This window comes from Acipenser ruthenus, chromosome 1 (assembly GCF_902713425.1).
Source record: "Acipenser ruthenus chromosome 1, fAciRut3.2 maternal haplotype, whole genome shotgun sequence".
Lineage (NCBI taxonomy): Eukaryota > Metazoa > Chordata > Actinopteri > Acipenseriformes > Acipenseridae > Acipenser > Acipenser ruthenus.
This window is the reverse complement of record NC_081189.1, coordinates 8,133,904-8,260,505: the sequence shown is the minus strand read 5'-3', so window position 1 is coordinate 8,260,505 and position 126,602 is coordinate 8,133,904. Positions and strand designations below refer to the sequence as shown.

Sequence of the window (126,602 nt, the reverse complement as noted above, 5' to 3'; positions counted from 1 at the left end):
TATTTGAGACAGTATGTAACGAATGGACGTGCATGACAGATAAGAGCGTCTTAACCTCAATGCAAAAGCTGGGCTCGTCTGCATTCATAGCTTTAAGCTCAGCAGCTGGGGACAGAATCTGTAATGGCAGTGTATCACACAACACTGCCCGTTACACAATGTTGTGGTATTTATTTATCAAATACTCATTGTGAGTTGGATGGCTGTAGGGTGACGTCAGACCAGGGAAATGAAACCACAACACAGTAGTACTGGCAGAGCAAACTGAGACGCTACGGTGCTCAGTGCTTTATTAAATAATAAAACAAGATTTAAACAAAACACTTCTTCAAAACAAAAGGGCATGTTGGTCAAACGCATCATACACATGGGAGGGGTCATACCCATCATACACATGGGAGGGGTCATACCCATCATACACATGGGAGGGGTCATACCCATCATACACATGGGAGGGGTCATACCCATCATACACATGGGAGGGGTCATACCCATCATACACATGGGAGGGGTCATACCCATCATACACATGGGAGGGGTCATACCCATCATACACATGGGAGGGGTCATACCCATCATACACATGGGAGGGGTCACACCCATCATACACATGGGAGGGGTCACACCCATCATACACATGGGAGGGGTCATATGCAAAAAGCACTCATTATAGATGTATCCCCCCCAAACTCAACACCACATGACAGTAATAATAATAATAATAATAATAATAATAATAATAATAATAATAATAATAATAATAATAATAATAAACAACTTTATTTGTTGAGCGCCTTTCCTACCAAGAGGTTCAAGGCGCTTCACACAGACTTACAAAAAACAGTAATTACAAAAAAATATTGTAAAAAGAATAAGAAAATAAAAGACAATGTCATATAAAAAGATACGTAAAATAATATATATTTATAAAATGGGTTACCCTCAACAGCACTGATAATCACAAAGGATTTCTGATCATTTATGTTAATCACTTATTAACATACAGCCACTCACACACTGCCAACATCCCACACTTAGCCAATAACAGCAAACACTTGGATTACTCTATTTTTATTACCCTATACTAGGTTTTAAACCAGTTCTGAGCAACTTTTAACTTACAGAGACTAGGGTGTGTGAACGATGCAGGAGCTGCAGAGTCACTTACAACAACGTCTCACCCGAGAGGGGGAGCACAAGGAGGTTAAGTGACTTGCTCAGGGTCACACAATGAGTCAGTGGCTGAGGGGGATTTGAACCGGGGGCCTCCTGGTTACAAGCCCTTTTCATTAACCACTGGACCACACAGCTTCTTGTGTAAGTGATTCCAGTTTTGAACAGAGCTTTGTAATCTTTATGATGTCAGGCACACACACCCCACCCTCATGTTCAGGCAGTAATTTCAACTATGAGTGAAAACTTAAAACTATACATACCAATTACAGCTACAACTGGGGCTCTTGTGTACAGACCCTGCTTGAAGAACAGCAAGTGTTTTCTGTGATTACTGTAAATCAGGCTCTATTACATTGTTTGTTTAGTCAAATGTTTTATTAGGGTAAGATCATAAAGAGAACAGTAAGCCATACTTTCAAAGCATTTCATTGACTCCTATACTTTTGTCAAAGGGTAATATATTCATATTAGAAAGAAAGAATAAATGAGTAAGTTGGTGTGTTCCATGTTTATAACGCGAGCATGTGTTTTAAAACTGTAGTTAACCCTTTGAAAGCAAGCCTCTTGCATGGCTGGGTATGTCAGCAGTGCAGGTGAAAATCTCAAATCAGGGAGTCCACACAGCTCACCAACTTTCATTGAAAACATCATACAGGATGTAGTGTGCGGGACACGCAGCCTCACATGTTTTGGGTATAAACCCCTTCCCTCCCTCCTAGTTAATGTTATAGTAGGCGGGCCAAAACCTTAAAACATATTTTTGATGGAATGAATCACTCATGCTGATTCATTGCACACCAAGGCAGTGGTTCTCAAACTCTTTGGGCCGCACCCCCTTCCTCTCCTCTGTGGTACTTGCGGTAGGTGTCGGCATAAAGATTTGTTTTAAGTTAATATATACCGTATAATGGAACATTTGGGCTGGTATTAAATTCGGGGATTTTTTCACAGCACTTTTACAAAAAAGTCACAGTTTTGTATTTATACTTTTAATTCCAAAAACATTTAAATAAATGTTTACTTAATTAAATATGTCTCATTTACAGTAACTCGTTATACACTGTAACTGCAGCAACTTGGAGAACAACAAAGAAGGCCTTCTAATCAGTTACAGTATTTATCGTTCTTATATGGCCCTGTGGTGGGTTATGGAAGGAAGTGACGGAGACAGGCAGCCAGTGAGGTACAACCTGCGCACCAGCAAGGCAGGGCTGGGCAGGGTTTTATTAATATTCCGTATTGCACAAACAAAAATAAGAAACCCCCTTGAATACTAGCAATAGTAATCAAGGGTTGAAATAAAAACAGTAAATAGAACAGTCCCGCACTACACAGAGACGCAAAAGTTAAAACAAAACATTCACGTGGTTCATCCACGCGGTGGCAACCGGTGTCCTCCAGCTGCTGCCCCAGCTCCCTCCTGAGGCTTCACAAACCCAAAGGCGCAGAAGGAACTGTGCTGCAAATCCGCCCAGGTATCCAAAGGGGTAGGGAAAGCAAGGGAAAACAAACGCACAGCTCTTCAAGGATCTGCAAACACAGGACTTCAGTGGTGAAAAGAAATAAATGAAAAACAAACAAACCAGCACGTCTCTTGCAGGTGTTAATCCAGCACAGCCAACCTAAATGGCAGAACCCCACAGCCTAAATAGTGCCGAGCCCCACCCCAACAATCATCAAACGCAGCACAGCTGATTGCAATAATGGGGCTCAACCATGAGGTCCTGCCCCAAGTTAAGATGGCCGCCACCACTGCGGCTTCTGCCCCAACCATTACTCAGCCTTTCTCCTCTGTCTCGGCCCTCTGTGCACAGCGCTGCCAGTAGTCGGGAGGGTGAATTACAAGAGGGACTCCTTTCACTCCTGTCACACATCCCCCCCCTAAGAGTGGAGCCGTAGGCACACTCGGCCAACCCTAAGTTCCCTAATTGACCCCCCTCCCTAGAGAAAAAATCAGCGTTTAGATGTTCCTTACCCGCACGATGCTTCACAACAAAGTTGAAGGGTTGCAGCGCCAGACTCCACCGAGTGATCCGCGCGTTTGTGTCCCTCATCGTGTGCAACCACTTCAGAGGAGCATGGTCCGTGACAAGAGTGAAAGGCCGACCCAGGAGGTAATAACGAAGAGAGTCAACAGCCCATTTAATGGCTAAGCACTCCTTCTCTATGACAGCGTAGTTCCGCTCCCTAGGGAGCAATTTCCTACTAAGGTACAGCACTGGGTGTTCCACGCCATCTACCTCCTGAGACAAGACCGCCCCCAGACCAACATCCGAAGCATCAGTCTGGAGGAGGAATTCCCTGTTGAAATCCGGTGATATCAGCGCCGGGGCCTGGGAAAGAAGCTGTTTAATCAAGTCAAACGCCCCCTGACACTGACCTGTCCACTTTACCAAATTTGGGGCGCTCTTCTTGGTGAGGTCAGTCAAGGGGCTGACAATGGTGGCAAACTCGGGGATAAAGCAGCGATAATAGCCTGCCAGCCCCAAGAGTGACCTCACCTGAGCCTTGGTTCGTGGAACCGGAGCATCCACCAAGGCCTGGACCTTGGTGGTCACCGGTTTCACACGTCCATTACCCATAATAAAGCCGAGATACTGGGTCTCTTGGTGGCCAAACGCGCACTTACCCAGGTTGGCCGTTAGCCCCGCCTCTCTCAGAGATTGAAGGACGGACGCTAGTCTAACAAGATGCTCCTCCCAGGTGGAGCTGAAAATAACCACGTCATCAATATATGCAGATGCATACTGATGATGGGGAGATAATACCCTGTCCATCAATCTCTGGAAAGTGGCCGGGGCTCCATGCAAACCGAAAGGCATGGTCTGGAAATGAAACAGACCATCCGGGGTAGCGAATGCGGTTTTCTCACGAGAGCTGGACTCCAACGGGATCTGCCAATACCCCTTCGTCAGGTCCAGAGTTGACAAGTACCTCGCCTTACCCAGCCTGTCGAGGAGCTCGTCGACCCGGGGCATTGGATACGCATCAAACTTGGAGATGGCGTTCACCCGGCGGAAATCCACACAGAAGCGGGTGGTACCGTCCTTCTTAGGAACCATTACCACCGGACTGCACCACTCGCTCTGGGATGGTTGAACGACTCCAAGCTCAAGCATGTCCTCTACCTCCCGGCGCATCACGCTCCGCCGACTTTCTGGGATCCGGTAAGGCCTCTGTCTCACTCGAACACCTGGCGGAGTAATAATAGCATGTTCAATGATATTCGTTCTACCGGGCACCTTCGAAAAACATCCCTGAACTCCTCAATTAGCTGTCTCAGCTCATTTTTCTGACGGGGAAGTAGTTGTTCCCCCATCGAAATCTCTGTTGTTTGCTCACGTGACCCTGCCTCAGGACCAAAATCCTCCTCAAGGCTCTCCATAGTGACACACAGGGCCTCTCTTTCTCTCCAGGGCTTCAACAAATTTACATGATAAATTTGGAGTGGTTTTCGGTGGTCAGGCTGCCTGATTTCATAATTGACCCTCCCTACCGCCCGGACCACCTCGTAGGGGCCTTGCCACTTGGCAAACAACTTAGAATCCGAGGAGGGAAGGAGCAGCAGTACCTTGTCACCAGGTCGAAAGGTCCGAATTCGTGCATTTTTATTGTACTGCTGCCGTTGCCGCTGCTGGGTGTTGCGCAAGTTCTCTTGTGCCAATCGACCAACTAATTCCAAGCGGTCTCTCAAGAGTAGTACATATTTGACTACATTTTTGGAATTTTTTTGTCCCTCCCAACCCTCTCGCACCAGATCGAGAATGCCCCGGGGTTGTCTGCCATACAGAAGCTCAAACGGAGAGAACCCCGTCGAGCTCTGCGGCACCTCTCTCACTGCGAACATGAGGAAAGGGAGGAGTTTAGCCCAATGCTTCTGCTCTTGATCAACAAAGCGTCTCAGCATCTGCTTCAGTGTCTGATTAAAGCGCTCCACCAAACCGTCTGTCTGCGGATGGTACACAGAGGTTCGAATAGAGCGAATTTTCAAGATTTTATACACCTCCTTCAGAGTGTCGGACATGAAACTAGTTCCCTGATCCGTCAGAATCTCCTTGGGAATCCCTACTCTCGCAATAACCTGCACTAATTCTTTGGCTATGGCGCTGGCACAAGTGGATCGCAGAGGCACCGCCTCCGGATATCGCGTCGCATAGTCCACCATCACTAGGATGTGCGTATATCCAGAGTCGGAAGGCAGCACTGGACCCACTATATCCATCGCCATACGTTCGAAGGGGGTACAAACCAGGGGCAGTGGGACCAGTGGGGCCGGGCGAACTCGTGCCGGCGCTACTCGTTGGCAGTCAGGGCACTCCGCTACATATTTCTTCACATCATCATGCAGTCCCATCCAATAAAACCGGGCCAAAATCCGTTCCAAAGTCTTTTCCCGCCCCAGGTGGCCAGAAAAGGGGATGTCATGCGCCAGCCGCAGGACCTCCTGGCGGAAAGACTTTGGAACCAATAATTGTGTTACCGGCTGTCCGGTGCCCGGGGCTTGGGATACCCTATACAGTAAGTGCCCAGACACGATGAAGTGAGGAAATGTGAGCGGCCCGCAGCCATCAACTTCCTTCCCCTCAACAGACCGAACCCGCCCCCGGATGTGCACCAGAGTAGGGTCATTATCTTGCTCCCACTCTAGATCCACATCCCGGTCCCAGAATTGCGGTATGCTGAGCGGAGGTTCCGTAGCCTCAGCTCAAGGCGCCTCAGTAACCCGCTCCGGCTGGTCACACTGAACCCCCACCCCCTTCTGCGTGCGCTTGACAGATACCACAGACTCTCCCACCAGGTCCCAACCGTGTCTCATTAATGTTCCCTCTAGTTTCTCAGCCCTACGCTCTCGCTTCGTTTTCCGGGGCCGAAATCTGGAGGGAAACAAAGTAGTGTGCCACGGGAAGACTTGCCCAATTGTGTCTCCCGTTGCAACCACTCCCTTTACGGTCAGAGGTTTGGTCGGGATGACCTTCAGCTCACCATAGTAAGGCCAGTCCTGACCGACTATAACAGGGTATGGCAACTTCCCAGCGACGGCCACGGCTACGCGGCACGTTCGACTGCCAACAGTCATCTGAATTTTAGTGGTCGGGTATGTCTTGGTTTCTCCATGGACACAGGAGATAGCCACAGTACTCTGTGGCCTCCAAGACACACCCTCCAAGAGAGCAGGCCGAATTATAGTTTGCTCACACCCGGAGTCCACTAAAGCATGGGTGCTCATCTTGCCTACCTTTACATTAATGATACACGGTCCCTCCCGTCCTTTCCCCTGATACTCACCTGCTTCCGCTGAGGTAAAACGGGAGGCCACGTCACACTCCATAGCAGCTGGACAGTACCTGGCAATATGCCCAGCCTCGTGGCACCGGAAGCAGATCAGGGGTGACAAGGCTGTGGGAGACAGCTGCTTATCCCTTGCTCCCCCACCAGGGGGAGACGAGGAGGTTGTTTTGGCCCAGCTGGGAGCTAACCTTCGTCTCCACGTTGGAGGGGAGGCGCTCGGTGGGACCGATGAGGAGACAGCCGCTGCTTTTGGGATCCCGGCCTTCTGGGTCGGGGCCGGTGTCGTCATCCGCGGTTTGGAGGGGGTCACCGTGGAGGATCCTGGGCTGGCCCGCAGAAGGGAGTCCTCGTAGGCCTCTGCAAGCTCAACGGCCTTCTCCATGGTCTCCGGGCTGTGTCTGGCGACCCAGGCCTGGGTGTCGGCTCCAACCACTGCCAAGAACTGGTCAATGGCCACAGACTGTGCCACAGCCTCTGCCCCTCTCTCGGCAGGCCGTAGCCATTTCGTCATGTGGTCCCAGAGCTGCTGGGAGACGATCCGGGGTCTCACTCCCTCTGGCCGCTGGTACTGCCGGAACCGGCGGCAGTGGGTCTCCGGGGTTATATTGAGACGCCGGAGAATGGCCTGTTTGACCTGTTCATAGTCCAGGGCAGCCTCATTGGAAAGCGCCCGGTAGGCAGCCTGGGCTTCACCATATAGACACGGGGCCAGTTGCGCTGCCCACCACGTCTTAGGCCAGCCCGAGACCGTGGCCACACGTTCAAAGGTGGTCAAGAACGCCTCCGGGTCATCCGCCGGCGTCATTTTCTGCAGCCTGATCTTCGGAGTGGGCTGTATTGCTGGCCCAGCTCCCACTGTCGCCGGCGCCGTGACCAGCCCCTGAACTGCGGTACACATGGCTGTCAGTTGTTGCATCATGGCAGCCATGTGGGCTGTTCGCTCAGCCTCCCGCTGAGCGTCCCGCTCCTCACGTCTCCGCTCCTCACCATCCCTGCGCCGATCCTGGGCCTCCAGCAGGGCGGCCACCACGTTTGGGTCCATCCTCTCAATCCCTCTTCTGACACCACGTGTGGTGGGTTATGGAAGGAAGTGACGGAGACAGGCAGCCAGTGAGGTACAACCTGCGCACCAGCAAGGCAGGGCTGGGCAGGGTTTTATTAATATTCCGTATTGCACAAACAAAAATAAGAAACCCCCTTGAATACTAGCAATAGTAATCAAGGGTTGAAATAAAAACAGTAAATAGAACAGTCCCGCACTACACAGAGACGCAAAAGTTAAAACAAAACATTCACGTGGTTCATCCACGCGGTGGCAACCGGTGTCCTCCAGCTGCTGCCCCAGCTCCCTCCTGAGGCTTCACAAACCCAAAGGCGCAGAAGGAACTGTGCTGCAAATCCGCCCAGGTATCCAAAGGGGTAGGGAAAGCAAGGGAAAACAAACGCACAGCTCTTCAAGGATCTGCAAACACAGGACTTCAGTGGTGAAAAGAAATAAATGAAAAACAAACAAACCAGCACGTCTCTTGCAGGTGTTAATCCAGCACAGCCAACCTAAATGGCAGAACCCCACAGCCTAAATAGTGCCGAGCCCCACCCCAACAATCATCAAACGCAGCACAGCTGATTGCAATAATGGGGCTCAACCATGAGGTCCTGCCCCAAGTTAAGATGGCCGCCACCACTGCGGCTTCTGCCCCAACCATTACTCAGCCTTTCTCCTCTGTCTCGGCCCTCTGTGCACAGCGCTGCCAGTAGTCGGGAGGGTGAATTACAAGAGGGACTCCTTTCACTCCTGTCACAGGCCCTTATTTTTAAGAGCCAGTAAACTTACGACAAGCATTTGCTATCTTTCAGTTTTAAAACTATGATTCACAACATAGCACAATGGTACGATGGGATTGACAGTACTACCATGCAGTAATTGCAGGGCAGTATTGCCACGTGTGAAATCTTTAACAATAAAGCCGAAACAAAAATGCTTTAATTTGCTTCGAAATCATTTCAAACTGGTTAATAGACTAGCAAGCACTGGCAAAATCAGCTCAGTTTTATACGGTGCAAAACGTTTTAACGTTTTGTTTCTGGACTTTACGATGCCTGCATTAATAGTCGTATCTACACCGTATCGACAATAACAATCAACCATTTTGTTATAGACTTTCAACAAGTCTGACACAAACAATTTTGGCTGTTACTTAATTAAACCCTTCTAAAAAAAAACACAAAAATGTTTAACATAAAAAAGAACAGTCCTACTAGCAGGCGGTTTACGGTTTCTGATCGCATAATCAATTGCACATTTTTTAAATCCATTGATGGAAATGTCCGGGCTACTTTTAATGTTTTCAAGCAAATTGGCGTAATCACTGCCGATCTCATACCCACTTTGCCATCTGACACATCATTGCTCTTGTCCAGCGCTTCTTTAACCTGTTCTGACAGAGGGATTGCGATGAGTACTGCATACAACCCTCTGATTGGTGGAAGTATTATTGGCAATACAATCAAAACAGCCAATGAAGCCCAAATAAAGTATCCGCCCGTTATACGGTATAGCCTAGGTTCAGATGTGCGCTGTGATACAATAAAACCACTGCACTAAGGTACTCTTCAAGTCAGAGGTGGAAAGCACTTTTGAATTTGCATTTTTTGGCACAGACGTTTCAGTCAAAATGGTCACATACCTATCTATCTTGTCAGCATGGAAATGTATTTAGCCTTTGTGCCAATTTAACACAGACCAGCATCTGTATCTAGGGTCTGATCAGAAGGCACCACCAGCCTGGATATAGTATAGACCAGAATGCCAACAGCCCCTGATGCATGCATAGAGCCTGTGGCATGTGGTAGTAAGACAAAGTAGAAAAGGGGCTACTGTAAATGTATATGAAAAGGTGAGTACCCCCTCCTGTGGTTCCAGTGCCTATAGTTTCAAGTGAATCTTTGCTCCTACCATGTGCTGCATGTGCAAGAGAAATTACAACAAGAATCCCATCAGGTTTAGTTATGAAATAGCTGCATATAAACATGCTTTGCTTATTTTGAGAACACCCTTTTCTGTTATAAGGAGTGCTGTACATTTCAGTGTAATTGTCTTCTTTAATTGTGTCATTGTGACCTTAAAAGACTTATAACTATAGCTGTTCATTCGCTAACTACAGCATGACTATAGCTGTTCATTTTCCAAGATCCCTAGGTGAAAAATGTAATTTGGCCCAAATTTGGTTAAAATAGCAAATTCAATAGCATGCCATCCACCCCTTTCTGTATTATTTACTATTGAAAAACAAACTTAAAAACAAAGCTTTTTATTATGGCTTGAATGAATGCTATACCATACTGCTTGATTTTTCAAATACAAGATCCACTGAAGAAGGCACTAGCCAATGGTTTCTTATATAGGCTTTACATAAAAATACTCTCAGCTCTCTGTATCTTGGCCTACTTGAGATAGAAAAAGCCCAGTTACACTTTTATGAAAAGAAAAAGAAACCAGTTTTAGTTTTGAGCCCATGCTGCTGCTTCTCATGCTCTGCATGTTAGTGAAGCTCCACATCCTCTCTGCCCACATATAAAAATAAGTACAATAGGAAACAACTGGCTGTTCCTCTACACCTCAACAGCTTCACAATGCATAGGGACTGTACAATGCATAGGGACTGTACAATACATAGCTGCTGTACAATACATAGGGACTGTACAATACATAGCTGCTGTACAATGCATAGCTGCTGTACAATGCATAGCTGCTGTACAATACATAGGGACTGTACAATACATAGCTGCTGTCTAATGCATAGGGACTGTACAATGCATAGCTGCTGTACAATGCATAGGGACTGTACAATACATAGCTGCTGTACAATGCATAGCTGCTGTACAATGCATAGGGACTTGTGATGGGGTACAGCCTATTTTGTGGTGGTTCTGTGTTTTTTGTATTGTTTAGAGTGGATGTGAGTGAGTTTGGGGTGTGGTTCAGTGAATTTATGTGTGAGGAATGTGTGGAATGTGCCTGGGCTAATGAGGTGCGAATTGCCCAATTAGCCCAGGCACCTGTATAAAGGGAGTGGTTGGGTATGTTAGGAGGAGAGTGTTTGTTAGGAGGTGAGTGTTTGGAACAGTGAAAAGACGAGAGAGAGAGAGAGAGAGAGAGAGAGAGAGAGAGAGAGAGAGAGAGAGAGAGAGAGAGAGAGAGAGAGAGAGAGAGAGAGAGAGAGAGAGAGAGAGAGAGAGAGAGAGAGAGAGAGAGAGAGAGAGAGAGAGAGAGAGAGAGAGAGAGAGAGAGAGAGAGAGAGAGAGAGAGATGAGAGAGAGAGAGAGAGAGAGAGAGAGAGAGAGAGAGAGAGATTCTTTCTGTATAGTTTATGTTTAAAGCCTGTTTTTGTGTTCGTCTTTTTGGTTGGCCACCGTGCCTTTTTATTTGTGTTTTGTTAATTAAAATATTTTGGTTTCACTGCACTTTCTGTCTCTGAGTCTTCCCTCTGCTGCTATCCTGCCACAGGACTGTACAATGCATAGCTGCTGTACAATGCATAGCTGCTGTACAATGCATAGCTGCTGTACAATGCATAGCTGCTGTACAATACATAGGGACTGTACAATGCATAGCTGCTGTACAATGCATAGCTGATGTAGAATGCATAGGGACTGTGCAATGCACTGCACTGCAGGTTGTTTAATATGATCTGGAAACTCTGATGACTTTTAGTCAGAAGTTTGGTCTCATTTTATTACTGAATAATGTTAGGTGCAAGGGGTCCCCTAATTGGACCCGTAGACATGGATGAGAGTTTACTGCAGTTTGTAATTCACGCCTATCTTGTGAATAGAAAAAAATATATTTTAACAAATCGAGAGCTAAACAGCTAAGGTCTTTCCAATGGGTTGCAATCTCTGTACCTCAAGCTGCTCCTCTACTGTTGATAAAAAGAAATACTTACTACAGTACATGCCTACAGGGAAAATCTCAGCACTAACCACGCTACTGCATGTGTACTGTGTAACCAGGGGAAGATGAATGCTTCCTTTACTTTCCAGAGCTTATCAGCACAACAGTGTTCCTAGAGCCATTGACCTATATTTCAAAGAAACCAACTAACAAATCCGCTCAACACTTCATTCTCAAGGCCATCTCTCCTATTGGCAGCTTAAAATGTATTGTAATAACACCCAGACACACTAAAATAAACATAATTAGCCACTATTAAGAATATGCATTACTTTAATCCTCTGTCTTGTTTTTAAAGAGATCATTTAAAGCTTTATATATATATGTGACTCCCTCAAGTATGGTTTGCACAAAGGGAATGTCCAATTTGCTGAGGGGAATAGAACACATTAACAAACAAGCAAGAGATAACTTATTTGCAGGAGTTAGCAGAAACACATTTACTGCTAGTTTACTGTTATTTTTATTATTGTATGTGTAACAGGGCAGAGGCTGGGAGTGAACTGCAAGCACGCTTCTAAACCACTGTGCAAAAGAGCCGGGCTGATCTGCATTCGTGGCTTTAGAGCAGGGGTGGCCAATGAGTCCTGGAGGGCATTCCACTACAGGTTTAACAGGTGAAATGAGATCATGAACTACCTCAACGTCTGGATGGTGCTTTCATTGGTTCTAAGTTGGAACAAAGACCCTGCAGGAGTGGAAGAGCCAGGTTTGGCCCACCCCTGCTTTAGAGCTTTTAACCTCATCTCATCTCATCACCAGGGGGCAGAATCCGTAACAGCAGTGTATCACTCAACACTGCTTATTCTTTTACTCATGAACCGAATATATGTCATTATTATTATTATTATTATTATTATTATTATTATTATTATTATTATTATTATTATTATTATTATTATTATTGTTGTTATTATTATAAATACACACCTGTGCTGAAATGGTTATTAAGTTCAGGAATTGAGTACCTGTTGCTCAATATGGGTTTATGTCATAGCAGTATTAATGTTGACACTTTGTGGGTTAGCCAACGCCTAGTGAGATAAGGCTGATTAGGCTACGGATGTTTATCAAGTATTATGAAAAGTAGGTTTGTAGGATGGCAAATACTGTGTATAATAGAAACACCTTAAGAGTAAGTAAACTGACCGAGGCTACAAAGAGCTCTGTTTATATGCTATGTGAGTCAACCCTTAGAAAAGTTTACCATGGTATTTGTGCTCTGTATTGTTGCAGTTGTAACATGCTTTCCCCATGGCTATACTGTACTATACTATGCATTTACCATAGTTTACCCTGGTTTGCCTTGTTTATTAATATGCCTTACCTTCCTCGCTGTTCTTTACAATGCTTGCCTATGCTTTACCGTGCTTTCAGTATGCTTTATTACACTTTGTTATGCTTTTACTACGGTAAACTTGTAGAAGGGAATATAATACACAGGCACTCGCCATCCTACAGCACGGTTAAATATTGCTGTACAAACATTACCTGCAGTTACAACTTTAGATTATTCATAACTTCAAAACACATTCATAATGAATATAATAATAGTGCTACCAGCACAGAGAGTGGATCAGTACCACATTCTGCCGGTGCTTCCTGTAAATGCAGGTGAGACGTGTCCTGTTCTTGATGAACAGTCATCAAACTAACCACAGTCTATCTTGTGTCGGGTTGTGTTGTTAATCTCTCAAGTTTCACTTTCTCTTTCCTCCCCATCGGTTTTGTGTTATTGTGGGCCAGTCTGTCTACTACAGAAAAAAAAATAAGAAAAAGAAATACAACTGTCCAAAAATAATGAAATGCAACTATGGATTATAGAATGGGTTAGGGTTAGGATTAGGGTTAGGGTTATCAAGCTGCAATCTGCAATCTGCATCTTTGCATATGGAAAGCAGACTCGACCAAAAGGCACTAAATGTGCAGAGGTAAGATTGGAGCAACACTGATAATGAGACCCTTTCTGAATAAAATAGTGCACACTCTCAACTAAACTAGTGACACAAAACAGCCCCCTTCTGATAACTTTATTTAGGAAAGATAAGGTTCCCAATAGGCTATTGAGTAATTGTGGAAAGTTTTCCAGTCCTGATGCTGAACACCCAGTGGAGCTGTTAGAGGAGCTCTCATCTGCAGTTGGTTTCTCTCACGCCCACAGATCTTTTGCCATGTGTTCTGGGTGACTCACAAGCTTGGGAAAACTGAGGGAATCTTTTTAGCTGGAATGTCATTTCCTTGGGAGAATTGTTTTCTGGTTTAAAAGACCTGGGTATAAAGTTTAGCTCAGAAACTAAAAACTAGTTTCTTCTACAAGGTATGGCTCTGACAAATACTTAATCTAATTGTAGCTAACAAAGTAATCCCATACATCATGTGCACTTCCAATTGCTAAAGAGGTCTCAAGAACCCCAGTGTTATCTGGAAGAACATGATATCTGGGGATGCAGTAACATCCTGTGACCCAGAACTGCTGCAATGAAATGATCAGGGAAGTGTAAGTGTAACAGACCTCCTAACTGTGAGCCATGGAAACCGAGACATTTCTTAAACCCAGCTGAACACGTACAATTTACTGAATCTTTTCTTTTTTGCTACAATACAATCACTTAAAGGTCCAGTTTCCAACTACATCATGAGATACTGCCTGCGGTTATTTCTCAGAAACAGAATTATGTGCAGTGCTCTATACTAACAACCAAAACATTTTAGGAGCTAGAACCTAAAATCTGGTCACCACATTTTTAGTAACATTACATTTGCCAGTGTACTCACCAAAACTATTTACACATAGAAAAGGAAGCATCCTTCTTAGAAATCCTCACCTGCTGAGTCACAGTAATCCACTGAAAGGATATCGCATTGAGCAGAAGAGATTGGAAGAACCAGCATTAACTCGACTAAGTGCAGGACATTTTTATAGTCGGAACAGGAGGGCTCCTTGGTTAGAATGACTTCCCAGAGACCAGTGTATGATTTGCCCATAAATTGACCTTTTACAAGAGATTTAAGCATTTTCCACTCAGCAGGAACTACATTCAAATTGCATCCATTTCTCACTAGTAGATATTTATAGCTATTTAGCAGAAAGCTTATTTGCTTCTCTCCAAAATCAGACATGTCGTCAAAAGATTCAGGCCAAGCATCATGACAAGAGACAGAAAAGCAGTTTATTACTTTTGAGGGACCATGTGCATGCTGTTCTGAGTCTCCAAATCATCTGTCCATTTCCTGCAGGGTTATAGCTACAGTTTGGTGTATTAGGGTTTGTAGATCATCTTTAAATGTGTCTGCTGCACCTTTTAATTTAAATCATGTTTACACTTGCTCCATCCGCACCAAATGCTGAAAGCTAGCCCACCAGTCATTACCTTCCGAGTCTGTATCTAAATTTGAAAGCAACTATTTTGCAGCACTTAAAACTCCCAGTGTGTGAGCATGCTCCAGCTCTTTTAAACCCACCAAATGATTTTCTGCCTTCCCATGTTTTAAATAAAGGCAGTTTAGATTTTCCAGATCACTGTGAGTTCTCTCTCTCAATTCTTCTGCCATAACATCAATAAACTCAGCACAATGTGCATCATTATCGTAGGTCTTGGATACATCCAGACCATTCTTTTTCATAAGTAATATCTGACTTTGAAATTTTGTAAAAGGAAGTTTCCTGTTTTGCAATATAATTAATATGCAGTATTAAATTTGATCTTCACGATCAAATTTAATACTGCATATTAATTATATGCAGTATCATGCACAATTTTCTCATCATGTTTCTCACTGTCAAGGGACATTGCCCAAACTATGGTGTTTTGAAGTTTCTTGCTTACTGAGTGCTTCCGGAATGTCTGTTTTTATAAATGTCCATTTCCTGTTATGAACTCACTTTTTCCTGCAATGTGAGAACCTGCAGTCTGACAGTACACACAAAACATCAGATATTTTTCCTTGTTGTATTTGAACCATGGAAATGATTTTAGCCATGAAGTTTGAAAACTCCTTTGGGTTTGTTTTTGCAAGGGGGGCACTACCTTCCCCGTCAAGATCAGAAGCTACTAACCCTACATATGCCCCAGTGCTGCTGCTTATGCGTCTTCACTTCGACTGTCACTTGCAGTGACCCTTGATTTATTGCCTCTTTTTTATTTGATTTATTGTCTCTTTTTGCCATTGTGGTTGCTGTTTGCGTGCTGTCTCAGTCACTGTGGAGTCTGGAGACAGTCACATTCTATCTATTTCTCTATTGTTGAAGCTATATCTGTTGTTACTGCTGCCTCACTCTACTACTTCTTTCTGCTGTGGTATTATTTTCTCTCTCTCTCTCACTGCTCAGCTGCCTTTTGCTTGCTCTTGTATTTCTCCCTATCTCTCTGCTGCCTCACTGTCAGGACTTCTGGCTTTGTTTCTTGGTATCACTTTTAAAATAAAGGGGAAAAGACACAGTAAGGGCATTTATCATTCAGTGCAATATAATCTACAACATGTCGATATAGAGTCGATTAAATTCTCTGAAAGCAATTTATTTCCCCCCCTCCCCCCCTTAAAAAAAAAAAAAACTTTGGTCAAAAGTTTTGCATCACGCTAGACATTTTTTAAACATCATGTAATATTTATTTTTTTTGCATGTGTTTTTATTATTATTTATTTCTTAGCAGGTGCCCTTATCTAGGGCGACTTACAATTGATATCACATTATTTTTACATACAATTACATTAATTTTAACATATTATTTTTACTCATTTATACAGTTGGGTTTTCACTGGAGCAATCTAGGTAAAGTACCTTGCTCAAGGGTACAGCAGCAGTGTCCCCCACCTGGGATTGAACCCACTATTATTATTATTTGTTTATTCAGCAGACGCCTTTATCCAAGGTGACTTACAGAGACTAGGGTGTATGAACTATGCATCAGCTGCAGAGTCACTTACAATTACGTCTCACCCGAAAGACGGAGCACAAGGAGGTTAAGTGACTTGCTCAGGGTCACACAATGAGTCAGTGGCTGAGGTGGGATTTGAACCGAGGACCTCCTGGTTACAAGCCCTTTTCTTTAACCACTGGACAGCCATATACATATGATAGCCATATACATGCTACAACACGAGCGCACAACGGCTGTTGCTGTTGACTTGCTGTGGCAAAGTGGTAAGTGGCAACAGGTGCAGTGCGGATACAGTGATTCCAAAAACGCACAGACAACAAAGTACGGGTGAAAATGATTGTTTTAATGGTTTATAATCCAATGGTCTGATGACCCGCCAGTAAATAATAAAGAACTGGCAATACACAACAATGTGTATTGCACAGTAATAAAACGAAGGGTTGCAGTCCCTTGGCGACAGCTCCGGATCTGCGTTTAGCCGTCTAGTGATAACAAACACAGACAATTACTAAACAGACAAACAAACAAAACACTCACAAACTCCTTTCGTTTATTTATTTTGGGCAATCTCCCGGTCCTCCCAGTTTCCTTGTAGCAAAACCCAAGCGAAGGAAAAGATTTACGATTCTCCAGCCCCTTTTATGCGATTATGCATGACCCCTTGGTAAACGATTACAGCTGACTCTATTGCCTGCAGCTGCTACCTTGTTTACCTTCCAAGTCAATACATTCTCGCACTGGAGTCTCGTCTTTTTCCAGGCTGATTGACTTCCCGACCCAGGGAATGAACTGTCAGGACAACCTGTCCAAAGCCTTTCCCTTTCGTTAATTCGTATCCTCATAGGTCTGGAGGGAGATTTACAACCAGAACTCATTATATTTCCATCACACTTGCTTATTATGATATCTTTGCAGGACTGTTACAACTAATAAAACCAGAGAACCAGCTGTGAAGTGTGGAGCGCCCGTTCTCATGAGGTGTAGTCATTGTAGTGTAACCGAGGTTGGCTACAAATCTGGTGCCGTGACCCGGATCCTGCAGATCAGCCGTAGCAAATCGCCGAGGGATTCAACTCACGCTTCATAAGAAGACCATAACTATATTGTTGAACACATTATTGGTAGAATATTTAAGTGCTTTGGAAGTTGTAATAGTGTTACTTCAGTACACATGAAGAGTCATGGCAATGCAACTCCCCAGAGAAATTCATACTCCCCTAACTTGAGGTGGCTTAACCACTTGCACCAGTAGGTAGCACACATTCTAATGTCATGGCCAGTGTAACTCCTTGTCACAATATAGGTCCAGAGGGGTCACAGAGAGGGTGGAGGCCATGTAGAAGGTGAGGTCCATTGACGGCCAGCTTTGTGGGTAGGAGGGGATGGAGAGAGAGAGAAGTTGAAGGAGTGAAGGAGAGGGAGGAATCCGGCAGAGTGGGTTAGGTTGGAGAGATGGATATTGAAATTCCCAAACAGGACAGTTGGGGTAGACAGAGAGGGGAGGAAGGAGAGGAGATAGTCAAGTTCATTGAGAAAGTGAGTGAGAGGTCCAGGGGAACGGTACAGTACAATTAGCAGGAGTTGACAGGGAGAGGTTAGCGGGACAGTGTGAAATTCAAATGTATTAACAGAGAGTGAGGAGAGGTTATATGTAAAATACAGAAGTTACAAGTATTTTTTTACAGATTTATTTGTTAGAAATGTTAGTTAAATGTTGAGTTGCCAAGTGTAAAAAAAATTGTATGCTAAAAAAAGGGAGGTGGCATATAAAGTTTGTGATCAATATACAGTCAATGAGGTTGTGTGTGGTCAGTGATAACTGTATATAGAGTAGATGAGGTTGTCTTTTTGTTGTGTGTGGTCAATGATAACTATAAGGTCACTTTACTGACCATGGTGTTTAAGAGCTGAGAGGGAGCAGGAGCAGCTATTCTAGAGCCTGGCATCTCCCTATGGAATGTCAGCCACACACATTACTTTTTACAGCAGCCCGGCAGCAACTTGGACTGTACTGGGATCAGATCAGGCCCCAGCCACAAAGCAGACAACAATACAGTAACCTCCAGACTACTGAACGGCAGAATTTAAGGGTCTTAAACATTTAATCTAGGGTTGGTAAATAGCTAAGACAGCCCTAACTCCTGAAGTGTTAAACAAATGCCTTTAAAAGAATAACTGAGTGCTGTTTGTAGATAGAAAATTGCTCAAGCACTGCCAAGTTGGATGGGGACCGCTGGTGAACAGCAATGCCACAGATTCTCAATCATTCCTCAAGGTCAAATATGTAATCATAAGTTATATAATTAAGCCTTGGGTACAATAACGTTACAATATCAGTAGATGCTTGTATTTATTTATTTTGGAAATTAGGTGTATATCTCAATTATTATTATTATTATTATTATTATTATTATTATTATTATTATTAATATTATTTAGTAATTTGTCTGACTTTACTCAAGATGACTTAGAAGTATTAATCGTAATTTGTGCAAAATAGTTAACTATAGATATGATTAATTTTGTATAAAAAATAACAAACACATCATTTTATTATTTATTTGTTTGGCAGACTTACACAAGGTTACGTACATAGTAAACTAAGAAGAACTGTAAGAAAAATAATTAATAAAATTATGATGCACAAACTTGTAATCTGAGTTTCTGACAGCGTGAAGCAGCACTTTAGAAAGTACACACCGTCTGGATCATAGATATATAGTTATGGTCTGGAGGATGTAACTGACGCCATTTTGGCTCACACAGAGTTCTTATCATGTACTAAGTAAGCAAGAATTTGGATCCAACATGGCACATACGGTCTTCAGTTTCATAACACTCAATGAGTTGAGGAACAACCCAGTTTCCTTGTTACAAAGAACAAATCAGCCAGACTCGAGAGGTAAGGAATCATTTCATGACTTTTGATAGGCTGGTAACTCGACTCCTGTGTGCCACACAGCTTGTTCATAGGGTGAATCAAAAGAACCGATTCAATAGGGACTCTGATCCGATTCCCATTGTTCACCTTAGTGAGTCGTTCAAAAAGAACGATTCGTTCGCGTTCCGGTACCTCAGAGCCCCCCAGAACACCCCCCCTCTCGCGCTCACTATGTGTTCAAATTCGATTTACAAATTAAGCACTGATGTTAACAGCAGCTTGAATCTAGATGAAAATAACTGGACCTTCCATTGAAAGCTTAAATGACTTCATAACAGATCAATGGAGTAAAATATAACACTATGTAACACAATTTTTGTTCCTGGGTAGTAAGTGTTATTTCCTAATTGCTTATGCCTCAAAAGTATAGAAAATGGCTATTATTTCCCACAAACTTTGCTTTTGTGACCCGGACAGTGATATTTTGAAATTTACCTATTTCCAATGAGAAAACGGGCGAATTTGTGTCTTTTCGTTCACATAAAGTCAGAAAAAAACAACATATGAATCCAAATTAACATGTATTTATACTAAAGTAATACAAAAGATTTAGAAGTGAGTAGTTTTTCGAGATTTACGATTATACTGTAAATCACTTTCACGAATCAGCCCCCAAATGTAGTCTCCCATCATGTTCTCGTTATACTGTCCTTGGTAGCGGCGTTCAAAGTCCAGTATATCCTGGTGGAAGCGCTCGCCTTGCTCCTCCGAGTACGCTCCCATGTTCTCCTTGAATTTATCAAGATGAGCATCAAGGATATGGACTTTGAGGGACATCCTACAGCCCATTGTGCCGTAGTTCTTCACCAGAGTCTCAACCAGCTCCACATAGTTTTCGGCCTTGTGAAGCCCCGAACCACTGCGACAAAGCTGTTCCAAGCCGCTTTCTCCTTACTAGTGAGCTTCTTGGGGAATTCATTGCACTCCAGGATCTTCTTTATCTGTGGTCCGACAAAGACACCGGCTTTGACCTTTGCCTCAGACAGCTTAGGGAAGAAGTCTTGAAGGTACTTGAAGGCTGCCGACTCCTTATCTAGAGCTCTGACAAATTGTTTCATAAGGCCCAATTTGATGTGCAGTGGTGGCATCAGCACCTTCCGGGGGTCCACCAGTGGCTCCCACTTGACGTTGTTCCTCCCCACAGAGAACTCGGTCCGCTGTGGCCAGTCCCGCCTGTGGTAGTGTGCCTTGGTGTCCCTGCTGTCCCAAAGGCAAAGATAGCAGGGAAACTTGGTAAAACCGCCTTGGAGACCCATCAGGAATGCCACCATTTTGAAGTCTCCTATGACCTTGATGCCATCTCAGAAAATGCAGATATGTATCCACTTAGGCAGCTGGAACTAAACTGAATTGGTGGGCTAAAAGGCCCCTGTATTTATACTACTATTTATATTACTGGAAAGTTCTAGAAAGTTCTAGAAGTTACTCCAAGTTTACTCAGCACTGAATCTATCAGGAATGTTCTGGAAAATAGGTAAATTTCAAAATATCACTGTCCCGGTCACAAAAGCAAAGTTTGTGGGGAATAATAACCATTTTCTATACTTTTGAGGCATAAGCAATTAGGAAATAACACTTACTACCCAGGAACAAAAAAAAAAAAAATTGTTACACGGTGTAATTATTGAAGTATCTGAATTGGAAATATATGTTATAAAGTCATTTAAAGTTCAACTGTTGAAATGACATATTAAAAGTTTATTATAACAGATGCCTGACACTGAATGTTGTAGACAAATTGTTAAGACATATTTGAGATGGTTTTAATTTAATTTGATCAATTTAAGAATTAGTTCAGTTTCTGTCTCCAACTAAACAAAAAGTATTTTAGACATTACAATATCAATTAACTAAACCATATAAATGTTTAGTTTATATAAAGGTTTTGCTGCAATAAAAAAACAGGAACTGTTAGGTTTGAATATAAGACAATAAAGTGTAAACATTAATAACTTTAATACACAATAGACTTACTGGAAGAAAAATAGCCTTGCCTCTACCTGCTTGCAGCAGAACGGTGCGCGACCTGGAAAATTATTTTTGGCAGTCAAAGCGAGATTTACTTGTCGTCAGCTGTCTACAGTATCAGTTCTTATCAGAAAGGTAGCGACTTTAATTGGGATCATGTTTGTGAGCCAAATAATGACTTCATGCGGTGAATTTGTTAAAGTGCTTACAGTGGAGTTTCATATTAATTAAAACACGAGCCTTGGCAAGTAAACAGGGTGTCTGAAACCTGCTTGTGCAGGTGAATTTGTAGAGAGAGAGGTCAGCTTAAATTTAAATGGAAATAACTGAACTGAACAGCCTAGTACTTTCATACAAGGGCTTATGATAATCCCCTACAGTATTTGTTCAATACTTTATTAACACACCTATATATGAAAGTAAACTAATCTGAAAGTTTGACGAGATATGCTGCTCAGAGGGAATATATTGTAGACCCAGGGTAATTATTATTTGTTTATTTATTTAGCAGACGCCTTTATCCAAGGCGACTTACAGAGTCTAGGGTGTGTGAACTATGCACCAGCTGCAGAGTCACTTACAATTACGTCTCACCCGAAAGACAGAGCACAAGGAGGTTAAGTGACTTGCTCGAGGTCACACAATGAGTCAGTGGCTGAGGTGGGATTTGAACCGGGGACCTCCTGATTACAAGCCCTTTTCTTTAACCACTGGACCACACAGCCTCCTATACAATACAATCACACAGAAAGTTGATGTTATATATATATAAAACAACATCTCTTTTGATACACATATAAACTTGTATTGTATAATAGCAAGGATCCTGTGAACTTTGGTTCACCTGACTTTTTTGAGAAAAGAGGGGTTTAAAAAGAGAACTATGAGATCATGTTCCAATATTTTTAGAAATAAGTTATATCCAATTCATTTTGAAGTTTGTTATGTAACTCCAATTAGTTTTAAAAAGAGCTGACCGGATCTTTCTAGACTATACAATTGACTCAAAGATAAGAACTGTCAAGGCAGATTGATGATCAGATTTAATTGGAACTCCTGGTGTATTCAACGGAGGGAAAATCGTATATATAAGCCCAGAGCAAGACCCAATTCGATACCATTGATCTTGATCTTGCAAGCTGACGTGGTCCATGCTCTGAGGGTCTCTGAAAAACTGATTGCTGTTTGGTTGAAGTTGAAAGTCTCTGCCTTTTGAAGACAGTTTTTATTTTTCATATATCCTACACTACACTTCCATATACTGGAAGGTAAGCATTTATTTGAATTTATATCTCGTTTATATTGGATGTGTTGCTATAAGGTATAGAAATTATGTTTCAGTCTTGAGAGAGTGATATATTGTATGTTGTAGGATTTAGCTATGGGCGCTTTAGCTTTTTTGGCCTGAAGGCTAAGCATATGATAACCATATCTGTATTACTGTATTGAAGCACTAATGCTGTTAAACCTGTAAAGGCACTGGATAGCCCAGATTGCTTATTACTTGGGATTTACGGTGGTCTGCGCAACCAACCAATCTAATGTTTAAAGCATTTAGTAAACTGAAAGGGCACTACTACTGCACTGATTTGTTAAAATTTCAAATGAAATGAGTCTGTGTGATTTTCTTAATTATTAAGAAGTTGTCTGGCCATACAGTATGTCCAGTGCACGAACAAAACCACTTACAGGAGTTTAAAACACATCTGTCCTCCTTAAATGTCACCCCTGAGTTTAAGAGTGTGCTCAGAGCATATATATATATATATATATATATATATATATATATATATATATATATATATATAAAGAGTGTGTGCAAATTCTGACGATACAAACAAAGAGAGAGCAGGTGGGGCTGGCAGTGTTGACAGTTATATTATACAAACAAAGAGAGAGTAGGTGGCAGAGTTGAAAGGTCACATTGTCACATGACTTAAATGGAATGAGGAAGGCTGTTAAGTCCTGGCACTTGGGATTCACCAAACAAACTGAAAGCAAATGCAAAGCTGGGTAAAGGCAGATTCAGAATTACTGCACACACACTATAAAACCGGGAAACGTATACAAAGCAATTGAAATGATTTACTCTTTCATGTGATACTCTTCCATCTCAGTTCAGCTGCTCTTCTATCATATTAGGAGCTGGTGACACGCTAACTTTTGGCATAGCATGGCTATACTGTACTGTAGACTAATGCTGATATATGCTCTGAAACAAGAAGGGCAATGCATTTCAAGAAACTCTATACACAGCAGTTTCTTCAAAAGCATGAAACATCAATTGTTTGAGTCGGGATCAATTATTATTTATTTCTTAGTAGACGCCCTTATCCAGGACAACTTATAATTGTTACAAGATATCACATTATTTTTACATACAATTACATTATTATTTTTTTACACATAATTTTTATATACAATTACCCAATTATACATTTGGGTTTTTACTGGAGCAATCTAGGTAAAGTACCTTGCTCAAGGGTACAGCAGCAGTGTCCCCCACCTGGGATTGAACCCACGACCCTCCGGTCAAGAGTCTAGAGCACTAACCACTACTCCACACTGCTGTCCGCTTGTCTTACCAATGACTTGGTAAAGTAATTAACAAATCTTGCATGCTAGTTTCATTCATTAATTATTGCAGTGAGCTAGTGTTTTGTTTAATAATTGATTGTGTTAGCTCATGTATCTTACTCTTGGATGCAAGCTGTTAAATGGAAGGGGAAAGAGAATACTTTTCAGATCACGTGGATATATTTCATGTGACTAAATATAGGCAAAACCCCTGTGTCAAAGAGGAGCGGTCTAAATGAAATATCATCAGAAAAAATGAAGACATTTCCAGGAGTATCATAAGCTGAAGAACTTAACTTTGACTAATTCAGCAGTGTCTGTATTATACAGCACAGGTGCTCCATCTAATGGATTCATTTAGTAATACAGGTTGAAGCTTTCTGACCAGCTAACCAACTAAAAAACTTATGCAATACAAAATTTTAAAAAGATTGATTTACCATTTTTTATATATAATGTGAATAGCAGTTTATTCACTGTACCACACAATAAAATGCATATTTTTTTACAGTATGCATTCACTAAACCAGCTGCAGGTAGGTGCAGATGGGTTAACTTGGATTAATTATGTGATATGTTTGTCTACTGTTAAAGGCATGAATCCCCCTCCACTGCTGGAAATTCAAAACTAGATCCGATAATAACAAGAAAGAATGTATCACTGTGACCAACTGACATAGAGATGGACAAGCTTCCAGATGATCAGACATTATATAACTTGACATAGAGATGGACACGCTTCCAGATGATCAGACATTATATAACTTGACATAGAGATGGACAAGCTTCCAGATGATCAGACATTATATAACTTGACATAGAGATGGACAAGCTTCCAGATGATCAGATAGTATATAACTTGACATAGAGATGGACACGCTTCCAGATGATCAGACATTATATAACTTGACATAGAGATGGACAAGCTTCCAGATGATCAGACATTATATAACTTGACATAGAGATGGACAAGCTTCCAGATGATCAGATATTATATAACTTGACATAGAGATGGACACGCTTCCAGATGATCAGATATTATATAACTTGACATAGAGATCGACACGCTTCCAGATGATCAAATATTATATAACTTGACATAGAGATGGAGACGCTTCCAGATGATCAGACATTATATAACTTGACATAGAGATCGACACGCTTCCAGATGATCAGACATTATATAACTTGACATAGAGATGGACATGCTTCCAGATGATCAGACATTATATAACTTGACATAGAGATGGACACGCTTCCAGATGATCAGACATTATATAACTTGACATAGAGATGGACAAGCTTCCAGATGATCAGACATTATATAACTGGACATAGAGATGGACATGCTTCCAGATGATCAGATATTATATAACTTGACATAGAGATGGACAAGCTTCCAGATGATCAGACATTATATAACTGGACATAGAGATGGAGACGCTTCCAGATAATCAGATATTATATAACTTGACATAGAGATGGACAAGCTTCCAGATGATCAGACATTATATAACTGGACATAGAGATGGAGACGCTTCCAGATAATCAGATATTATATAACTTGACATAGAGATCGACACGCTTCCAGATGATCAAATATTATATAACTTGACATAGAGATGGAGACGCTTCCAGATGATCAGACATTATATAACTTGACATAGAGATCGACACGCTTCCAGATGATCAGACATTATATAACTTGACATAGAGATGGACAAGCTTCCAGATGATCAGACATTATATAACTTGACATAGAGATGGACAAGCTTCCAGATGATCAGACATTATATAACTTGACATAGAGATGGACAAGCTTCCAGATGATCAGACATTATATAACTGGACATAGAGATGGACATGCTTCCAGATGATCAGATATTATATAACTTGACATAGAGATGGACAAGCTTCCAGATGATCAGACATTATATAACTGGACATAGAGATGGAGACGCTTCCAGATAATCAGATATTATATAACTTGACATAGAGATGGACAAGCTTCCAGATGATCAGACATTATATAACTGGACATAGAGATGGAGACGCTTCCAGATAATCAGATATTATATAACTTGTGCTAAGAAGGTATTTAGCAAGTGCTTTTTAGACGTATGCAAGATGTATGCAAAAGGTAGAGTACAGATGGAGGTACCAGCTAAATCCACCCTTCAAAGATACAAGATCTCTGATGGGGTACAAGGGTAGTATTTCCTGTTGAGTTTGTTCCACACTTTAACCCTGTTTGACAAGGATATCACTGGATACAAGTATTACACATACTTCAATGCAGGCACAATGAAGCAATAGTAAGTGACTTTTATATGAATTCTCTCTCTCTCTCTCTCTCTCTCTCTCTCTCTCTCTCTCTCTCTATTCAATTGCATACACGTATATCTACACGTTTTAATAATCTGCCTTTATTTACTGTATTAGGAATCATACCAAAAAAGGACAATGTCACCATCTAGTGGTCATGATTTGTCCTTGCCAGAAGTAACAGGTATGATTAAATGGTGAATTATAGCCATAATTCTTTTTTAGAATGTGTCAACTGTACTCCCCACAGCACATTGGGGATGAATTTGCTAGCTAATATGCAATTCAAAAATATTGTGATGTTTTCCACAGCTGAGCAAAAGACAGTGACCTAGAGCACTCTAGTGGAGGAGCCTTGTGAAGTGAAGCCTGTGCTGGCACTGAAATCGGGCATGATGTTACAGTAGCTTATGTTCACCACAGGGGACAGTGCAGCACACCTTAACTGTGTTCTGAAAATATTATAACTGACTTGCCTTATATTAAGAAATACTGTATAATAACATGTTTTGAAAATGCATAAATACCATGCAAGTAATGTTTTGGAACAATATTCTCAAAATGTGTTTTTCTTTTATAGTTTTTAATAGTTTGAAGACATGTTTTTGATGGCAGTTGTTGAAAGGGAGAAGTGAACAGATCGACTGTATGATATGTACCAATACAGAAAGAAATGATTAATTATTTAACAAACGTTTCTCTAGAAGTTTGTAACAAAGACTTCACATTAATGAAGGCTTCTAGTAAATATGTTTGAGAAAAATCCATCTTATTATAACACATTAAAAATAATACACAATAAATATTTTCACGGGAATCCTTTGTTAATACAGAAGACATAGATAAGACTTCAGCTGCATTTATTACAACGTTTATTTGAGCCTACTTTAAATATTAAGATGTAGGATTTTAAAGTTACCAACTACAGTATTGCAAGACCCACTCCACACAAGAAGGAAACATACATGAATACCTGGCATTCCCTTTTCAACGGTCTGTTTGTATTCCCAAGTTATTTTCCAGCATACAGTTTATCTTATGTATGTGGATCTGGGTTGTGTATTTTTCATTTTTAGAGCCCCTTGCCTCTTTCCTTGCTAGTTATAGCCCCTTTCTGTAGCTCTCCCACAATGGGGCCCACTCTGGGGCTTGTGAATGCTCTTTACTACTGTACTGGGATCTCATGTATGGGACAGACTGGGAACATGTATGGGACAGACTGGGAACATGAGTATCACATTTGTTATTGTCAATTAGACTTTTCATGCCTTAGCTATATATAGGTACAGCTATGGCCAAAAGTTTTACATCACCTAGAATTTTAGGATTGAGACATAATAAAAAAAAATATTTACACTGCTGTGAAAAAGTCTTAGACATGTTGCATTTTTCTACTCTGATGCATTATGAGCATCAACAATTCACTCAAAGCCTCCACTAGTATGTGTTACTATTATAACAACCTTGACTTGCATAAAAGGAAAAACATTGAGTGAAATAGCTCGCATCACTCGATTTTCAAGGTGTGGTATCCGAAGCATAATCAACAAGTACAGAGAAACGTCATCTGTAATTGACAAATCCAGGACTGGAAGACCCAAAAAGCTGTCTAACAAGGATGAGCAATACTTGAAGATAATATCCTTAAGGAATAGAAAGAAGACAAGCATTGAATTGACAACAGAACAGGCAGAAGGCACAGGTGTCGTTGTCCATCAAATCAACAGTACGAATATCACTCTTGAAATCAGGACTTAAAGGATGTGTTGCAGTAAGAATACCTCTGTTAATATGCACAAGAACAGAGAAATTGGACTATGGAAAAATGGTCAAAGGTGCTTTGGACTGTTGATGGATGGACAATGACATCTGTGCCTTCTGCCAGTTCTGTTGTCAATTCAACGCTAATTCTATAGAGTGATGCAAAACTTTTGGCCACAGCTGTACAATTCTATGACAAGCGGAACCTTCTGGTATTCCCTGTCATTGTGATTCTTCTTATCCTGAGATAACATGACATGGATGGTATAGTCATGGATAAACAGGTGCCACAAAGACTCCCATTGACAGCATAGCCTGCTTCCATTGAATGGCTGATTCTATTTAAAGCAGACTCAAGCAACACATAAAATAAAGTAATGTCTATGATATGTTCTCTACCTCTGCTCCCTCTCAGATAGTATGCATGTGGCAGACTGCTATCTTCACACTAAATGTAATCTTTAGGTATAATTTTAATAGCAGGTACTTCATGTTAAAGTCCTCAGACAATGATGGTGTTATTTCCCTATTTAATTCAATGGATTTTTTTAACAATAAGGTGTGTATTGTAGCAGTTTGCATGTGTCATGTTCTCTGGAAATTAATACATGTTTTTGTTTTTTTATTTCCACCACAGTCTGAATTAGTAGAATACTGTACAGCAATAAATGTCTGCAACCATACAAATATCGAAGCATTGCCTTTAACATTGCTAAGGATTGGGCAAACAGTAAGGCATTGAGATCATGCAGGAAGCAATTATTGCAGTCTGGGGACGGTACATACTTGAATTCATCGCATGGGATGATTGCGCAAACTGTATCCAAACCCTGGGGTAACTGCATTGGGCTCACCACTGTCACATACAGTGTGGAATTCATTAACATCAGATAGTCTGTGAGCCCAATGCAGTTATTAAAGTGCTGGTATAAGTGAGAGCGAGCCTGTTTGTTAATCCTATTCCACTGTTTCCCTGAAGACAAAAACAAAACAAAATATGAAGCTGGAGAGTAACAGGTAGAATAGACTGATAACCTTCCAACAAGTGCCTAAACCACTGTACGAAAAGATAAATCCCTCCCCCTGGATTATATATAGATCAAATCACATCAAATTATATATCATCGCACACTTCCCATGATATACTGGCCTCCATTCACACTTCTCAGGAAACATTGTAAGATAAAGGGCTCACCTCGTAAAAGCACTGTAATTGCAGCGCAGCCCAGTGCGGTTGGACTCTTATTTGTGCTGATCTTGTCGATAGTTGCTGATCTTGGCTGCAGACCCACAGGAAGCATGGCACCGGCCTGTGTGTTCCTTCAGACCCACAGGAAGCACCGCACCGGCCTGTGTGCTCCTTCAGACACACAGGAAGCACCGCACTGGCCTGTGTGTTCCTTCAGAGCCACAGGAAGCACCGCACTGGCCTGTGTGTTCCTTCAGACCCACAGGAAGCATGGCACTCGCCTGTGTGTTCCTTCAGAGCCACAGGAAACATGGCACCGGCCTGTGTGCTCCTTCAGAGCCACAGGAAACATCGCACCGGCCTGTGTGCTCCTTCAGAGCCACAGGAAGCACCGCACCAGCCTGTGTGTTCCTTCAGACCCAAAGGAAGCACCGCACCGGCCTGTGTGCTCCTTCAGACACACAGGAAGCACCGCACTGGCCTGTGTGCTCCTTCAGACTCACAGGAAGCACCGCACCAGCCTGTGTGCTCCTTCAGACACACAGGAAGCACCGCAGTGGCCTGTGTGCTCCTTCAGACTCACAGGAAGCACCGCACTGGCCTGTGTGCTCCTTCAGGGTTAGGGGGGCCGGGTCACCTCCTCACTCTTCATTGACCACGATTGCTCAGTCTGCACCAAGACGTTCCAGGCTGGGCCATTTCCTGCAGGATTCATGAGCTTTTTAACACCCGTTGTCTTTGGCTCGGTGGGTGAAAAGAGGCAGTTGGCTTGACAGTGGAAACAGAGGTTGTCCAGTGATCTTCAGTCCTCGTGATCAGTAAGTAGGTTGCAGTGGTGATGGGGCATTCAATTTGGGCATTTCAAATTGGGTAGAAAATAGTAAAAAAAAATATCAAAATAAATAAATAAGAACATTTTATGACAAAGGGATGGAATGACAAAATTTGAGCTTGTTTTGGAAGAATTATACCCCTAACTCATCAACAGCCTGCGATTTGGGCACCATATTATAGCTAACCTGAAATTACACATATTGTTAATATTACAATAGTGGGCATTGCAGCCAGAACAATAATATTCTATATATATATATATATATATATATATATATATATATATATATATATATATATATACAGAAAAACATGAGAAATGTTACGAAATAAAAACGGAACTAGTTGAACTTAAAAAGTACAGTAAGTAGCTTCATAAAGCCATTAAAAAAAATGTAATCACGAAGGGCTTGTTGTTGGTTGAGTCGACGCAGCTCTTCAGGTGGGGTGATACTGTATACTCCAAATGAACTAAAATAAGGGTAAACACAGTGGAGTTGTGTGTGTTGTCCAGCCTGAACCTCATTTTTTGGAATGTGTTTCTACAGTTTGAAACACCGCCCCCTTGTGGGGAGGATCCATATTGTTAACACGCTCTTCAAAATTGTAATGTGTCGCATCCAGTACTTATCATAACATGATGATATTGAAGTTTGTTTTTTACAGCTGCTGTCAGCATGCATTACATTGAGATTGCATGGTTCAGATTATATTTAAATTCCGATTAGTGAGCGTCTACAGGAATCTGCTTCTGTTATATAGTACATTGTGTTTGCTGTTTTGTGTAAATTTTGCTTGCAGCATGTGATCCTAAAATGTATACGATAATGTACAAAAAATGCTGTATTAACCAAAACATAATTTTGAGAAATAAAAAAGGGAGGCAACAGAAATTATGCAGTACATACAAGAGCTATCCACAAAAAACAATGATAACAAAAATCCAGAAATTAAATTGGGAACATCCAACACATTATTTTGTAAATCAACAAGAAATATGTTGTTGTTCACCTTTCTCACCTTCTGTTCATTTTGAACTGTTATTAAAAGGACTTAGGTTCCATGGTTTAATATAGCCTCAAAAGCTGGGTGCTTGTAAATTGGACTATTGTATGCAGGCATATACAAGATAAAAAAACAAAAACAAAAAATCCCAAAACAAAAAACCCAAAACATGGGCAGCAGTGTGGAGTAGTGGTTAGGGCTCTGGACTCGTGACTGGAGGGTTGTGGGTTCAATCCCAGGCGGGGGACGCTGCTGCTGTACCCTTGAGCAAGGTACGTTACCTAGATTGCTCCAATAAAAACCCAACTGTATAAATGGGTAATTATATGTAAAAATAATGGGATGACTTGTAACAAGTGTAAGTCGCCCTGGATAAGGGCGTCTACTAAGAAATAAATAGTAATATAGTTAGAAATTGTGGAACTGTTTATTTTGAGTTCCATTAAAAAGTATTTCATTGGTATTCAGTTATACATTTATTTCAGTTACGTGCTAATAAACAATCGAGGGATATGCAGTGGTGCTTATGATATATATATATATATATATATAAGGCAAAGGGTACCAATATTTCTGAATGAACTCCATTGACTTTCATAGAGTTGGAGTCATAATATTGGTACCCTCTGCCTTAATTCAGTTAATTCACCAGATTTTTAACTACCGCTTGGTAGACGAATGAGTGTTCAACACACTCACAAGAGGTATCATTGCCGTGCAAGTAAAGCGTATCAAACAATATTTATAACACTTAGTACATTGGGAAATAACATTGTTGCAAATAGAGGTTATGTAAACTTTTGACGCCAACAATTACAAAAAAGTATATAAAAATGTAATTTAAAAAATCTACTACATTTTATTCAAATATATTGATAACTATACAAAAAAACACTGTACTGTAAGTTATCCAACTTGACTTTGAATCTGAGAAAATTAAGTAACATTTTTTCATTTTTTCATTTCTAAGTTTTGCCCATGCAAATTATATATTTATATATATATATATATATATATATATATATACACAGACACACACACACACACACACACACACACACACACACACACACATATATATATATATATATATATATATATATATATATATATATATATATATATAAATCTGAACAGGATATGGCCTTCGTTATTTGATTTACCTTTTTTCCGTTTAAAAACAGGAGATAAACCCTCGCGATGCATTTGCCTATACTGCCTATATATATATATATTACGTGCTGTTGTAGCATGCTGCCTGAGTGGAACGCTATTGTATAACATGATTGTGCATATTCCGAGACAGCAGTGCTGCTTAAACACGGAGCGATGCACAGTGCGTATGCGTCACAACTGGATATTATTAACAGCGGAGTACAGCAAGGTAGTGGTGCACGGAGTCCGAAATAAATATTAAAATCACCAGGAAGAAACTAAACGAGAAGAGGAACAGGACACGCCAAGGGTGCGTATAATTGAGTATTTGCTGCCGCAGAACGAGGTTTGATTTTTTCAAGATTGCAGAAGGATTGGGAAATCCCAGTGTTCTTTCTTATCAGCAAACGATTGTGAACATAGTACTGGTAGCACGGCCCAGTGAGTATAGAGAAAGCGTGAACACCATGATAATATGGGATTAGTAGGGGATTGGTGGGTACCAGGCGTGCAAGGGGTATCAAGAGAACGCACGTGAGAGGGACTGTTAGTTAATGAGGATACAACGAGATACAAACAGCCGCTGGTTTTGATTACACGCGCTCATTTTGAGCATATTTGGGTTTACTGATGATACAGTTAACATCATGTGAAATGCAAGGTTCTTTTCTAGGTGCAATAATGTACATTAAATTGTAACAATTAGTATATGGAATTTGCGACGATTTACAGTTTCGAAAAAAGGTGTCTATTTTATTGGTCACGTGAATGTGTAGTCATTTAAATGTGAACTGAATCCAGGTGGCAGCGTTTTGATGACTTTTACTAGCACGTGCATCTGAAAATAAGAACGAATTTAAATAGAGGCAGGCTATGGAAATGCTGTGAATCTGCTATGCCAAATAAGCTTCCATTAGATGAATGGCGTTATTGTTTATTAGTACGTGACATTCTTATTGCAAGTAAATTATTAATAGTAAAAACTATCTGTCTTTCTAGTATTTGTTACAGTAACTGTGTGTGGCTGGAGAGCAATATAGTATACTGTACTTTCAAATGTATACCATATATGAAAACATTGAACATCGATGTACAGTATTTCTTTTGTTTGCTCATATAATCGACATATATTATTTTAGAAGTTTAGTAATACACAAACTCTTTAAACTTTAGTGCTTTCATGGTGATTTGTAAAATGTTACTGCGTGTTTGGAAAAGTATTCAGAAATAATTTGAATAGAAAACTACACCTAGATATACGTTTACTGTATGTTAATAAGTTTTAACTAGGCCTACGTAATGTTAAAACTCATTTATAAAGTATTAGACCTACAGAGAGAGAATGTGCTACCGTACTTTCCCCGAGAGACCCGTTAGTGCATACACTGTCACAGAAACTATGTATGGCTACAGCCTTCCTATTCCTGTGTACATAAAGCAATGCAGTTGAGAGGAATAATGTATTTTACTGCTTCATCAGGTTTTAATACATCGAGGGTTGTTATTTAAAGATGCTCAGTAACTGTAAGTGATTTGAAGCTATTGGTGCTGCAGAGTCTTGAAAGTACATGTCCAGTTTTGGGTTGCGGAACTCAGTGAACTCATTATCATAATGATCATACATTCAGTACTATGAAAATGAATCAGTCTGTGTACATGTCAAGCTTCTCTTGTTTTTACAGCTGTATGCACACAGCAGTTAAACCACTCAGGGTTGGTTGCACCAACCCGAATTAAACAAAAACTTGAATCTGGGAATATGTTTTAGTCTTGGATTAAACAATGTTTAACCTTGTGTTGATTTTAAACAGAATTAAATTGAAAACCTGGTTTAAAGTTTGTTTGAAATTTAATCTGGGTTTGAGGTTAATCCACGCTGGTGCAGTCGGCCCCACATATCTTCATACTATATCTTGCTATCATAAGAAATTTTAATACAATAATTTAACTGATAGAGCGGGACTGCAGATGTAACCATTTTCTAGCAATGCAAAAGGACTAGGGCTGGAGAATCAGTGGTACCCCAAACAAGCAGCTTGCCTAGATGAGACATTGGTACGTTATCTTAACCCAATAACTGTTTTTTAAATTGGTGCCACATTGAATGTCATCGCAGCTTTCAAAATATTTGACAAGTTCTGCATTTGTAGTAAACACACACCATTCTCCACTGCATGTGGGATGGCTTGATCATTAAAATCTTCATATTTCGGAATGTATTTGAATGTATTGCAGGCTATTTTTAAACTAATGGAAGCTTATAAACTGAAAAAGTAGCTGTTGAACTGATATCCCAGCTGAAAGTGTGCATCTGTTTCTATTTCTGTATCTCTTATTGTTTACACATGTGCACATTTCTAATCTTATTGCATAGTTTTTCTATTATATTTTACACGGAAATACCAAAAATATAGTGAACGGATATTACAGCCTTAGCCCATGGCACGTTGTTTGAGTGGAAACAGCTGTGAAGTCACTGAGATACTTTTGCTCTCCCATAATTGTTGCTGAATAGTTGCACACAAATATGTGGGCATTTGATCTGGTGGATCACATGACTACATGCATGGATTGCATTTACTTTCCGCATTCTGGCACTTCAGTTGTACAAATCAGATAAGGAAATATAGTTTGACTAAAATCTTGAAAGTAATAATTCCTGCAAAATTGCTTCCTAATTAGTTGATTGCTCCGAAGCAGATGAGAGAGACAGATGTTCAGATGGTTCCAGTAGCCATTTCCTCCTCAGTAGTAATCCATATTGACGGGGGTGTGCCTGCGCTTGCAGCCATGTTTGACAGCACAAAGGTGGCTAGTTTAATGCAGCTTGGCGTGATGCTTACTAAATGCACATGAAAAAACATGTCCTCTTAAAGCGGCAGTTTGGGAGGGCGGTAATTTTGACACCTCTGAGTCCTTTACAGAGTTTGAATACTGAAATATATAAGTACGGGGGCTGTAGGCACAGTGGGCTAACGTACTTGCCTTTTATGTTGTTCACTTCTGAGGATCTTGGTTTCAGTTTGGTTCAGGTCACAAGTGAAAGGAGTTTGGGGGTCTCAGCACAGTCCCCAGTCATCATCAGTCCAAAACCATCCTACATGGAGCCTAATGGCAACGTGCCAAACTACTATATGGACTGTACCATTGTCCTTCAACTCCATCAGCAGCAAAGCCACACAAATTGAAACAAATAAAAACAGCTTGTCACTCAGTGAATCCTGCACTACAGGAAGTGCTTGTGCTATTGCTGCAGCAGCAGCATTTAAAACTGCCATGCCCATAAAAACAAGACCTTGCGCCAAGTACACCCAAAGCTCCATAGTATTCAGAGTCATTTACAGGAGTAAACATGGTGAGGAAGGGTAACAAACAGGAGGCTGGAGAATGACTTTGAAAATATGTACAGTAATACTTTATCAATCAGAAGAAGGGAAGCACAGTGTTATGTCTCTGCCTCCACTGTGCTTTCAGAGAGGAGCTAGTAGTCACATTATCAGTGGCCTCATCTTGGCATTCTTGTACACTGGTGTCAAAACAAGTGAAGACTGGGCGGGGGAAGGTCGAGAGGAGAACAGGGCAGGGTAGTGTGGAAACTGATGTGAAAACTACATAGCTTAAAAAAACACAGCTTCAGATACAGTGGTTTATAATGCAAAATGTGAAAATCAAAACAAGATTCCCATAAAGCAGTATCTATGAAGTTCAGTAAAATACTATACTGGTGAAATGATTTGTATTTGTGTTCACCGTTTAAACGTTGAAATCTTTAGAGCCTTAAGAAAACTGTTGGAAAAACAAATAGTAATGTACTTGATATTTAAAATGTATAATACGAAATGTAGAATAATTTGAAATCACTAACAAAAAATATATCATAATATGCTGTAGAGTGAAATACAATTGAAGACATCACATCATCGTTCAGTGGTATCCCTTAGAAAAGTTTACCGCAGTATTTTTGCACTGCACTTTTATAGTTTTACCATACTTTTACTATGGTGATACAGTCCTATGCATTTACCGTAGTTTACCCTGGTTTGCTGTTTTTATTAATACGTTTTACCATCCCTCCCTATTCTTTACAGTGCTTGCCTATGCTTTACCATGAACTGTGCTTCATTACACTTTGCTATGCTTTTCCTATGGTAAACTTTTATAAGAGATTACACTGAAAATATGAAGTGTAAAATGCCCAACATGAAGAGCCTTGAGCAACAAGTGCAAGGGCAAATATTAAGAAAGGAACAAAACCCTTTGAATGGTAGCAGCACACAACTAGGAGGAAGCTAGTGGGATACCTGGCGGGCCTGCCCTATGAGTGGAGAATGGCCCTCACTGTGTAGTATATAGAAACGGGGGTGGGGGTGGGAGGCCTCCCGGATGGGATTTCTTCTGCTCTAGACAGCGTGAAGCGTTCTCTTGTTTTAAGAGGTGTCCAGTACCACAGCTTAACCTCATGCAAGAAGAGCTGGAGTAAGTGTAACCCTTCCCTTGTGAGCACATGCGCCCCCTTTAGCAGCATGCATTCGGACTGCCATTCCTGTGGAGAGCAGACATACCGTAAGCAGATGGTTTCAATGCAGCGCAGAGAAATACATACTACGAAATGGATATTTCTGTACTGGTACACTACAGGTTATTGACAGGCTTCACGGAGAACGCTTTGCACTAGTTCCGATCTGAGTTCAGTGTTAATTGAGTTTGTTGAAATCAGCTGTGTTTGTAAGAGGTACTTTGTGTAATGCTGTTTTGGTTCTTTGGACAGATTTTACTATACTGAATGTTTGCTGTATTGTCTCGCTGTTATTGTCTCACCTGCAAATACTAAAGCAGCAATGAATATATTTGTTCATCATGTCTTAAACTTTGTAGTGGCAAATACAAATTCTTAATGTATGGACCTGAGGCAGTTACCAAAGGAATAGTGCAAAATCTGGTTCGACCTGTTTTGTCGTTATAAAATAAGATGTAAAATACTGCCAGAGGGGAGTATTTTAATCAATAAATTTGGATGATACAGGAATCAGAATTTAACTTTTCTAATTATTCTTGAATAATGCATGCATTGATGTGCGGTGGCCTGCTTAAATAGAAAATGCCTATACATTTCTTGGTGTGGCTTTAAAAAAAAAAAGCTGAAGCAATTTTCACAGGCAAATCTTAAAGGAGATTTCCATTGTTTCCATCAACTGTAATGTGAGCGCTATGAAAGAGCGACATATGGAGTTTAAAAAAGAAAATAACAGCAAAAACATCATTTGATTTTTGACCAGTTGAATTTACAAAGAGGTAATGGTTTTGAATGCTGTGTTTATTATTAAAGCATGGTGTGCTTCTCCATTAATACTAACTCTGGACAGAGCTCTGGCAGTCAACACCACCATGGCAAATCAGCAAGGAACATTCCAATGACATCTTTAACAGTGTCCCTTGCTTTGAGTATTACAGTACTTACAATCAGCCTGAGTGAGGGATAGACTTTCTAATTTAAAGTCAGGCAGCTGCAAAACTGCAGTGCAAACTATGCATCATAACTGCCTAAAAATCATAGAATCCAATTAAAAGCCACTGTGGCCATTTAAGAAGATTGAACAACCCCAGTACTAACCTTGGTTCCATTTGGTGTGCCATACAGTATTCGTTTGTACACTAACTGTGGAGTGCTTGTTTGGCTTGCTGCTCCAGGGATAGTGAAAACGCTGAGGTGGACAATGACTAATGCATGCCTTTGTTTCATCTAGAATTCATTATTTTAATGCACTTTTTTTCTGGTGTCCCAAAACGTGTGGTATCCCACTTGCAGCTTGTTCAGAATACCGGTGCCAGAACCAAGAAAAGTGAACATATTACCCCTGTTTTGGCCTCTTTACACTGGCTCCCTGTGCAGTATAGAATTGATTTTAAGATTTTGCTGTTAACTTACAAGGCCCTGAATGGATTAGCACCTAGTTATTTGCAGGAGTTACTGACCCCGTATCTTCCAAACCACACTCTGAGATCACAGGATGCGGGGCTGCTGGTTATTCCTAGGGTCAACAAAAGCAACACGGGAGGTAGGGCTTTTTCTTGTAGAGCTCTTAAATTGTGGAATGCTCTGTCTTCGTTTGTCAGGGAAGCTGGGACCATTACAGTTTTCAAGTCAAGACTAAAAACGCACTTTTATAAAATGGCTTTCTTATCTTAGTGGATTTTAATGTTACTTTAAAATTGCTGCTTTTGTATTATTATGTCTGTACTGTTATTTAAATGCTCTGACTGTGGCAGTTGTATGTGTAACATGCTATACAAATGTGTTGTTTTTTTCTGCTATGTACTGTACAGTGCTTTGCGATACTTTTGTATAAAAAGCGCTATATAAATGCAATGAATATAATATATAATATATGTAGAGTAAGAGGGATCTGCTGTAATGCTATTTTTCAGTTTTGGAGAGACAGAGGGACCCAGAATACACACGAGACCAGGGCTTTGCAGCCAGTCCAGTGTTTTATGTTGCATTCCTGACTGCAGAGTAGGAAAGACTTAAGAGTACTAGGCCGGAATATATACTGCAGATACAGCATTCAGTCTTATCTCTCTCCATCTCTGCATTTCAGTACTCTCTCCACACAGCTGTCTGTTTCTGTTCTGTTTTGCTCCAGGCTGGTTCTACCCAGCATGCCCTGACCAACCAGAACCTGCTGCTTCCGCCTTGCTGCACAGTAATGGACTGGCTGACAGATTCAGTGTGACGGTTGTTGTACAGTCACAGGAGACATAGGGCTTTGAGCAAACAGCTGAATGACCAGCTAAGCTGCTCAGTATCAGCACGAACAACAGCATTGTGGGAAATACATCTCCTTTGAATTCACACACCTCCCTGTGTACATGTATTTCAAGGTGTACAATTTATTTTATTTTTGTTTCAGTTTTATCCCTATAATTCTTTTTTTTTTTTTATCAATGTCATACTTTTTGAAATGCCCAATTTTACTGTCGCCTCTTACTGAAGATCAATAGGGAACCTCCATTCTTCCTTTTCACCTGCCGAACATAAGCCTGGACTCGTCACTGCCTCGACTCTTCACCGTCTGGACTCGGCCTGGACTCGGCCTGTAGTCGTCACTGTCTGGACTCGGCCTGGAGTCGTCACTGCTTGGAGTCGTCACTGCCTGGACTCGTCACCGTCTGGACTCGTCACTGTCTGGACTCGTCACCGTCTGGACTCGTCACTGTCTGGACTCGTCACCGTCTGGACTCGGCCTGGACTCGGCCTCGAGTCGTCACTGTCTGGACTCGGCCTGGACTCGTCACTGTCCTGACTCGTCACCGTCTGGACTCGGCCTGGAGTCGGCCTGGAGTCGTCACTGTCTGGACTCGGCCTGGACTCGTCACTGTCCTGACTCGTCACCGTCTGGACTCGGCCTGGAGTCGGCCTGGAGTCGTCACTGTCTGGACTCGGCCTGGACTCGTCACTGTCTGGACTCGTCACCGTCTGGACTCGGCCTGGAGTCGTCACTGTCTGGACTCGTCACCGTCTGGACTCGGCCTGGAGTCGTCACTGTCTGGACTCGGCCTGGAGTCGTCACCGTCTGGACTCGTCATCGCCTGGATTCAGCAATGCCTGTATTTCCAACACTAGTAGAGTCACGGAATTACTGAGTATATGAGAATGGCTTATTGATTATTGATTGTAGTTCCAACACTAGTGGAGTCACAGAGTTACTGAATATGTGAGGATAACAGGGCAGGGCAGGATTGCATTATAGTTATAGACACTACAATGCAATCCTGGTTCTAAGAGTGCATTATAGTTATAGACACTGCAATGCAAGCCTGGTTCTAAGAGTGCATTATAGTTATAGACACTACAATGCAATCCTGGTTCTAAGAGTGCATTATGGTTATAGACACTACAATGCAATCTGGTTCTAAGAGTGCGTTAGTTCTGATTAAGAATTTCACATAAAAAAGAAAAATGAAATGTTATTTTGATCCAAATGAAAACATTGGCATGCCCTTCCCTGGCCTCCTCCCCAGTGCTGGCTCTCGGATTACTGCTGGAAGAACAGCAGGGAGCTGAGTGACCGGTCAGCATTTCTTAACTAAGACTGCACTCAGCCAGAGAGAATATCTTAAATACAGCAGTTTTATTTTGGTGGTCAAGAGTAACCCTGGGCACATTATTTAAAAAAAAAAAACTAGATTCTTAACCCTATTTACTATAAATCGTCATTAGTGTGTCTGAAATGACTAGAAAACAACTTCAGACTACTACGAAGTTAAATGAGTTGTTTATTTAGGGTTTGATAACCTTATTGGTTGCGTTATTACCATCTGAAAAAAAATGCTAATAATTAATTCATATGGAATTGCATTCCCACAGAAACAACCTATACTGCATATACTGTTCTGGCTTAGCAGAAACAGCTCCCCACTGAAACTGTAATGTCAAGAGAGCTGGGGTGGAAGGGGGAGGTGCTTGAGAGAAATGCAAGACCACTGTGGTGTGATTTATTTAACAGAAAGGTCTGATTGGTTTAATAAGGTGGAGTCCTTCCCTACCCTAAAGGCACTCATTATACAGGAATGATTTTAACCAGACGTACTGTATAGAGTTTGAAGCACAGCACTGTTATACTTGATTATATTAGTTCAAGAAGTTCACTAAGTTTGCATGTTTTAAAACAAAAGGCATACCAATTGTAAAGAGGCTACAGTACTATTGTGTGACTCATTTCCTCCCTTCTCTCAATCGGTTGGCTTTGAATTTCTTTTCAAGATTGTTTTATAACTCTACAGTACAATGAAGCCCGTGTACTGCCCGCTCAAGGGTTTTAGAGAGGAAGGGTAAGAGGGAGACAGGACAGTAGTTCTGGAGGGAGGTGGGTGTGAGCCGAGGGTGAGACGCTCCTGGCCAGTCTGTTTATCCAGAGGAATCGCTCGGTGCCGGGGGTGAGATGCTCCAGGCCAGTCTGTTTATCCAGAGGAACTGCTCGGTGCCGAGGGTGAGATGCTCCAGGCCAGTCTGTTTATCCAGAGGAATTGCTCGGTGCCGAGGGTGAGACGCTCCATGCCAGTCTGTTTATCCAGAGGAATTGCTCGGCGCCGAGGGTGAGATGCTCCAGGCCAGTCTGTTTATCCAGAGGAACTGCTCGGTGCCGAGGGTGAGATGCTCCAGGCCAGTCTGTTTATCCAGAGGAATTGCTCGGTGCCGAGGGTGAGATGCTCCAGGCCAGTCTGTTTATCCAGAGGAACTGCTCGGTGCCGGGGGTGAGACGCTCCAGGCCAGTCTGTTTATCCAGAGGAATTGCTCGGTGAGCGCTAACTACTGCTAGGGAGTAGTTCTCATATAAACCCGTGTATCATTACAAGATCATTTCAAAAGTTTTGAAAGCCTCATTGATTGAACAAGCAATTCAAACATTAGCTTCTGAAGAGAAAGGCTAATTGACTAATTGACTTAAAAAAAAAATTAACTAACTAATTGATTTGAGTTTTGCATTCTTTTGACAGACAGAAAAACACTCTAGCATCTTCTGAGCAAGACAACCAGTTGTTCAGAAATTACGTATAAGCAGCTGAAAGCTGTCCAAGATGTGTTTTCACATTTGGGGAACAGAAAGTGTTGCCTAACACTGGCAGATTGTATAAGAAACCAAAGCGTCAGTCAATGAGATATTAAACTGGAGAACACACTGCATGCAAGTGTGCATCACTGCTTAAAATCCATTGCAGACCATTCTCTGTACTCTTTGATGTTGATCAAGAGGACAACTCCATAAGAAACAAGGCTTGTGTCAAGCTCTGGAAGATTTTACTAAGTACTTTTTTCTAGTTGATTTGCACCACGTCTAGAGCAAGAAAACTGTGACAATGAAAGTGATAGACTTGCATTACAGGGTGGGCTTCACAGGACTCTAGTTGCAGTGCTTACATTTATCCAGTCTAATTAGCTCTAACTATTGCCACAAAATTGCTGCTAACTTGACTAAACTACAATGAAAAAAACTTTTTTGACAAACCTGTCCAGGGTTCCTATTACAACAAGAAAGCATTGCAGATGTATCATTATTACTTCTGTTACCATTCTAAATCTCTCGCTGCTGATGTTATTCTGACAGAACAATGTCTGCAGTGTCTTCTGTCCACGAGACCGTAGGATAACGCCTGCAAGTCTGCTCATTAGGACTCACGCCATTTCATGCACGCACTTCATTAGATTCATTCACACACAGCGTAACTTGCACGGAATCAGGCTGAATATTTCATGGGGGGGGGGAGGCATTTTTATGTGTGTACGTTTGTTGGAGAAAGCAAGGGTTCACGTAAGGTCATTTGAATAGCATGTGTTGCCAGGGGGAGATGTATAGGGGATACTTTCAGTAATGCTTCAGGTGTGTCAGACTGAATCCCCCTGTGCTGTTTGGATATGTCATGATCCACTGGCAGAACCAATCTGGTTCATGATTCGCTAATACTTTTCTTGGAGTCTCAGTGTGTGTTATACAGAGGAGGTTTGTCAGGGGAGGCTAGGGAGGCAGTGCCTCCCCATTTTTAAATATTATATATATATATATATATATATATATATATATATATATATATATATATATATATATATATATAATTGACCACAAAATGTATAGTACAATTAATAATACAAGTATAAGTCTCAGTGTGTATGTGTGTGTTAACAGCACAAAATTAGAGATTGCAATATATCGCCCTCTGCAGTTGCAATTCTAATGGTGGCGCTTCATCCATGGGCTTTGCCTATCTCGGTTTCTTCCCATTGAAATTTCATAAGACAAGTGGTGCTTGAAAGTGTTCTCTTATTGGATTAAGCGCAGTAATTTTTTTAGTACAGGGAGACAGCGCCACCGACCCTGTATTGCACATGTGCGAGAGAGCGAGGATTGAGAACAGTGAGAGAGTGCGAGAGAGAGCGAGAGAGTGCGGAACAGTGAGAGAGCGTGAGAGAGAGCGAGAGAGCGCGGAACAGTGAGAGAGAGCGAGGATTGAGAACAGTGAGAGAGAGTGAGAGAGCACAGAACAGTGAGAGAGCGTGAGAGAGTGAGAGAGAGAGAGGATTGAGAACAGTGAGAGAGAGTGAGAGAGCACAGAACAGTGAGAGCGTGAGAGAGTGAGAGAGCGCGGAACAGTGAGAGAGTGTGAGAGAGCGAGAGAGCGCGGAACAGTGAGAGAGAGAGGATTGAGAACAGTGAGAGAGAGTGAGAGAGCACAGAACAGTGAGAGAGAGTGAGAGAGCGTGAGAGAGCATGAGAGAGCGAGAGAGCGCGGAACAGTGAGAGAGAGCGAGGATTGAGAACAGTGAGAGAGAGTGAGAGAGCACAGAACAGTGAGAGAGTGTGAGAGAGCATGAGAGAGCGAGAGAGCGTGGAACAGTGAGAGAGAGCGAGGATTGAGAACAGTGAGAGAGAGTGAGAGAGCACAGAACAGTGAGAGAGTGTGACAGAGTGTGAGAGCGCGGAACAGTGAGAGAGTGAGAGAGAGTGCGAGAGATACAGACAGAGTGAGCTAGATGCAATTGGAATTTTGAACTTGACAATTTTAATTCTTGCAGTTACACCAATTAGGAAATATTAATATATTTAGAGGAAGCCTTAGTAATTAGGGAGGTAGGAGAGGCGCTCCTTATTATTATTTTTTTTAATCAACATTTATTAATCTTAACTATTAGAAATTTAAAATTGTCATTTTTTCTATTAAATTCTTAATAAAGCCAACTTTTGTTTGTGTAAGTCAGTCAGTTAGTTTTCAATGTTGTCGTAACATTTGTGCTTAATTGTTATGTTTATTATTGTTATTATTTATTATGAAATTATTACAATTCTACTGAGATGATAAATGATACAGTCGTATGCTTATTTCTGGACATTTGCATGTGATCTACATTATAGTTAAAATACATTTATGGCTGGGGGGATTCTCTTTTTTTCCTTCTAATTACATTGATGGTTATAAATGCAGAACAAGGAAGCACTAGCTATAGTGTAGCTCATGTGATAATATATTTAATTATATTTAATTAACTATAATTCTCAAAAAAACTATTTAAAACAAACAAGCAAACATGCATTTTTTATTACTACAGTAGATTATATTGCATTATTATTTTGTTTATTACAGTAGATTACCAGCAGTGAAACAGTAAAGACAGGGAGACCAGAGAGACATAGAGAGAGAGAGAGAAAAGGAAGGATTGAAAAAGACAGAGTAGACCTCAAACAGCCATCCACCCAGCCTGCCCTGCTGTGTGACGCCCTGTGATCAGAGAAAGGGAGGGAGAATAATACGTCTTCAGCTAACCACCCACCTAGGGAGCCTTTTCCACACTAACACCATCAACCTGTGAGCTGCTCTGTGACACCCTTATATACACAGGTAGGCTCTTCTGACATACACCAACACACATAAGAGTGCCGTACAGTTGGGTTCAGCCACAACTCAAACTCACTAATTCTCCACTCGCGCTCCCGCCTCCCCTGCCACAGACCTCACCAGCCGCCACTGCTGTTATAAATCTAAGAAATCCAGCTTCTTCCTTTTTATTTTCTCTTTAACTTCAGTTCTATGTGTACCATTTACACTATTTACCAGACCTGGGCAACTTGATATCTTTACAAAACATTTAAAGCCACGAAGGTCAGGGGAAAAAATGAGACAGCACTGCAGAAGCCTGGTACAGAACATGTGTCTCTTAGCGCTCCTGTAATTGGAGAAAGAGTTGAAATATTTGCACCTGTTTGACCGCATGACCTTGGGATCATACTGGAAAAATTAGACATTTCACATTTTTCATCCAAAGATCTAACTTTAAACTTTTGTAGATAAAAATAAAACGTCCAAAGAACCCCCATTGAGAGCACTGGTAATATGGAGCACTACGCCAATGTGGAGCATTTACACGCCGCATTTATTCAGAAGAACAGATAAGCCCTGAGACACAGAACCATAGAAGAGACAAGTCCAGAAGATATAAAACAATGAATGAAAGTCATTTACTGCACACAAATGTGCAGCTTTACATTCATTAGACAGCACATGTGCGAGAAGGATGTTGTCTTTAAAAGCCTCTGGACCTGTATTACCAAGGGAGGCTTGTAGTTAAACGGGAGACGTGTTTAAATTCTCTCATTTTGAGAACAAGTATCTGGAACAATTACTGAATATAAGGGATGAGCACGATTCACACTAATAGTTAATGTAATCACTCTGGGCCTTTTTCAAAGTTTAGAGGAATTTATAATAGCCTTCTCTTTGGATGTATTTCACTGACAAACTTGATCATTCATAAGATGTCCACACTCATGTAATAGGCAGTGTTTTGATTGATTGATTGATTGATTGGATGGGTGGGTGGGGGGTTAGTTGGTTGTGATTGATTGATTGATTGGTTGGTTGGATGGTTGGTTGATTGACTGAGTTACTGTTTGATTGGTTGGTTGAAATCACACAGTGTCAATGTTTTATAATATTCGTGAGAACGCCACGGCAGGGACTATAACCCAAATGCTTTGTGTCGAACAGGAATGGAATTCCCTGTGGATTTACTGACAACCTTGAGTCATGAAGACCTGGAGCACTCAGCTGAGGACTACATGTCTGACCTGCTGTACAGCAACCCCAACGACCCACAGTACTTCACTCTGCCCAGCCGAAGAAAGGTAAGAGGCTTCCCAGGGCTGTGTCCTGCCCTAACTGTGCACTTTTACTATTGCTATTCATGTCAGCTGAGACAGGAATAGAAATACATATAGAATATCATATGGTGGTGTACAATGCAAGCTGACATCCAGCCACAAGAGACCAGATTGTATTGGCTGCTCTGACCTTGAGTGGGTGAAAATCAGCTTGGCTCTTACCCAGCACGCTACAAGTTAAATAAGGTTAATTAAACAGGAAAGTGGATTGTGATGTCATTTCCATCTGATACAAATCTGATACAAATCCATTTCAGATGTCTGTGTCACACCGATATCAGGGTCTACTATATATTATATTATGAGGCATACAGCACTTGAAAAAGAAGGATATAAAACATTGGGACAAAGCTCTTAATGTTACAGAATGAGAAACAAATAACGTGACCGTACCAAAGAGATCTTGAATAATATTACCGCATTCGTTGGTTTGAGTTTTGTAACCTGGTTAAAGAGAACAACTGGTTGTAGGTTTTAAAACAAAACTTCCAGTTGCTGCCCTATGTGCAGTGCATATTCCTACAATGTCTTTTTTAGCATCATTGTTTCATATTTGTGCTCATGTGTCCTTGGAAATAAAGCTGAACAGATTGTAACAGAGAGTTTTGCTGAACATTGCAGTTTATGTTCAAGTAACAACACCAATACTGTTCCCAGGACCTGTTCTGGTTTGGTGTAGTAGGGCGCTTCACTGTATTCAGATACAAACAACCTGTTCTTTTGATGCTCACAAAAATGCTCACAGTTTGATACAATGTCCAAAATATATACAACATTCTTTTAATACCACTGTATACTGTAAAGACATTTATTGACACAGATGACAGAATACTCTCTAAGCCAGTGGTCCTCATAGCTGTTCCTGTGAGATCAGAATGTTGTCCCGCAACAGAAGCTGATGTCATCTGAAATATGCATTGTTAGGGCACCTGGAGTCCTTGTTATCTACTGCTCTGTGCGCTCAACCACTGGATGCATCTGTATCTTCATTGACTTTCATGTCACATTTTGGAATAAATAGTACCTTATGACCAGTACACAAATAAGCCTGTGGCCAAGAAAATCAAGGAGCACTGCTGTAACCATATTGTGTGTCTGTGTTGAACTGAAGTACCAACCGACACGTCTATCCTTCGCCCAAGTTTATTTTTCTACAATGTCAAACACAAACTTATGTGTAAGCGGTTCCAAGCTGTTAGCTTAGGGAACTCCTGCAAGCCTTTTCAAGAAAGCTTTACATGCTTGCTGGAAAAGTGAAGGGACTCTCAATTCTCAAAGCAGCTGTGCGTGCGATAGCTCTGTGATTGTGTGGCACAGGCCGCCGCGACTCTGTCATTGCAGGACAGAGACACAGAGACACAAGCTGCGGGTCTCTTCACCACATGAAGGTACAATCTGAGCAATGCAGGAATTGACTGCTCAGCTGGAAGCAGAGCCGTTGGAATGGAGAGCACTTTCAAGGGAGGATTGTGAATCCAGTTAATGTGTTCTTAATGAGAGGAGGCATTATCGTTTTCTTTACTCCATGAAAAAGGCTTTACAACAGTTTTATTTGTAGTACTTCTGTTAACTTAATAGAAGCGAGCATTAATCCATTACACTTTCTTTGAAAAAGCTGTATTTAACAAAATTAGAGTAAGCAATGTGTTTAAAATCTTTCATCTCATAACCTAAACACATGTTCATAACGGTGCCCTTTCATCTAATAACCTAAACACACGTTCATAACGGTGCCCTTTCATCTAATAACCTAAACACATGTTCATAACGGTGCCCTTTCATCTAATAACCTAAACACAGGTTCATAACGGTGCCCTTTCATCTCATAACCTAAACACACGTTCATAACGGTGCCCTTTCATGTAACAACCTAAACACACGTTCATAACGGTGCCCTTTCATCTAATAACCTAAACACACGTTCATAACTGCCCTTTCATCTCATTACCTAAACACATGTTCATAACGGTGCCCTTTCATCTCATAACCTAAACACATGTTCATAACTGCCCTTTCCAATGTCTTTCAGAGAGTCCGTGCTAACATGGTACACATTCGAAGGAGAGGTTTTTATGAATTATGTTACATTTTTGGGTGAAATTCTGTAATTCCTCTCGTCATTCTTACCACATTCCAGCATCATCAATGTGTCTCAGCCAGGAGCTGAGGTCCTCTCCCCTTCGGTTTATTGCTGCCTCATGAATTGCAGTAATGAAAATGTTTGCACACGCTGGTGCACAGTTTGCCTGCTTGTAAGTAATGCTCAGGCCATTGAAAAGGCGCTTCAGTGGAAAGGTGCTTTAATGAATTAGACAAAGCATTGTCTGCTTTTGTACGGGTCTCAGTAGAAAGCAGATGCCATCATATTTAGCTGTTATTTCTGCACCACAGATTTACAATAGAGTTATTATCATTGTTTCTCTCTATCTGATTCTGAGCAAGGGTGTTCAGTCCCAGCACTTAGGATTCCCCATGCAAGCTCAAACCAGGTAAAGGCGAATTTTTTCACAGGTAAAAGCGAATTACATATTGTAAGAATAAAGACACACACAAGCAGGAGAGATTGTGTAAAATGCTTTTCATTTTTACAAGAAGACTGTCTGTTGAACCCCACCTCTGTTTGTAAGCTGAAATGGATGCTGTGCATCTCATGGTTCACGTTTGTTTAGGAAGCTACAGCATAGAGCAGTAGTTCCCAAATTATTTGTTCAATTAAAGGTTTAGTGAAGTAATTGAGAGCTCAGTTGGAATGAAAACCAGAAGACACAGGGTTGGGAAGCCCTGACATACAGCTTAGTCTTTAAGTCCACAGCACTCCCTGCTGTTTTGTTTAATACATTTTTGCTCTCTTTTGCTACCTGGTGGCAGGACTAATGAAGTGCAGCTGATTCAGTTGTGCTCACTACTGTAATTACAATCTAATTACAAGACTGAACTGTAAACACTTAACTGTTGATTTGTATTCCTGTGTGGTTTATTGTGCTGCCTAGGCTGACAATACCCTTATTGTAATTCACAGATTCCCCTGAGTCTTTCCTCTGTTGGCTATGTGCCTCTGTACGGAGCCGATCTGAAGCACAAAGTCTTGGCTCTCTTTGCACCAGAGGACCAATTCACAGGTAAACTGTTTGGTTAATATCTTTCCCTTTGTATCTCCAGCAGCGTGTTCAGGGATTGAACAACACGCTAGAAACTCCTAACGCATAGAACGTGCACATTTCAGTAAATAGTATGTCCCTCATATGACAGATTTTGCAGTGTAGATGGCATCCCTGGCATGTATTCTGTAATATATCAAATGCGCATCTCCGATAGAGGGCTGATAGTACAGTAGGAGCAGGTTTCAACCCCTAAGTTAGTGAATTAGAGGGAAGCATTTTAAAGACCTTGCAGTCTCGTTAGGTCCAATCAGTGCCTTCCTTGCTGGCCTTAGCGGCCCAACTCATTATTACGATGTTTTGTCTCAAATTTGTCTATTCCATGCTGATTAAATCTGTGATAATTAAATATGATCGATTTGTTTTAGTTTGTCTGAACGCACTGCCGGGTTCCCTGTTTTTATATTCCCAGCTGCTGCCCTGTATTTGGCTGAGCAGTGGTGGGCTGTAGAAGATATCCTAAAAACCTCAGTCCCCTCTCGAAAGGGACTGGTGAAGGTAAATATGGGAATCTCAGCTGGTCCACAGAGGCCAGGATTCTCCACTTTTCCTTATTCAGTTGTGTTGAAAATGTTTCAATCTCGCAAAATAACTGCTTTGTAGGGGGTATTTATATGTACAGTAGAATGTATGCCATTTTCATTGGTAATGGAAACCCATGGTTTATGGGTCAACAGCAGTCCTAAGTTGCTGGTGTTCTTTGGTTCATATTTAGGTGTTCTTTCACACTGTATTGTTCCAACGTTTCTCCCAGCATGAACTAGTCTAGCTGCAACTCCTGCATCTTAAACAGAACATGAAATAGAGAAAGGACCAGATGTACAAGAACAAATATCAATCCCTTTCATGTCCTGTAAATATTGTGTTCGTTTTCAATGAAGGCAGGCTTCTCTGTAGGTCCCTGGTGCTAACACAGCTCTGTACTGTTTTGTGTGTTTGTAGGTGAGATCACTGGGGGAGAGGATAGTTCTGTATGTCCTCAATCGCATTGTTTACAGAGCCCGGGAAATGACCACCAGCCAGGTTCCGTTTCTTTGTCACAGTCAAACCGATTTTGCTAAAATTCTCTGGAAAGACGGAGAGGCTGTTGGATTTTATTCGGTCAAACCTGAAGGTAACGCATGTGATTGCAGGAACTAGTGGAGGAGTGGAAATGACCATGTGTTTAATTAGGTTGAAATTGGCAGCATTGTCCTGTGCACACACTTGAATGAAAGATATTATTAAGCGGTCTGGAGCAACAAAGTTTCAGTTTTGAAGCCAAAAAAAAATATTGGCAGAGTAAAGGATGTTACAGATTACAAAGCCCACAATGTAATAAACCTTGGTATTTTAGAAATGTGCTGGTATTCAGCTTAAGAAAAAATTTCTTTTTACGAGAAACACATTGAACTGTGCTTCCTGACAGAGGATATTTTTTCCTGTATTTTGTGCATTCCTAGAAAAAAAACCAAAACACACTCTCAAAGAGAATGCAGCTTCCAATTACATTTTTCTGCTGCCTCTTTACCTTTCTATGGTGCATTCAATGAAGGCTAGGTCAGCCAAAGGGCCTTCTCTTTACAATGCTTCTCTTGACACATACCCAGAGGGAATGGGAAACGGGGTTCCAGTGCATCACAGGTCCTCTCTACTCTATCTGTCTGTCTGCCCATGTTTTGTGTAATGCAGGAAGCCTGTGCAGCAGCTTCCTCACCCTGTGCTACCAGCTCCCAGTCCTGGACTCCATATTCCTGAGGAAGCAGCACCGTGGCAAGGGACATGGCGTACAGATTCTGGAAGATTTCGTCAACTGCTTTACAGAGGACACTCTGGGCTTGAGATACCCACTCTCGCCTGCCATGTACAAAGGTAAAGCTGGCCTGGGTTAACAGGGACCGGGAGCTCTGCTGTGTCAATGAATGGTACTTTTGTAACGCCCCTCAATTGTGTATGGCCTGCCCAATAAATCCAAATGGTCAGGGCATTCTTCAGCGCAAGTTATTGAGAGGAGCTGTGCTACTGTGTCTGAAGACTGGCAGATCATCCTGATATTTAAGAACTGGATGGAGGTTCATCCTCTGTGTCCTTGTCTCCTCAGTGTGTGCGCAGTACCTGGACAAGTACCCAGGAGACCAGGACCTGCTCTGGGAAGTTGAAGGAATCGGAGTCTTGTTCCAGAGAGTCCGCTTATCCAGCAGAATCCAAGCCCTTGCTCTGAAAGGCAAGATTGCATCTCACTTTATAACGTGTGTAGGGTTAAGAGGTGTGCGATTTGATTTGTTTGGGAGTTTCAAACCGGTATGGAACCGATCAACCCAGAAAAGTGACCATTAATGACTGAAACTGGTTCTATTGTAGGGTATTTTTACTATTTTATGTTTATTGCTGCTTTCTAAACGTGTGATTGCCTCTGATATCTTTTAAGAAACACACCAAGCTGTGAGAGAAGAGTCTTTGCCTCAGGCTGTATCTGAGAGTGAACCCGTCGAATCTGAAGAGCTCATGGAAACAGAAGCACAGCAGAACTCTGACGAGGCAGAGGTTGGTTTTTGTGCTTAAATGCAGCTCTCATTGCAACTTTAGATTATCTAAAATGTAATTTGCTCATGAGTTATTTAAATAATTAAATAAAGGTTTGATATTCATGAAACTGCAAGCCTTACAGTTTCCTATAACACTACAACTTTTCTTTGTGTAAAACATGAGCACTCATTAGCACAACGTGTCAGGGACATGCGGATATCTATAACAAGTAAAGGCAAGCACTTTGTTATTTATTTTCGATTACAAATCAAATGTTGTACATTCACAATTAATCTTATGTCAAATGCATTCGACACTTAATGTGATCCAGGCGACTTTGCAGTATCAAATCCCCAAGTCTTCCCTGGTGTTCCCTTAGCTTAGTAATACAGCTTATCAGTAAACCATTTTTAGAGTCCTAAATTAATTTGCTGTAACTTTAACTTTCAGGTAGAACCAGCAAAGGATGAAGAACAGATGAACAATACAGAGATTGTTTTAGAACGCAAGTATTTTTTTTTTGTTGGCCCAAAAGCTTGTATACATTTGAGACTCCCAATCGGTTCGACACGTTTTTTGTACAGAACCAGGCAGGAGTCATGTAAAAGTTCTTGTTGAACCTGCAAAACAATTTTTTAAATATTCCAAAAATGTTCACCAGGCATAAACCAACCTGTAACACAGAAAATAACACTAGTCAGCTCAAATTACTGTTTCATTTCTTAAAAGCTCTTTTTACAAAGTGCCCTACAGTTTTGAAAACAATTATGCTCAGTTATTTAACTCGTCTGTAACTTCAAATACTTATAGATTTTGAGGAAAACCTATAAGAAGCAAACTCTGGTAGAACAACATTTCAGTGAATGCCTTCATTACAGATAAATGAATGGGTCAAAGCCTACTCTGAGTGTTTCTAGGTGTTTGGTGGCTACCTCCAGTCTAGTTGAGAGTGCATTTCTCAAGCACACTCTTTGCTTTGTCAGGCTCTGACACACAAAGAGTGCAAGAGAAAGTTCACTGTGAACTTTATTACAGGCAGCCACCGAACACTTGTCTTAGAAACATATTATAAGCCATTAAATCTAAATATAAAAACAGACGAAAGGCTGATACGAACATAAGCTGTGTATGTAGATTCTGTTGTGGTTTAAACACATAGAATTCTTTGTCATTGACATTCTGAGTGTGAGATCTACGGCACACTCTTAATGAAATTGGAAGTGTAGTTGCTGCTAAAAGGTTCCAATGGGGAGGCAACCTAATGTTTCTTAAAAGTTCTGTCTTGCGTTACAGCCTCATGAGTTTGAGTGATTGGATTCTAAACGGCTGCATCCTTGTTTGCAGATTCTGCAAACACGCCTGTGTCAACGCGCACCAGGAGCAGTCACTCCAGGAGGAAGAGATTAAGAGAAGAAGAGGAGGAGGAGGAGGAGGAGGAGGAGGAGGAGGAGGAGGCTAAAATAAGCGCTCCACAGCCAACACCTCCAGACAGGACTATCAGGTAGCAAGCGTTTGTTTAGGACTAGCTGAGGTATTTTGATTAAGACAGTCATTTCCAAGTTTAAGATCTGTGTGGCATTAGTGGATATGATTAGGCTGGATTTTTAACTTGTGTATTAATAATAAATCAGTATATAATAGAGTTAGAGGACATCATGCTGATATTCTGTTATACAAACATGTGTACTGTGTGTCCTCAATCAATTCAAATTGTACAGCTTCTACTTTTGAGTTTCTTGGTAATCGTGTTTTTTTTTTTTTAGTCATTGCCAATGATTTTTACCCAGTTTTCTCCCCAATTTAGAATCGCCAGTTGTGTTGTTATTAATTCCGGTTCACCGCTGCAACCCCCCGGCGACGCGGGAAAAGTAGGCTGAAACACGCGTCCTCCAAAAGGTGTTCCTGCCAATCTGTCATTTTTCGCACTGCGGATCCACAGCGAAGCCATCAGACCTATAGGATAACACAGATCTGAATGGCTCCACTGCAGACCCGCAGGCGCCCTATCAGCCACAGGGGTCGCTGGTGCGCGGTGAACCGTGGATTAAACTGCAGACCTAAGCCCTCCCTACCCGGGTGGCGCTCGGCCAATTGTGCGCCGCCCCCTGAGATCCCCCGGTCACGGTCGGCAATGACATTGCCTGGATTCGAACCTGCGATCTCCAGGCTGTAGGGCGCATCCTGCACTCCACGCGGAGTGCCTTTACTGGATGCGCCACTCGGGAGCCCTTGCAGATAACATTTTTAACAAATATAATGCATTTGAAATGGCCTGGAGGTGGATAGAACGTCAGTTAAGGATTTTTTTAAGTGCTGAAAGATACTTGCATATTTTAATATGGTGTTATCAAAAGTTAGAACAAGACCCATACACAGGTGTGCAATGTTTTTTTATTGTACAGGACGGCTGACAGCACAGACAGTCCAGAAGGTTGGATGTCCCACAGCTGTACACATCTCTTGGTTCAAGTTATGGTTAAGAAGCTGTATACTGCAGTGGAGGACTTGCTCATAGAGGGTTTCTGTCTTGTTTTTTTACTACTTCAAGTCCTGAACCCGTGGAAGCTGCAGCAGAAACCCCCGTGGAGGAGGAACCAGACGAGGAAGCTGAGGAACCACAAACACACCAACCTGAGGCAGAACCTGAGGAGACACTGGAGGAAGCAAAGGGAGAGGAGGAGGAGCAGGAGGAGCTGGTGAGGGGCTGAGACTCAGACACACCTTCTGATAACCCGCTTTATATCCCTGCAAAGGGACTCAGCATGCATTGTGACAATAAGCGGAGTGACATGATCAGGAGTTCAACAGTCTAGCAAACCAAACCACCACGCACACATTGAAACCAATTGAAGTTCTCTTCTAGCTCCTCATACTGTCCTGTATGCTTTCTTTCAGTGGTAGAAGCCACTTGAGAGCTGTCCAGAATTGCATTCCTGATTTTAAGAATCGTTGAGGTCATTGACGGGTGCAAAGAAAATGTGAAAGTGAGAGTTTATTTGTTTTTTTCTCTCTCCTTTCTTGGATAGAGCAATTATTTCAGCGACTTTTTAATTTTAATATACAATGGTCAAAATAACACTGAACACACACTTGTGATCTCCATGAGTCAAGCTGGGTGATCCTGTGACCACAAGACTGTCGAGGACGTTGTACACTGAATGTGTCAAAATACAGGACAGTAGATGCAGGCATTTTGAAGGGATATTAAGTGTGGTGGAAATCAAATGCATGAATGTTACATTTCAGTGATATTAAGCAGAGTGTGACATTAACCAATGTGAAATTATCAGGAGCTTGTTTACATTGAATCCCATTATAGTTTGGCCAGGATGTTTCAATGTGATGATAATAAGCAGAGTGTGATATCAAGCGGACTTGATTGTACTAAATTGTGTGATCTGTAAATCTATAGTAAAAGCTGATATCCATTCCACGAGAGGTCAGAGCATGGCTTTTGACCCAATGGCTTACGGGCTACTCTGAACTTGAGTTGGCGAAAAGCAACAACTATTTAAGAGTGCCCTTTACTATACTGTATATATTGTTAAATAGGAATAATAAAGGAGTGTGTAAAACAAGAGCACTTTAATACATGACTGTGTTGGGAGAGCACCTTTCCTTTCCAGCTGTCAGGGTGCATTTGAATCCAGATCATCTTGAAGTAGAATGAGGTTCAAGTTCAATTACCGGTAGTTTGATTGTCTCAGCATTGCCCCTAGTGGACATTATTGCACACTACAAAACCATCGCACAGCGGGCAGTAACGGAGTAAGTTTAGGTCAAGCTTGAGGATATAGGGGAAGCTCTCACAGTGTGTGCTGACTGTAGCCAGTAACTGTGTCCATTACTTTTCATGATCACTAAATCCATAAGCCCCAAGTAAATTCATAAAAGGAGGGATGAAGGGAGGTACAAAAACAAAAGATTTGATTTCTGATGTTGAAAATCTTTGTTCTTCAGTAACAGTTTAGTTCTAGGAGTAATTCATAATTTACCAGTATTTCTGTCTAACACTTGTGTTTTTCTAGGAAGCCGAGCTGTTAAAAAAGCCTGACGTGGAGCCCGTCAACGGGGAAGTGACTGATGAGCTGACCCAGATATCTTCAGGGGCTGAGGAGGCGGTGGACAAAGAGCATTCGGACACGGCGTTGATCGTCCAGTCTGACAGCGTGGAGCAGGAGGCAGGCGTCACAGAGGCTGCAGATGAGCCAGCGCAGGACGACACACGAGACGAGGTGGAGAATCCTTAACAAGAGCTCTGAATATAGCTTTCTTCTGTTTCCTCTCAGAAATGAGATACCTGATGTGTAAGCCAGTGTGACAACGTTCCAGAATCACTAGGCTTTGGAATATACATTAACAGGTTTCTTACTGGCTAGTCTTTAAATAAGCAGTAACAAGATTAATTTAAAAAAATATAAATTAAAAAATATAAGGCCACAGACGACAGTCTTTTTTTTATATGTATACATTTTTTAAACCTTTTTTAGTGCCTTTGATGAGAGGTAAAAATTGTTACAGCAATTTGTTAGGAAGTTATAATCCTGTGAGATTTGGTAGCCAACCAGCTTTTATCTTTGAAACAGGTTCCAATTGCAGACGTAAGATACCAAACAAGTCAAGGCCATCAAAATGGTGACCCTTTTTTTAGGACACTAATTATGGGTTTCCATCTCCATTCTGCAGGGGGAAGTGGATGAAGTGGATGTAGAATCTCCTGAGGAGACACACGAGCAGGAAGCTGCCTCCCCAGAGGGAGACACAGAGAACGGGGGGCCTGTGGGGGACAAAGAGGCTGCCCCGGAATCTCCTGACGACACCACAGCAGAGCCCTGCGAGGAAACTGTGCATGACAGAGCTGTGAACTCAGAGCAACCAGAAGAGACAACTGAGGAAGCTACTGAAACTGCCGGAATAGTTGAAACTGAGGTGGCTGAGGAGAAACCAGAGGAAAGTTACAATGACAACGAAGCCGAACAGGAACTTCAGACCCCAATGGACCTGAGTCAGGATACGCTGCTGCTGGTGGAACTCAAAGACGTGTCTTTCCAGCCACAGATGGAGGAACAGAAGGACCAAGTGAAAGAGCCAGACGAGGAGCCGGAGGAACAACCAGAGCAGGATTCGACACCGGCTGCCAAGGAAAAGGCTGTCGAGAGCAACTCGGACGAGGCAGAGAGCGAGCCTCCCGTTGTGGACAGGAGAGTTCTGAGGAGGAAGGCTAAAGCGAGCAGGGGCCCAACTAAGAAACGCAGCAAGACTTCCACTTAAAAAAATAAAACACATTGACGGAGCATCAGCAAATCAGCGAATGATATTTTCAAATGAGGTGTAATTGGCATTGGGTACAGGATTTTACTGGATTTTTTTTTTCATTTATATAACACTGCAAAACTGAACACTTTTTTAAACACTTTGATTTTTTTAAGTAAAAAAAAAAAAAATCCCTTTCCCAAATGTAACCAAGGAATTTTATATTCACTTAAGTGCAGCATTGTAATTCGTAAAAATTAGTCTATTTGAATGCTAGAATTGGTTGTTGTCTTCATCCAGAGTATAAGTAGGTATACATCCTTTGTTTGGTTAGTTTAGACTTTGTTTGTTCAGTTTAGACTTCCGTATTCATTTGGTATTTATTGTCAAAGCACAAAAACTGTCCGCTTCACTAGCCTTGTCGTTCTTCCATGCGTGACCAATATTGTCTTGTTAGTTGAGAAGACATTCGTAATGCATTTTTTATTTGACATTGTTTAAGGGTAGGCATTGATTTTGCTGTAGTTTGTTTAGCAAGGGAAAGTTGTTTTAAGAAATGTCAGCCATGTAATGGTTCTTCTTTTGGTAGAACCATTTGGTTTGGGATTTCTCAGCTTTTAATAATATTCTGAGGGTAAGAACTATGAATATGTCAGACTCGTTAGTGTATAAAAAGCTCAAAGAATGGACGAATCTCGAATGGTCTTGTGACGTTGGATTCATTTTATATGGATTCATTGTTCTTAGGTGTTCATAAAAGGCAACTAACAATGTAAGAAATGTGTTATTTCTGGCAAGCAGGATACATGCTGTCTTGTTTACCATCTTGTACACGGTACAGTGAGTTTCTAATCAGGGTGCAAAGAGCTATCTGTTCTAACACCCCCACAGCTGCAATGTGTGTTCACCCATAGGCAGGGGCATTCCATAATGGGTGGGCTTGTGCTGTGCTGGTGAAGATACAGCTGGGGATAAGTCTAGCACTGGGCAGTGTCCGGTTTGTGGGAGTAGAAATGAGGAAATCAAAATCAGCAGCAAGGCTTTATTTTGATTAAGACTGGAACTGAATACTACGTCAATATTTTTACCTAGCGTTGCTTGCCTTTTCCCATTCGTCATGACCAACCTTCATGAATACATGAAAAGCATTAGCATATCAGTATGTACTGTTGTCCAACTGCACAAATTCTTTATGTATACTGTGGTTTATTTTTGTGTGTGTGTGTGTGTCAAAATAAGAAACCCTAGAAGAATTGAATAGGCAGAGCACTGTTCTGTTCTGTTCTTGGTCAGGACATGGTCATTTTGACACATTCTTGTTGTGCCGCTTGTGTGTTTTTAGGTTTTAAATCCATGTCTGATTGTATCCATTTAAATGAGGGGTTTTCATCTGAACATTTTCTTTGAATTGACCCATTAGGATCTGAATGATTGATTAGTCATATATCATAGAATTTGTATCGAATATGGAATTGTATTTAAGGTCTACCCAAAACACAAATCTAAAATGCCAGAGAAAAGGCAGCAGTTCAGTAAATACATTTATATTGTATAACATTTAAATTTAACTCAAATTCAGTCATTCGATTTATCAAAAAACCACCACATTAAACTTAATTGTATGTTAGAATAACCAACTTTTTTTTTTAGCTGTTGTAAGAATACGTAATATTGGTTCTTTTTATAAATACTAAGATTAACCTGGTGATCGAAAATTGTTTTGATGTTTACTTGAATTAGAACCCAGGTGTGTACAGGTGATGTCGTAGTACAGTCAGCGCTGCTTTACTAAGAGAAGGAAAAATATCCTGAATAAACGGCTGTCATTTCATCATTTGAAAATACTGTATCCCAGTTAAACAAAGTGACGACATAAATAGCACTGGGAAGAACCGTCACCCAGAGTTGTATCGCGTTTAAGCAGAAATCCTGATTAGATGGCGCCGACTGTATGTGTAAATTCCGCTCAAATTTGTGATTACCTCACTGTGACACAATTGTCAGTCTTGTAAAAGTATACCAATATATTCCTACCTGGGGTGGGCAAGTTGGCATATTACTGGTGATGTTACACAAACAAGCCTACAACTATGTCGGACCCTGTTCTATATGCACTTCCTTTCAGATACAGGTTTGTTACACAGAACAGGTCACTTCTACTTGATGCAATCGGCACATCTTGAAAAAACACAAAAGGGAAAACCCCACACAGCACTGAATTATTTCGGACAAGCTATACAACAAAAAAAGGTTTTCCCTAGAAGATCAATGAAAAGGAAAGTTCAATAAAATTGTCTTGCCTTCTTTCTATACAGTGAATAAAATTTGTTCAGAGAAATAAATAGATTTTTTCACTGCCAACCTTTCTCTTGGGTCCATTGGTTTAGATTCCTCAAACAAACTTTATTCACAGCATTGAAAAGAGAAATATGAAGGGCTCCACCACCATAATAAATACCCACGCACTACACATTAAAATGATTCTACTACAGTTAAATTTGAAATTAAGGCATTCAGAGGAAATGTGATTTCTATAGGTCAAGAACACAATCAGATTGCAGCCACCGTGCCCATCCTTAATGTTCATATTGCTATTGGGTTCAAATGCAGTCTATGTTGCAAGACATTTTAAACAGTCACAGTTCTACTCTGGTTTTATACCCAAAATATTCTAAAGTTTATTAGCATTACGTTTTTGGTATAAATGGAACTGTTGCCTTGGCAATAATGTGCGTTATTTGAATAGTGTTTGATGATCATTTTTGAACACTAATTTGAAACATTGTACTCTGGTAGGGATTAAACTTTATTTTTTTCTTGGTGATGACTCCTGTTCATTGTGTTTTTTTTCCAGTTTTGATTTTTCTCTAAATCTGCCTGTACCTTGCTTTGCAGTGATTTGAGCTTGTCCAGACAATGCTAAACTCTGTCAATTCTGACTGCCCCACTTGCTCTTCATTTAGTTGGGGCTAACTAGAGATGGGAAGTGGCATTGCCACATGCTTGGAGTGGAATGAGGAATGTTATTACAACCTAACATCAGAGCATGTTCCCATACCTATTTAATGGCTATTTTCTCAATGTAAAAATATATTTACGCTCAACCTGCAACGTGAAACCAGCTGCCCCTAGGGAAGAATAAAGGCAACCAGCTAGAATGTGATTTAACCTTACATAAACACACTTTCAGTCATATGTTAAAAGCAAATGAACCAGTCCAGTTCTCCCAGTGTGTTAATGAACAAATATGCTAAGGGACTCACAACTTGTAATCTTTAAATGCCCAAACTGACAAATTATATATATATATATATATATATATATATATATATATATATATATATATATTTTTTTCCTTTAAATAATGTGATAATTACAATAGTAGCCCAATGGAAACTGTAAACTAGTCTAACATATGAAGACATAGTTAGTTACAAGATTTAATCAGAGTATCACTGCAAAGTAAACAATATGTGAACAGTGTTATATTTTATTATGTTGCTATGAACACAGTACAAATCAATGTGAAACGGTCACCAATATGATAGTTATTGAGATCACTGTGAAACAGTCACCAATATGATAGTCATTAAGACCCGTTGTATGGGATGTCCCAGTCACGGCTTCCCAAAGGGATGATGTCAATCTTCACACACAAAACCCATTCCGATCCTCCAGAATCTTTGTTGGGGTATTTATTTCAAGTCCTGGTCCCTGCACATGTGGCACAGTTCTTAAAGGCAGAGTATTCTTATACAAGCAAAACTGCATTAATGCATCCATCATTTTCAGGGTTATTTGTAACTTGGGCATATTTACCTAAAATGAAAGAAAAGAAAACAAAACACATTTGTTTATTTTTACAAAACTACTGAAACAAGAATTATTTCTTTGAAATCAGGGTTGACATGACATGAACCCCGATTCTTTTCTTTTTATTTCAAAGAAGATTACATTTGTGTGAAACAGTTCTGTAATAACAAAAAATAGCTATATCCTTATCATAATAATGCAATTTTCAAGTGTCACTTCAGCATTACTAGCTTCGTAATGAATAAACCTACAGTGCTCCCCTCTAATCTCCCCATGTGACTTGCACATCAAACAAAGTGTAATACTGAAAACTGAATTAGTAAAGGGGGTCACACAAGGATAGCTGGCTTTATACACTCAAATACATCATAAGAAAAAGAAACTATACCAATTTCAAAGCACAACCTCATCACTTACCCCAGATCACTTTGCCTCCCTGAGTGACCAGGCCCAGTTCGCTGACGTTGACCTCAATGACGGTTCCTTTGGTTATTACCCCCAGGGTTGTGTACAGAGGGGAGGAGGGGTTCTTCTTCACCCCTAGAATCGGCAGGCAGAATGTGGCTTTCAGTTCTGGATGTGTGACATGTGCCTTCTTGAAACGTAAACCCTAGAAGTGAAGTAGAGAAAATGAGTGGTTTATCCTCGCTCTCAGAGTTACGGCAAAGATAAACGGGTTTCACCAAAATAAAAGTGAAACTAAAGCCTAAATAAATGCGAACTTTCTACAACAAAAACGTAAGGGACTTGTGAGAAACTTATTCTAATGACAGGTATTTTTTTTTCTTTTTTTAGTCTTGGTCATTTTAAGATTGCTTTATCACAAACCATAAACTGCTGTGCATCTTACCATAGGTCTGATGAACCTTTCGTACTTGGGAGGCTTGCGAGTGAATCCTTCGCCCACAAAGCAGACTTTGGTGACCATTCTCTTCCAGGCTTTCTTCTGTCTCTTCCCTGTGCGGATTACCTTCAAGACCTCGGTCTCCCCCTGAGCGCGAACTTTAGGCAGAGGGACTTCCCATTTACCCTGCGGATGGAACCAGTTACTTTAAAGCACAGTTTATATTTATATATCATGCATACAAATCCAGAATAGGTCTATATATACCGATATAAAAATACCACATTTACGGTTGCTGTATCTGGTAAATTACATAAGATGGGTGGTATGGGGAAGGGGGTCATTATTTTGAAATGAGGTCAATAAATAGAGCTTGCAAAAATAATACAGAATTCCTCAAAATATATTCAACCTGTGTAAGTTACCCAAAAACAAAAAATAATCTTATTTATTACATCTCTTCTGCAAGTTTCTGTCTTTTAAACTTACAGCCTTTTCTTTCCTCTTCTGTTTGATCATGTTGGAGAGGACCTTGGCGCGGGACTGGCCCTCTCTGTCCAGCAGGTATGCTGGCACTGCTCCCTCGGGGGTCTTCTCATCCTTCTTCTGCTTGGTGTTTCTCTGTTCGTGCATCTTGATGCTGCAGAAATGAAGAGGGTGTTAAGCAAAGTGGAGCATTCACAAGCCATAACATTCTTAAACTGCACCAGCGTCTTAAACTTAATAAGGTGGTGATGGAAACACATTAAAGGAGATTTAAATTGGTTTAAACAGGAATTATGTTCTGCAGTTACTTCTCAATAGACTGCATCAGCATACACGTATCCAGTAGGTGTCAGAAATAGAGCTTCATCAGTTCAGTCTGTTCAATTAGATTTTTTTCCCAGAAGCACACAAACAAAACAAAAAAAATATGTGGAAAGAACTAAAAAGCACACCACGGTTATTGATGTGAACTGAATCTACTGTACTTACGTCTTCTTCATCTGGATCTTTTCGGAATGGCGCTGTTTGTGGTACAGTTTGGCCTTCAGACCGATCATCTTCCTGGCTTTGTGCGAGCGCTCGTGAGCCTCACGGCTCTCCTTCTTCCTCTTCTTCTCATGGTAGTCCAGGCGATAACCGTGCCGCTTGCGGTGTAACTCAATGTGTTCGTTCTGCGGCTGCAAGAGGCAAATTCACAACATGGTGAGAAACATATTTAATGGGTATACCCACTAAAAACTATCTATCTAGAGTCATGATAGTGTCTATATTTTAACATTTTAAAACACACACTACCGGTCAAAAGTTTTAGAACACCTCCATATTTCCAGTTTTTATTGAAATTTACGCAGTTTAATGCCTCAATGTACTCTGAAATTAAAGCATAGAACAAATAAACAATTGGAGATAAAAAAGAAATCATGGAATCGTTTTGTTTAACAATTTAATCTAAATCTTTGACTCAAAGTAGCCACCTTTTGCAGATATAACAGCCGAACACACTCGTGGCATTCTTTCTACAATGGAAATCAAATATTGTTCGGAAAGTTCTTCCCAACACTGTTGCAGAAGTTCCCACAAATGTGTTGCACTTCTAAGTTGCTTTGCTTTCACCCTTCTGTCCAGTTCACCCCAAACCAGCTCGATGGGGTTTAAGTCTGGAGACTGTGCTGGCCATTCCATGATTTGAAGCCTACCGTCTTGTTCTTTTCTTCTAAGGTAGTTCTGACATAGCCTGGAGGTATGTTTTGGGTCATTATCTTGCTATAGGATGAACCCCTGACCAACTAGGCGTATACCAGAGGGTATTGCATGGCGCTACATAATGCTGTGGTAGCAGTTTTGGTTCAGGGTGCCACTCACTCTGTGCAAGTCGCCGACTCTGGATCCAGCAAAAGAGCCCCAGACCATCACGCGTCCTCCTCCATGTTTGACAGTTGGTGTCACACACCGAGGAACCATCCTTTCGCCTACTCGACGGCGTACAAAAACCCTGCGTGATGAACCGAAGATTTCAAATTTTGATTCATCGGTCCATAAGACCTTCTTCCAGTCTTCAGTAGTCCACTGGCGGTGCTTCATGGCCCAGGCAAGCCTCTTTTTCTTATTTTGCCATCTTAGCAATGGCTTTCTTACTGCCACTCGACCTGTCAAACCTGCAGCTCGAAGTCTTCTCTTCACAGTTGAAACTGAGACTTGCTTACTTCGACCAGTGTTAAGCTGTGCTTGAAGCTGTTGTCCTGTGAGCCGCCTATCACGCAAGCTGTTGACTCTCAGAAACTTGTCTTCTGATTCTGTTGTGGCTTTGGGTCTGCCAGACCTCTTCCTGTCAGAGTTTCCTCCAGTTTCCAAGTGCCTTTTGATGGTGTAGGACACTGTACTCACTGACACCTTGGCTTTCTTTGCAATTTCTCTAAAGGAAAGACCTACACTTTTAAGGGTTATAATGGTCTGTCTGTCTTCCTTTGTTAATTGCCTTTTTCTCGCCATTATGAGAGCAATATACTACTTCCTGCAGTACAATACTGTCCAAATAATGCTTAAGAGGTTGTAGTAACACAGTCTGTTCCAACACTGCTTTTATACAGACAGAGGGTTTGTAAGTAATCAACAAAAGTTGGGACACCTGTAGGAATTGTTAGCATCAACTTTCAAGGCTTAATTTACTTCCATTGCTGCAGAACAGCTGTAAGTTGTTAACCCATTACTTGTTCCCTGAAAAAGGCCTTTTTGTATAACTCTGAAATGTACATTATTTTTCAGTTTTTGGTAACCTAAACTTTTTTTTTTAACCTCTGGCAGTTTACCGCTTACCTTTGTACCATTTCAGGTTATTCACTGGACTTGAACTGCTTACATTTCAATAAAAACTGGAAAAATGGGGGTGTTCTAAAACTTTTGACCGGAAGTGTAAATCATAATAAAAATAGTCACATGAGACCATGTAATTTTTTACAAAAACAGCCAAGTGAGAATATATAAATTTCTACACAAAGGGACATGTTTCAAAAAGGGATACATTTCAAAAAAGGATCAGGGCACAATTGTGACATGCTAAAACTTCACATTTTGTAGATATTACACATTAAACTACAGTACTGTTTGTAGTGGCCCTTAAATGATTATCTTAAGTATGAATCCATTTGTTTTGTCTCAAACAAATTGACTAACATTGAGAAATAAGGTACTTCACTCCAAGAAGCAACTAAACAAAGCTCTTAATAAATTAGTTACTAGGAACCAGACAAGCATTTATGGGCTGAATAGCCTCCTCTCGTTTGTAACTTTTTCATACAGAAAATATGCAATGTTGCATACAGACCATACATTTTGAAGTCTAATAAAACAGGTGCATAATTAGTTACTAGATTCTTTCACGGTTTATATTAATTAATCAGAAAGCAGAACTTGGTAACAGCGTACAGTTTGTTTACATTCCTTATATACTTCCGTTGTTGGGACTCAAATACTGACATGATTGGCTGAGCTATTGAAGGCTGTATCTTGCAGATGGCTGAAATGGTGGTTGCGTTCACGGAGATCATTCTGTGCAGAATCTGATCAATTTAGCCAATGGGTGTGTTCACGCAGATCATTCTTAGAAGATCATTGGCTAAACTGGTCAGATTCTGCACAGAATCGGCGCAGAATGATCTCCGTGAACGCACCCGGTTTTCTTGAATCTGTGCATTAACCTATTAAGTACCAAATACATTTCTTTGAAAAAGAAAAATCACAACACAAGCTGTATTCATGTAATTTGATACATTAGAGTAAGTTATAACAATATAGTTAAAGATATCATTCAAACTAACGGGTAGATGCCTGTTACCTTTGCTGTTTGCAGTAGGGAGTTAAATGCACACTTCAAACACAAACTACAATTTGGCATTGTCTTGTTACACTAAATACATGTTAATACATTAAGCTTACAACTCAGATACAATGCGGTTATGTAAAAACTATTTTTAACATCGCGACGGGGCACTACAAATTTTAAGAAGGGTTGAAGCGGTCCCATCACTGTGGTGAATATATGCTCACCAGTTTATTTTTTTAGCATACAGACAGTACCGCAATACACATTCATGAAAAAAAAATGAGCCCACAAATGACATGAAAATCAATCAATAAATGTTTTCATTATGTTACGAATTATATATGAAATAGTGGACCAGTAAAATGCTGAATTCCAAACATTGCACAGCCACTGCTGGGGGCAGCACTGCCTGGGTGACGAGCTCACTACGCATATGTTACGTACACACGTTTGTATCGGTATGCATTCTCGTGATTAATATTACTATAGGTATGTTCAATTGTAGACACCATATTTTAAACACCAATATCCCTCTGTATACCTACAAAATAAACAGCATGTCAACAACTGGCCTGTGTCCCACCACCATGCTTCCCAGCAGTCTTCACGGAGCCACGTGCTGTGTTTTTAAAAACATTTCTCTGTTCGAACGGTCTTAAGAATAAATTCCAACGAATCTGACTTACCATACTGGATGCTGTTAATTACCGATTCCAGGTGTGAACTGTTCCTAGGAAGGGGGTCCTTCTTTTTACAGATGTTATTTTCGGGTTTATTCTCTTGATGTTACTCTCCCCCTAACCCGACTTGAAAGAAAGAGCACCCGCCAAATAGTTCCGACTGGAAGCCAATAAACCGGAAGAAGTCGAGGAGGATTGTGTGTGTGTGTGTGAATGTGAATGTGAATGTGAATGTGAATGATAATGATGCACGGTAGCGGGAAGGAGTCATATACAACATAAAACATAATACATTTGAAACTGGAATTATGCTCTAATTTGGAATTGTTTTCCATCTATTGGAAAGTCTGATTCTGAGGAGAAAGTGATTGGCAATGTAATAAATATTATACGATATCTCTGTTTTTTTTTCAAATCCAATAGTTTGAACTCCACTACTAACAGTAAAAGTAACTATTCCCCTAAACGTAGTTTGCTAAATGTGTTTTTCGCTGTATTCACAATATTCCTGTTTGTAAGCGGAACTTCTTTTGCTTGTGGTACAGGATTTGGAGGATGCGTTTTTCAGAAACACTTTCTACAGTACATGTTGGATAGGTGTCATAGTTAGAAATGGGAGAAGTACATTATCATTAAGTATCATGGATAACATGGATGGAGAATAAATTATAAGGATCATCGCTTTTATGAAATAGGATCATTCAGGAATTTTAAACATCATAATTTAGGTACAATATCGAAATCGTAATTAATAAATAAATAAATAAATAAAAATAACCTGACCGGATGATTTAGGTCGACGACTAGTTTCTAGTCGGAATACTGTACAGGTAAGAAAAACTGGAGCTCAGTAAGACAACAGCTCTGAGCTATGACTTGATCCTGCATCCTTCTTTCATGTAAGCTCTTTAAACATTTTTTCATTCCCAGAGGGACTTCATTTAAAGAGAAGCTGAAATGCTGCTGAGGTTAGCGATAGAAAAGGTCTGCAGGTCAACCAGCATCCATTCTGGGGTAAGGTCACTCAACAAAGTATTATAATGTGTGACTCTGACACCTGAGATTAAAATCTGTACACGTTTATTATGCCCTGTTAGGGCTCATGTCCCCAGGGTTAGCAGTATAGTGGCAAGGCTAGTTCTGTACATACAGCCTCCCTTTAAATGTTAATTACCAGTTTCTCTGCACCCTAATAAAGAGAAAACTCCTAATTAAAGACTAGGTTTAAGAATTTTTTTCTTTGCTACAAATCAAGGACATTTTAAATGATGGGCTTGCTATCAGTGTACATTCCGTACTAGGTATTTTATGCTGAAAAGAAAATATGTCAGGACAATTCTGTTAAACGAGTACTAATAACAAAAGCACAACGATAAACTAGGTGACTGCAAGAATGAAATGCAATTAGGATCAGCGATGAGCAATTAATGTAATTTGTCACGGCTGTTTGAAATAAAAATTAAGCAAAACAGAATCAGGCTCAGTCAAGCTATTAAGGTAAAAACAAGTGACATTGTTTTGTAATTAACAGCTTTTTCTGAGTTAATTAGAAAAAATAAATGGCTCATAAGTTTAAAGGGATATCATGTGATCAAACATAAAACCTGAAAATTTCAAGCCCTACTTGTACAGTACAAACAGAGCATGGAAGTCATAGGGATTTACTTTTTTTGTGATCCTGATAGCTCTGATTTTGTATCTACAGCGATGGCGGGGGATTTATGTTAATAACATACTTGTTTTACCTACATTATTTTATAATCATTTTCTCTTCACTTTTATTGAAATGCACACAGTGCTGGAAGGCCAGGACGGGAACTTGGTCCAGATGGAGATTTCTAGAGAAAATAAATTACAGTTCTTTTCCAGGTAATTCTACAATAAGTACTGCTTTAGAAAACGCAGAGTACATGCACTAGACAGTACTGTACATCACTTGTGTATTGTGTACAATTATTGCAACGATTGCTGTAATCATCATTTCTTAAATTTACAGGGGATCACGTCAAGTCTGCAAGAACGGTCGTCAGTCCAGACATAGCCAAGTAAGTACAGCATGGATGTTGTTCTTGGTGTACTTTTACACAGTACTACGCTGAGCATTATTTTGTTGTGATATTCTATCCTGTATGCTGTTGATGTAGTTAATAGTGACCTCATTTGTATGGCCCTGACACCTGTAATATGTTACTTATAGCTGAAGTTGTATTTCTTCAACAAACTTTTGTTTGTTCCACAGAATCCGCAATATTGGTATCATGGCTCACATTGACGCAGGAAAGACCACGACGACAGAGAGAATGCTTTATTACTCAGGATACACCCGGGCGCTCGGAGGTGACCTCCTGTTTATTACTGGCTTATGAAAGAGTCGTGTGATCTCGATGTTCAAAACAAGAGCTGTCATGGGGGCAGTTCATTCCTGTGTCAGAGTCACGAGTGAGCCTTCAGTGGAGAGTAGAGTCCACATCACACGATTCTGTACAGTTGGCACTTGTCACCTTATGCATTGACTCTGAACTGCTCCTTTTGGGATGGCTTGAGGCGTGCCCGCTTGGCAGTGTGGGGGTGCTAGCATTGCCACTTGTTATGCTATTCCTGTTCTGTGTATAAAGAGAGAGGCCAGCAGTCTCCAGTGCCGCCAATATATCAAATTCCATGAGCAAGATATTCGTTTAATATATAGATATAAAAAACTGTCTAAACTTCCCTCCATGTGTAGGAATATTGAAAACTTGTTTGTAAAACACAATAGGACTGTAACCTAAAATGTCCTAATATTCTAGTGATACCATTTTCAATAGTTGAGCTTTTTATTAAGTGCTTGGATTTATATTAGAGGTAAAGGTGCAGTAAATGAAAGGACGCTAACACGTTTTTGGTTTCCTCCAGATGTTGATGATGGCGACACTGTGACAGATTTCATGGCGCAGGAGAGAGAGCGGGGGATTACCATTCAGTCAGCTGCTGTCACCTTCGACTGGAACGACCACAGGATTAATCTGATTGACACACCAGGTACTAACTGAGCTTGAATATGGATTCAGAGTCATTCATCAAACCATGAATATTGTATAAACAGATTAAAACCCCCACACCCTTACAGAGTACATGAGCAATTGAGACACCCTCTCCGGTAGAGCTTGTCTGGTGAGCATAACGATCTCGCACAAGGTATAAGTGGTGCCATGTACTGCAGTTCACAGCTGTCAGACTCGCCATGTGAAACACTCAATATTCTGCCACAGCCAGCCCACAGCGCTGATCAGAAAGATATTGAGTCCCGAATCAGGCTCAGATCTCCACGCTGTCCATTGCTGTTGAAACAGAAGGCAGTATCACCTTCGGCATACCTCAAGCGTGTGTTCAATATACCCAGAAGAATAGAGGAAAAGCTGTGCAACAAAAATCAAATCTACCCTGTACTGAAAAACACTTCTGACTCTAGTTTGTCTTTTTTTTTTGTCAGGTCATGTGGATTTCACAGTTGAAGTTGAACGGGCACTTCGAGTGCTGGACGGTGCTGTAGCTGTTTTTGATGCTTCAGCTGGTGTGGAGGTAAGAAGTTGCTATATCTTCTGCTGTTGTATTTCAATAGGATTAATATAAACAGTTTTACTTGGTATGTTATTTTGCACTTTGCCGTGCTTTGCAATTATCCCGTGCATACCTTTGTTGAACGCCAGCACTGGTTGATCTCGAAATACACACCAGGACAGAGGGCTACAAACCACCTAAAGGTGCAGAATTGTGACATCACTTTGTAATGTTTGTTTTCTCCTGCAGGCACAGACACTGACCGTTTGGCGTCAAGCAGACAAGCATCATGTCCCACGCATCTGCTTCCTTAACAAAATGGACAAGCCTGGAGCCAGGTAACAGAACACACGTGGAAAGTTTTCATATTGAAATCTTGGCTGGAGGATCAGGTGGGGTGCTTTTCTTGTTCTATGAAAGTTGTAATAATGGTTCCACACCCCTGTTATTGTAATCTTATTTTATCAAACAAACAACAGTAAAGTCAGTAACTGAAAATGTGCGGAGTCAGTAGAATCAATAGAAGCGAAGGGGTAATTTACAGCCTTAATGTCTGCTGTGTGTTGTCTCTGTAAAGCACAATTCCTGATTGAGGGATTTACAGCGGTTTGTAATATGATAAGATATGAGCTCTATCGGTGATGCGTGTGATAAACAGTTCTGTCTTGTGACCTGTTTTTTTTATTTATTTTTTAGTTTCGTGTATTCAATTGAGAGCATCAGACAGAAACTAAAGGTCAAGCCTCTCCCTCTACAGGTACTAAGCCATGAAACTGTTTAGTTAAAACAGCTGTAAAAGCTGAAGAAACTAATTGTGACTTTCCTCTCGGTCAAAGTTTGAGCCCCAGAATAATTAGTGTGATTGAGTTCTAGGTAGTAAATTGAACTGTAATGTATTACAAATGCAACAATTTGAAAGGAGACACTTGCGGTAACTTACATCACACAGCAATACAGTGGAAAATACAACAACATTATTGCACGTGTATAGCGCCTTTCAAGACCAGGGCCTCTCACAGCGCCGAACACATTTTAGCAGAGCATGTATGATTAAAAACTACAGTACAGTCGTGTAGTTTTGGCGGTCTTACTGTACATTGCTCTTGTTCCTCGCCTCCTTGCCAGTAAGGTTAATGGAGCCAGCTCTATAACTGTGTGCCCAAGGGGTATCTCCCTGTAGTAAGAGTTAATCGTGGACTCATATATTGTAAGTTAAACTAGCCAAGACAGGAAATCAAACGCAGCTCTGTGGCCGAGATCAGTGTGCCACATACTGTGGTTTGAAAGTGTGTACTAATGTTTGTGATCCCACAGATACCCATTGGAACTGGCAAAGCCTTCGAAGGGCTGGTGGATCTAGTTACCAATGAAAAGCTCACTTGGAGCCCCAAATCAAGCCGTGATGATGGGAGAGTGTTTGAGAGGAGTCCCCTGACCACTGCCGATGATCCTGACTTGGTGAAAGAAGCCAGAGATGCAAGAAGTGCCCTAATAGAACAAGTAAAGTTTCAAAGTAAATATTTAATATGCATACATTTATATATATATATATATATATATATATATATATATATATATATATATACAGCTTTCAGAATTTAGAAATAACCATGTTTTTGGTTCTACAGTTTCCACAAAGTGTTAATATATGTTTTTAATGTATTTGTTTAGGCCTGCAAATGACCCAAGCTTCCCTACTATGGGAGATTCACAGAAGTTGTAATGTTTGGTACCTGATGAAATTTCCAGCTTCATGGTGATCCCTATGAAATGTTTCAGCTCTTTTTGCTCACCCATCCGTCCATTTGACACAGAATTAGCCAACAACAATAACTGATTATTGTGATAGAATCAAGCATTTGTTTAGTCTTGATTGTTTATTATAAAAAATATATATTATCCCTCCTTGTGTTATTGGCAAAAATAATCATGTTTCTGTCAGTCAATCTCTACAATATCACAATGATCATTTAAAAACAAGTCTTACTTGATCCCCCCCCCCCCCCCCTGGAACAGTAAATCCTGTGTAGGTGTTAACTCAGTGGTTATGTTTGTGCCAGTGTCATATTCAGTGCTTAGGTGTGGGTGGCTTTGACCTTTAATTTAGTTTTCCTGTCTTGTTGTTTTTTATGTGGGTGGAAAAGCATGAAGGAACCAACTTCATCTTTTTAACAAAACTTTTTGATTTCCTTTTGTGTGTGGTACGATGTTGCAAAAATCAAGGCTTGGTGAAATGCACTAGCCATCTATTGCGAAATTCCTAATAATGTACTTTTGACACTGGTGTGGGGAAGCACTGACATAGCTCTGTGTTGTTTGTTCTGAAGTTCTGTGAGAAGTATCACTGAACACAGGACTTGCAGTAGGATTACAGGAGATAAGGAAGTGTACTTCTGTGTCGGTAAGATGGAGAGTCTTCAATTTGACCCTTATATTTGACAGATTTTAACCCATGGAACAATGCCAATCTTACAAAACTGGCCTTCTCTCTCTGCATTTGTAAAATGTAGAAAAGTTTAGTACGATGACTGTATGATGAAATCAAAATTCTAGAAAAGAATGTTCCTTTCAGGGTGCCAGAAGTCATTATAAACATAGCCAGTGATGACTTATGGAATGGCCCTCTGAAGCGATTAAACAATAATTAATTGCATTCTTCTTTTAATATCTACAGATAGCTGACCTGGATGACGAATTTGCAGAGTTAGTTCTGGGGGAATTCAATGAGAATTTGGATGCATTGCCCTCTGTGAAAGTAAGTGTCATTCCAAGTCATAACAGTAGGAGGCGGACTTAAATATAGTTAAGTATTATAAACTGGAAAATGACTTTGAAAGAGTTTCAAAAGAAGCCCAGAGTTAATATAATTGTGTGTCAAAGTGTAAAGGGCAGGTCTGCTTCCCTGGTTAACTATGCCCTGTTTGTCTATCTTTGTATGCAGCTTGCCCTGTTCACTTTGTTTAAACGCACCGTATGTACAGCCTCTAATTAGTTCTATGCTGCAGTGCGGTCAGGAGTTCACTTTTAAATGTGTGTGTGACTCAATCTGTACCCTAAACCGGAGTGATGTTAAGCTAGACTAATCAAGTGATCTCCTGATGGACTGAGCCTGTGGTGCTTCCCTTGTACACAGCTGCATGCTGCTATTCGCCGGGTCACATTGGCTCGTACGGCTGTGCCTGTGTTCTGTGGAAGTGCTCTGAAGAACAAAGGAGTCCAGCCGTTACTGGATGCCATCACAATGTACCTGCCGGCTCCCAACGAACGCCACCATGAGCTGTTGTAAGTATCCATAAGCAAGGTAGAATGAAGCAATGAGACGTGCTTTTCCATATCACGGTTGATGGGTTATTGCACACGCAGCATGTTTTTACATATTCACATACCGTTATATTGTATCATTGCTGATATTGTGTAGTATTTTTCAGTTGTACAGTACAAGACAGGCAGCAGTGTGGAGTAGTGGTTAGGGCTCTGGACTCTTGACCGGAGGGTTGTGGGTTCAATCCCCAGTGGGGGACACTGCTGTTGTACCCTTGAGCAAGGTACTTTACCTAGATTGCTCCAGTAAAAACCCAACTGTATAAATGGGTAATTGTATGTAAAATAATGTGATATCTGTATAATGTGAAATAATGTATAATGTGATATCTTGTAACAATTGTAAGTCGCCCTGGATAAGGGCGTCTGCTAAGAAATAAATAATAATAATAATAATAAGACAGTAAACTGTTTCACATACCAATAGTGACTGACAGTAATGTATCTGTATGGAAGGACCACCTTTCTATAGTGACCAGTCTGATATAACCTTGCATATATATTTCCTGTGTAAAAGTACCTTGCTCTACACTGTGTAGTGAAGACCAATGAGTGGTCATATTGACTGTACACAGTTGAGCAAGTTCTGTTTTGTCCTGCAGGCAGTGGTACGGAGATGATCTGTGTGCCCTGGCTTTCAAAGTCATTCATGATAAACAGCGTGGGCCTCTGGTGTTTGTGCGCATCTACTCTGGGACCATGAAGCCCCAGTCTTCCGTCTATAATATCAACAGGAACACCACGTACGTACGCACCTCTTCTGTACACAGCGCCCGCAGTAATGAAGCATGTAATTCCTTGGTGTCTGGATGTTTAATCATTCTGTAGAAGAGCATTCTGTGCATTCACTGCATTTGAAGTCAGTGGACGGTCTGCTTTGTTTTCATGAAGACACTACACGTTTGATATTGCTGTGTTGGTTGATTTCTTTGTTGAACCCGTGCAGGGAGAGGATAAGTCGCCTCTTGCTCCCGTTTGCTGACCAGCAAATAGAGATCCCTTCCTTGACTGCTGGAAACATTGCCCTCACTGTCGGGCTGAAGCAGGCAAGTCAATGAATAGTTACACACATGGATGATCTACACATGTCATTTTAATCACTTTAAATTGATAAACCTTTAATACTTACAACAGGCTGTAGTTAAGTTACAGTATTTTAAGAGTTTCATCATTTTTATAACCTTTAAAGCTTCATATTTAGGTGTTTTTTAAACCATTTATTAATGCATGATAATGTAATATTTACACCCAAATGTTCATGGTGATGGGATATTTAGTTTTCAATCACCACTGGGCATGGATTCTACGTATGTATTCTGCATCAAGGCCTTCTAAATCTGTCCTTGAAAAGCAAAGGCCCCTTCTTGATCACAATGTCTTAGGGCCCATCTTTCTCAGAACTTTCCTGTCAGAATCCTTTTAAAGAATGCTCAAGCTATGCTGTGTGATTGTATGTGGTACTGCATGTATATACTGAAATATACATGGACTTCCAGTGGTACTGCATGTATATACTGACATATACATGGACTTCCAGTGGTTCCAATTACAATCTCAGCCGGTTCAAGCTCATTTCTTAGTGAGACTCACCTTTTGTAGCATAGCTTGTTGCACAAAGCATTTGCACAGTGAAGTTGCTAGCACTGTCCGCACATGGCATCTGATTGTGCAGCCACCACAATGTACTTCCAAGTGGCGCAGGATTGGAGCCAGTTTTACATGTGCACACGATCCCCTAGACTGCCACCGGGGACACTGTTGTTTCTTCCAAATCTTCTGCGGCCGCTGTTGCCCGTCGGGCAGGGAAGGATGATGGGAAGAAGCGAGGGTCTGCCCAAGAGAGCCTGGTGCTGGCAGGGGTTGAGATCCCACAGCCTGTCTTCTTCTGCACTATCGAGCCGCCTTCAATGGCCAAACAAGCAGGTGCGTTAGTGTGTCTGGATCTGATGCCTATCAATTTTGTGTTTATTTAGTATCATGCGTGTTCCTTAGCATACAACATGTATTTAAAAACGTAATTAAAATAAACTCAAGGCAAGTAGATATTTCTTCTAGGGCCTTAATCATGAGAAAATGCCTTTACTCAAGAGAGAAGCTGAATTAAGCAAAACTGGGAATAAAAACTACTGTGTACAACAGGTCTGCAACAGAAATTATTGTGAGGAAAGAAATGTGTTATTCCTAAACTGCTGTAGTACTGTTTTGTATTGAAAGTAATGTGTTATTCTTAAACTATGCTGTAGTATTGTTTTGTATTGAATTTGTTAAGAATACAGTACAATAAAAGGTGGATACATAACAATAACTCAACAGTTTGACAGAATCAGAATCTATGATTCTAGATTGTATTCCTATAATTTTGTTTTGGTTTCTGAAAAGACTTGGACCATGCCCTGAACAGCTTGCAGAGGGAAGACCCCAGCCTGATTGTCAAGACTGATCCAAACTCAGGGCAGGTGAGTGTCGCATTCAATACTAACACAATGCTAATAATTAATGCTAAACCACAGCCATCAGAAGGGCAATGGAGACAGTTTTCTAGAAAGTACACTACTGTACTCAGAAGGTGTTTTCCGCGACTTACTGTAAGAATGACCCAGTTTAGAGTTTGCTGTATTTGCTTTGGTGTTGTTTTAGACTATATTGTGCGGAATGGGAGAGCTGCACATTGAGATCATCCATGATCGAATCCGAAGGGAATATGGGATTGAGACTCAGCTGGGACCTCTGCAGGTGTCTTACCGGGAAACCATCCTGAACTCCAGCACCGCTGCAGGTAAAGCAATACTCAAGTGTGACTGTCTTGTGATGAGCAATTAAAGGAGTGCTAACCAGGGTATTGCAATTCATTTCTCACCTTGTCTTACTCATATCACAGAGTCCCCTTTTCTTCTGGTGAAGGTCCTTTGGTTGTTCATTTTTATTGTTACCATTTGGGATAGATATGGAGTAGATATATTTCAAAGACCGCAGTGGCTGCTGTTCCTCTTGTACTGCATCATTATTGCAGCATTGCACCTCGGCTGCCGTTGCGCGCACAACACTCCGGTCTCCCTGGCACAGCTTTGAGGACCACGCTGAAGACAAGTGAAGAAAGTTAAAGAGCATCTCTGTTCCTGCGCAGATACACTGGACAGGACGATCGGGGATAAGAGACACTTGGTCAGTGTGGAGCTGGCAGTGAGCCCCTGTGAGGGGGAGGAGGGGTCAGCCTTGCTCCCAGTCATCAGCTACTCGGACACTGCAGAGCAGCTTGCCCAGGACGTGAAGGACGCTGTGGAGAACGGAATACACAGCTCTTATCTCCAAGGTAACGGAAGCATTTGGGTGGCCTGCAGTTAATATGTACAGGCCCATTGTGTTGTAATAAAGGACATTGCTCAACTTACATTGTCAATGTTGAAAGCTAATGATACAAGCAGGAGATTGTGAGATCTCATGTATGTGGTAAAAATGAATGATGGATCCTGGATAATGAGCTCTTTCAACACTGAAGATAAGGAAATATAACTGTAGACTTCTATTGCAGAAAAGGAAAGATTATTCAAAGCATTGAATAATCAATGAATACTGTACACCTTTTATATATCTAAGTGCACTGTTATTTATTTTTCAATACAAGATAGTGAAATTGGATAGTAAGTCCACCTCTTAGTGCTTGTAACAGGCTGTGTTTCCAGGCCCCCTGCTGGGATTCCCTATGCAGGATGTGGTCGTCTCAGTCCAGTCAGTGCACGTACGAGCAGGAACATCCATGCCAATGGTCTCCGCCTGCATCTCCCGCTGCATGCAAAAGGTAAGAGCTCCTTAATAGAAATAGTTTTATGTACAGAACTTGGTGTTGTGTCCAGTATACTATACCTGGAATTATGCATGCCATGTGGGTTATTATTTATAAGTACCTAAAACTAAAATTAAGAAGAAAAAAGATTCAACAAAAAGCATTCTGTGTTTACAGCATAATGTTATTACTGTATGAGAACACAAGACATTGGCAGATTTCTCATGCGAACAGTTTCACTTTAAAACTGAAACTCACTGTACAGAATACAGTGAATGAATGAGCACCCCTATGGAGAGAAAAGAAAACTACACTGGTTTAAACTTGTATATCAATTTATTTAAATTGAAGAGCAAAACTAATTCAAACTATATAAAAAAGTTGGCACTGGTTCTGCACATAGTTTAATCAAATTGTAAAAATATTTTTATTCCTGTCTATTATTATTATTATTATTATTATTATTAGTAGTAGTAGTAGTAGTAGCTTATGGAGAACAGAAGTCACTATGTACACCATGTATTGCAGCTCATCCTGGAATGATGTTGTCAGGAAGGTTGCAGTCTGTCTGTTGGTGGCAGTATGTAATGGATTGCTGCTTTCATACACACAGGCTCTAAAGCAAGCAGGGAGCCAGGTCCTGGAGCCACTCATGAGCCTGGAGATCACAGTGAGTGAAGAGCACCTGGGCACTGTGCTGGGAGACCTGGCACAGAGGAGGGGCAGCATTCATGAAATCCAGAGCCGACAAGACAGCAAAGTGGTGCTGGCATCTGTTCCACTAGCAGACATGATGGTGAGCTCCTCAATGACAGCTTCAAATGCAAGCCGTGCCAGGTATTGCATAGTGTATATATAACATTTAATGTGACTCTTGCATTTTACTTTGCAGGGATACTCAACTGTTCTCCGCACTTTAACCTCTGGAACAGCCACTTTCACGCTGGCGCTGTCCAGTTATGAGACAATGAATCTACAGGATCAAAACACACTTGTCAGCAGGATGACGGGACTGGCATAATGAGATCAAGAATACAGGGATAATGGGACCATGAAGATTTTTTGCCCTGTACAGACTGTACCTGTTTCCCATCCTGGGAGAAGCTTGAAGCAGACACGCCTGTTCAAAAAAATTCCTCGGCTTCCGTGTGAATTTTGTTATAAAAAAAAAAAAAAACTTAAACAAAACTATTGCTGCCGAACGAAATCTTTCTGTTGCAATCAGTTTCAGTCATGATGGGCAAGACAAGACTGTGATGGAGTGCTGATATTAGAAAACAATGACTTTGCAATTTAAACACTTTGCACATCAAATCAGTGCTGTGCCCAACAACTGAGTACTTTTCAGTAAGCATGAAGACACAAGTGTTAAGAATATGTAAAATCTTTTTTTGTAAAAAAAAAAAAAAAAAAAATACAAACTTAAAAAATCATCATGCAAGTGTAGTTCAGTATCACTACTGTAGTATCCAGAAAGTTATACAGTGCTTGAGGTTGGTTCAGCCAATTGGGGAGCAGATTGATATTTATTTATTACGTAACTGTATACAAACAGACACTACCTCATGGGTCTCCTCAATTGAAAGATGAGATTGTTCGTACTTGCAGATGTCTGGAATTGTAAGACCAGTGATAGCCCTGAAAAATCATTCTGTTGGTACTGTAACTGAATGGAACACTGATCAGCAACATCAAAACAGCAGAAATGAAAACAAAACAACTAAAGCGTTCAAACTGCATGAGCAAGTGCAGAGAAAAGCAGCAACTATGAAGTACCTGTAAGGTACAGTATCACAATGTACTAAATAAACATGGAACAGCATATTTCTATGAAAACAGATATAAACACATAAATCTCTGTCTTGATTTTATTTTTTGCTGATAAAGTTATCTTCCAATATTGTGGATAAAATCACCCAACCCAAACATTTTTTTATAAAACAGTTATCAAATTGCTTCAAATGAGTCTTGGTACCCCCATCCTTGGCACAGGTTACTGTCTGACACAAAGGCACTGTGATATTGTCAATGCCCAGTTTGTGATGCTGTAGCGAACTCGGTCTCCTGTGTGAAGCACTGCCCACCATATAAAACAATACAAAGGTAATATCAGACATGCCAGATTGAATTTACTTTATTTTCAGAATATATTTTTAGTCAGATCATAAGAATGTATTTAAAGTGGTCATCATTCCACGTATCAACCATACTTTTAACCCGGGACCACCAAGACAATACGAGGTGTAAAGACATCTTAAATTTGTATGTAAAAAAGTGTAAACAATCATTACAAAGCTGAATAACATTCTCTTACACGAGTGCTTGACAGTATTTATTACAACGCCATTTATAAAAAAAAAAAAAGAGACACATGCTGTCCTTGATTGAAAGTTCCCATTATTGATTTGCGCCGTCTTCCTTTTGAAGTCCTGTACATTCTCTCAAGGTGTGTGTGTGTGTGTGTTTTCACTCATCATAGGCCTCCGTATTCATAATCACAGTGCCCTACATAGAGGGGCTCAGCAGGTATTCCACGCCTGTAAAAACACAAAAACATCAACGTTTTATGACCACATATTTCTAAGCTAGACCTAAAAAAAAAGTTTTCTCCAACATGAAGGAATAAACCAATCACTGCCAGGTTGTACTACCAGCTTGATTAGCCACAGTGTGTATATGTAACAAGAGCAGGTGTGTCTTATTAAACACAGTAAAACTAGGAATGGATCAAACTGCTATGCGACGGGGAGTCTTCCATCTGTTTTATATAGGAATATGTGAGAGCTAGTAAAGGGTGGCAATACAGATCAGGTGAGATATACTGGATAGTTTCCAGCTTTGTTGCAACATAACATTATTTTTGTTTCGGATGCAGTTACACAGGGCACGCTTTTTATTTAACAAGAGTTGACTTCACTGCGGAGGTGGCATCCAGTGCGTACAGGCCGCGATGTTGACAGTTTATATGATCTTTTTTATATATTTTTATTTGGGGTCCAAGAGCCAGGTTTGTTATAATGAAGGGTGTTATAGTGAGGGTGTACTGTATATGAAATGTGAAATGCACAGCAACACTTACTGAACCATGCGGCAGCGGTGCTGGCTCAGGCGACTGTAGGCATCGTCAGTGTCTCTCACGTCTTTGCGGCTCCACAGCCTCTCAGCTACAGCACTGGCACGAGGCCTGGGAGGAGGAAGAAAAGGGTTTCAATAATGCTTTGCAACGAATGTGCCTCTCAGAGACACACTGGTCATGCTTCTATGCGACAAGGAGTTCACACTGTTAAACCGTGGCAAAAGATATAAAATACAGTAAAACCTGAATAAACATCACCTAATGAACTGATCCATGTTGGTTGCTTATTCAGTTTTTCTCTTCATACAGCTAATGTACTTGAAAGTTGTGAAACTTAAATCATGAAGCACTATTTCCCCACTCAGATTTCATGCCATGCATACATACAGCAAGTTTGCAAAGCCCAATTCCAGATCTTAGCCCAAAAACTTGCACCAAAACCCGACTGGGAATCAGCATGATCTGGTCTGCAACTTGATTGCACATTAAGCCTTTATTTTGTAAACAGAAGACGTAATGCCCCATTACCAGAGTCTTGGAGTGAGATTTGTTGCATCCACAAATTCTCCCCAAAGACAAGCCTCTCCACCAATCACAAGCTTCTTCTGTGCGTCAGTTCCTGTGGTTCAATAAGGAGAGGTGAACAGTCGGTCATTTAGTGAGTTCCTGACTCCTGTCAAGGCTAATCGTGCAAGTTGAGCTTGCCAGCTATCTATGCCAGGGTCCAGTCATGCTTTGCACATGGCCAGTGGTTTTCTGGGTATAGTAAAGATGGTGAGAAGAGACAGAAATGTCACTTGAGACAGAGCAGCAAGTGGGTGAGGTGCTCTTGCAATGGACATCCTCTTGTTTCCACATGAATAATGAACTTTACACTGTGTTACTGTAATATTATATACTGTCACAAAGCTGTGTTCTTGTTTATTTCAAGCCACATGTAGCGCCTGCTTCCTCCCCGACTGTTCTGCATCTTTACTACATGCAGATACCCACCGGGCACGTGCAAAGCATGACGTCTACATAAAACTGAAAACTATCTACTAATGAAGGCAATAAAACCCAGCCCGCCTTAGGGGTTCTTTTTACCGTTCTTTTAGAGAAGGCACTGGTGAATGCATTAACCACAAGAAATAAGTATGAGCAGACAGAGATCACACGTAAAGTACAGAACAGCCGCAACTCACAGGTTGTACTGGATGTGCGATATCCACTGACCAAATCTGTATTTAGTTTTCTGTCATTAGACAGTATATGTACATGTGCAATAGGTTGGGTTAACGCCATTTTAAAAAGTAAAGGGTTCTTAACTCTAAAAACTTCCACTTAAATGCCTATTTTTAAACACCTGTTTATGCTCCCCTTGTAGATTAGTAGTCACTTTTTTTTTATTTCCAGTACATTTCAGGCTTATAAGTCTGAGGGTGAAACACTACTGAACTCTCCTCCATTTTGTCGTTCTCAGAGAGAAAGAGGGGGAGGAGAGGAGAGGAGAGAGTCCTTCCAGTCAGAACCACTTAGCACAAGCTGTGTTGCTCCAGTGCAATAAACAGGACACCTAAGAAGGTACTAGTGGAACCGTTTGTCTATGTGACTTCATTTCTTACAGCCTTATCTTGCAATGAAGCGTTTTCAAATTTCAGATGGTGCTAAATGTGCAGCAGTGAGGGGTCAAGGACAGCTTTGCAAGGAGTAAAATCTCACACACCGTTGAAACTGTGCGGGTCAGCTTTGTAGCCCTGCTGCCAGTCCTGTCCGTATGAGATGCGGTTCAGGTACCAGGGGGTGGAGAGTAGGGCTTGAAACCCGGCTGCTGTTACAGCTGCCATCTCTGCCTTGTACTGCTCCTCGCTGCCCTTCCACACATGGATGAGAGTGTCTAACTTTAACTAGGGACACAGATTGGACAGCTCAAATTATACACTCATGGGACAATTACATAGCCACAAAATATTAAAGATATAAAACTACCTGTATTTAAAAGGTGTACTCCCTGAGGTTCCTATTCTTTATTAGCTTCTTTGCTGTTTCCATTTTCTTCCATCTGTACAACAGTACAGAGCAGCTCTCCTCTCTGTGTTAGTCTACCCCTATTAGAAAACCACACTCTTTCTTTGTTAAGTATCTCCTCTGAACCGTGCCTAGAGCATTGGGGCACTAGAGCCTGCAGATCAACATGTTGTATCTTCAGAGAGGTTTCAAAATGAACAGAACTCATCAGAAATGAAAGGTTCAACAACGCTTTCATGGTACAGAAGCTTGTAAAGATTTTTTTTTTATTGCACCTAACTTAATCAAAAAGTTTCTGAAAGGGTTGAGTATGCCATGCAGACAAAAATACATAGAATCATGCATATGGTAGTATTGGCAATGATTACTGGATTAGCAAAAAATAAATAAAAAAAATATTCCCCTCCTGTAATGGCTGCTGCAAATCAGACAGTGGCACACTTTGCTTTGCTCTTATGTCGTCTACGGAGAAGCCTGGAAACAATGCATTCCACCACTCATGGATCTCTCATTCTCATGATGTTTAGCGGCCTAGCTGATCTTTATTAAACACACTTTCATACTACCCTGGAGCGTGGTTGTGTAGTTAACGCAAAGAACTGAAAGCCAGGAGATCCTAGGTTTGAATCGGAGCTCAGCCCCTGACTCACTGCCTGATAATGGGCAAGTCAAGAGATCTTTCTGTCAAAACCAACTGCAAAAAAACCTTACTGATGCAAACACTGCGTGTGGGCTATACCACAAGGGAATGGGGTCAAGCCATTTCTCTTTGTTTAGAATGGCACCTTTCTGTTGACTCACAACTGTATTCACCTTGGAAAACAACAAGCTGAAAACAACAAGCTGAAAATCATCAGCTTGTAATCTGAAACCAGCTGCTTCCATACTGTTCAAACATTATACAATGAGGTTGAATTCTTTCAATGCAAATAAATGATGACAAGCAGTGGTTTTGGCAAATAGACAAGCATTGTGTCCCACCTGTCAGCAATAAAGTAACCCGACAGAAAGACCATCTTACTAGGACTAATAAAATCAAATAGATTAATTTACTTATTATAATGAAAAGTAACTGAAATGGGCACAGATACACATATTGGTACCTCAGTGCATTTAGAATTGACCACTAAACCTGCTTCAGTTGAAATGGTTCGACATTTAAAGTGGAAGTTGAGTTAAATCCCCAAATTATGATTCAGATTGTTCTAATGTTGTATTGCACTTAAAAAAATGATACTGACAAACTCATCAGTTAATCATTTTAACATTTGTTTTCTAATCCATGCTTTAACAAAGTTATCGTTAAAGTAAGCGTGTGCGTGCGTGCGTGCATGTGTACTCTGAAGGAGAAGAGTGAACAATCCTTGAACGTCCCTTCTGTACTGAAACAAGGACCACATTGTGCCAAGGTCAAATTACTGGGCTTTAAAGAAAGAGAACTAACCCTTAAAACTGAGAGGTTCAACTTTGTAGTACTTCTGCCAGTCCTGTCCGTAGCTAATGTAATCCAGGTACCACGGTGCAGACAGGATCGTGGTGTACCCAGCTGACGTTACGTTGTGCAGTTCTTCTTCAAGAGCATTCCCCTTCCAAACTTCAACTACTGTGTCTGGCTTTAGCTGGAAAGATTTACAATGCAGGCAGTATTTAGATTTATAAAAAGCAGCAGAATAGCCCTGGTGACATTTAAAGTATCTTAACACTGAGCAAAGCCCCCAAAGCAGTCTGCTGTCTGTGCATCTGAACACAGCATAAAGTGGATGTGCAAATCCACCACACAAGGGCAACTGATGTGCTCTTCTGTTCTTTACTTGCCACAGCACATTTGGCGTTTGTGGTGTTGTGTGTGAATTCAATTTGAAAGCTCTTACACTTTATTGTCAAGCAGTGTTTCAGGGTCTGAGTGAGGATTGATAACCAGGCATCTCCCTATTGCGCATCCTTTTCTCTCTTCACTACCAGTCAACCAAACATATTGTCTATGCTGTAACATACCTACAACCCCTATCAACCATTCATTTTTAGAATTAACAAAAACTAAAAAAGGTGTCCTAGGTTAATTAGTGTATCAAAATCAGATCAGACTATATTATCGTTACCATTTTTAAAACGATAATAAAACACAATAGGATGGGCATGGATCTGTCTTTGTTAGTGGATTTAGTAAAGGCACATGCATGAACATGCAGCCAAATGATAGAACAGCAAGCAGGGCATTTAACCAACAGCAGCAATAATCCTAGTCTTACCTCTCAATAGCAGAACATTCTTGAAAGTTCCTCGTCACATTTTCAGACTGTCTGTTTGGAAGTCTATTTTTTTATTCCTATAACACTACACATTCACTTCCCAAGCAGCATTCATTAAGTCCTATGTGCAGCAAATACAGTGCGAGGCTCAGGTAGGGTCCTTATACCTGGGACTCTGCAGCACAATGGCAGCTTAAATAAACTGCAGGAACACGATTTTGGAATACGTTTTGCAAATGAGAGGTCTTACGTGTCTGTCAATACAGCAGCATTGAAATGACACCGTACTTAACTGAAACACATTTGATAAATTAAATTCAGTAAACTACACTTGCATATTAATAATAAAAAAGGAAGAACACAATTAAAACTATCATTCTATGCCATTTATTGGTTCTCTTATGCAGCTTGAGCAGGTTTACCTTCACTCCATTGTCAAATACCTCCTGCCAAATCATGTAGCCCTTTTTAGTGCCAGTAACAATATCCAGAATCCTAGGATCAGAAGACAGAACAGTTTTTATAATGCGAAGGGAAAAAAAACACTGAAGCCAGTCCCCAAAAATATAACGGTACACAATGTTAACTATATGTCAATAGACTCCAAAAACTAAAAGTTTGACAGGATAATGAACTGCATGTGTGTGTCTTACCTCTGGATATAATAAGACTCTAATTTGCTGTAATCTGTGCCAAAGCCTTGTTGTTCCATAAATTTCTGTATATCGGGATTTGATTTCCTAGAAAACACACAGAAAAGGAAAAGCAAGTAAAACTGGGGTTCATTGGAAACAGTAAGTGTGCAAAGTGGACATTCCTGTTTTGGGAATTAGGTTTGCTATGTTGTGAGCTAAGCATGTTATCGATGTACATCTAGCTGTCTCTTTTTTGTTATTGTTTGATTATCATCACTTGGTATGTATTCTCGTATTATTTTCATTCATACAGAACTGCATTCTTGAAAAGGAGGTTTACAAAGTAAGAAATGTGAAAAAGTCAATCATAAACAGTAGAGATCTCTCACCAGCAGCTGAAATCCACCTCATCTCCTCCAAGGTGGATGTAGGCATCAGGAAAGACAGAGCTAACCTCCTTGAAGAACTGTGTCATGAAGTCGTAGGTGCTGTTCAGGATGGGGTTCACAGGCCCGAAGGTGCCAGAAGGTTTCTCTCCGGAGTAACAGGGAGTCAGGAGGCCTTTCTGACCTGTGTGAGGAGCAGGGTGTGGATAAATCCCAAACCCATTCCCATTCCCTTTGAATCAATTCCAACACATCGCTGATCAAAACTGCAATTAGCAGCATTCTGTTCAAATGAGCTTCTCACACACAGTGGCAAATTACTGCAATTGAAGTCAATTACACTGGTTTCAAATGAAAGCAGTTGAACAAATCACAACAATTACTATGTCTCTAAAAAAATCAATTCCAGTTGGAATTGGAATTGACTTTAAAAAGCAATTGGAATTGAAAAACAGGAATTGACCCCAACCCCGGTGAGGATGAAAGTGAAAGTTAAAAAGCAAAGTGTTTTACTTGGACATTTTTAATTACACACCGGGATCTATTCAATTGAATCTTGATGATCTGCTGAAATGTAATGTTTTTATTTTTAGGAAAACATTTAGTCTTAAAATTCAATGCTACAATGTGAACCAAAATCAAAACTTCTTCAGTTTTCAACATTTATTAGTCAAATAAATCTATTATGAATATTGAGTGAGTGTTGCAAATATTACCATTTTCAGATCAGTATTTACAGGAATGTAATCAGACCACGGACCCCATGTGATGGTGTTTCAGACTCCTAAACTCACCCAAACCCCAGGACTGTGTGTGTCCAGGAGTGTCAAACTCAGAGATGACACGGATTCCTCTCATCCTAGCGTATTCAATCACCATCTTCACATCAGCGGGAGTGTAGACGTGGGTGTATGGATGATACGAGCCCTGCAATAGCAAAGAGTCAGAAACGCAAAGTAAAAAAAACAAGAGCTGGACTCTGCAAACATAAAGCCTGTGGCTCAGCCGATTACTGATGACAAGTTATCCTCAGGGTGGAAAAGTGGAAAATCTGTTCCTCTGTACAGAAGAGCTTCACAAACCTCTTTACTCAGTTCTGGGAAAAGGGAGCTCTGATAAGGGAAGGACTGATCATCCACAATGTGCCAGTGAAAGACATTATACTTGTTCATGGCCATGGCATCCTGCAGACAAAAAACAAAAGGGTCAGTCAAACTGAAAGACAACAACACTCCCACATCTCATTAAAGAGGCTCAGCTGCTTTCGTTTGCTGTAAGAAAGCAGCTGTCTCATGAAAGTGAAACAGTTTATTTTTACAAAGAAATGTAAACAGGATAAGTCTCTAGAGATACAACACCTTGTTTGCAAGGATGTCCTGCCCTCTTACTACAGGGACTGAATATATATGTGTGTGTGTGTGTGAGAGTGCGTGTGAATGTGTGGGGGGGTGTGGTGGGGGTCTGGGGGGTTATTATGGGATTGTTAATGTATTGAGATGAAAAAGGACCAGATTATGAAAGGCAGGGCCCTGTACCTATTCCAGCTAATTATAATGTTTAAGCTTACTAAACTGGGTCCAGTGGTATGAGCTATTAGCCCCACACTACATCTGCTTGGAACTAGTTAAGGTCAACTATTTTCCCTTGAACGACCTACAGGCTTAAGACTAATTTAGCTGGAAAATGCTGGAACTAGGTGAAGGGCAAGGGAGTTTGAACATTAATAAATGATCATTCTAAGAAAGAAACTGCTTTGACAATGTAAAGATGACATAGTCTTCTATTTGAGCTGTGCCACATTCTTCACTCACCAAGTTTGCTAGAATGACTTTAAGAGGCAGGAAATGCCGAGATGAATCCAGCAAAATCCCTCGATGGTTGAACCTGGGGAAATCTTTGATCTCAGACTTGTTGATATAAAGCTGTTAAGACAACAACAATGAGTAAATCAAGGCAGAGAAGCATTTCGTTTCAGCAGTGTGGACTGGAATCTGAAGCCAGTTAGGATCTAAGATTCAATTTTCTTTGCTTTACAGACCCAGTACAAAATCTACCACTTTATTGAAACAATTGCTACCGTATGTGATCTAAATGAAAGTATATGAACATGATTACATTAAGAGGCATTTACCGTACAGACTCACTGGTATCAGCCAGCTACATGAATTGTAGGAAATAAGTGAAGTGTAGTGTTTAGAAAGACACAATTCTGGTGGGACTGTCTCTGTTTTAGGACTGCTATATTAACACCTTTTTTTATCATGGCCAAGCAGAATTGGAAGGACAATAAGCTTTTAATTCACAAACATACCGTCCCATATTCATCTTTATACACCAGCTGGCTGAATGTCTCCAGTCCTACAAGGAAACAGCAGCCAACACACAAACATGTGAAAGAAGAATTTTCCAAAAAGGAATCTATACTAAGAAAAAGCACTGTTTGTGTGATTAGAGAAACAAGCTACTTTAAGCTTTCCTGCAAGTACATTTGTTATATTTTCAAACATGTGTTATGACTTCAGAAACCATACATAAATCCAAAACTGTTTGAAGAGATAAAGTTTGAAAGAATAATTTCCAAACAGCTGGATTCAGGACACCACACCAGTTATCTAAAATGACATGTATTTATTTCTCTTTAGATGTTTTTTGCAGAAACCCAACCACTTCAACAGTGTTCAGAAGCGATTCCTACCTCGCAGTGCGCCCCACACATTAGGAGCTGTCAGAACAGCTGTAGGTTGATTCACGGTGAGCTGGTCTTCAGAAATAGAAAATGAAAGAATGTTTGATTATTTGTAAAACAACAATCAATTGATTGATCGATAGAGAAAGCTAGGTGGTGCATGGAGAAAACTATCTTCTAACCTCAATGAAAAGTAGTCAACGCGACCCTGCACAAATATTGCGGTGGAATTGGGAGGGGTGCAGACAAAAATCAAGATTCAAGCCTTTTCACACGTAGGACTAACTTACTACTCACTATTACAGCCTATATCCTCAGAGTATACTTGATATTATTTATTTATTTATTAGCCGACGCCCTTATCCAGGGCGACTTACAATTGTTACAACATATCACATTATTTTTACATACAATTATCCATTTATACAGTTGGGTTTTTACTGGAATAATCTAGGTAAAGCACCTTGCTCAAGGGTACAGCAGCAGTGTCCCCCAGCAGGGATTGAACCCACGACCCTCCGGTCAAGAGTCCAGAGCCCTAACCACTACTCCACACTGCTGCCCTGCAAATCAGCCGTAATCATGTTTACAGAGGGTTCAAAGTCAGACTATACAATAAAATGAGATAGCAAGTGATAAAAACAGTTTAACAGAACCACGTTTGGTAGTGCAGCCGTGAGGTTGGACGTGGTTAAACACTAATCTGGGTGTGCAGTGTACTCACAGGACTCATCGGAGCTCACGCTGGGGAAACCGTCACACTGCGGCTCACTGGACATAATTAAAACCTGCAGCTCAGACACTTCTGCACCGGCTCCTGACTGCTTCCTGTCTTTGTTCAGCCTTTTGGAGTATCCGAAGGTGTACTCAAAATACCTGCAGCGGCAGAGAGAGACGCAGACACAGACACACAGCTTAGACGTACAATGGAAAGACGGGGGCTTCAGTTTAAAACCTGCATACACTGAAAGCACTTCATAAACATAGGGATATTAGATCTACTGTAGTACGTCAGTCTTTCTGCTGCTGGGCTTCATACATCTACAGGATGAACCACTGCAACAATGCTGCAGGGTCTTGTGTTTTAACCCAGTTTAATATTCCGCAGCCCATTCTCTCTACTGTTGTTGGCATCTTTAGCAACACAGTCTGGTTTCATGATCCGCAGCACTTTGCTTTGTTGGTAATTGCTATGGAAAGCGAACCCGTTTAGTGCACTGTGTTTCACCACGCACACATGCACTCTGCTCTTGTTGTTGTATTTCTATGTTGTTTATGTGTGTGAGCTTGCAGCGCTGTGCACATACTGCCATGTGGTGTGTGTGTTGCCATGAAAGCTTGTCGGGTTTATAATTCGTGAGTGCCTTGTTTGATTGATATCAAATATGCCCATGGATTCATAATCCTCACGGTATGAAGCAGCACAGTTCCAGTCTCTCAATGTTCTATTATCTGTGGGTGGTGGATGACAAGGTTACTTATAAGCCGGAGCTGTTATGTACAGCAAACAGCACCATAAAGCTTCCTCTTTCGCTGGCATGGCAGTGCTGTATTTCTGCCGACTCATCGGCCCTGTGTTTTTATGCACCTCCTAGCTTTGTTCAAGTCCCTTTGTTTGGGTGGCTGTCTGTTTAGGCACAACTGCTTGGATTCCACTGTACTGTTTGTAATCTATAATTGTATTTCAGTGTTATGTGCTGTTAAACTTACTATTGTGCTTTTTTATGTTTTATCAAGTTTTAGGGTATTGTTTGCAGCCTATAGATTATATATATATATATATATATATATATATATATATATATATATATATATATATAAAGTTTGAGAAAAAGGAAAACTGCTGTGTACCAAAACGATCAATAAGAAAAAAGAAAAGGATATTTCATCCTTCATCGGCTGAATACAAAAAAACAGTGCTTCTTAAAGCACTGTTTTTTTGTATTCATTTAAAGCACTGTTTTTTTTTGTATTCAGCTTTTATAATAATACAAGCCAAGCATTTAAAGCTGACATGGAGGATAATATAGCAAAGGAAAAATGCAGAAAACATTACGTTCACAAACAAAATGTGTTGCTTTTCCAAGTAAAACTATCTGGTGTGCACATACTAACAAAATGTGATGTGTGCTTCACTTCCCCCCAAAACAATTGGGTGGCCACATATTTTTTTAGATTTCAACAACAAACAAAAAAATAGGTTATTATTAACAGTTTTTACCTAACTTAAACATATCTAAAATTAAAATATATAAAAAATTATTTAAAACGTGTAGAAATGCTTTTTTATGCACCAAATCCTGCTACCCTTTCCTTCTCGGCGGCCATCTTGGATTTAAGTGTTGCACTCTACTGACTTTAGCTTTCTGAATTAAAAAAAAAAAAAAAAATTAAAAAATTAAAAAATATTAAAGAAAAAGTTTACGCTAAGCTTGGACGTGTTTTTAAATTGAAAGTTAGTTTTTCTTTTAATGCAACAGCCTGCCCCTAAAAACGCATCTCTCCCATTTGTCAGGACTGCCCAGAAGGCGTGGCACCTACAGACACGTGTCTGTGCAGTAAATCTGTACTGAAAAAAATGGTTAGGTGTCATTTTTAAATGCAAGGGTTTTGTTTATAATGTATCGCAACATAACATATTATAGCTTTTTAAAAGCGTTTTTATTTGTCTGTTAAGAAATTATAACTATTCCAGTTTTGCAATATGTGTTATAGTGTTTGTTTAGGGTTCAAAAGTCATCATAACAATGTTTTACATGTTAAGAATTTGTAAAGAGTGCATTTGCCACTGAAAAGGCAGGTAATGTGATTATTTGTATATAAATAAAGTGTTTAGCATTTTTAATTTATTAATATATTAATCTAATTTAAACTTGTGTAAATTGTTACACAATTGCAACTTTGTCATTTCTATAAAGTTGATATATTTAAAGCATAATATATAATTTGGTATCATAGTATTTGTTGCCGTTGAGTAGTTTAAAACAACAATGGTTAAAATAAATAAAATAAGTATTTAATTAATATTCAAATGACCACTTTGTGACTTTTTGTTACATGTTAAAACTACCGAGCCTAAAAATATTCAACCTACACAGTAGATATGAGCTCAAACGGCAGTCTAATGACAGACACACACACAAGCATATGTCAGATCTATGTCATATCCCCATTATCTATAGTTTTTAACTGTTTACCTATTATACCAACTACTGTACTAGCGTATTTTAAATGACCTAGTTCATGTTCAGCATTGCTGGAGCCGCAGCACTGTTTCTCACCCACCACACCCACCCCACATATTTTGCACTATCAGAAAACAGGTTTGGCCGTGATGCGTTGTTTTGAGATCACTACGAGAAAGTACTACGAGCAAAAATAAATTACATTGCACATGTTATGTCTTCTTCAGTTACTATACTAAACTGAAAATGTGTGTTTTAGATTTAATGTAATGTTTTTATTTATTTTCTACCAGTTTGAATGTGCTTGAGACCGTGTTTTTTTCAGAAATGGCAGCTTTTAAAGGGAAATAAAACAAAAACCGTAAAGTATGAGTATGATTAATGTTATTTATGTTTACCGGAGTATTTATACTTCTACAAAATACAGAAAGATGGTGCTTAACTGATTTGTATTTAATTATACAACGAGTTGAAAACTGCCAAGTTCATGAGTATCAAACGGCTTAACACAGTTATAAACAAGTCACATACAGTGAAACTGCATTCAGAGAAAGGGCTTATAGTTAACCCGTGCAGTCTTACCTGCGAAACGCTTCTCCTAAGAGGTAGCATCTTGGTCCAGCCGATGATTTTGGAGCATGGACTATTTGGAAACTGGAACGGCTCAGTTGAAATGCAGTAGCAGAGATCTGCGCGGACTGAGGCAACGGCCAAAGAGAGCCATACTGAGAATTCACAAGTTTCGGAACTTTTTCCGATTTATGCTTGGAACACAGACAAACAGAAGCGGCAAGAAGCAAGGCAGCGAGCTTGATAACCGCCATCCTGAGCTCAGCGTGAAGCGGTCTGTGTCAGCTGAGCGATCACACGACCGACACAGCCTGCTGACTGCTTTGGGAGAACACGGAAGTATTACGTAGCAACGTGGGGCGGTCTATATACAGCGTTATGTTTTGAGTTGTGTGTGTGCACCTAAAGATTTCATGAAACTGATCTAATCCCCCAACTATTTTACTGTGATTATTTTAGCCATCACATTCAGATGTCACTGTTTTATAAGATTATATCGTTCAATACAAATAAAAAAATCACAACAATAATAATTATAACGTAATAGCAAAGCAAGTTGTAATTTAGTCACACAAACACAAACACAGAGGAGATCATTTTATGTTAAACCCGTTAGGACAAATTGGCAAAACATATTTCTAATGTTTGTGCTCCTATAAGCTTGAATATGTACAGTGCAGTGATCCAGCTTTTCAACATGTACAGTGCAGTGATCCAGCTTTTCAACATGTACAGTGCAGTGATCCAGCTTTTCAATATGTACAGTGCAGTGATCCAGCTTTTCAACATGTACAGTGCAGTGATCCATTGTGATTAGACTAATCTGGGCCAGGGTGTGCAAAGAGGGGTTCCAACGGATCCAGTTGAACCGGGCCCAGGCATGTCAGAGGCCCATAAAGAACCCTTACCCCTTCCATCGTGGGGCCCTGTTAGGTGATTTCAATATCCATCTCTCCAACCCCAGCCACTCTGCCGGATTCCTCACTCTCCTTCACTCCTTCGACTTCTGTCTCTCTCCAACCCCCCCCCCCCCCCCCCCCCCACCCACCCACCCACCCACAAAGCTTGCCGTCAACTGGACCTCACCTTCTCCAGGGCCTGCTGCCCCTCCACCCTCTCTGTCACCCCTCTGGACCTCTCTGATCACTATTTCAGCTCTTTTCCTCTGTCTCTCCCCTCTCTCCCGGCGCCTCCTACCCCCACTGTCACCTCTCGCCATAACCTCCGCTTCTCTCCCCCTCTGTCCTTGCCTCCACCGCTCTCTCTCACCTCCCTCCTATCGACTCCTTCTTCCAACTCTCTGTAGACTCTGCTACCTCCACCCTCTTCTCCTCCCTCACCTCCTCCCTCGACTCCCCTGTCCCCTCACCTCCCGACCTGCTTGCCCCTCCCCTCCCGAACCCTGGCTATCCTCTATGCTCCGCTCAGCAAGAACCACACTGTGATCTGCTGAAAAGAAATGGAAGAGAACCAAACTCTCTGCTGCCCTAGACCTCTACCGCTCTCTCCTCTCCTCCACTAACAACCCACGTAAACTATTCTCTACCTTCTCCTCCCTCCTAAACCCCTCTCCTCCTCCCTCCTTTATCTCCTCTGATGACTTTGTCTTTTTCTTCTCTTCTAAAATCTCAGATATCTGCAAACTCTTTAACACCTCTCCCTCCCCCCACCCCCTCCCACTCCAACCCCTACACCCACTGCATCCCCTACTAACTCACCCTCCTTCTCCACCTTCTCTCCCCTCTCAGACTCTGACCTCTCCTCCCTGCTCCAGGGTCATAAACCCACCACATGTGCCCTGGACCCCCTCCCCACTCTTTCAAGCTGCTGCTCCTGCTCTACTTCCCTTCATCTCCTCCCTTCTCAACACCTCTCTCCTTTCTGGTCTCTTTCCCTCTGCCTTCAAACAAGCCTCTATCACTCCCCTCCTCAAAAAACCTACCCTCGACCCCACCTCCCTCCAGAGCTACCGTCCTGTCTCCCTCTTACCCTTCCTCTCCAAAACCCTCGAGCGGGCTGTACACCGCCAGCTCAATGCTTTCCTGTCCAACCAGTCTCTGCTGGACCCTCTCCAATCTGGCTTCCGCTCTGCTCACTCCACTGAAACCGCCCTCCTGTCTGTCACCAACTCACTAAATTCTGCCCGAGCTGCCTCTCTCTCCTCTGTCCTAATTCTCCTCGACCTCTCTGCTGCCTTTGATTCTGTCGATCACTCTATTCTACTATCCTCTCTCGCTGACCTGGGAATCTCTGGCACTGCTCTGGCCTGGTTCTCCTTCTACCTCTCCAACCGCACTTACCAGGTAACCTGGCGTGAAGCAACCTCCACACCTCGCCCTCTCTCAACAGGAGTCCCCCAAGGGTCAGTCTTGGGTCCTCTCCTGTTCTCTCTCTACACCCGCTCCCTGGGCCCCCTCATCACATCCTATGGTTTCTCATACCATTTCTATGCTGATGATGCTCAGATTTTCGTCTCCTTCCCCCCTCTGACTCCACCATCCCCTCCCATATCTCTACCTGTCTGTCTGCTATCTCCTCCTGGATGCACTCGCATCACCTCAAACTCAACCTCTCTAAATCTGAACTCCTTTTCTTTCCCTCCTCCTCCTCCTCTGACCTCTCTATCTCCATTCCTCTGGAATCTAACACACTCTCTCCCTCCTCCTCAGCTAAGAACCTCGGAGTCACCCTGGACCCCTGCCTCTCTTATTCCCAGCACATCTCCATTCTGGCACGCACTTGCCGATTCTTCCTGAGCAACATACAAAGAATCCGACCCTTCCTCACCAAGTATGCCACCCAGCTCCTGGTCCAGGCCCTGGTACTCTCCCGCCTAGACTACTGCAACTCCCTCCTGGCTGGCCTCCCTACGTCCGCCACCTGTCCACTCCAGCACATGTAGAACTCCGCTGCTCTCCTGGTGTTCTCTCTGCCTCGCTTCTCCCACGCAACTCCACTGCTCCGCTCACTCCACTGGCTCCCGATCACCGCTCGCATCCAGTTCAAGACTCTTGTACTCGCCTACAGATGCCTTGACCAGACTGCACCCAGCTACCTCCAGACCCTAATCTCTCCCTACACCCCCACTCGACCTCTCCGCTCCTCCTGCACTAGAAGACTGGCTGTACCTCCTCTACACTCCCCTGCCTCCAGAGCCCGCTCCTTCTCCACCCTCGCTCCGCAGTGGTGGAATGACCTTCCTACAGATGTCAGGACTGCCCAGTCCCTGACCACCTTCTGGCGCCTCCTCAAGACTCACCTCTTCAGACAGCACCTGTAGAACTCCTCTTTTCCCTCTGGACACTTATCACTCTTCCTTAAATGCGCTTTACTTGCTCTTATCTGCTCCCTATTTTACTGCATTTAATCCTGTACTTTAGAGTACTGTAATCTGTCACAAGTGTTATTTAATCTGTAGTATTTTGTATTTAATTATATCCTTATATAACTATCACTGACACTGTTATCTGCTCCGTTATTGAATCGTATTTTGTCATATACTTGTACTTGCTAAAACCGAAGTCATTGTATTTTATTTTGCTCTTAATTGTATTAATACTTGTACTGTGATTCTTGAAATGTATTTGTTTACGACTGTAAGTCGCCCTGGATAAGGCTGTCTGCTAAGAAATAAATAAATAAATAATAATAATAATAATAATAATAATAATAATAATAATAATATAATATACTTACGGTGCTATTCAATATACCGCCACTAGGCGGCGATATCGTCCCAATTTTGAATACTGACTTTCACCATACACGTGCACTTTGACCTACGAAACATGGGAACTTTCTGTGTTAGATTTCCCATAAGCTACTTAAAGCAGTTTTGTACAGTAGCGTCGATTCCAAACCATTTAGCATGTTTATTTATTTTTTTTGGATGGTGGACAGTTTTTTTTTAAATATAGCACTTACTGAATTTAGTGTTTATTTCAAATTTCCACTTGCTGAAGCTATTACAGTGTTATACACTCAGAAAGAAGGAGAGTAAATATGGCACAATATTTTCCACTTTCTAATATTAGTCCTTTTTTTCTTTTAAAACACAATCATTGGGAAATGCACACAGATTTTTTATTTTGACATCCATGCCTGATGTTTTAATGTTGTATACATTGGTGCGCACATCTCATTAAAGGCGCGTTTTATATGCACTGTAAATGTGCATTGTGTCGTGAATCTGCTTTCTCACGCTCGCTCACTGTGTTTAATGGACTTGCTTGACAGCAGCTTGTGGATTTCCACAAGGCGACAGTCTCAGTCTTGTCTGGCTGGATGTCAGCTGTGTTCTGCAGTGTTAATTAGGTCACTCTGTCAGTGCAAATTGAGAAAGAATATTAGTCCCTTGTGCCTTAAACGAACCTGTTTTTAGTATTCTCTGAAGGTACGGCGAACACCATAGAAAAGCATATGCTCTTGCTGCTGTGCCGCCCTGGTTTATTGAAGCTGAAGTCGAATTTGAACTTTCTAGATGGTGATGAAGCAGCAGGATCCCCATCAGGGACGCAAACTCGGGAGGGACAGTTTCGATTCACCGCTCCATACTGTGAGGTTAAGCGCACAGCTGCAGTACAGTAGTACTGGCTATCTTTGTCCAGCAGGGGTTGGTAGCTTGTCTTGTTGGAGGTATTGGCGGACGGGGACTGAACCTAATTTCCCCAGAGCTTTTCGGGGAGTAGCTGCGGAGAGGGAACATATTACATTGCTTGTCTTTTTCCTATCCAGAATTCCTCACGTGAGAGGTTAAAAATGAAAGAACAGAGAGACCATTTTAGCATACTGCACCCCGGCACACGGTAAGATCTCAGATATAGGTGCCTCAATTGATCATTTGCCAACAAAAGCTACAGTTTAACAATACTTTTGCAGGAAAGAAACATACGTGCAGAATCGATTCTGAGATAATAATTCATTGATTGATTATACTAGGAATACATATTTCACATATTTCCTATTAGAGCCGCTCTGTCCAGCACTAAGGACGTTAGCTTCAGGGATCAGCCCAACGTGAAGAAAATATATTTAAAGGATACCTTCGTTCATTATTAATATAAAGACTGCTGCTTTATATATACCGCTAAACAGTAAAAAGTAATGCAAACATTTCAGCACACACACACACATTATCATAATGATTTTTAATGCATTGTATTCATTCACTCTTTATTATTTTAAATCTCTTTTTATGATTGAGCTACACCTACACGGAAAACATTACATATACTAATTCTAATCTAACTCGTCACTCCCCTTATCATCCCAATCCGAAATTGTTTAGCCACTTGTTTGAATTGCACTAGAACTATAGGAACTACATAGTGCTTCTGTTGGTTTGTATTGTTCACGTTTCTTTCTCATTCTCTCTGAAGCCTGGCACTTTCCATGCCCCTCCTCTTTCTTCCCACTGTCTGAAGATCCTCCCTCACAGCGCTTCAAATGCAGTCCCATTGACTAACCCAAGCAGACACACTTACACACGCTGCATAGCGATCACATTAAAAGCAAGCAAGACGACTGGCCAGAGGAAAGGACTCCAACAAAATCCCTACTGGATCGTGTCACACAGCTATACTCCAACACAGTGTGGGGATACCGGGGAAAAGGGAACATACAGCACAGTGTTGCGAGTGCTCAAACTTTGATGGCACATAAGCATAGCATCACGCAGTACAAAGAGGAAACGAAAAGGATAAAGACGCGTCCACTCCTTTTAAAAGCGCTTCACCGCGGACACACGGGCACAGGGGGTCGATTCAGAGCGTCCCAGCTTTGTGAACACCGTGGTGTATACTCAAGTGGCATGGCCGGATACTAAAGGATTGTTCTGAACTATGTGCTCACTATAAATTGGTAAGTAAACTGGTATTCTAGTGGCGCTACGTGGGCTGTTTTTAATACAGTCGCAGTCGAACGAAGGATCGAAAGCCTTTAGACAAGGTTATGTGTTTCTGGGAGGATGAAGTTTAAAAAGACGAGCCGCTCGATGCAGTTTACGAGCTGATGTGCCGACGCGATACATAATCTTTATTCAGCCTTCGATCAGGGATGAAAAGCGCTACGTGGACTTTGACCACCTACCTTCATGTGCTATCCAGTGATTTATTTATATGCGAACAGTAAAACTTTCCTTTCTTTTTCTGGTATAAATCTTAAAATATTAGATTGCAGCATGCACAGGTCAGTGAAGATGTCATTTCATTAAATAAAATGGATTTATCAATGCAAACCTTTCCTGCAAACAGGCTTTGTGCGAGATAGGGACTGCATGTACGTAGTTGTATTGTAGGTGATAGGATAACTGATAAACGGGGCACATAAAGCATAATGAAAAACGCATGTTATTTTTCATTGATTTAAAAAAAGAAAAACAGAAAACAAAAAAAAACCTAACGGGGTCCCATGTTTAACTCGGCTAATGTGTCTTTGGTGATCTCATGGTTCTTTGCAGTCACTCAAGGGTCAGTTTGGGTTAGTGGCTCCAAAACAAATAAACAGAGGAAAGCCAGAGATGGGACACTGCTGTCTGTTCTACCTTACTGTCAGAAGTTACGAGTTTTCTCATTCGTGAAAATAACTCTGGTAAAGATTGGTCTGACGCGTTAGTGCCCTATACCTAAGGATTACAATTTAAAATAGTAAAATATTGCATAGGCCAGTGGTTACCATGCCAACACCACCTAGCACCTCTGTGAAGATCAAAAGTAGGAAAACACATGCACTGTTTAACTTTCTTTTTAATCTCTATTATTTAAATATTCAATTTCTAGTCAAAATACACATTTGAATACACAACATATTGATGTCGATACCTTTGTGTGTAATTTCTGCAGCGCTTCCTCTCGTGTTTTTTAGAAAGCATTTTTTTAAAAGTTACCGAGTCGCCGTGTTTGCTGGGCTGCATTCATTTCATGGTCCAGAATCGTACATTACAAGGGTATCAGATGTGGCGTGGCATCCCAATTTCTGTGATGGGATGCATCATTTATGTGTGTAGTTAATTCGACAGAAAAGTTTAATTTCATACTCTGTAGCATCGACAAATCAACTTGCCATTAACTTTCTCAACTATGTTAACGACCGCTATGGCCAAACGTGCATCACCCTATCGAATAAACTCATTTTGCTTTATAAAGTCGAATGAAACCAGCTAAATAATGTTACGTTAACATATTGAATTACATACCGCTTTGTAGTTTTCCACATACTTAAGGAAAAAGTGACAAAAATGAAAAATGTGGCATTTCGAAATTAAACATGAAATACTGTACTGCTGTTGGCTTCTGGTAGACTTGCGATCTCATTTTGTGTAGCTGTGTGTTCAATGTTTTGAGGCCAGCTAGAACTACACACGAATGCAACGCAGTGTGACAGATAGACCAAGACTATGACAGAGGGTGCAGTGTCCCATCCATATGACCGCATTTGCAATCTAGCCTATTAACACGTGCTCTTGAGGCGATCTATGTGCTAATAGAACCACTAACACAGAATGTGGCCATCCCAAGAGAGTGCAGGATCGACATTAGGGAGTATCGATGCAGCCTGCTGAGTAATTTACTGGATACGCAGCTCTTTAATTCCACATAATTCCTTTTCCATGCTATGCTGTGTGGACCCGTCACACGAAACTGACATTAAAGGCTAAAACGTTGCTTTGCTCAGTATTGCTTTGGGAATAGTAGGTCTCTCAGATGAACATCATCCTGAGCAGAAACGGTTGTTAATACTATATTTTGAGAAAGGTGTCGTTTTACCTGCTAATGATGAAGTTGCAGAGTGGTAGAGACCATGGCTTTTGCAATAGTCACACCTTCATTTAGGCGTAGTTTTGTAATAGAACAGTATATATTAGTATATAACAGTTGGTATCTAAAATGATGCTGACAGATTTTTTTAAAATATCAAACATGGATATCACAACTAAACACATTAGTATTAGTATTACTACTACTAATAATACTACTACTACTACAACTACTACTACTGCTAATAATAATACTAATAATAAGGGCACACACTGGTTGGAGATAAAGGAACCCTCCTTTTAGAGAGTGCTCATTGTATCTTTTTTTCTTTGCAGGATTCAATGAAAATGTCAGTCTGTATTCACGAGAATCGCAAGTCCCGTTCCAGTACGGGCTCCTTGAACGTATACCTCTTCCACAAGTCTTCGTACGCGGACAGCGTCCTGACGCACCTCAACGCCTTGAGGCAGCAGAGGCTCTTTACTGACGTCCTGCTGCACGCGGGGAACCGTTCCTTCCCCTGCCACCGGGCGGTGCTGGCTGCCTGCAGCCGATACTTCGAGGCCATGTTCAGCGGGGGTCTGCGGGAGAGCCAAGCCAGCGAAGTGAACTTCCATGACTCCATCCACCCCGAGGTGCTGGAGCTGCTGCTGGACTATGCCTACTCCTCGCGGGTCATCATCAACGAGGACAACGCAGAGTCGCTCCTGGAGGCTGGAGACATGCTGCAGTTCCAGGACATCCGGGACGCCTGTGCCGAGTTCCTGGAGAAGAACCTGCATCCCACCAACTGCCTGGGCATGCTGCTGTTCTCGGATGCCCATCAGTGCACCAGGCTGTTTGAGCTCTCCTGGGGGATGTGCCTGAGCAACTTCCCAGCCATCAGCAAGTCCGAGGACTTCCTGCAGCTGCCCAAAGACATGCTGGTGCAGCTGCTCTCCAACGAAGAACTGGAGACGGAGGACGAAAGAGTTGTTTACGACTCTGCCCTTAACTGGGTGAACTACGACCTGAAGAAGAGGCACTGCTACCTCCCAGAGCTGCTGCGCACAGTCAGGCTGGCCCTCCTGCCTGCCATCTTTCTGATGGAGAATGTCTCCACGGAGGAGCTCATCAACAAGCAGGCCCAGAGCAAGGAGCTGGTGGAGGAGGCTATCCGCTGTAAGCTAAAGATCTTGCAGAACGATGGGGTGGTCACTAGCTTGTGTGCCCGTCCCCGCAAGACCAGTCATGCCCTGTTCCTCTTGGGAGGCCAAACGTTCATGTGTGACAAGCTCTACCTGGTGGACCAGAAAGCAAAAGAGATCATCCCCAAGACAGACATCCCCAGCCCTCGCAAGGAGTTCAGTGCCTGTGCCATTGAGTGCAAGGTCTACATCACTGGGGGCCGGGGCTCAGAAAATGGGGTGTCCAAAGATGTTTGGGTCTACGACACCCTGCATGAGGAGTGGTCCAAGGCAGCCCCCATGCTTATCGCCAGGTTTGGCCATGGCTCTGCAGAGCTTAAGCACTGTCTGTATGTAGTAGGTGGGCACACGGCAGCCACAGGGTGTCTCCCAGCATCTCCATCGGTGTCCCTCAAGCAGGTTGAACAGTACGACCCAGCCACCAATAAGTGGACCATGGTGGCCCCTCTCAGGGAAGGGGTGAGCAACGCCGCTGTGGTCAGCGTCAAACTGAAGCTGTTTGCCTTTGGCGGCACCAGCGTCAGTCATGACAAGCTCCCCAAAGTGCAGTGCTATGATCCGCTGGAGAACAGATGGACAGTGCCAGCCACCTGCCCACAGCCCTGGCGATACACAGCTGCAGCTGTGCTTGGTAACCAGATTTTTGTTATAGGAGGTGATACAGAATTCTCGGCATGCTCAGCCTACAAGTTCAACAGCGAGACCTACCAGTGGACTAAAGTAGGGGACGTTACAGCAAAACGCATGAGCTGTCAGGCTGTGGCTTCTGGAAACAAGCTGTATGTAGTCGGGGGCTATTTTGGCACGCAGAGGTGCAAAACACTGGACTGCTACGACCCCACACAGGACACCTGGAGCAGCCTAACTACAGTGCCCTATTCACTCATTCCAACAGCGTTTGTCAGTACCTGGAAGCACCTTCCATCTTAGAAATGAAGCTTCAAAACACCCAAGGTAAGAAACACATTCCTATCATTCTGTGTTTAGATGCAATGCATATGTATACAGTATAGGGTTAATAAGAGCTGCATTATATAAATTCAAAATGTAACTGACTGTCTGTTTGTATGTATGTGGAACCAGTGGTACTAAGTGGCTATTTTACAGTACCACAAATTCAAACACAGCACAGCGCAATGCAGCACGAAACGAGCAAAGCGATATTAAACACCCAAACCTATTTTCTTTTACATTACCAGGGGTTTATTTGGCGGCTTACACATAACTAGCTCCGATGGCTTCCAGATAAACACATGCAAGTATTAGCTGCTTCCCTTTATACAGTTTGAAAAGAGGCCTGTCTAAAACCATTATTGAATTCCAGAGAGTGTATTCAGTCCTCGCATAGTAAAATAATCCTAATCAGATTAGGTCTGTCTAAGAGCATATGCTGGTTATGACCGTGAAGACCAACTTTATCTTTATTTGCTGAAACATGACACTGATCAAACTTGATGAGACCACAGCCAATCCTGTCCCTAACAATGTCATTTTCTTAAGCCTGGACGCTCATAAATCTGTCCAGTCCTTAAGGGACTGTGACTGTCCAAGCCACTTGAACATAACTGTGGTACAGTTTATTCTTCTGGGCAGTTTATGTTTGCCGTCTTTAAAAATCTATATTTGGTTTCAGCCTCTGTAAAAAAAGGTTTTATATACAAAGCACAAAGCAGTGCTGTTTGATTTAGGGTGCATTGCTTGCTAAACTGAGTTTAGTTTCTGCTGCCCTCAAATATTTTTTTAATCAATACGAGCCCTTTTGTTATGCACTTCTTAACCAGACCCTGGTACTGAAAATACGGGGGGTTCAGATTCGCTTGATGGAAAACCAGTGTTAACAGCATGTTCAGAATTGACATATTGAAAACAAACACCACAAATATTAAATTCACATATTAAACAAGCCGTTTTCATTTGTTTTAATGTTGGCTTATCGGATTTCATCAGTAATTTTGGTTCAATATGAGCTGACTGGTGTTGAATGGGGTTATGAGAAGAGACCTTGGGTAGAAAGCAATCAAAAGTGCAATTAACAGCCTGTTATCCTCCCTGGCTGGCTACTGCAGTATCCATCTCCTGTTCGGGATTTGTATGCCCCAGTCTTCGTCAGACAGGTTTTAGTGGCAGGCTATCCGAAAGGAGAGCCGTAACAGATTTGTTTAAAAGTCAAATCAGCAGCCCCTTTGTCTTTGAAGCACAGGGTGGATGGTAGTGTGACAGAAGGAGCTTGGGTTAGCTGTGGGGCTGAAACAAGAAAGAAACGGTGGAGTTTGACAGTAGGCTTAGAAAACAGAGTCAGTTGTGTGCCTCCCCCCACCCCACCCCCCACTTGGGATTTCTTTTTTTAAATGTAGGTTTTAATTAGGAATCACGGTCCAGAATTGATAATGTAACTTTCACTGGGGTGTCAAAAATAATTGCTCTTTTATAATTTCAGCATAGAGAAGTTACATTTATCTACTCTTTTGTTCTTCACATTAAATGTTTTTGAAAACAAATAAACAAATAATAAAAAAAGTGTCTCTTGATGTCATTCCCCTGTATTTTTCTAAGCTACAATGTTAAACCCAAGAGATCCCTTTGTTCAGGCTTCCAGCAGCACCTTTGTTTCCATATGGAATGCTCCCCACCTTGGTTGGCTGCAGTTAATTTCAAAACTGAGGTTCCTTTGTTGCCGGCTGTTAATTCTCTTCAAACAGTCCCTGCTGGTTACAAAGGGGCCCAAGGACAATGTTGTTATCCTGTTCTGTTAAATCAGTGGTTTGGAAGAGGAAAAGGAAATGAATCCCTAACTGCATTTTGTTTTCATAGCCGTTAAGGTCCAATACCTGTTAGTCTTTAAGAAAGCAGTCGCTTCAGCCCCTTTGCATTAGTTACACACAGTAAACTAAGACTGGTGTGTGATTAAATCATCATTTGTAACCAATTGAAGCCCTGCTGTAATTTACTGCTGTTTCTGCCACAGTGCTGCGCCTGCAATTCTTGCCTGTGAGGTTTCATCCCAGATAACAGGCAGCAATTGGTACAGCAGCCATGTTTAATTACGTGGTGCTCTCTGTGTAATTATATTGTAAGTGAGACTAGCTTAATGTTCGAGCACACAGGGTGTCTGTGTGCTGGTGTATTATTTACCACGGCACATTCATGCTAGCGGTCTTTACATTTGGGCTTCTTTGTGTTCCAAACGCTGGAAGTGGAAATTGCTGGCTAATTGCTATTCTTGCTTTACAGCAATGAGACAGATACCCTGTCCTTTGCCAAAGATCACAAATCATGTTTATTACTGTGAATGAAATACATTTGTGTGGGGGGTGGCACAGTGGAAGCTTGTTAGTACAAAAGCTATTTTTGAAACTTCAGCCAAGAAGGAAGCAAAACACTATTAAAAAAAATAAATAAATAACGGACAGTCTAAACTAATTTTAGTTTAAGCTATTAAAGACTGCAAACGAAACTGATTTACAGAAAGAACTGCCGCACCCACGACCTGTCCTTTGTTTAACCATATAAAAGCTATTTTACTGGATTTTTTGTAACCCATTGTGGGTCAAGGGTTAAAGTTCAAACGCACACCAGCGTTTTTGTTATCTAAATCATTCTATTGACAAAGCAAGTGAAGAGAATTCAAATTTAAACAGCTGAGTTAAGATGGGGTACACAACACCAAATCTCAAATCAGTTGTATTTAAAACTGCAGGTGACATTAGTGAGGGTTGGAATCATGTTTGCAGTTATGAACCATCCCTTTGATCCCTTTGTACTGCAAGTGTATTCCTCCAGTAAGGATTTGGACAGTGCTGCATTTGTTTGACATGCTTCTCTCTTGTTTTTTTCAGATAATGCTGTTCTTGCAACAAATCTAATGGACATCTACTGTGAAGAAGTAAACTTTACCACATGGCATGAAGGATAAAGGGGATTGGGGATTTGGGAGGGGGGGATCATGGGTGGGAGACTTCTTGAAGAAAATGATGTCTACCCTCGGAATGTCTGCACCACAAGCTGGACATGAAGGACCAGCCTCCTGTTCTGTGCATTTAGAGACATCGTGTTGTTTAAATATGAAATAATGAAGCTGCGTTCTCCAGATGAGCTTCTGTAATCAAGGATTACTGTCAACATTAATCAGCCCTCACAAAGGAAAAGAAAAGGACAGGGGTTTACATCAGCGCAGAACGCACCATTAGAAATGTTCATTGACTTAACTCCACCATTTGTGTGTGAAATTTGAAATGGTTGTCACCTCACGACATGACATGTTGAAGTGCCAACACCAGCCGTGGAGGAAATCGGGCAGTTCTGAAGCCCTGGGATGTCAATTTGAGTGAAGATATGATTGGGGTTTTGCAGCCTTCTACCAACCCAGGGCTTGGCCTAGTTGTAGGCTGAACCTGGGTCGTTATTTAGCTTGCCTTTGTTATCTGAGCAGCCTGAAACTGCAAAACCAGCAAGACAAGATAAGAAGCTGGGACTATAACTGAATCTGGATAATAACAATAATATAAAAAAAAAAAATAACTTGTAAAAATAACTTGTACAGGCAGTATTTCTACAGTGAAAATGCTAGTATACATATACTGGCCTTAAATGTAATGTTATAATTTATGAAGAATGATGTTGTTGTTGTTGTTGTAAAGATACATATTTGATGTCCTCGGCTCAGCTACTAGATATTTATTGTTTTGCTGCTCGTATGCTTCTGGAGGTTTTTGTTTAGTCCCATGCACAGCCCCTTCTGTTTGACTGGGCTATCATTTTGCACATTTTGTTTACTTGGCTTTTTAAACTGTATTTTTCTCTTCGAATCCCCCCCGCCACTCCCCCCTTGCCACATTCTAGGAGAGCAGTCAGGGGAGGTGCGGGTTGCTGGGGTGTCTCAGGAATCAGCCAGTTGGAAATGGAAGGATTATAAGGCCAGGAGCTGCAGTTACACAAAATGTGTTAGGCTGAAGGTAAAGGCTATGAGGTCACAGACAGTCAGGTTACACAGTTAGTCTTAAAAGGGGGTTAATGAGAGGTGGGTGAGCTGTGAAATAAGATAAGGGTCTTCTCCCAGCAAGTTATTTATTAGTTATTTGTACTGGACGCTGAACCCATTTTAAAAAAGTGTAAATTGTGTGTCAGGGGCTGCGCTGTGGTGGTTGCTGGTGTTATAATGACTGCTTCGAGATTGGATGGAACAAGAAATGCAACACTTGTTTTCAAGTTAGCTAATTCTATCACTAAATTGTATTTATTTTGTTTTTGGCGCCCCAGCCTTTCCGAATCTTGTATTAGGAATCTGGAATCCTTGTTTCACTTTCTTACCTGAAACTTGTACTACAAACTGGGAGATTTCCAAACAATCTTTTTTTCAAACTCGCCCATATCATGCAAAAATGCCGAGGCTGACAGTTTTTCTGTGCTCTAGGTTGCAAAGTTGCATAACCTGATGGACCTGACCTTGGGCTACTGTAGTTTCTGCCTAGGACAAAAAAAGAGAGTGTATTTAAATCAAAACAGTTTTATAAGATTTGATATTCCTAAAAGCCCTGAATTGAATTCCTTGCATGATTGGAAAATGATAGATAACATGTTACAGCTGCTTTTCCTTTTAGCCGTGTGCAGGCAGGCTGCAGCATCGACTCCAACAGGCTAGGCCTGGGTGTCTGTGGGGACTCTTTTGGACCCCTGCTTTTCTCAATTGCTGTGAGAATTCTGGCTTGCTGCTCTGCTATTCCAAATGTGCAACACCCCCCCACTTTTAACCCCCAAAACAATTCACAGCACACTGCACTCCAAAACCAGCAGACAAGGAGGTTCTTCCCATTTTCTCTGCAAGTTGCCATAGAAACGTATTACAAAGCCTTCTATTTCTAGTGTATTTGTGTGTGTCCTTTTCACTGAGCCTGACACCTGTCTGAATAAGAGATGCATAGTTTCCCTGCCCTGACTCAATTAGATGTGTGCATTCAGCAATATGCTGGTGTACAAATAATAATGTGCTGATGGTTGGTTTTTTTTTTTTTTTCATTGTTGTTGTTGCATTTATAATTTTACATTTTGGACTACCTGCAATTTAATATTATTTTGTACAAGTGGTTTTTTTTTTCACAATGTGAAATTCCTGATTTAATAAAATTCAAGAGTTGTTCTCTTTTGTTCTAAATATCTGGTTGTGCTTTTGAATTAATTTATTAATGACAGTTTGATTGCTCCTTTTACATTTATGAACTTAGAAAGATGGTATCTGTGGCTACAGTCTGACGTTTAAACAAACAAGTTATTTAGATAACGACTTATTTAACTGTTCTAGGTTGCTGTTAAAAATAATAATACACAATTTAATAAGTGATGAGATAAAGATTTGAATAATGTTCTATTAATTACTATCATTTCCATGTTTTCATAAAAGACAGAGGGGAAGACTTATTTACAGCTGTTTACACAAAGAAAGACCCTGTCTACCAACAGCAGTGATGTTCACATCAATACCATACAGCATTTCTTTAGATTTTAAACCACTGAAAGCAGTGTAACTATGGATCCACAAAATAGCATTAAGAACTGAATGTATTCTTATATATTTCAGTTCAGAAGGGAAGAGTGAATGTCTCTGATAATAAGCATTCCTTGTGAAATTACCTGACAGATGCTTTTTTCCTCTTTATTGCCATGCAGACTGAACATTTCCCATGACTTGTTTTACCTTTCTTTAAAATGCAGCACACAGACAGGGCATTGCTAAGCAATTGGAGATGTCTAAATAATCTTATCTACATACCCTCCAACTGTACCGAAGTGGCCAGTACAATACAGACTGTCTTACTTTGGTACCAGACCCTCACAGCTTGAAAGTGTGCACCGAATTGTGAAATTCACTCTGTCTGGAGTACAGTAACTATGCACTGTTGTGATATAACATACAGAAAAACATACAGATTTTAACACAAACCTCTATGAAATTTCATTAGAATTTAAAACATATAGTACTGCAAAAAAAATAAAAAAAACTTACTAAATCAAGGTAAATATAGCTATTGTCTTGATAAACTAACTGAGTTGAGTGGGATGAGAGACTATGGAATACTTGGATGCCCCTTATTTCGCTGTTGAAAGTTACATAAGCATCCATCAGCATTTTCTTTTTCAGTAGCAGTTTTTGGTCTTTTATTGGTCTGTTTTTATTTATTAAACAAGTATCACAACATTTAACCATTTTTACACTTTATTTATTTATTCATTCATTCACATGTTTCATGAATTTAAAACTTTATTTAATTAAACAGTTCTATATGGGGCTTACTATCCCTGAACTGATAAAAAAAAATAGGATAAAAAGAAAAAGAAAAAATCGAAGCCATTGAAAAAGAATTCAAGTGTTTGTCATTGAATCTAAGGTTATTTTAGTGTTTCTAAATTCACCATTGAACTGAAAAGGGACAACATGAATCCTGAATATACATTTCCTGTTTTTCTTTTTTTTTGGAGAAATTCAAACTTCCAGCTTTCTGCTTGCTGCATGTTGTACCACAGTAAACCTTCTGAAAATCATAAAACATATGACAGGAGATATTCATTTGATAGGGCTAAACCATCAAGCTTGAAATGAAAAGCAAGTAGATCTGACACTTACAATAAAAAGGCAGCTTCTGTCCCATTCACTCGTGAAAATGATACCATTGTCAGCAAAGTGTAATTTACAGCTCACATCTTTCTATTATTAGGTTGGAAGACATGTCTAAGGCTTGTGTAAATTGCTGTACAGTTTCTCCAACCAACCAGCAATGGCTGCACACAATGTCTGCTCATCATCTTTTTACTTGTATTGCCTCTCAATTCTTCAATAGGGACACTGAGATGATGGTTTAATCTAATGCAACAGCACTACTTATTACTACTTATCAGGGATGTGCTGCTACTCATACTCAAACGCGGAATTGCCTTTAAGAAGCATTTATCAGCAGGTATTACATCAATCCATTCATTAATGTGTTGATCTCAAAATGAGAAAAGCTGTCCTTCCCTCACCTTTACGACTGAGTACCAATCAAGGGCAATTCACTTCCGCACGGAGTGTTTTAAAAGCTGCTTGGAAGCGAATTTTCCTCTCAGTCCGGGGCACTGGCATTTTTAGTACCCTACTGCTACACAGGATGTAAACTGACAATTAAAAATGAATTGCCATTGATTGGTACTCAATTGTAAAGGTGAGGGAAGGATAGCGTTTCTTGTTTTGAAATCAACAAATGAATGAATTGATTTATTGAATACCTGCCAATATATACATCTTAAAGGCAATTACGAGTAGAAGTACAAGTACCAGAATCACCACACCCTACTATTTGTATCTCTTTAGACAAAATCAAACGGTTGGTGTTTATCGTTCAGCATAACCAGTCAGCAGCTTTAACCAAAACAAACTGTCAGTGTGACTAAAATGAAAATGGAAGATTATCAAAAAAAATTACAAATTTAAATATGTACACTACCATCCAGCAAGTATTGGGGCACCCTATGTTAATCATTAGTCTACTTGAAGGAAGACACAATTAAAATGAACCGTTTTCATCTGCAATGTAGTTAATATCTGCCTAAGATATTCCTAAAACAGGAATACGTCAGGTTGAAAAAACATTTATTTACTATGGAATGCCCCAGCAGAGTAAACAAGTTCTGGTGTTTAAAATCCAGCTCCCAGTCACCAGGCAAAGAAAAAACAAAACAAAACATTGCAAAAACTGGTGCTGGAAAAACAAGCAAACAAAAAAAGAAACAAAAAGCAATTGACTCTGATTGATGAGATTTGAACGCTACCCCCATCGGTGTCCCAATACTTGTTGAAGGATTGTCTACATAGGAGTCGATGATCACGAACCGTCTGCCAAGTTTGTCTTCTAAAATCAATGACCCTTGTGCTTTATTCCCATTCTCTGCATAGCACTTTGAGATGCTCCATTCACTTGAAAGGAAACCACAACACAAATGTCATTCATTTACTGTTAAAATTGGCCTCGATGTGACGAAATGTTGACTGAAATTTTCACGCACTGCATGACTTTCGTTATGTGTCTGGTGCCTCTACCTGACATTCTCAAACATTTCCAATGGGGTGAATGGGGTGGGCGTGTCTCTGAATGTGTGGATTCCAGGGAACTGACCGAGCGGGTGGGTTAAATGGGCTGCATTCTTGGCCACATGGTTCAAAGTGCTTGGGTTGTGCCTGTATACCCCCCACTACCCCCAATTCTCCATCAGCTACCTGCTGGGAATGCTTTTTAGCCAGTGTGTTCTGACAAGACTGAAAAGAATTTCCCAGGACCACCTGCTGGCTCTGCAGAAGGCACCTGAAAAAGCTTGGTAAACAGTGCCTGATAAGGGAGAAGACCCTGCCAGAGGTTTATAATCCAGCCCTTAACAAGGCTTTCATTCACAGCCTGCTTCCTGAACATGAGGGGGTTCGGTTTCCATTAATTCTTTCTGCTGGAAACAAGGCCTGCTGGCTTTCCAAAAGGTCAAGATATGATTACAGCCGAGCAGAATGTATAGGTGGCCTTGGTCCCTGACTCTAGACCTGTGTTCAAGATTAGACAACTACAAAAGGGAACACGCTTCGAATTCATGCTATTCACAGAGCATCTTCTGAATAGCCTGCCTCTCTCCTTTCACATTCACACGACCATGCAGAGAAACGAGATGACGGAGAAGCTCCCTCACAAAGCTAAAGGACTTGAATGTCAGCCGTCATTCACGGCAGCTGGACTCATTAGGCACCGGCCTCACAGCTTATTGTGTTACTGTGAATGTAGCTAATCAAAGATTTCTTTTTCCATTTACAGGTAAGAGTGTTATCAACATTTGAAAGGATTTAATAATACAAAACACATATTTTATAGATTCTGTGGACCCTATTCACAAAAATGTAAGTACCTTCAGATTTCATTGTCTTAGTTTTTTTAATGTCCCCTTAGCTTTTTTTGATGTTTGCAATCCTATTGCAACACTGTCCATTTCAATTCTACAGTATTGGCAGTATTGTCTCTGGAGGGTCTTTGTACAGTACATTGCTTTTGTATGAAATACAGAGCCCTGTTTACAAGACTTGATAAATCAAAAAGGGTGTTAAAAAACAGTCCTTAAGCAAACATTCCTTAAACTAGTCCTTAAAGTAAACATGGCCCTCAGTCGACTGTGTCCCTCGTATATCACTAGCAGCAATTTACCCAACAGCATCCAACAGGCAGTGCAGTGCAGGTGTGCAGATCATCAGCACTTAATAAATCATAGACATGCACTAGATCAGCACACTACATTAATGATTTAGATTCTGGTATTGTAAGCAAACTTGTTAAATTTGCAGACGACACAAAAATAGGAGAAGTGGCAAACACTGTTGCAGCAGCAAAGATCATTCAAAATGATCTAGACAACATTCAAAACTGGGCAAACACATGGCAAATGACATTTAATAGACAAAAGTGTAAGGTACTGCACGCAGGCAATAAAAATGTGCATTATAAATATCATATGGGAGATACTGAAATTGAAGAAGGAATCTATGAAAAAGACCTAGGAGTTTATGTTGACTCAGAAATGTCTTCATCTAGACAATGTGGGGAAGCTATAAAAAAGGCCAACAAAATGCACGGATATATTGTGAAAAGTGTTGAATTTAAATGAAGGGAAGTAATGTTAAAACTTTACAATGCATTAGTAAGACCTCAGCTAGAATATTGTGTTCAGTTCTGGACACCTCGTTACAAAAAGGATATTGCTGCTCTAGAAAGAGTGCAAAGAAGAACGACCATAATTATCCCGGGTTTAAAAGGCATGTCGTATGCAGACAGGCTAAAACAATTGAATCTATTCAGTCTCGAACAAAAAAGACTATTCGGTGATCTGATTCAAGCATTCAAAATTCTAAAAAGTATTGACAATGTCGACCCAGGGGACTTTTTTCGACCTGAAAAAAGAAACAAGGACCAGGGGTCACAAATGGAGATTAGATTAAGGGATATTCAGAACAGAAAATAGAAGGCACTTTTTTACACAGAGAATTGTGAGGGTCTGGAACCAACTCCCCAGTAATGTTATTGAAACTGACACCCTGGGATCCTTCAAGAAGCTGCTTGATGAGATTCTGGGATCAATAAGCTACTATCAACCAAACAAGCAAGATGGGCTGAATGGCCTCCTCTCGTTTGTAAACTTTCTTATGTTCTTATGCTCTTATGACATGTGGCAGCAAAAATAATTCGCTACATTGCCAAGTTTAAGAAAAAATATAGAGTAATTTATGTCACAAATGACCAAAGTTTTAATTGTGTATTTTTTACACTGTTTTAATTATTTATTATAAACCTGTCAGATGAATGGAACGGGAATGCTGTCTTCTGATTGGTTGCTCTAGAGGGCATTAATGGCCAGGAAATGCCCTCAGAATGTCCATACAACCATCACTGATAAAGTACAGTAAGGTATCAACCTGACAAAAAGAACATCTAGCATAACAGTCAACTGTCAGAACCACAACAAACCCATGAAATAATGGCTATAACAGATCACAAAAACCAATTCTCTATCCAACAAATGAGAATGGTCTTCACATCTTTCCAATGTTTTAACCTGCAATTATTGATGTCCACCAGCCGTCAATAGTTGAAAATCAGACGCGAACCTTCCAACAAACTGCAAACCTGCAAAAGCACATTCAGAAACCGAAGCCCAATGCTTTGCTCCACCCTCAGAAATCTCAGCCACGAACATACCCGCTATGTTTCAAAACTGCACTTTCACAGGAAACCTGCGATTCAACTTGAAATAAATACACTTAAAAAATACAACAAAAAAAACCCAATAAACTTTCCAAAGTAAATAACTAATTTAATTCCTTTATTTTAAAAATAAATTTTAAAAATAAATTAATTAGTTTAATAATACTGTTAGTTATATTCACCTATTTAAAACTGTAACTTTTCGAAAAAGCAGACGAAACTCAACGGTCTTAAATGTTTTCCCTGTCTTAAATAAATTAAAAACAAAACGGTATTTTGATTTTTTAATGTCTGGTTCCCTGTGCTGTTCACAGGTGGAATGATACCGTGGAAGAACCACTGCAGCAGCACAGGACACATAGAAAACAATAAATAAAAGGTTATACATCTTAATGTTATTGCTGTTAAAACCATAAACCTAGTTTATAATAGCAATCAGGACCTCCAGGCAGGGCATTCCTGGCTGTTAATGCCCCGGCTGGGTTAAAGTCCCTCGGCTTAGCAGGGGCATTGACAGCCAGGAAATGCCCTGCCTGGAGGTCATTATTGCTTAATTATACCCAAAGGGAGGCCCCAATAAGGGGTTAAATGATGTGTTTTATGTACCCAAAGGGAGACCTCAATAAGGAGTTTTATATATGTGTTTTTATCCTTTTAATTATTTTATCACGGTCACGGACACAAGTGATTGGGACCTTCATTGTAGTCAGCGGCGGAGCAACGATCACTTGGGCCCTGGTGCAAGTTTTCATTTTGAGCCCCCCACCCCCAACACACACACACAGACACACACCCATACACACTCACATTCATAAACTAGACCCATCTACTTTAAAATGTAATGTAAATGTATCTGGCACTGGAAACATACACAGCACTTCAAAAACGAATATGTAAAATATAATACAAAATAACTCTACTCACTCATTTGAATTGCATTCTGCGTGCCTTTCGTTCAGCAAAGTCGTCGATAATGTGCTGGAGGTTCATTTTTCTGGTGCGCTTGTTTTCAATGGATAGCAGCCCCAATTCACAGAGCCTGTCCTGTCCCATAGAACTCCTCAGGTAGTTCTTTATGAGTTTTAGTTTTGAGAATTACCTTTCCGCAGTTGCCACAGTCACAGGTATGGTAAGAATCATAAAAAGCGCAGTGCACACCTCTGGAAAACTGGCAGTGATGGCATTGTTTTCAACAATCAGCATTTTTGCCAGATCTTTCACTGATGATTGTTTTGATATGTCCCTTTTCAAACACGACTTGAATAACAACAGTTGTCCAGGGAAATTAGGGGAGATGTCTTTGCTGTGCTGCGTAGCAAGTCTTCCGTCTCCCTCATACAGGTCATCATCACCTGCAGAAATAAGCGTGTTCAGCTGGATCACTTTGAACAGCTCCACAACTGCCTGTAAGCTCTGAAATCTATCTGAGAGCTGTGCAATCACTATATCGAGGCACCCGTAAAAAACATTCACTCTAAAATAACTTTCAGAGTCAGCAAGTTGCTCGTCGTCTCGTATTTCGTCAAAATGGGTTTTACTTTTCTCCTTTGTGTTCCCTCAGACTTTGAACCCCCCCCCCCCCCCCCCCCCACCATTTGTCTGATAATGTTATTGCAGTGTTTTTGGCCTCCTCAAAGTCATTTCGAAATGCAACTAAATCATCAGTGGCACTATTGAGTAAATCTGCTGCTTTGTGGAGGTCTGTGTCTGGATTGTAGCATCTTTGACATGACATTGATCCTTTCCAATATCTTCGTTTGGAGATCAACAAGAAAAACAAAGCTTGACTTCTCCATTAATTTATGTAGTGCTGCAGCTTCACTGTGTTCCTTGGCATTTTTACTTAAAAGCACTATTTTAACGAGACACTCTGTGGCCATTGAAGGTCAAGTAACATTATAATGGTATTGTCGACACATTTAATCTACCTTCTAAACAGTGTGGGACTGAACTATACTGTTTACTGACCTGAATACTTATTGTGTGAATATTCAATTATAGTATCCCTGGGAAAACTATTGTCTTAGGAGGTATAAGTGTTCTTGTTGTTTATTCTATACAACAGTGCAGGAGTGAAAGTGCAAACGTTTCTGTCCATTCAGAGCATCCTCAGGGCTAACAGGTGAAGAAGACCCAGGTATTTAACCCATCCGCTTGATTAGAACAAGACTAAACACGGGCAAAAGCAGCACGATTGTCAGTGTTCAGTTGTATCAAAAGTGTGCTTTATGTAATGTGGTCTCTTATGCCATCAGCTATGAGGTTACAGGAACATGCAAGTATTTCAACACCTTTAACCCTTTCAGGCCTGAATTTTTTTTTTTTGTCGAGCTGAAGAAACTCCTTTTTTGAGTATACATGAAAACAGGACAACACTAAAAAAAAAAAAAAAATGTTACATATATTTATGCACTACCTAGGAGTCCTGTGAGGTTCCAAGGTGGTTTCTGATGGCATTTGTTTATGTACGGCTCTATGATAAGGACTGAAAGGATTAAGAAACAAGATGATCAGAACCCTCATCCATCACAGTGTATGCATTCCCAGCACATACCTTTGCAAACACCACCCTTCCCTTGGTGGTAGGGTTACTGGAGTCCTTTACGTACAGAGTCTGAATTTCCACTCAGTATGATGGTTTATGATGAGGTTAAAATCACACTGTTTGCTACTTACTTCCCAAAAGGATCTTTCTTATCTTTTCTGCTCAGAGCCTCAAGGTTATTTTAGTGGAAGCTGATTTAGACATTTAAAACAAAAACAACCCCCCCCCCCCCCAAAAAAAAAAAAACGACACATGTTTAATACAGTAAACCACATCCAGTCTTGGGAAAAAAGATTTACTGAGTGTGGTGTCCCAGTGATATGCCAAAAATGATTCATAGTTGCTTTAATTGAAAATAAATTGGCCCAATACTTTCATGACTGTAAAATACCATTGTTTTTATCAACAACAGCAACAGTGGAAAAAAACTGGAAACTTTGTAATTATTTCCAAAAGCTGTTTATCTTAATTCCACCAATTCCTGGGATTCAGAATTACAATAGCAAAGCTGGAGACAAACTATTTTCCCCGACCCGCACACACATAGATTTGATCAGCTTAAAAAACGTACTATTTTGACTAGCTTTACAAATCCATTTAGGCAATCTTGCATGAAAAGGTGATTAAGTGAATTATTTTAATTGCAGCGACTGCTGGTTTAGTTGCCTGTGAAATTGTTACATACTTCCTTTAAAAAGGTCTCAATTGAACCGTGGAAGGTGCCGCTTAAAATGCCACGCAGCTGTTTAATTTCCACTCAACACCTCCCTGTCACAACACCTTCCACAGCATTCTATCAGAATTCACTCTGTGGTTGATCCTCTGGGTCACAGTCAGATTAGATTATCTGTAGGTAACAATGGCATGGTTTAGGGCTCCAGCCACTTCTGAAGTTCCAGTAGATGTTAAGTCCCACTTTCGTTTTCATAAATCGTTGCTGAAGGCCAGTTCGAATTTTCACCATGCAGGTTTCATTAACCCCAGCCCCCTCTTGGCTAATGCAAACATGCCTACAGCAAGCACACATACAGTACGTCTCCGATTCAGATTCAGAAACATGTACCACATACTGTGTGTTCCCTATAACTATACTCAGTTGGCTTTTTTTCCATTCTGTGCTGATTTAGGAGGGAATTGGTTCCATTGGAATATAAAGCAAAGCTTTAAAAGGAATTGTGTTTAATCTTTGTTTATACAGACTAACCGGATCCAAAGGATATCATTCATGGAAAGGTTTTTGACCCGAGTGAGGCTTTAATAGTTCAGCGAAGAAAAAAAATCTGAAAACCCTGTGTATGTCGAGATTAGGACTCAGTAACGGAAAACAAACTGACGATTGTGGAACTTCTGTTTCCAATGGAAAAGTCCAATTAGTTCAATTCTCCAAAAAATTGTAACAGAATAAACTGTGAATTACTTATTAATTGGAGCTGAACAGTTTGTAAATAACAGGGTTTTTTTGTGTTAAACATAAATTACTTAGTTAGTGATGGACAGCCCATCCTTAACACCATTGACCTGTTTATTAACCCTAAACACATGACTTCAGATTACAGGGCATGAACTGGTAATAATAGGCTAATTGGTTAGAAATTATATGCTTAATAATTAATTATGCAATAAACCAACTTCCCTATAGTCATTGATGAGCTATTCATGATTAGTCAACCCTGGTTAGTAATCCATACCTAATACATGTCTAAATGTGGGTCCTTAAAATAAAGTACGGATATTTATCATATGATTCTTTTAAATAAAGTCTAACCAGAAATGTGAACAAGAGCATGGATAGCAAGGCTGTTTTTTTTTTTTCTCAAGGTGGTTTATAAAAACAAAGCTCTATATAGAACAACTAGATCAACTGTACCTATTACAAGAAAAAGACAGCCTTAGTTTGTATTATCTACCTCATCATGCGGAGAGATCTCAAGGCATTGTACAGACAGGTAGCAGATGACCGTAGTTTTAGAGGGGCATTATATTTACTGTTTCTATCCTGAATAACCAGCTGATCTATAGGTTGAACAACCCCTCGAAATACCAGCTGAACTGCACAAACTGGTTACTCCAGCATCTGGGCATTGGTGCAGTGTTTTCATTCAGGACCCAGCTGGACACACCTTGGTTTCTTGTTTTACCAGATCTCAGGAACAAACAAACACTGAGTGTGGTCAAAAATAGAGCCCAGCAGAAAAGCTAAATGAATGAGGTACTGGCTCCTGGAGAACAAAGGCCAGCCCTGTAGGTATCCGCATGAGCTTACAGGGCGCCTGGCCAGTAGGGGTCACTGTAGCGTGGTGATGTGACTCAGTCGCTAGCGATTTTGCTTCCCTACACAATGGAAGCACCACAAGTTTGGCAACTTCACACCACTGACTGACCCTGCAACTCATGTGACTTACAACTAAAAAGCAGCCAGATATCTGTCTATCTATCAGTAAAGTGTGTATTAAATTATACACCTAGTAATGCTTGGATAATTTAACAGTTATATACGCTAACATTCTCATTTACTTCATTACTTTCTGAACAAATAAGAGTGTATGTCTGCAGGACATCTCAAAATAAACTTCACAACATCGAACAGTAATATTTTATAATAGAGATTGTAATGTAATACAATTTACTGGCCAGAATTTGAATGAAAAGTGAATGGAATATGAACACAAAGCGTTAACAGTAGGAGCTAGGGTTAAGATGTCCGTCACAATTTAACGTATTCATTATAACAGAATATGACACAAACAGTACAATATTCAGATTTGTCTAGAGAATTTTGGTCCTCATTTACTGTCGTTACATTGTAGATAGTTCGACCTAGTCCTGTGGAAGCAGAGTGATGTCTCATTTCAGTTAGCTCATGAATTACACACACGGGGATGAGTCTGTCTTTTTGTCTGTGTTTCTTTGCTCCTCTACCTCTAAAATGGTGTTTTCCCTCCAGGGGTCTGTGATTCTCTCAGGCACTGAAGACGGCTTCCCACTGGGGCCGAGAAGGACCCCTAGGCCTAAATTAAACTCTCTCTAACTCCCTCTAATTACATAAACAGAAGCCTTTGACCTCCCTGCTGTGCAGATAGACTGCTGAGCTTAAGTGAAAGAAATGAATCTCATATAGAGGAGCACACAGGTCAGATGAAGATTGAGTCCAATGGGGAGGTCCATGTCAAGCTGTTTATCAACAATACCGACTGCAAAACATTCTACCAAGCATGTTCTCATTTCCAGGGCTTCATTTCTAATCAAAAATTACCTTAGAATTAAGAAAGGGGGGTAGCGTTTTTGTTTTTAGATCTAATGTACTGTCCTTGATTTACAGTAGCTCCCGTATATACTTCAAATTCTCATCTGCTTGTGGTTCGGGGTTTCGTGCCTTATTGTTTGAACAATACCAGCGGCGGGCAGACTAATCTGAGGAATACAGAAGGCTTGTCACTTCTTGTCTTTACTAAATGTGTGAAGCAAGGTGCTAAAGCGCTGCTTTCCCAATTGAAAGGCTATACCCCTGATCCAACCAGACAGGTGGCAGAAAATATACAGATTGCCATGAAACAGAAGGCCCAAGCAGGCAACACAAGAGACACCACAGCAGGTCCTTACACAGACGACTATCAGGGTCACACAGTAATCTGCCATCACTTGCCCTGTTGTCTACAGACACCTCACCAACTGGAACACATGATATTTTTCCAGGCAGTCTGTGTCATCGGCTTTCCTTCTGAAACATGACTCTTGGTTGCATCTGTCCCTTTCCCCTAAAGACGTGCCAACCCATCTTCATTATGTTAATTGAATTATGTTAGTTTGATTAAAGATCATATGCATGTCCCTAAACTTTAAAATATTTACTCTTCTGTAGTGGGGTTTGGCAGTACTAGTTGCTGTCTATTGTTGCACTAGTTTCCAGTGTAAACAAATATTGGTTCCCACCAAATATTTATACCCCAGGGGAACGGATATTTGTTCACACCAGTGAACATTAGTTCCCCCCGACATGTTTGTTATTTCTCCTGTGTTTATGTAAATGATGCATGTATAATGCTAGTAAATGTGAGCAATGCTTGCATGCTGTTATAATTGTGTATTGCAGTACGAGTGCTATATTGGGTTGTGCCTCTTGAATCCTTAGGTTTGGCATGTTATTGAGTTAAACACTAGTGAAGAACCCATGGGGATTGAGCTGGAACTGGGGCATGAATCGAGGGGAAGCGTAGGCTGGGATTTATACCAGATTTATTCAACTCAGGATCCCTTCCCTCACAGACTTCTATACTACTGCAAGACGAACAAGCAGGTCTCGTTCTCCTTCTGTACCTAACACATTTTAGTCCCAATTCACAAACCTGGTGAGTTTTGTTGATTTATTTGTTACACAAGAAAAGCAACTTAGGTGTAACACACATGCATTGCATCTTGTCCTAATGTTCATCTGAAATGCCTAAAGCTTACAAGCAATCAGCTATCAGATCACCAAACCACAGCTGAAAATAACAAACAAATATATGAATTATCTCAGTTCTTTTGCAATGTTTTCCTTTTTCAATTCAATTCAATTCAATTCAAACCTTTATTTAACCAGGTAAAGACATTGATAACAAGTTCTCATTTAAAATGCCGACCTGGCCAAGAGGCAACATAAAAACAACAAACAACAATACATAGACAGTTAGAAACATTACAGCAATACGGAAAAAAAAGTGACTTTTTAATTAGCTTATAAACAACTACATCACCTTTATTTAGGAATTACCTGCAAAAAGCACTCATTTGAAAGGTTATATAAATGGTATCACATGAATAAAAAACACAGTGCATTTTTTGAAGAGATCTCTAAGCCTTAAGCTCCCTGATATGCATTTTTTCCTTCTCTGATTTGGTCAAAGAAGCTTGCCAGGGCTACTGTTCAGCAGTTGTCAGTTGTTACGAAAGAATTGCTTGAGATGTGGCTTCTTTGCTTTGGAAAGCTGACACAGCTGTCTGACTTTTTTAATGCGATTTGCGTGATGTCTCATGGCATGGTATTACTGATTCACCTACCTTTGTTGGTAACACTTGAAGTGCCTCTAATTACTGTGTATTTACCTAGTAGCTACTTCGTAAATGCATGTGTACTTATACATAATTACAATGTTATTATGCATAGTTACAATGTACTTAATGTATACATCTTTTTCCTACCCCTCACCCTAACCCTTTTCTGCTACAATTGTTTACTTACATATATCGTACAAAAAGACTTACTGTACTGCTTTGAATTTAAGACACACTTTTCTAACAATTTTTTGCTTTTAAAAATAACCTGCATCTTAAATTTGATTGCAATATACTTGTATTAAAATCATCAACAGAAGATGTGACTACCTGAGTACACAAACAGCAACGTAACTGACTGCTGAGAAAAGGCAACAAAGACGTCACAGCCCAAATCACAAGCAGCAACGTGACTTACTGCTGAGAAAAGACAACAAAGACGTCACTGCCCAAATACACAAGCAGCAACGTGTCTTACTGCTGAGAAAAGACGAACAAAGACGCCACTGCCCGAATACACAAGCAGCAACGTGACTTACTGCTGAGAAAAGACAACAAAGACATCACAGCCCAGATCACAAGCAGCAACGTGACTGACTGCTGAGAAAAGACAACAAACACATCACAGCCCAAATCACAAGCAGCAACGTGACTGACTGCTGAGAAAAGACAACAAAGACATCACAGCCCAAATCACAAGCAGCAACGTGACTGACTGCTGAGAAAAGACAACAAAGACATCACAGCCCAAATCACAAGCAGCAACGTGACTGACTGCTGAGAAAAGACAACAAACACATCACAGCCCAAATCACAAGCAGCAACGTGACTGACTGCTGAGAAAAGACAACAAAGACATCACAGCCCAAATCACAAGCAGCAACGTGACTGACTGCTGAGAAAAGACAACAAAGACATCACAGCCCAAATCACAAGCAGCAACGTGACTGACTGCTGAGAAAAGACAACAAAGACATCACAGCCCAAATACACAAGCAGCAACGTGACTGACTGCTGAGAAAAGACGAACAATCGAGCGTCCGTCTGTAAACAATAATTTAGTCACACAAATCAACTCCAAAAAGACACACAATAAACCCACTTCCACATACAAATTATACCAACACTAATTCCCACCTGTGCAGGGCAATCGACCTACCACAGGAGGTCATGCAGGCTGACTTTTTATGTTGTAATTTATTTTTACAAATTTACCTTGATAATAGAATGGTCTTGATTTTCCAGAATCTGATTATATGAAACTCAAATAACCTTGTATACAGTAAATGTATGCAGTATTCAATGCAACCTCCATTATCCAAATTAACTGCATAATTTGAAATGTTCTATAGAGTTTGCGCATTAAATATTAATGTACTGCATCACCTGTGCTATTATTAAGCATGCATGATGCCTCTTGAAGAATTGAATAACCAGACGTGTACAGAAACACAGTCACACAGTGATGTACACGCTGCTCAGTCGACACTCTGCAAGCATGCTTTCTCCGTATCAGTGGCAATCACATTTGCAAGTTCTGGTATCTGTAAAGTAACCTCAAGAAAAAATAATGAGCAGAGTTTAATAAAAAGTACATTCCCTTTACAAGTATAAGAATCTTGCGCACTGTACCGACACTTACTTAAAATGTAATTCAAATGAATGAAATCTTAGGGGTCCCCGAGTGGCTCATCTGGTAAAAACACAGCTGCATGATGTGCAGGGGGTGTCATACAGTCAGGGAAGCCCAGGTTCACATCCTGGCTGTGCGAAGTCACCGGTCTTCACTGGGGACAAAACCGGCAGGGACTGTTTCATCTCATCGTGCTACAGCAAACCCTACTGGCCAGGCGCCTTGTGAGCTCAGACGCACACCTGCATGGCTGGCCTTTGTCCTCCAGAGGCCAGCAGCTATCTGACATCCGCTCTCGAGTTCCTGGGTGTAAAAGAGGAAACTGGATTGCTCATGGGACTGGAGGACGCCCACTGAACCTTCACTTCTCCTCAGCTGTGTGGGAATTGCTGCGGTGAAGAATCTTGCACACCATACCCACATTTGCTTAAAATGTAATTGAAATGAATGAAGTCCTGTGTGTGTGTGTTTTCCACTCGCTCTGTGGCTCTGAAGTGCCCTGAGGCTGCTGACCTGTAGAGCTCTCTGTGATCCATGAGGACTGAGCCGTGGGGTTTAGGTCACCACGTCCTTTCAGCCCCACACCACACTAGAGGTCACTAACCTTTTCTTTCCACCCATTTATCTAGTTCTAGTGGCCCATGAAAACCATAAGAACGTTCTATTCACACTCCTGGGAAGCTGGAGACCACTCGAATCTGATTATCATTGACAAAGAAGTCTTATTCTTGTATCTTCTTTCAGAAACGAACCCCAACCCTCTTAAATTTGATACAAACTAGATTCTGGATAGGAAAGAACGTTACATTCCCATTTTTAACAAATGCTTACCTGGTGTAGTATGGATGCAACTGTGGTCAATATGTATTCAGTTTACAGTATTTCTGGGTTAAATCCCCTGTCTGGTCATTATCAATACGCTTGACTGTAAAATCCTGTTGACAACACAACTGATTTGTATCTATGATATGCACGGTTCTGCATGTAAACATGTTGCATGTGTCACTAACAAAACTATTGTCTTTATTGTTATCTATTATAAAAATACAAATGTTAAAAACAAGACAGATGCTAAGCAGATGAATCAACTATCATAATGGCGGACTTTGCATTTCTGAATAATAATAATAATATTAATAATAATAATAATAATAATAATAATAATAATAATAATAATAATAATAATATCATTACTTCAACCATTTGTTCACTTAATCATTCTTCTCTTCTAATGACAGGGATAAGGTTTTCACCACTTCAATCAAAACGGTTGCTAATTATATGGTGCACATACAGATGGAGCGAGGTTAGCCCACATTTTGTAATTAGCAGTTCAGTAGGACATGGACCAGCTGTTTTGTATTTGAACTTTTTATCCTTTACTACCTTATTGGGTTTGTTAACGATACCACAGAGAATCGTTTTGTTAAGGACAACAAGCGCCCCTTTCCTTTCCTGCTCAGGAAGACATTCCCAGTGTTTTACACAAGGCAATAAACTGACCCGATTGCTCCTCAGAATTATACAGTATCCTCTGACAACATACTCCACTGCATTTCACTATGTAGGAAAACCATTTATTCCTGCAGCTTCTACAAGCTGCTGGGGATTATTACAATAAACATTAAAACAACAGTTTCAAGAAACCTTCAATTTTCATTTCTAAATTACAATGCAATCATTCTAAAATAAATGTATGCACTGCCCGGTCACTGTACCTAATACAGTATACCAATGTGGCACAGACTCCACAAGGTGCTGGAAGGTGTTTTGAGGGTGTTAGTTAGTCCATTCAGTCACTGGGGTGGGCATGGAAGATGCCTGGAGTCTCGGTCAGATCCAAGTAATCGAAAAGGGAATAGTAATAAAGGTATACTGCACCAATATGCAACTGGAATACCACTGCAGTAGTAACTTATCAGAATTGCATTATGATTATGACATCATTTTTTGGAGAAACCCAGCAACAACTGCTAACAAATGGTAGGAAGTAAGGAGCTCCGAGAGCGTTGTTTAGCATGCCATTTCCTCTGCAGTAAAAGCTCATTAGAAGCCGGCTGGCCCACATCAAGAGCTCACTGACCATGATTCCTACACATGTGAGCAGGAAGTCACTTCCTTATCTCAGCAGGAGCCCCAGTAAATTCATCTGGAGCACGCCACAAAAAACAATTACACACAGATGACAGCATTCACAGCACTGTACCCACTGAGGAATGCACAGCAACCCCATGCTTCTGCTGCCAGCTGATGAGAGATGATTCTTTACATCACAGACAATATGCTTAGGAACTGGTATTCTCTATTGCTCTATAGTCGCACTGCTAGTGCTGTGTTTGACCAGTATGCATTCAGCCCAACCCTGAAATACAACATTTGGCTGTCAATTTGGAGCTGGGATTCTTCTTCAAATCTGTTCTCTTTATTATGTTCATTAATGTCATTATTTTCCATGTTTATTCGGTGTGATGTATGATGTGTACGTTTAAAGGCAAACTATGAGCTTCCAGGGTTCTGTTTTTCTATTCTTTGCATCACAAGCTAATGCATACAAATAAAAAGCCTGTTTTCTGATTTGTGGTTTGAGGTTAGGTAGGAATGAAGGGAACTCCGAAATGTTATAACCGGTCAACCTGCAAATAAATGAAAGTAGTATATACTGAAGTGAAGGGCCCCTCTTTGATATATTTAACAGTATACTCACTTATACTTGGGCTTCAAATACAGACGAAACAGAACCAGATGTATCCTATCAAATACTGCTGTTTGCTGATTACAAGCTGACATGTTGCTTTGCAATTTCTGCATCTTTGCAAAGCGCCCTTTTTAACATTGTAGCTAACGCTGTAGAGTGTAGCTGCTGCTGGCTGGATGTGTTGCTTGTATTTTTGTAGTGTAGCTGCTGCTGGCTGGATGTGTTGCTTGTATTTTTGTAGTGTAGCTGCTGCTGACTGGATGTGTTGCTTGTATTTTTGTAGTGTTGCTGCTGCAGGCTGGACGTGTTGCTTGTATTTTTGTAGTGTAGCTGCTCCTGGCTGGATGTGTTGCTTGTATTTTTGTAGTGTTGCTGCTGCAGGCTGGACGTGTTGCTTGTATTTTTGTAGTGTAGCTGCTCCTGGCTTGATGTTTTGCTTGTATTTTTGTAGTGTTGCTGCTGCAGGCTGGACGTGTTGCTTGTATTTTTGTAGTGTAGCTGCTCCTGGCTGGATGTGTTGCTTGTATTTTTGTAGTGCAGCTGCTGCAGGCTGGACGTGTTGCTTGTATTTTTGTAGTGTAGCTGCTCCTGGCTGGATGTGTTGCTTGTATTTTTGTAGTGTTGCTGCTGCAGGCTGGACGTGTTGCTTGTATTTTTGTAGTGTAGCTGCTCCTGGCTGGATGTGTTGCTTGTATTTTTGTAGTGTAGCTGCTCCTGGCTGGATGTGTTGCTTGTATTTTTGTAGTGTAGCTGCTCCTGGCTGGACGTGTTGCTTGTATTTTTGTAGCGTAGCTGCTCCTGGCTGGATGTGTTGCTTGTATTTTTGTAGTGTTGCTGCTGCAGGCTGGACGTGTTGCTTGTATTTTTGTAGTGTTGCTGCTCCTGGCTGGATGTGTTGCTTGTATTTTTGTAGCGTAGCTGCTCCTGGCTGGACGTGTTGCTTGTATTTTTGTAGCGTAGCTGCTCCTGGCTGGATGTGTTGCTTGTATTTTTGTAGTGTTGCTGCTGCAGGCTGGACGTGTTGCTTGTATTTTTGTAGTGTTGCTGCTGCAGGCTGGACGTGTTGCTTGTATTTTTGTAGTGTAGCTGCTCCTGGCTGGACGTGTTGCTTGTATTTTTGTAGTGTAGCTGCTCCTGGCTGGATGTGTTGCTTGTATTTTTGTAGTGTTGCTGCTCCTGGCTGGACGTGTTGCTTGTATTTTTGTAGTGTTGCTGCTGCAGGCTGGACGTGTTGCTTGTATTTTTGTAGCGTAGCTGCTCCTGGCTGGACGTGTTGCTTGTATTTTTGTAGTGTTGCTGCTGCAGGCTGGACGTGTTGCTTGTATTTTTGTAGCGTAGCTGCTCCTGGCTGGATGTGTTGCTTGTATTTTTGTAGTGTAGCTGCTCCTGGCTGGACGTGTTGTTTGTATTTTTGTATCTGTAGTAATAAACTCTACTTTGTTTGCAGTGGAACGTGTGTTGGGTGTTAGAAAATAAAAATTAAGCAAAATGTTTCAAAGGGAAGGGAATAAACATTACTGTCATGCATGGGCAGCTTCCATGCAATAACCAGAAAAGGAAGCAGCATTGTATTAAATTATTTATGAATGGTTAGACGCTCATGAGCAGAGTAAACTACTTTCTTTTTGTTAACCGTTAACCAATTATGAAAGAGCTTGAAGAGTAAATAGCAGGGTTCCAAAAAATACAGCGTTACACGTCCCCACGTGTTGCTACAACTGTTTATCATAACGTACCTATAATTTTTCTTTTCATTGTTAACATCCTGACAACTTTTTACACTTTTAACTTTAAAATCTGCTTCAAAGCTCTTTTCAAAGTGGCAGCTCTAATGCACTGATAGTGTCAGGATTATTGCCCACGTTGTCAGACAGGTAACACAGCGATAATGATCTATGATGTGGTACGGAACAGAAAAGTAAGAGCACCTGTTGTTATGTTTTTTCTTTGTTTTTAATAGCTCTTCCTGCAGTGATTTAGAGGACAGATCTCAAACCCCCAGGGCACTAGAGTGGCCATTTTGAAAAAAACAGACTTATAAGTGTAAAAAGTTGTCAGGATGTTAACAGTGAAAAGCGGAATTGCAGGTACATTATTTACACAGTGGTAGTAACACATGGGGATGTATAACGCTATATTTTTCTGAACACAATATAAATAGATTTATGGCACACAGAGATAAAGCCTGTGCTGCATTTATGACCAATGACTTCCACTTTACACCTTATAAAGCCACTTCTCTGAGTAATAATAGCTGTTGGCATCAGTCTACTTGCTGCTCTGCTCTTAACTCATGTCAGGCATGCTAGAAAATAGGGGTTTTAATCTCCACATTTTCTATTGATCAATTAATCATCTGATCTATGCGACTGATTAATCAATTAATCACACCTGTTTGCTAGTGATTCAATTGTATTGAAAGACAATTATAAGTAATCACTTTTAGTGACATAATCTGATATTTTCTTTCCAAGGCTAAAAGAAAAAGACTAAAAATACATCCTAAGCGTGTATATTATTGTAAGTTACCAGCTGCACTACAGCCTAGAATAGTGTGTTTAACAGATCCGTTTTTGGTATACTGTAAGCTTTCAAGTTTTAGACTAACAAAGGTAACTTACTGAGAGTTATTTTATTGAGGTTAGCTGAACAGAAAGTACGATACAGCTGTTAATTTTCTGATACAGTTTGTAAGAAATACGTTGAATAAAAAGAAAAATCAATGCACTTGCGACTCAGTTGGTACGATA

The 126,602-nt window shown here is 40.8% G+C and overlaps 5 protein-coding genes across 9 annotated transcripts; 3 read left to right on the top strand and 2 right to left on the bottom strand.

Annotated features, from left to right (window-relative positions):
- Positions 1–32,148: 32,148 nt before the first annotated feature.
- On the top strand, positions 32,149–59,506 carry LOC131740197 (soluble lamin-associated protein of 75 kDa-like). Its single transcript, XM_059035639.1, has 13 exons — positions 32,149–32,364; positions 45,591–45,727; positions 48,783–48,882; positions 49,334–49,419; positions 49,864–50,035; positions 50,593–50,772; positions 51,002–51,124; positions 51,329–51,444; positions 51,877–51,931; positions 52,771–52,854; positions 53,911–54,122; positions 55,455–55,661; positions 56,113–59,506. The coding sequence occupies exons 2-13, from the start codon at positions 45,593–45,595 to the stop codon at positions 56,695–56,697; spliced, it is 2,055 nt and encodes a 684-aa protein (XP_058891622.1). The 5' UTR covers positions 32,149–32,364; positions 45,591–45,592; the 3' UTR covers positions 56,698–59,506.
- Positions 59,507–60,151: 645 nt separating this feature from the next.
- On the bottom strand, positions 60,152–65,955 carry LOC131698689 (ribosome biogenesis protein NSA2 homolog). The gene is made up of 6 exons (XM_058991964.1): positions 65,828–65,955; positions 62,312–62,499; positions 61,826–61,976; positions 61,343–61,522; positions 60,910–61,102; positions 60,152–60,498 (listed from the first exon to the last, which is right to left on the bottom strand). The coding sequence occupies exons 1-6, from the start codon at positions 65,828–65,830 to the stop codon at positions 60,431–60,433; spliced, it is 783 nt and encodes a 260-aa protein (XP_058847947.1). The 5' UTR covers positions 65,831–65,955; the 3' UTR covers positions 60,152–60,430.
- A 433-nt stretch (positions 65,956–66,388) lies between these two features.
- On the top strand, positions 66,389–78,314 carry LOC117403734 (ribosome-releasing factor 2, mitochondrial). 4 transcript variants are annotated; one of them, XR_009307698.1, is made up of 21 exons: positions 66,389–66,651; positions 66,752–66,835; positions 67,618–67,690; positions 67,818–67,866; positions 68,061–68,158; positions 68,714–68,839; positions 69,291–69,379; positions 69,608–69,696; positions 70,055–70,115; positions 70,673–70,858; positions 72,033–72,113; positions 72,492–72,640; positions 73,282–73,422; positions 73,626–73,725; positions 74,419–74,602; positions 75,059–75,135; positions 75,317–75,455; positions 75,804–75,989; positions 76,347–76,475; positions 77,074–77,256; positions 77,353–77,491. XR_009307698.1 is itself a non-coding variant. In XM_034006096.3 (21 exons), the coding sequence occupies exons 2-21, from the start codon at positions 66,779–66,781 to the stop codon at positions 77,479–77,481; spliced, it is 2,313 nt and encodes a 770-aa protein (XP_033861987.3). In that variant the 5' UTR covers positions 66,391–66,651; positions 66,752–66,778; the 3' UTR covers positions 77,482–78,314. The 4 variants fall into 4 exon arrangements, 3 of the variants coding, with proteins under 3 accessions (XP_033861987.3, XP_033861988.3, XP_058847516.1); XM_034006096.3 differs by having other exon boundaries at positions 66,391–66,651; positions 76,360–76,475; positions 77,353–78,314; XM_034006097.3 differs by lacking the exons at positions 66,389–66,651; positions 66,752–66,835 and adding an exon at positions 66,669–66,720 and having other exon boundaries at positions 76,360–76,475; positions 77,353–78,314.
- Positions 78,315–78,578: 264 nt separating this feature from the next.
- LOC131698674 (beta-hexosaminidase subunit beta-like) lies at positions 78,579–91,596 on the bottom strand. Of its 2 annotated transcripts, none has more exons than XM_058991822.1 (14): positions 91,267–91,596; positions 88,224–88,375; positions 87,509–87,574; positions 87,125–87,171; positions 86,625–86,735; positions 85,896–85,997; positions 85,608–85,740; positions 84,817–84,997; positions 84,446–84,532; positions 84,215–84,287; positions 81,242–81,422; positions 80,065–80,155; positions 79,540–79,644; positions 78,579–78,997 (listed from the first exon to the last, which is right to left on the bottom strand). In XM_058991822.1, the coding sequence occupies exons 1-14, from the start codon at positions 91,506–91,508 to the stop codon at positions 78,934–78,936; spliced, it is 1,635 nt and encodes a 544-aa protein (XP_058847805.1). In that variant the 5' UTR covers positions 91,509–91,596; the 3' UTR covers positions 78,579–78,933. The 2 variants fall into 2 exon arrangements, with proteins under 2 accessions (XP_058847805.1, XP_058847869.1); XM_058991886.1 differs by lacking the exon at positions 81,242–81,422 and adding an exon at positions 82,988–83,162 and having other exon boundaries at positions 91,267–91,594.
- Positions 91,597–96,654: 5,058 nt separating this feature from the next.
- Positions 96,655–106,345, top strand: LOC117973440 (ectoderm-neural cortex protein 1). The gene is made up of 3 exons (XM_034925766.2): positions 96,655–97,113; positions 99,344–101,149; positions 104,032–106,345. Exon 2 carries the CDS (start codon positions 99,350–99,352, stop codon positions 101,123–101,125), a length of 1,776 nt encoding a protein of 591 aa, XP_034781657.1. The 5' UTR covers positions 96,655–97,113; positions 99,344–99,349; the 3' UTR covers positions 101,126–101,149; positions 104,032–106,345.
- The last annotated feature ends 20,257 nt before the right edge of the window (positions 106,346–126,602 follow it).

Coding starts and splice junctions, on each gene's coding strand:
- LOC117973440 (XM_034925766.2), top strand. CDS start 99,350: ATGAAAATGTCAGTCTGTATTCACGAGAATCGCAAGTCCCGTTCCAGT.
- LOC131698689 (XM_058991964.1), bottom strand. Junction 61,977..62,311: donor AAGATCCAGATGAAGAAGAC/GTAAGTACAGTA, acceptor TCATTTCTGCAG/CATCAAGATGCACGAACAGA. Junction 60,499..60,909: donor GGGAGGCAAAGTGATCTGGG/GTAAGTGATGAG, acceptor CTTTCATTTTAG/GTAAATATGCCCAAGTTACA.
- LOC131740197 (XM_059035639.1), top strand. CDS start 45,593: ATGGAATTCCCTGTGGATTTACTGACAACCTTGAGTCATGAAGACCTG. Junction 51,125..51,328: donor CCAAGCCCTTGCTCTGAAAG/GCAAGATTGCAT, acceptor ATATCTTTTAAG/AAACACACCAAGCTGTGAGA. Junction 54,123..55,454: donor AGGAGGAGCAGGAGGAGCTG/GTGAGGGGCTGA, acceptor GTGTTTTTCTAG/GAAGCCGAGCTGTTAAAAAA.
- LOC117403734 (XM_034006096.3), top strand. CDS start 66,779: ATGCTGCTGAGGTTAGCGATAGAAAAGGTCTGCAGGTCAACCAGCATC. Junction 73,423..73,625: donor AATATCAACAGGAACACCAC/GTACGTACGCAC, acceptor GAACCCGTGCAG/GGAGAGGATAAGTCGCCTCT. Junction 77,257..77,352: donor TTCCACTAGCAGACATGATG/GTGAGCTCCTCA, acceptor TTTACTTTGCAG/GGATACTCAACTGTTCTCCG.
- LOC131698674 (XM_058991822.1), bottom strand. CDS start 91,508: ATGGCGGTTATCAAGCTCGCTGCCTTGCTTCTTGCCGCTTCTGTTTGT. Junction 88,376..91,266: donor TTAGGAGAAGCGTTTCGCAG/GTAAGACTGCAC, acceptor CTGCCGCTGCAG/GTATTTTGAGTACACCTTCG. Junction 85,998..86,624: donor AAGTCATTCTAGCAAACTTG/GTGAGTGAAGAA, acceptor TTTTGTCTGCAG/GATGCCATGGCCATGAACAA.